This window comes from Heloderma suspectum, chromosome 5 (genome assembly GCF_057233095.1).
Source record: "Heloderma suspectum isolate Gila_16-S chromosome 5, 16-S_ref, whole genome shotgun sequence".
In the NCBI taxonomy this organism is placed as follows: Eukaryota; Metazoa; Chordata; class Lepidosauria; order Squamata; family Helodermatidae; genus Heloderma; species Heloderma suspectum.
In genome coordinates this window covers 121494069-121637910 of record NC_139462.1, presented here as the reverse complement: position 1 = coordinate 121637910, position 143842 = coordinate 121494069, and the positions used below count along the sequence as shown (strand labels likewise).

At 45.5% G+C, this 143842-nt stretch overlaps 4 protein-coding genes and 1 long non-coding RNA gene across 7 annotated transcripts; 4 read left to right on the top strand and 1 right to left on the bottom strand.

The window, feature by feature from the left end:
• The first annotated feature begins 22811 nt into the window (after nucleotides 1–22811).
• ADRA2C (adrenoceptor alpha 2C) lies at nucleotides 22812–24839 on the top strand. The gene has a single exon (XM_084860362.1). The coding sequence runs from the start codon at nucleotides 23148–23150 to the stop codon at nucleotides 24558–24560; it is 1413 nt and encodes a 470-aa protein (XP_084716488.1). The 5' UTR covers nucleotides 22812–23147; the 3' UTR covers nucleotides 24561–24839.
• A 31099-nt stretch (nucleotides 24840–55938) lies between these two features.
• Nucleotides 55939–58844, bottom strand: LOC146344343 (uncharacterized). The gene is made up of 2 exons (XM_084860363.1): nucleotides 57076–58844; nucleotides 55939–56249 (listed from the first exon to the last, which is right to left on the bottom strand). The coding sequence occupies exons 1-2, from the start codon at nucleotides 57813–57815 to the stop codon at nucleotides 56177–56179; spliced, it is 813 nt and encodes a 270-aa protein (XP_084716489.1). The 5' UTR covers nucleotides 57816–58844; the 3' UTR covers nucleotides 55939–56176.
• A 20559-nt stretch (nucleotides 58845–79403) lies between these two features.
• On the top strand, nucleotides 79404–114395 carry LOC146344342 (uncharacterized). Of its 2 annotated transcripts, none has more exons than XR_014792610.1 (3): nucleotides 79404–79506; nucleotides 89674–89793; nucleotides 113632–114395. It is a non-coding gene; the product is annotated as an uncharacterized LOC146344342 (long non-coding RNA). The 2 variants fall into 2 exon arrangements; XR_014792609.1 differs by lacking the exon at nucleotides 79404–79506 and adding an exon at nucleotides 87622–87989.
• Nucleotides 114396–116712: 2317 nt separating this feature from the next.
• Nucleotides 116713–119416, top strand: LOC146344341 (homeobox protein HMX1-like). The gene is made up of 2 exons (XM_084860361.1): nucleotides 116713–117013; nucleotides 118809–119416. Exons 1-2 carry the CDS (start codon nucleotides 116713–116715, stop codon nucleotides 119414–119416), a joined length of 909 nt encoding a protein of 302 aa, XP_084716487.1.
• A 7059-nt stretch (nucleotides 119417–126475) lies between these two features.
• Nucleotides 126476–131957, top strand: LOC146344340 (uncharacterized). Of its 2 annotated transcripts, none has more exons than XM_084860360.1 (2): nucleotides 126476–129182; nucleotides 130630–131957. In XM_084860360.1, the coding sequence occupies exons 1-2, from the start codon at nucleotides 128966–128968 to the stop codon at nucleotides 131157–131159; spliced, it is 747 nt and encodes a 248-aa protein (XP_084716486.1). In that variant the 5' UTR covers nucleotides 126476–128965; the 3' UTR covers nucleotides 131160–131957. The 2 variants fall into 2 exon arrangements, with proteins under 2 accessions (XP_084716486.1, XP_084716485.1); XM_084860359.1 differs by having other exon boundaries at nucleotides 126476–129194.
• Nucleotides 131958–143842: the final 11885 nt, after the last annotated feature.

The following is a 143842-nucleotide window of genomic DNA, read 5'->3' as shown; positions in this document are numbered from 1 at the left end:
TGGCTCCCCTTACACAACAAATGCTTATTATTATTCTCTAGTTCTTATCTGAACTTGAACACGCTCCGGGAGAGAGCGCAGGACAGGAAGGCCTGGCGTGCTATGGTCCATGGGGTCACGAAGAGTTGGACACGACTTAACGACTGAACAACAAGTTCTTATCTTAGTTGTATATCATACATTGAGTTCACAGACATTATTTCATTTCTCTCCTAATTTTAACAACAACAAAAGAGAACCATCTCAAAGTTCAAAATCCACATACATAGATATCATTTTTCTCTATTTCTTGTACAAATTCTATAAAAGGTTTCCAATCTAACATAAATTTAGTTGTTGACCCTTCTTTAATTACAATAGTAAGTTTTGCCATCTCTGCCAGCTCCATCATTTTGTGATCCACTCGCTCACCGTTGGTATTGTTTCATTCTTCCACTTTTGTGCATACAATAACCTTGCAGCCGTTGTCATGTAGAGAAAGAGGGTTCCCCCCTTCTCTTTTACATGTTTATCTGTTAGTCCCAATAAAAAAGTTTCTGGCTTTGATTCTATAGTAGTCTTTAATATTCTTTGCGCTAAAGACTGTATTCGTTTCCAAAATGTTTTAGCTTTTTTACAAGTCCACCATAAATGATAAAACATTCCCTCTTGATCTTCACATTTCCAACATTTTCCAGAAACACCTTTATACATTTTAGACAATTTAAGTGGTGACATATACCATCTATACATCATCTTATAAAAATTCTCTTTAAGCCTCTGCCTAGCTTTTTGTGTGGTGGTTTTACTAGTGTGCAGGAATGCATGCATGCAGCAATAAAACATCACACAAAATGATGCAACCATACATTGTTTTTTGCAGGGTTTTTATCCATGCATATGTGTGTATCCATAACTTATAGAGGAGGGAAAGATATAAATCAACTGAAGGAAACTAAAGCTGTGGCAAACTGCACATGCTTCAGTTCCAGAAGAACTAATTTCAGAAATTATCCTCATTAAGCCAGAATTCAGGGGAAAGACAGAGTAAACAAAGTTACAGTTAAGGAACAGAACAGGAAAAAGATGTTCATCCCTAGGAGAATATCCATAAGACTTTTAAAGAAACGCATTGGTCAACCCAAAGGAGGATTTTTCTAGAATACAATAAGGCTCAGTTACTTCATAAGGCAATACAGGACCAGACAATGGGGGGCTTCTTTGGTGGTCCCAGGCACTCCACCCTCCACATCTGGATTTGGGTCTGAAAGACCAAGGAAAAGTGTTAGTGCATCAAGGAGAAGTGCAATTTATGACATGGCACAACATCATTACTGATCACAGGGTAGGACCGTTAAGGCATCAGCCTTGGCTCCCCATTTCTTGGCTTTGCGGAGCTTGAACCAACTTGGCAGCAGTGGGGACCCATCGTCAGCACTATGCTGAGGGCCCACTAGAGTCTGGTGATGGCCCTGGCTACGACGATTTCAGCTGTGAGCTCAGAGAGGATAAGGAAGCCTGACAGCCATCCTGTGCTTTGACCCTGAGGTGCCTCCACCAGTGATTTACTCCAAGCTGGCTGCATGTGGAGATTGTTAGGGATGCATGATGTCATGACCATCCAGCAGCCACCCTGGGGCTTATCAGGGAAAAACTAGATTTCCCGAGACCGCTTAACTTCCGATTCTTTTCCTCAAGTCAGGTTCTCCCCGGTATAGTTGCTGTGTGCCCCAACCCCCGCATTGACCTCGGGTATGCTAGCCCTGCCCAGGGGTGTGCCTTTCAGCGTGACCCTGGTCAAAGGGTGTTTCCTGTGTGTTTCCCGTCCCTGCATAAGCCCTCCTCAGAAGTAACTCCCATTGTGCTCAATGAGGCTTGCCCTCTGAATGCCCACATCAGAATTTACAGATTGAAATGGCAGATTTTAAAGCACTAATTCCCTAAATGCTCTAAAGCGCGATCTCGAGGCTCCAATTCTCCATTGTTTGGTTTATTGCCTTAGGAAGTAACTACTTCACGCCTACCTTATAGAGATCCTTCAGTTAGAAAGGGGGCTGTTTCCCATCCCTGTGTCCCCCTCCTTTCCCAGCGCAAGCATAAATGTGTCTACTCAGAAGTAACTCCCATTGTGGTCAAATGAGGCTTGCTCCTGAAATGCAGGTGCATCTGGAGCTTCAGGGGAAAGGAGAAAGGGGGGGGGGAGCCTCTCTTACTGGTTGAGCAGCCCCTGCCAGTTAGGTGATGTTCACTCCAGTCCCCAACCCCACCTGGAAGTCTGTTCTGTGAAGCAATTTTTACTGGCGTGGAGCACTCACTTGTGCATGGACCAAAGCGCAGCAAAGCTGATTCCTTTTTAAAAAATCCAGTACTCCTCCATTCACTTCTCTTTCCATTGTTGTGGAGATATGGTCCCTGTGCGTTCCCCCTCTGCTATACCACTGCTACTCACCTTGGTGAGTTTGGGACAGGAAACACACAGGAAACACCCGTTGCCCTAGGCAGGGCTAGCATACCCAAGGTCAATGCAGGGGTTGGGGCACACAGCAACAATACCAGGGTGAACCCGACTTAAGGAAAAGAATCAGACTTTAAGTGGTCTCAGGAAATCCAGATTTTCCCTGATAAGCTCCGGGGCGGCTGCTAGATGGCCATGACGTCATCTATCTCTAATGACCTCCACACGCAGCCTGCTCAGAGTAAATCGCTGGTGGAGACACCCCCTGGGGAAAGTAGTAGTGGGGAAGGCATACAATATGGATGTATTTATTCAGCATAGACTCACAATGGTGTGGGCCTGTGTGAAGGACTGAGGCCTACAGAGGCAAGGAAAGGAAAAAAAAAAAAGCCAGGCCTAGAGGCCTGTGTTTTTTTTGTTGGGAGGGGGTAACCCTGAGAGATGTCGTTTCATTTCCCCAGTTAAGTTTCATGTTCCTGAGTTAGGTTTAATTTCTCCAGATTTGAAACAGTACTTTCGGTTTTGGGGAAGGAGGGGATAAAATGGGAGAGAGAGCCAGTGAGAGAGTCAGGAAGACCAGAGCATGAAGAAGGAGCAGGAAGAAGCAGTCTGGAGAAATCTAAATGCAGCTAGGGTAGAGGAACTTGCATTTTTGCAGGGTTTTTTTTTTTCTCTTAATGCCTTCTGTATCACTCAGCTCTATTGAGAAAATACTTTTAGTTGTGATTTGCTTGTTTTAATTTACCAATTATTATTTTTTAAATTTATTTATTTTTTAAAATTTAACTGTTACGTTAAACCCCAGGTGTCTGGAGTGTCAATCACCCATGTCTACAGCCTAAACCCCATGTTATTGGGAAGGAGAAGTTTGAAAGACAGAAGGTGGGACTTTTAAGGAGGCAAGAGATCCTTAAGGAGCTGCTCACGGGGTCCAGGTCATAAGGGGAACCCTGACAGCCTGTAAAATTCATCCCTCCCTCGGAGCTTTGGCATCATCAATAATTGTTGTTGTTGTTGTTGTTCAGTCGTTCAGCCGTGTCCGACTCTTCATGACCCCATGGACTATAGCACGCCAGGCCTTCCTGTCCTGCGCTCTCTCCCGGAGTGTGCTCAAGTTCATATTCATTGCATCGGTGATGCTATCTAGCCATCTCATCCTCTGCCGTCCCCTTCTCCTTTTGCCTTCAGTCTTTCCCAGCATCAGGGTCTTTTCCAGAGAGTTTTCTCTTCGCATTAGGTGGCCAAAATATTTGAGCTTCAGCTTCAGTATCTGTCCTTCCAATGAGCACTCAGGGTTGATTTCCTTTAGGATGGACTGATTTGACCTCCTTGCAGTCTAGGGGACTCATAAGAGTCTTCTCCAGCACCACAGTTCAAAAGCATCAATTCTTCAGCGCTCAACCTTCCTTATAGTCCAGCTCTCACAGCCATACATTACTACTGGGAAAACCATAGCTTTGATTAGACGGACATTTGTCGGCAAGGTGATGTCTCTGCTTCTTACTATGCTGTCTAGGTTTGCCATAGCTTTCCTCCCAAGGAGCAAGCGTCTTTTAATTTCATGGCTACAGTCACCGTCTGTGGTGATCTTGGAGACCAAGAAAGTAAAATCTGTCACAGCTTCCATTTCTTCCCTTCTATATGCCAGGAAGTGATGGGGCCAGATGCCATTATCTTCGTTTTTTTAATGTTGAGTTTCAAACCAGCTTTTGCACTCTCCTCTTTCACCCTCAACAAGAGGCTCTTTAGATCCTCTTCGCTTTCTGCCATTAGGGTGGTATCGTCTGCTTATCGGAGGTTGTTGATAATTCTCCCGGCAATCTTAATTCCGACCTGTGATTCATCCAACCCAGCGTTTCTCATGATGTACTCTGCATATAAGTTAAATAAGCAGGGTGACAATATGCAGCCTTGTCATACTCCTTTCCCAATTTTGAACCAATCGGTTGTTCCATGTCTGGTTCTTACTGTTGCTTCTTGACCCTCGTACAGGTTTCTCAGGAGACAGGTAAGGTGGTCTGGTACTCCCATCACTTTAAGAATTTGCCACAGTTTGTTGTGATCCACACAATCAAAGGCTTTAGCGTAGTCAATGAAGCAGAAATAGACGTTTTTCTGGAATTCTCTTGCTTTCTCCATGATCCAGCGAATGTTGGCGATTTGATCTCTAGTTCCTCTGCCTCTTCGAAACCCAGCTTGTACTTCCGGTAGTTCTCGGTTCGCATACTGCTGAAGCCTAGCTTGTATGATTTTGAGCATCACCTTGCTGGCATGTGAAATGAGCGCAATTGTGCGGTAGTTTGAACACTCTTTGGCATTGCCCTTCTTTGGAATTGGAATGTAAACTGACCTTTTCCATTCTTGTGGCCACTGTTGAGTGTTCCAGATTTGTTGGCTTATTGAGTGCAGCACTTTAACAGCATCATCTTTTAGGATTTTAAATAGCTCAGCTGGAATGCTGTCATCTCCGCTAGCTTTGTTGTTACTAATGCTTCCTAAGGCCCACTTGACTTCACTCTCGAGGATGTCTGGCTCAAGTTCAGCACTATCATGGCTATCAGGGACATTCAGATCTTTCCTGTATAGTTCTTCTGTGTATTCTTGCCACCTCTTCTTAATCTCATCTGCTTCTGTTAGGTCCCTGCCTTCTTTGTCCTTTATCATGCCCATCTTTGCACAAAACGTTCCCTTGAGATCTCCAGTTTACTTGAAGAGATCTCTAGTCTTTCCCATTCTGTTGTTTTCCTCCATTTCTTTACATTGTTCATTTAAGAAGGCCTTCTTGTCTCTCCTTGCTGTTCTCTGGAACTCTGCATTCAGTTGGATATATCTTCCCCTTTCTCCCTTTCTATGATCAGCGTGTTCTCTTGGTAAAACTCTATTAGCTTTTGTCCTGCTTCATTTTGTACACCCAGGCCATGCCTGCCTGTTATCCCGGTGATTTCTTGATTTCCTACTTTAGCATTCCAATCCCCTATGATGAAGAGGACATCTTTTTTTGGTGTTAGTTCTAAAAGGTGTTGTAGGTCTTCATAGAACCCATCAACCTCAGCTTCTTCGGCCTCAGTGGTTGGGGCATAGACTTGAATTACTGTGATGTTGAATGGTTTGCCTTGGATTCGTACTGAGATCATTCTATCATTTTTAAGATTGTACCCCAGTACTGCTTTTCCCACCCTTTTGTTGACTATGAGTGCTACTCCATTTCTTCTAAGGGATTCTTGCCCACAGTAGTAGATATGATGGTCATCTGAATTAAATTCGCCCATCCCTGTCCGTTTTAGTTCGCTGATTCCCAAGATGCCGATGTTCAATCTTGCCATCTCATGTTTGACCACCTCCAGCTTACCTTGATTCATTGATCTGACATTCCAGGTTCCTAAACAATATTGTTCTTTACAGCATCGGATTTTCTTTTCACCGCCAGACACATCCACAGCTGAGTGTCCTTTCGGCTTTGGCCCAGCCGCTTCACTCTTTCTGGCGCTACTTGGAAATACCCTCTGCTCTTCCCCAGTAGTATATTGGACACCTTCCGACCTGAGGGGCTCATCTTCCGGCGTCATCTCTTTTAGCCTTGTGATACGTTCCATGGGGTTTTCTTGGCAAGAATACTGGAGTGGGTTGCCATTTCCTTCTCCAGTGGACCACATTTTGTCAGAACTCTCTGCCATGACCTGTCTGTCTTGGGTGGCCCTGCACGGCATAGCTTATGGCTTCACTGAGTTACGCAAGCCCCTTCGCCACAACAAGGCAGTGATCCATGAAGGCGATCATCAATAATACTGACAATTTTCCATGCCAGAGCTGGCTCTGCAGCAGTATTTCATTTGTAAAAACCAAGGCCAGGACATGAGAGACAGGGCCTCCTCTGTTGTGGCAACTATTCTAAGCTTGACTGCATCTTTTCTATTCTTTCTCATTATATCCCTGCAGTCTTAAAGTAAGCAACTGTTTGAGACCTGTATATAGATGGTGCTGCTCATAAATAGACCATCTCTGGAGAGACCCACCAGGCTTCTCTGCTTGTATTTAGACAGGAACTCAAGACATACTTGTTTCGGCAGGCTTTGGGTCATTGATGACTGCTGTGCCACGTGATGAGCTGGTGAAGCATTGTGGCTAAGGGTGCAATGCATGTTTAGACAGAATAAAGTCCTACAATTCCTAGCATTCCCAGAAATGCTAGCTGATGCATGCTGGGAGTTGTAGGCCTTATCTCTGTCTAAACATGCATAGGATTGCACCCTCAGCTATGAATCAGGAAGTCCCTGCTTTAAATCTCACCTCTGATATGAACTTCATTGGGCCTTGAGCAAGCCTCTCTCCCCCCCTCCCACCTTTGTCCCCCTGCCCCATCTTCAATGTGTGGGATAATACTGGCTTATCTTACACTACTGGGTTCTTGTAACGTTTAGGACTAGATCATTAATGTGAAATGTTTTGAACACTTGGAAATATTATACAAATGTTAAGTCATGTTATTATGTGATACTCCTATATGTGTTTTGTGGTGATGATGTTTTAGTGTAATTGTTATTCTAAATTGCTTGGCTGTTCTAACTAGGTTGTTAGTACCTTTGAATGTAATCTGTTGAAAAGCGAGATATAAATTTATTTCAATAAATACATTACACAGGGTCCTGGACTGAGCCCTGGCACTCAAAACAGTTTTTCTGTGAGTCCTGAACTTTGGCACAAACTCTGGAGATATGAGGGCAGCACTTTTAATTTTGAATCTGCAGGGTCTAAAGTTCTCACAGTTTACATTTGCAGTTATTTTAATTTTTACAATTGTTAGTTCTGTTTGAATTAGGCTCATTAGACATTATTTGATGACATATGACTCCTTACAAATATGACCAATTTTTGCATGCAGGCTAACAGAATGTTTCATGGTCACCAAAGTATCTGAACTCCTAAAGTGTGTTGAGACTAATCCTCAGATACTAATCTGAGCCAGAGTTCCTCATGGCTTAGTCTTGTAATCTGTTGTGAACACCAAAGCAGCCCTGCATCATGCAAAGCAATGCCTCTGAGCATGTGCAGAGTCCCTGACCAACAACTAACCCACACACATGATTATCAGGCAGTCCTAATCCCAGCGCCTCCCCTTTAAAAATAACATCTTGAATATTAGTTCTTGTACTCATAACAGAGTATTTCAGATGACTGCTTTGCTACAAGCATTCTGGAGTCCAGAATATTCTAAGCCTGACTGCATGTTTTCTTGTCCTTTTCATTATATCTCTGCAGTCTTAAAGTAAGCAACTATTTGAGAGCTGCACATAGATGGTACTGCTCATAAACAGACCAACCAGAAAGGTCACATTGCAGACTGAAAACATGCTTTCCATCCAAGGAGGATAAGATGTAGAGGCATCTGTTGCCATGGTGACTGGAGGTGCCACTAGGTACCATGCAGCTTAGAACATGTTGACTTGTATTGTTTCCATAGTAACAAAAAAGATCCAACTATTTCTTTTCTGCACTGCTTTTTTTTTAGAGAAACTTGAACTGATGGATTGCTTGGCAGAGGGGACTTAAAGTCTATTGGTTTCAGTGGGGCTGCAGGAATGAGATTCCTGGAAAATTTAAGTCCAGTGCAAACATTACTCATGTGTACAAGTGATACCGAGACGGAGTCCCTGCTGCAGCCCTCCCCTAACGTTGGCCCCTCCCCGTCGACTGGCACGGATGTCTGGAAAGGGCACTTACGCACATTCAGCTAAGTGTATGTTGGCTCTCTGTGGGATCAAGAGCCCTGGGTAATCGGGAATCATGTGGCATGCCAACCCAGCATACATTCCGCCGAGTGAGGGGGTACCTCACTGCTGACACACATGGATGTTGCAGACAGGACTGGGAGAGGAGCAGTGGGGAGACGAGATGTGGTCCCACTCCCCATTATCCATATGTAGTTTCTACAGCAGAGTAATATCTGCACAGGGCTTTAAAGGAGGACACGACTGAACGACTGAACAACAACAACAACAAACTTCTCATGTCAGCATCTGAAATTCTCATTATTTGCAGTGCTGTCTCAAATTTGCATAGTGTTCCATTTTCAATATGAAAACAGACATTTCGGAGGGGTGTATGTGTAAAATGATTTGCAACCCGTCTTTACTCTCATACATTTATGGATTTTCCAACACCTGTTTGCAGCTATTGGACCATCTCTTGCTGTTTCAGCACCATTTTGTAAAACCTGAAATGCCTTCTTTGCCTTGTGATCCTCGCTAATTGTGGATCCCGTGCTTATCGTGATGAGCTCACAGTGCCACTGAGCCTGGCATATTTGGGGGCACGATTTGCTTTCACTCCCTCATGTAACTGCTGCTGTGATCATCTGTCTTTGTTGTTTTTATTGATTGGTTGTTTTACTGTTCCATTGCTTAAATGTTAAAGTTATTCTGTTGCTGACCTGGCGTTACTTTGTTACTGAAGTTGCAAGGTATAAATCGTATCCATCCATCCATCCATCCATCTGGATGCAGAACACTGACATCCTCCTTCAGATGTACATGTGCACATCCCCGTCCCCACCCTTCTGCAACGGGCAGAGCAATCCAAGTGGGGTTGGGGAGGAAGAATGTGTGGTGGATGAACCATGGCTTCCTATGGCACTGTCAGTTGCACTGTTCTTTGTGCAGATTGTAAACCATTTTTACATTTTCCTCCCTGCCAGTTCCAATGGGAGGGAAAATAAGTATGCCCAGCTTAGGGCTGGCATCCCTTTCCCCCATTCTGGGGTTGCGCTTGGGCAATGGGAGGGTTTTTCATCAACTGGATCCAACGCCTTCCTGATCCACACCTTGAATGTGGAATATCTCCTCATTGGAGCACTGGCAGCAGTGGCTGAGGTTTCCAGGCTCCAACCTCTAGTTGGCAATATTTCAAGAAGATTTGATGCTGGTGGGCTTGCCAGGTCCAACACATGAGTATGGAGATGAGCTATTAACACATCTCAACCCAGGAAAGAAGACTTAAAAGGTGATAACAGAGAGGATATTTCTCATCCCTCCCAGATACACAGAACTTCTGTATGTTGATGGATATTTAGCATGTGACAGGTCTGCCATTCCATTAGCAGATATAGGGATTCTTGAAGGGATATGCCTTTCTTCACAAAAGTCTAGTTGAATAATTAAGCAAGGATTGCAGGACCCCTGATCCTGACAGGGAGGCAAGGGCAAAGGAAAGCCAGCAAGTGGCAAGCAGGATTGGCTGTGGCCACCATAAAGAGGGGAGCTGGGTGGCCAACAACCTCACTGATGCAGTTTGTTCTACCTGCTGGCTGATGCTGTGACCCATACTTGGCCTGGGAATGAATAATAGAATCATAGGATTGGAAGGGGCCATTGAATCCAATCCCCTGCTCAGTGCAGGAGTCTAATTTAAAGCACCAAACCCCTAGGCAGTTGGATCCATTGACTGACTCTTCTGACTGGTAGCAAGTTTTTCCTGATGTTCAACCTAAATCTTCTTTCCTGTAACTTAAGCCTATTATTTTGTGTCCTACAGTCTTGGATGACAGACAACATGTTGTGGCCCCCTTCTGTACCTGAAACAGACAATCATATCTGCCCCTCCCCCAGTCTTCTCTTCTCAAGGCTAAACATACCCAGGTCTTTCAACCTTTCCTTGTAGGGCTTAGTTTCTAGTCCCCTGATCATCTTTCTTGGCCTTCTCTGAACTCATTCCAACTTATCTGAATCCTTCTTAAAGTATGGTGTTTAAAAGTGGACATAGTATTTGAGATGAGGTCTGACCAGCTTAAAGCAGAGTAGAACTATTACTTCCCATGATTTTGAAAGTATACTTCTATTGATGCAACCTAAAATTGAATTTGCCTTTGTTGCAGTCACATCACACTGTTGAGTCGTATTCAGCTTGTAACCTAGTACAATGCCAAGAACCATTTCACATGTGCAATCCTCGGGTTGGCACCCAGGGCTGGGTTCAGTGTCTAGGGGTTATTCTTCCCTTATTATTTCTTGCTCAAGCCCCCACCCAGGAAACCTGGGACTGCAGTTTGGATGTCTGAGTAGCAACCTTCCCCCGACACACACTCCAGAGATATGTCCAAGTAATGGTATTTATTCAAGTCAACAGCCAATGAAAAGATCAGCCATATAAACCAAAAATATATTTTAGTCTAACATGTCCCACTTCCTCCCAAGGTCTAGATATGCCAATGGAAGTCTTCAGCTGAATCTATTCATAGCACTTTTACCGTGATCATACTGCAATGATAATTATTGGTGCACATGACACCAGTGGGCACCAATAGTTATCACTGCAGTATGATCACAGTAAAACTGCTATGCGTAGATTCAGCCTTTGTCCTTTCTCACAGTTAGTCCAGGAATGCAGCCAAGGAGCAGAGATCCTCTAGGTGCAAGATTTGAGAGTGTTGCAATATCTTGCACCTGCAGGGGGCAATAGCAACAACGGGTGCACTGCCATAAGGGAATTTAACCAGTAGGTGGCAGCAGGAAGGTAGGCACAGGATTAGAAAGGGTTGCAACATCTCACACCATGCCAGCTAGGGAACTTCAGTGACTCTGCAACTCTAAGGCAATGGGGAATGCTAAACCATCTCCACAGGAAGACCATAACTCTAAGCCTCCCAACATAGTAATGATTTCAGCCAGGGAATAAGAGCTACCTATTACTAATCTCCATTCCCTCTTTCTAGCATTCAGGCTTGGAATACTTCTGCTTTTCAACCTCCTCTTCATAAACAGGGAAGCACTTCCAGCATGCAATTAGCCCATCTCTTCTCTCTACAAAAAAACCTGTCTTTTTCAGCTGCACCATCCTGCCCAGAAATGTGATCCCTGCTCTCCAAAGGCCACTCCAGCTCGGGGCAAGCCAGCACCTCATCAGCATCCATACTGTAGGTGGCTGTCAGGAAAAAACCCAAGTGTCCCAAACACCCCTTTTGTTCTTTACCTAATTTTAACAGTTACAGTAAAACATATGAACAACTCTCTTCAACATGCAAATGCACTCTTCCATGATTTGGCATGCTGGGCTCGGATGGTTGGTTTTCTCTGCCTACCTGCTTCTACCACCCGGAGAAGTATATTCTTTTCTTTACATGTGTACTATTGTCAAGCCAGGTGCCCCCCCATCTTATACTTGTACATTTGATTTCTTTTTTCTTAAATGAAGAACTTTGCACTTGTCTTTGCTGAATTTCATTCTGTTATTTTCTAGCCAGTATCCTAAGCTATCAAGATCATTTTGAATTTTGTTTCTGTCTTCTAAGGTTGGAAGCTGTAGGACTGGGGTTGTTTTCTGTCTAAACATGCATAGGACTGTGCCCTCAAACTCCTAAATCATCAGCTTAAGCCAAAACAAGGGCACAACAAATGTAGCTATAGTGGAGAAGAGTTGGGAACTACATCTCAGAGGGGAAATCCGGCAGAAAGTTCTTGCAGCTCTGCTCTACTCGAGTGGTTACAAGGAAATTAAAACACATATTTAAACTAAACCTAAGTTTGGGGAGGATAAATAGAAGTAATACGTAGCTCTGTATTGACAAGGGTCACTGTGCAGGCCTAACTAGTAGAAGAATCTTCTTATAAACAAAAAGTATAGGCTAGCTTCAGGTTTTTGTTCTTAAGGGGCAGCCCATAAACTAAAATTTAGGAATATGTCTCATCCCAAGTTGAGAATTCAGCTTCTTGTTTAGTTAAAAACAAAACACAAAACAACACAGTGTAAGTCTAAAAAGTGCACACTGAGCCAGGATCAATGATAGCTCCTTGCATGCTCAGGAGAGCTCAAACCATATCCATTCCTTTCATCACCTAGCCATTGACTATTGTCTTCTCCTCTTATTAGAAGTCTCTGTTTCCAAGGGGCTCAATTGATCTAGAATTTAACTCACTTAAAGCCCGTGAAAACCAGCAGTTGAGCTATCTGGATAGATCTGGAGTGCTGGGCAGAAAACAACAGAATGGCATTTAATAGGGACAAATGCCAAGTTCTGCACCTAGGAAAAAGAAACCAAATGCACAGTTACAAGATGGGGGATACGTTGCTCAACCACACTACGAGCGAGAAGGATCTTGGAATTGTCGTCGATCACAAGCTGAATATGAGCCAACAATGTGATGTGGCTGCAAAAAAGGCAAATGCTATTTTGGGCTGCATTCATAGAAGCATCGCTTCCAAATCCCGGGAAGTACTAGTTCCCCTCTACTCAGCACTGGTTAGGCCTCATCTGGAGTACTGTGTCCAGTTCTGGGCACCACACTTTAAGAAGGATGCAGACAAGCTGGAGAGGGTTCAAAGGAGGGCAACAAAGATGATCAGGGGACTGGAAACAAAGCCCTATGAAGAGAGACTGAAAGAACTGGGCATGTTTAGCCTTGAGAAGAGAAGACTGAGGGGAGATATGATAGCACTCTTCAAGTACTTGAAAGGTTGTCACAGAGAAGAAGGCCAGGATCTCTTCTTGATCATCCCAGAGTGCAGGACACGGAATAATGGGCTCAAGTTACAGGAAGCCAGATTCCGACTGAACATCAGGAAAAACTTCCTGAGTGTCAGAGCAATACGGCAATGGAACCAATTACCTGGGGAGGTGGTGGGCTCTCCCACACTGGAGGCCTTCAAGACGAGGCTGGACAGCCATTTGTCAGGGATGCTCTGACTTGGATTCCTGCATTGAGCAGGGGGTTGGACTCGATGGCCTTGTAGGCCCCTTCCAACCCTACTATTCTATGATTCTATGATTCTATGATTCTATCCCCTCCCTTGCTTTTTAATTGAGGCCCTCTAATCTGATTGGATGTGGAAGCAGTTGGGGCAAGCTAGCTAGAGCTATATAAGGAGGTAAGTTTGTGAGGGAGCGAGCTCATTAAGTGAGAGGAGCCCCAGTGGAAGGAGTGTTTTTTTAAGCACACAACTGAGTTAAGCATCCATGGTTCTTTGTTTACAGTGCTGGAGGTATGGTGGCTTACCCACCCTCCCACCTTCTGTATAACAATTTTGGGGTTTGTAGTGCTTTGCAATGCTGTTCCAGCTGGTGCTTTTGCTCACGCAGTAACTCAGATTTAGTACATCATTTTGGTTGGGCATCCCACAAAACTCTTAAGTTGATCCCCTAAGAAGCCTTAGGGGATCTGGACTGAGTTATCAGCCACATCATTAGGAGCTGGCTAAGGGCAGCAGGCACTGATGTTCTATGTCCAGCAAATTGTTTTGGTCACTTTGTGGTATATTGCCTAGGTCCCTGCTTTCTGATGCCAAACTGTTGGAAGTTAAGTATTCATGCAAACTTCAGCCTGTTTTCCACTAGCAACTTAAAGCAGCTCTTCATTTCTCCTCACTGCTCTCTGTGTGGATGCAATTGCTTAGAGATTCATTGTTGAACTTCAAGCAAAACCATGCAACTTATCATGAAAATTGACCTCATTACCAGAAGATTGGAAGGCAAACAATGTTTTACCCATTTTCAAATAGGAATCCAGGGATATCTCGGTAACGGAAGACTGATCAGGAAACTTCTGACTCAGGTAATGTCAATTTAACAAGCTTTATTAATGCTAACATCAAATTTAGGAGAATAAGCCTTGCTAAGGAGGAATCAGCATGGCTTCTGCAAAGTGAAATCCAGCATTACTAACATTTTAGAAGTATTTGAGAGTATCAGCAAACCTGTAGATATATGATAGTTTTCTCTCCTTGGGAGCATGGCTATAGGGATTGTCATGATGAGCACCTGCACTGCAGCATTTACCACTTCTCATGGGCTTCCAAGCTCATGTTTCTGTTCAGTGGAAATGTCTTTTATTTTAAGATTTGATCTTGTACAAATCAAGAAAAGTATTTCCCTTTCAGTAAAGCTAATTATCAAGGAATTCCCATTGTTTATTGTTGTTGTTAGCTCCCTGAATGTTTCAAAAGTTGGCAAAGACATTTTTAAAATAAATTAAAGATAAATTATAGGGTGTCTTTTAACGTACCATTAAGCATTCTATTGCCATTGCTGACAAGCAAGGTTATGGCTGCAATTCTATGCATGTTTTCTTGGGAGCATGTTCTACTGAATTTAGTGGGACAATGCTAAGTAAAGGCTTGGATCAAGTAAGAATGGGCTGCATATGTTCTTTAGGGCACAATCCTATGTGTGTATAGACAGAAAAAACTCCTACAATTCCAGCATTCCTCAGCCACCCATGCTGGCTGGGAATGATGGGAGTTGTAGGACTTTTTCTTTCATAAAACACATAGGACTGCACCCTTACAGAAATAATTTCAGAAATAGTTTAATAGTTTATTTTCCATTTAAACAAAATAAGATAGCAAAGCCAAAAATAAAGATTATTCTCACTGAAGAACTCTCTGATGTTGTAATGTTCAAGTACTTTGCTGAAGAACCCCTCTCCATAATTCACAGCTACTTTATCTATTACTATAAACTATACTTTATCTATTACTTTATCTATTACTAGTAGTAGTAGTAGTAGTAGTAATAATAATAATGGGCCAACTGATCTTCACATGGTAGGAAAATATTTTGAACACCTACTGAACAGTTACTCATACAATGTACGTTCAGCTTGCAAAGGACTTTTTTTTCCTTATGCCAGCTTAAACGTCTCTGCTCTGTTTCCAAAAAAAAACCCCTGTATGTTATCATAAGTTTGGAAGAGAGCCTGCTGTACATTTTAAAGAACATTTTAAAATGTGGGGAAAGAGGCATGATCATAATGCTGTAGCGGGTGATGATGTAAGGGTGGCCTTAAAGCCTGTGCAAGGCTTTAAGAGAGTACCTTCCAATGGAGCAAACTGGACAGAAACTAGGCAACGGAGCACCAGGTGGACTACCAGAGATCTTGGCTAGCAGGCTGGGAGGGGATGAAGGAACCACAAAGCACAGGCAAAAGGCAGCAACTGTCATAATCATCAGCTTTCTTGAGGATGGTTGGCTGGACCAGTGGGATTTGAAAGCCAAGGATGAGCACTGAGAAAAGAACTGGGGAAAACTGCTCAGTATTAAATAGTTGATGGAGATAGCAGGGGAAATAACCTGAGAGTAGGGATGTACGAAAATCACTTAACTGTTCACGGATTATGTTTATGGGGGGGGGAGGCGTTCCGTCCCTCCCCCCAGAATCCTGGACGGGGGGGGGAGGCGCTCCGTTCCTCTCCCCCCCCCCCAGAATCCTCCTTGGCTGGCTGTGCTCCGTGGCGGCTCTGCGGAGCAGCCGGCCAGGCCCAGCCAGGCCAGAGCTGTCCGCAGCCAGATTTCTGGCTGCGGAAGGCTATGGGGGAAAAAACAACAACACCGCGTACGCAAATGGCAGCGGCTACAGCTGCCGCCATTTGCGTTCCTTATTTTTGACGTCTTAATCTACGTAAATATTTATGTAGACTAAGACGGCGAAAATAAGGGGAACGCAAATAGCGTAGCAGACGCTATTTGCGTTCCCCTTATTTTCGCCGTCTTAGTCTACGTAATTATTTACGTAGACTAAGACGGCCCAGAATAAGGAACGCAAATGGCAGCGGCCATAGCCGCCGCCATTTGCGTACGCCTTTTTTTTTTAACCCAGACGTTGTAGGCTACGTAAAAACTTACATAGCCTATCACATGGGTGTAAAAAAAAAAAAAAAAAAGCCTGCAAGCAGCGGCGGCAGCCGGTCGGAAGACCAGCCACCGCCAAAGCCGCCGCCACCGCCCAGAAGATCCACCCCAGGTAAGTTTCATCCTGGGGGGATCCGCGGGGGGGTGGCAGGCCATTCCGCCACAGATTTTGGGGGGCCGAATGCACTGGCATTCAGCCTCCCCGAGATCCGTGGTGGAATTCTCTGCCATCCCTACCTGAGAGTGGCACTCCCTCCTGCACCCCCATAAGACATACGGTGTTTTCTGGTCAGTGCTCAGCTCTAGGGTGGGTGGTTTATTTGTGTTAACCCAAATGAGTTGAGCAATGAATAAACACAGAGAGGAGCAAAGAATACTCAGCAGTTGTTACAGGAGATACAATTCCAAATCATCTGCCTTGAGAAGAAAGGGTCATCTGGGCATATCACATTTTCCTAGATGACAACCAATGGCTTATCACAATGAAAATGTGATAATTCCCCAAGTAAGAACTTCCATGGTGTTAGCAGAGTCAATGCTGTCATGTCTGCTTCCATGGATACTATGGGCACTTTTTAGAGGATGCTTATGAGATCACTCCGGCTGAGCAATACCCAAGCTCTCCCCAGTGCCTGAAGAACTTTCATTTTTTAAGGGTTACACTTTTCTTTAGCAGCTGAGATCTCCTGTGGTGTGAAAGTGCCACCGAGAAATATTCATGCAGCCAGTTAAAAAGATGTGTATACCAATAAGATTTACACTCATACCACAGCAATGCCCCTTTAATTCAGGAATCTTTATTATTTTATTTTCTTCTTTATTCTATGCATAGTGCTGACACGTTCTATTATTTGCAGCTGTGTATTTATCATTGTCCCTTGTAGAACCATTCCACAAGAGTTAAATGTCCTTGGGGTGTGCTTAATAAATGTTTTAGACCAGGGGTAGACAACCTGGTACCCCCTAAATGTTTTGGACTACAGCTCCCGTGAGCCCCAGCCAACATGGCCAATGGTCAAGGATTGTGGGAATTGTAGTCCAAAACATCTGGAGGACACCAACCAGCTTGTCTCTGGCTTAGATAAATCCTAAAATAAGATTATCCTGGCTTAGATAAATCCAAAGGCGAGTAGCTGGTCCAAGCCAGCTACTCGCCTCAAAAGCAGGGGAGTCTGGAGAAAAGGCCCCAAAGATCTGAACTGATGGGGAGGTTCATGTGGGAGCCGACAGTTCTTCAGACATCCCTCAGAGCTTTAAAGGCTTTGACCATCAACTTGAATTGATCCCAGAAATGAACTGGGAGCCAGTGACAAGTCCATGATAACCATCTAGCTACCACATTTTGTACCAGTAGGACAAAGGAAGTGTGTGTTTAACTCAACTTGTAAAAGCTTAGGTGAGTATTTTTAATAAGTATTTTTTCTCAGATTTTGGATGAAGATGGAAATTGGTAACCTGATGTTAATTGGAGAATATTTTCCTGCAGCCATTTCTAAGACTGTGAAGGAAGCCTGCAGTCTGAATTATTTTTGTCTGAAATCTTTATGATGGGTGACTTCATTGCCTTCATGAAACATTATGTTGGAGGTGAACACAGACATCATTGGAGTTGAAGAAAAAAGTAGAAATAGAGAATATTAGCCTCTCTAAAATACTCAAGGAAACACTCCCCAAAGCAAGCCACACAGATCCAGCTGCTAAGGAGTTGAAGCCCACATATTAATAAATCTTAGGTACCGGTATCTGCTCATACAGCAGCAGCACTACTCTAGATTCCCAGTGAATCACTTACTCAGTGAACAACTAGTTCCACTAGTTCAGTGGAAGTTCAAAGCAGCCCTATGATGCAGGAGGGTGAGACAGCATCCTCCTGCACAAGAAAGACCTGTGAGAGATGCCTGCCAGAGTGTCTCTCGTACAAATACAGAAAGCAGCCAGGGCTACTTTTCACACAGAGCTTTTATCCTGCAATTGAGATTGCTCCTTCATGGAAGTTTGTGGGCTCTTTACATGATGCTGTGCACCTCCAAGGCGTCTCCTGCATTAAATGCCCTTTGCTCCATTTTTAAGTAGATCACAGATAATGAGCTATCAAATTACCCTGTTGTGTTCTGCTTGAGTTCCCTCCGTGAAAAGAGAAAAAGCGGCAAGAAGACAAGCAGGATCCATGAAAGAGAATGGAAGACTCCGATACGGGGAGAAGGAGGGGGAAAGGAAGCACATGAAAACGGGAGCCATTGTGGGCATCTCTACACCAGCCTAAAATCCGGCATTTAAAAAGGGGCTTTCTGCTTCTGTTTTAAATGCAGGATCACAACGACTTCTGTGGGAAGAATCAGAAGAGGGGATAGCTGTAAGATCTCTAGCCCCTCTTCTTCTCAGTTGGCCTGTTAATCCCCCAATGCCATACCTTTCCATGACCACAGTTATGGGGGCACCACTGGGTTACCCAATGCGTTTCCCAAGCACATTTAAAAAATATAAAAGCGTAAAATGATATAAAACAATATAAAAGAGAAAGTAACAGCTCAGAAGTAGCAAATGAAGATCTGCATTTGCTCCTTTGTTCTTCGAGAGCTGCTGCCCTCTGCTGCTGGCTGTAGGTATCCCTGAAAAGTCAGTAGGGCGGGTCTGATGTGTGCTTCTCTGTGCGTCTCCAAGTGCAATGCTGGGGAGGAGAAGAGTGGCTGGTCAGCTGATGATGCTAAGAAGGTGGGAGAAGCCTCAAGAAAGCAGGCTTCGAGAGCACCCCACCAAACACACTCCAACTCCCTGCCTCTGGCAGCCCCTGCCCTTTAATACCCGGGGAAGAGGAGAACAAAATTATTCTTTACAGTGATTATCTTTTATTGTTTATTTTTGAACTCCAGTCATCTGTGCAGGCATTGATGCAGCTGATTAATACATTTGTTCATGCTTTCGGTTATTCAGTTTAATTGGTCAAAATCCAAACTGATGTCAGTTGGAGACTGTGTATCTCATGGTGTATTAGCAGATAAGCAATTTCAATGGTACCTGGATGTTATTATTTCCCTTGGAATACATTCCCAGAGATTTAACTCAAATTATTAAACTTAATTTGAATAAATTGATTACTGAGATTTCTCAGGATTTAGACAGATGGGATTCCCTTATTTATACCTGGCAAAGATTTTCAGAAAATCAATGCTTTGTTTCTTAATTTGGGGGGGGGGGGTCCTCTCAGCCAAGATTATCTCCAGAAGTGATGTAAATTCTAACTAAAAATGGTGGATTTGGTTTTCTGGATCTTCCTGTATATCAGCAGGCTTATCTGCTGACTTGTACTGAATTTTAGTCTTTCCCATCTGCATCAAATCTTCCTCATTCATCCGTTTTGGCATCTTCTTGTCTGGTTCCTCTCTCTAAATGGATGGCATTAGGTTCTAGATATACAAGAACACATAGGGTTCCTCCCACAGTTTCTACAGTTAAAGATGTGTGGTGTATAATGTCACGTCAATTACACTTTGATCCATTTTCTCATGCTAAATTGACTTTATGGGGCAATCCAGATCTAAAAATTGGTAAGCAAATGTTTCTGTGGCAGACATGGACAGATAAGGCATTTTTTACTTTTGATCAATTGGTGGGTGCTGATGGTGAGTTTGTCATTTTCTATTCTGCATGCCAAATATGATTTGCAAGCTATGGCTGAATACTTGCAATTGCAGCATTCATGAGTATCTAGGTTTGGCCTGGCTGCTTTTACATCATTAAGGTCTCCATCGTTATTGGAAGCTGGTCAGGAAAAGTGACACACAATCCATGTCTACAAATACTTGTTATTGGTGAATAAATAAGATATACATGGTCTTAAGCAGGAATGGAATTGTCCCATTCTGCCTAATCAGTGGATCACTGCTTTGGTGTCTATACCTGTCCCATCTATGGATCTTAGGCTGTGCTTTATTCAGCAAAAACTCTCGTTTTCTGTTTATTGGGCACCACAACTTCTCTTTAATAAGGGATTGTCTAATTCAGCTAATTGGTGGTGGTGCGATGCAGCTAATGTTTCTTTTAAACTTATGGAACAATCTTTAATATTCGCTGATGTACACGCTCTTTTGAATTATTTACCTGCTTCATGGAAATTAACAGATGGTCAGCATAAACGGATTCTCTGCACCCTTTTGACAGCTAAAAGACTGATATTACAACACTGTAAGGATAAACGCTCACCTCCGAAAATGCAATGGATTGAGGACCTTACAATGCTTTCAACATTTGAACAGGTGGCATATAGATGCCACCTTCAAATGGATATGTATTTGGATATCTGGTCTGCTTTTGTTGAAGCCTATGTATAATTGCTAGAATGTTGTATATATTTATATATATGCATTTCATATGTATTCATTGCTATGGGTATATACAAATTCATTTATGTATATTTTAAAAACTCAAAAAGAAAGAAAGAAAAAGAAATAATCCAGACCTGGAGTGTGTTTTCTCTAGGCCAGGCCCCTAAGGTCAGCTGCTGGAGGGAAGAAAGTACAGCTCTGTTGACTGGGCCAGGGCAGAAGGCCAAGCTCATAATATTTATACACCAGGCCTGACCAATCCAGCTTCACAGTGCCTGCCAGCCAAGAGGGTGATGTTGCAATACCTAAATTGCCTGGGTCCCAGCCTCAGGATATGAGGTTCTTGGTTCATACTCCTAGACTTCCTGACACTTAAATGGTATCATTTTTTTATTATTATGTTGCCCAACTACCTGTGAGGAGTTTGTATGTTGTGCTGCAAAATACACTTTTCCTGGACCATTTTCTGGAGAAGAGAGCAGAAATGACCAATTTGTAACAATCTGTTTTTAAACAGTAGTAATTTATTTCGGAAATAAAGTACTTCATTTCTGTATGGTTTGCTCTCCTACTTCTGTAAAAAGCTACTGCTGTCCCTCTCTGGTTTGTTCCAAGGCTGGAAAGAAAAATAGTGCCCATCACATCCCATGAAATCAGAGAGGAGGAGGGAGTGTTCTGCATTTCAAAGGGGCACTCCACCAGTGTAGAAGGGCAGAGCGAGTATTACACTCCTACTAAACCATTCATACTTTCAGGCACCTCAGGGGAAACACCAGTAAACTTTTGCAGGCTCTTCCAGCAGCAGTTTAACATAAAAAGTTCCACTAACCAAGTGAAAATCATACAGTGACAGGAACACATCTAAAAATAACCAGGCAGAAAATGGCCAGAGTGAATGCATCTTAATAACTCCCCCCAACTTCCACTCATTTGCTTTTGTAATGGGTTTATAGAGCATGACTGTTTTGATAAAAATAAGTTTGGCACTTGAACTTTATAAGATGTGAAACACTTTAATTCAAATTTTGAAAATTTGGCTGAATTAAACCTTTATTTCTATGTGGCCCAAAACCATAACCTAAAATTAACAGGGATAGAGTCTGAGAGAACAGTGACTTGCCTGAGGCTGCCACCTTTGTGGCTGAGGTAACACTTCCCAGCTTACACTCTTAGCCTGGGCATCCTGCCGCAGCATTGTAAGGTGTGCAGAAGCACCCCATCCACATAATGTCCACACAACCTTGTATGTCAGTCAACCTTTGCCAAGAAAGGAATTGGGGAGCACTTCCCAGCTCTTTAGGAGGCCTGTCCCACTCATTGCTCTCGTGCCTCCTCTGACTAAAGTCATGATCTCTGTACCTTAGAAGGTTGCTTGAAAGGCACCACAAGCACAGGAAATTCATCTTTTGTGACCAGGCCTGAGCCCATTCCAGGCCAGGCCTGCCTCACATGCTGGTCACGTACATGTTCCTCTCTGTAGCACAAGCAAAAACAGCCTGAGGCAGGGCAGGCCTGTCCAAGAATCATAGAAGCAGGTGGCGACTGATTTTATGATTCATGGTGTGGCCCTGGTGATGGAGCCACAAAGTGGCCTTCCGCAGGCTGCCTCAGCTCCTCTGTTTTATCTCTATATGCTTGGCGCAGATCTCTCTTGAAATGTCTACTGGAAAAGTGGACGGCTTTCAAATATTACATTCCCTCTGGATCTTTTTCTTTCTTATCAAAAACCCTGTAGCCACTTACCTGACAGACACCCCTGTGGAACTTACTTCTGAGTAGACATGTTGTAAATCTCTGAAAACTACAACCGATTGAGGCAGGATCTGGCTTTCAGGTCCCCGATCCAGAGGGCGCTGCTCTTGATGTCCTCAAGGGAAGGGGCATTCCTGCAGCCAATGCCGTATTCTTCCTTTCCTCTCGGGAACCTTAGGAATACCTTCTGCAACTCTGCCCTCTAGCGAACAATCCTGCTATTGCCAGGGCGGTCTCCAAAAGCCTTCCTTCACAGCGCCTGACGATGAGTGCTGTGTGACTGAAAAGCGTGCGGGCTCCAACACACCTGCCGCGAATAGCGAGTGCGCTGCTCCAGACGAACACCGCTGCTCTCCCGGAATGCCCCATCTTCGTTTGGGCCCCTTTTTTCTCCAGCCGACACGGTTTTCGCTGCCATCTGTGGCCGTTCCGAGCCAGGGTGAAGGAGGAGGGGGCGCCCCTCGGTCGGCACACCAGGAGGGTCCCTCGCGGGGTGGCCGCAGCCGGCGGGGCTCTCCGCGGGAGGTCGCCGTGCCCAGATGCCCCCGCTCCCCGCCCCCTCCAGCCCCGGCCGGCAGCGCCCGAGCCTCGGCGCCGGGACTCGCACTTTCCCCTCCTGCTGCACCGGCGCTGCCCCGCCGCGCGCCCGCCCCACGCGAGGGCGCGCGCCGCAGCTCCGGCTACTGGGCATGCTCCGAGGCAGAGCGAGGGCGAGGTGCTCGCAGTCCGCGCTCGCCGCCCGCCCGCGCGCAAGCCAGGCAGCGCAGCGGGCTGGGCGCTCGCGCGGAGGCTTGAGGCGCCGCGAGGGATGCGCAGCCGCGGGACGAGGAGCGAGCGCGCCGCGCCGCCCCTCCCGTCGCTTGCCCCCGCAATGGCTGGGGTGGCGCTGGGCCGGGGGGTCGCGGCGGGCAGGCGGACGCGCCCCGCGAAGATGCGCTTTTAGGGGCGGCGGCGCGTCCCCCCGCCCCAGGGGGGCCAGCGTGTAACAAGCAGAGGAGGGCGCTTTGCGGGGGTCGGTCCCGGTGGGATGGAGGCGCCCGCTGGCAGACGCAGCTCCGGCGGGGCTGACCCCGGAGTCTCCGTGGCCGCCCGCACTCTTGCCTGGGCGATGGACGCGCCCCGGAACGCGAGCGCGGCCCCGCACAACCGCTCCCTCTGGGCCCTCCCCGGCACCACCCCACCCGCCTTGCTGCCTGCCCCCGCCTACTCGCCTGCGGCCGTGGCCGGCCTGGCCGCCGTGGTGGGCTTCCTGATCCTCTTCACCATCGCAGGCAACGTGCTGGTGGTCTTGGCAGTGCTGACCAGCGCCGCGCTGCGCGCCCCGCAAAACCTCTTCCTCGTCTCGCTGGCCAGCGCCGACATCCTGGTGGCCGCCTCGGTCATGCCCTTCTCCCTGGCCAACGAGCTCATGGGCGACTGGTACTTCGGCAAGGCCTGGTGCAACATGTACCTGGCGCTGGACGTCCTGTTCTGCACATCGTCCATCGTGCACCTCTGCGCCATCAGCCTGGACAGGTACTGGTCGGTCACCCAGGCTGTGGAGTACAACCGCAAGCGGACCCCTCGGCGGATCAAGGGCGTCATCCTGCTCGTCTGGCTGGTCTCAGCCGTCATCTCCTCGCCCCCGCTGATCTCCAAGTACTGGGAGCCCGAGGGTGGCGCCCCCTCGAAGTGCCAGCTTAATGACGAGACGTGGTACATCCTATCCTCATGCGTGGGCTCCTTCTTTGCCCCGTGCCTGATCATGGTGCTGGTCTATGCCCGCATCTACCGGGTGGCCAAGTTAAGGACCCGTGCCCTCTCCGAAAAACGGCCTCCACAGGAGGGCCCTCCCAACAGGGCGGAGAATGGGCTGACCCGAGCCAGCAGGGGTTTCACGCCCTTGAAAACACCACCGAGGCCGCGTGGGCCGTTCTCAGGCCCCCGCTGGGGGAAAGCCGCCGAGCTGGACAACACTGAGCTGGAAGAGAGCAGCCCCTCAGAGAGCAGGCGCCAGCAAAGCAGAGACAGGCCCGGGGGCAAACCTGACCAGAGGCCGTCGGCCGCCACCTCCTGCAGGCGGCCCAGCAGCCGCCTCTCCTGCTCCAGTAGCCGCTCCATCGAGTTTTTTTCTTCCCATCGCAGGAAACGCGGCAGCTTCTGCCAAAAGCCCCTCAACCAAGCCCGGGAGAAGCGATTCACCTTCGTCCTGGCCGTGGTCATGGGTGTCTTTGTGGTCTGCTGGTTCCCTTTTTTCTTCAGTTACAGTTTGTATGGCATCTGCAGAGAGGCCTGTGAGATCCCAGAGACACTTTTCAAGTTCTTCTTCTGGATTGGCTACTGCAATAGCTCTCTCAACCCCGTCATCTATACCATCTTCAACCAGGATTTCCGCAGATCTTTCAAGCACATTATTTTTGGGAGAAGGAGGAAGAATAAAAACAAGCTCTTCCTGCATTGACTTTGGAATGTCGGGGAGGAGGGAAGGGGCCACTGGCCATCATGGCAAAGGTCTGGAGGGTGGACTGAAGTCGGCCACGTGGAGATGGGCAAGGGGGAGTGGACCGTCCTTGAAGTCATGTGGCGGGTGGGCAGTGAAGATATGGTGGGCCTAGAGTGGGTTTATCCAAAAGCAAAACCCTGATTTTATTAAGCAAATGAAATAACTCATATATTTGCCAAAACTGTGCTAAAGAATAATCTAAACTTTTTTTCTAAATAAATGTTTCTTATCTGTTCTAAACTTTGCTGAAATGTGGTTCTACACAGAGGTAACATATTTTCCCCACTGAGGTTTGAATCTTCTTTCCCCAGTATGAAGGATAACTACTAGTAAAAAAAAAAAAAATTTATAGGTGCTTTTCATACATGGGTGGAGGACACAATACTGCTACGCTTATTTTTAGATGAACTTGGGTTTTCAGAAGCTTGATATCATGTGGTAAACTTTTAATTTAAACAACAACAAGGTATAATTGTTCTCTCTCTCTCCCCCCCCGCCCCCCCCCCGGGTATTTATATTATGGATTCATGATTCTTAGAGCATCTCAACACCCACGTTTAAAATGGTGCTTTCTCCTTCCATTTTAAATGCAGGATCACTACCAACTCCCTTTACACATACTTCCCCCCCACACCTTTCCCCTCCTTTCTCCCCTTACCTGAGTCTTCCATATATTTCATTATACAGCCACTAGATGGTGCTGTGGTCTAGCTCCTCTTATTGTAAATTTTTCCGTTTTCACCGAGGGAACTCAAGAGGAACTCAAGTGTGGTACTTTGATAGCTCATTATCTCCAAACTTTAAAAAACGGAATAAAGGTCATTTAGTGTGGGAGATGCCCTGGAGATTAACAACGTCATCTGAAGGACCTGCAAACTTCCATGGGTAATCAATCTCAATAGCAGGATAAAAGCTCCATGTGAAGAAGCCCCTAATCTGTTTTACAAATGGCAACTATTTTCTCAGATGATTTATAAGATCCCTTAACTAGCAAAGAGTACATTGGGAGATGGGGGTTCTCTCTCTCCCATCTTCAATGGAGAAAACATTTCTAGGTGGCACTCTCCCCGTCCCCCAACACACACACAGTTCGTTGATGGGAAATGTCTGTAAGTGCAAAGGGACACCTGCTGAATTAAATTATGGACACCACCTTCCTCCAAAGATAGTAGGATTTATTTAATTACATTTCTATACCACCCAATAGCTGAAGCATCTGTCCTTAGACTTTTCCATAGTAAACAACTCTTTGAGATTAAAGTTTAATCTAATAAGCCTGGCATCTTGAGCTACCCAAATCAAATCTATGTCATTCAGCGGGATACTTAATTGCTCTTCAGTTTCTCTGTCCCAAGAAATAGGTCTTGACTGCTTATTTGGGGTGCATAATATGCACTGCTCTTCTCCCAGCTGCCCCTATAGCATCTTTCTTTGTGCCATGAAAATCTTTTCATGCTGCACTCAGCCCTGCCCAGCCTGTGCTGGTACAGCATTAGTACTGTTTTATCCAGGGACAGGGCTGGCCCAAGATGGCCTGCCTCCTGTTGTGGGAGCTTGCGCTGCCACCCCCTCTTCACTTCCCTCACCCCTGGCTGTGATGGCAGCTCTGGTGCGTGCCCCCCTTCCTTTCTCCCCTGGTAGTGGCACCTGCCCTCCCTCCCCCTGCCACTGACCGCCATCTCTCTCCCCCCAGCCATGGCGACAACAGGAGCCGCCCTTCCTCCCCCTGCTGCCCTCTCTTCTGTCCCCCAGCTGTGACAATAGTAGTGGTGCCCACCTGCCCCACACTCCTCCCCTCTCCCCCAGTGGTGGTGGCAGCATAAGCAATCTACGGGGCCGCCTCCCTGCCAGTTCTGGTTTATCAATAAGCACTCTTCCTAACAAACAAATAGGTGGCTAGTAGCTACAAAATATTCTTTGTGGAAGTATGAAAGTTCTGAATATCTGAAGCACTAGAAAGGAGGTATTTCTCTATGGTTATATATTTCAGCTGGATTCACCTTAAGGTGAATGGATTCACCTTAAGAAGATAAAAGCTTCCATGATTTCTGGATGATTTCTAGATTTCACTCTCTGAAAATATAGGTTCACACATAAGTGAAATTCTCTCTGTAGAAGAAGGAAAAAGTAATGTATAAATTTGTTTTTTCAGCCTGGGCAAGAATATATTCATACATTATATTTTTATATCATAATTACAGCAATTGCTTGATAATTACCTATATATATCCGTATGGATGCAGTATCACAGACCAATTACTTTAGGAAAATTACCTGATGATGAAAGATGACAAAGGGAGAGAAAGCCAAGAATATATTCAGATATTACAGTAAACCTGTTGTGTATGGTTAATAATTTAGCAAACATATACAGCTTCATCTTTGATTCTCTTCTGCCTTTGTTTCCGGTGATTAAAATAAGAGGAGCAGGGCCAGATCCAATGGATCCTCCAATGGGTTGAAAAGCAAAGCTGGAGCTGTTTTCTATGTTTGTTGTGTTGAAATTATCTTTGAACAGATCTGCTAAACTAATAATGGGACTCAACTATAAAAGTGAAGCCATTTAAAATGTCTTGAGCATTGTACACACACATGCGTGCGAGTGCACGCACACACAATTACTCCATACCTGACAGGGAATGGGGCAGAGGTGGAGGCAGCTACTTCAGCCAGAGGATTCTGGACATTTGTACAGTGACAGATTTTGTCTGGCTCTTAAAACGATTTGCACAAACTTCCTGTGTGGTGTTGGGGCAGCAAGGAGTGCTTGAAAGATTCTTCCGTAAGTGAAAGCGGGAAAGGGATCTCCTTGCTAAGGATGGGTAGAACAACTCAAGAGTGGTCCCACCACAAGGCCTGACAGTCATGTCACCGCTGTGCCTTGAACTACCATATCATGGTCATAAGATCAACAAGGTGCTCTTGCCATTGCCAATGTCCAAGTAAAGATCAGGGCCACAAACATCATCTCGGACTAGGAAAGAGACTGGGAGTGATCCTGGCGGCCAACAGTGTTCAGGCAGAAGTGCAGGATGCCCTAGATCTGTTGTGCAATTGTAGTTAGGCCAGGCTGTCCCTTGTAAATGTACAACGCTTTTCAGGAAATTAATAATGTATATTTAACTAGGGCTGCTAGTGCATTCCTCTTAAGGCAGAAATTAAATGGGATTTTGGAATCATGGCACTGCATCTGGGGCAGTGGAGGGTGTCTGATTTGTGCTGTGCAGACTTCAGCAGGTACAGGGCCCCTGGGTGTGTCCTTGCACAGGCCATGCATTACCTTCTGGTTCCAGTACAAACGCGTAACATGAGCCACCTTTCCCCCTTCTTCCATGAAAGACTTTGTCTTTGGACATTTGGAGGACTGGCTGGTATCAGTGAGCTTCTCTGGGCCTCTTAATTTAATTTGCTTACATTTTTGGCTACCTGATTTGTATTTATAACCAGACACGGCAGTCCGTACATGTATGTAGTACACACTGAAACCCAGGCAAAGCACACAACACACCAAAAAGAAACCAGCCAGAACACACACACACACACACACACACCACGCATATGCATAGCACAGGCAAAACACCCCCTCGCTCTCCCCTGGCCCTGACAGCCCCCCAGAACACTCCCTAGGGCCCCTGGCTTACCTTTTTCTGGCTGGCTGGGCATGCTTCCAAATGAAGGGCTGGACTGAGTGGCATGCTAAGGGCAGTCCAGATTGGAGATAAGAGCAGACATACCCCTCCCTTTAGCCTTCAGGGGGCTGGGTTGGGTGAGGGGCCTGTGGTGAGGCCCCACTGGCAGGCTGGGCTGGGCTGGGCTGGGCTGATGGGCCAAAGGTTCCCCATGCCTGCTATAAACAGTACTGACAAGTACCATCCCTGGGATCTCAATGCCCTCTGTTATTATGATGTTTGTGCTTCCCTCCTGTCTATGCACAGAAATGCTAACAGGAACTAAGGGACTTTGCAACTTGTAGTTTTCAAAGAGCATTCACAATGGATCGCATGTTTGTCTCTGTAGCTCAAACTACAAGCTCCATAAGACTAGTGGCTCAGTCTTCAAACTGTTGCTTGTTCTGCATGAATGCTGCATCTAATTAGCTCCAAAAAATTTCCCAACATTGAACAAAACCTGGACTTCTTGGGGATGGTCTAAAAGCTGGAATGGAATGGAAAAGGCTGTACCAAGCCCATTAGTTTTTTAAAAAAATTATGCCAAGAACAGTGGGATGTGTTAGAGATGCTTGAGAACAACGTTTAAGAAGTGAAACATTTCCAATAATATACTTTTATTAATCTCAACTCCGAGAAGTTATCAGAACGGAACAGTCCAGAGTGCCAACATCCAAGTAAGCCAAACAAAATACATTCACTAATCACACATGACTAGGTAGCATTGATGCAAAAAGCCATGAAACCTCCAGAGCACACCCTTCAGGTCCCCATTGTTCAGGTTATTCCTGGCAGGTCTAGTCACTCCGCTGAAATCTCTTCTCAAAGCCATGGAACTTGAGGCTTTGCCAGCAAGCCTCGCCAACTTTTTCTCCCCAGGACACTTGGTTCTGGTAACTTGAGTCCTGCTTCTGATAGAGCAGAGACACAGCACATTGTAGCAGCCTTGCCCAAGTCCCCTTCCCTGCAGCAGCTTCAGGAGTTTCTTCACACCCCAGCTTCATTTTCAGAGTGGTGCATTGGGCCCCCTGGGAAGGTGTCTTTGAACTCTGCTCTTATCTTCTGGAGGTCATTTCCCTACAAATTGTATCCTCCACCTCTATATCTATTTTACTATCATGTGAGTGGAGAGACCAGTGAGTGGAAAGACACAGCTCTCTCTCCTTCCCTCTGTCTCATGATTCTTCCCCTCCCCATTCTCTCTCTCTCTCTCCTCCCCCCATAAGCCTTGACCTGCCCATAGAGAGCAGAATTGGGCATGTGCACAGTCACACCCCAATTCCTAAACACATCCACCCTTGATTTAGACTGAGTGTGCCTTTAAGCCAGGGTTGGGGAGCCTCCAGCCAGATTTAGCTCATCAGGCCAGCATGTCTGGCCCAGACTGCTTCAGCCAAGCCATTCACACAGAAGCTACATTCACACACTTGCGCAACAACCCCATTTCCCCTCCTCAAACTGGAGTTTTTTCATTGGCTAAGGGCACCTCAGTAGATGCCCAATTCCCCAAATTAATTTTGGGTGCTGCACAGGAGCCGGAGAACATTCCCAAAGTTAATTTTGGGTGCTGCACAGGAGCCGGAGAACATTCCCAAAGTTAATTTTGGGTGCTGCACAGGCAGGAGAACATTTACATACACAATGGGAGGCATGGTGAACATTCTTACCAATTCCTGCCTCCCTTCCAAGGCTCTTTGCCACTGGGGGAACATGCGGAGCATTCATAGCCACTGCGCATACCCAGCTGGCAACAGAGGATGTGGCAGGAAGGAAGAAGCAGGGGAAGAAAGGCTGGTGCTCTGCTGCAACACTTGTAAAAACGTATTCAACAGATTAAGGTCTGTGGAGACTGGGGAGGTGGGAAGTGGATTGCTGCCTCCTTGCCCCTATTCTTGGGCAGGCCTTGTTTTCCCTGGCTGGGAAGAGCCTGTGCCCATGGAAGCCGGGTCCCCCACCAAGGCACCAGTTGCAGGAGCACGCCTATGCCCCCTTCCTCGGTTGGGGCAGCTTGACCTGCTCTGCACCAATGTGGGGAGGCGAAGCCAGGTCCCCAGCTGAAGCGCTGGATGAAAGAGCTAGGAGCCTTGCCCAAGTTGGATCGTGTGGGGGGGTGCTCCTCTCCACATGATCCAGCCTGCAGAAGGCTGTGGGGGGGGGCTTATCACCCCCACCACTCAATTTTAGTTCTCCACTCCTGCTTAAAGCTAATTCCACATAGCTGTCCCATGTGTGGATTTATATGGTATTCATTTGGTTTTCTGCTTTATATATTTAGTATGCCTGGGCTTGTTTGTTGCATATGAGCTAAGCAATCCCTTATTAGAGTTCATATAGTGCATGTTACCAACAAAGCTAATTCCCAATGTGATCACTGTGCACATTTTTTTATTCTTGTGTGACCAATAAATCAGTGCCCCTTTGGAAAAGAACCAGAGTGTGTACACCATTGGGACAAATGTCCTAAGACACACAACTGCCAAGGTTAGACATTCCCTTATGTGATGGTGCCTTGGTGCATGCACAGGCTTACACACGTGTCTGGAGAGGGCACACATTAGCGCACCCCTCTCCTTCCATCTCTAGCTCACAAACACCTACTGTGCAACTGAGGCCACAGACCGTGCACAGGACTGGCTGACCATTGCTTGTCATTCTCTCCGTTTCCCTTTGCTCTCCACAGGCAGTTCTTCAACATGTGCAGGGCACAGTATCTTCTATGTGCCCTGTTCCCAGCAGACCGCAAGGGAGGCCCACAGCATGAACAGCCGTAGTGACACTCCCACTGTTCTTGCATAGGGTTGCCAACCTATTTGTCCCAGACAGGCTCCTGGACCCTTGCAAACTCCATGGCGGACTATTATGTAACAGTGATTTCTCCAAAATGAGGAAACTGGTAGAAAGGGAGTTAAATCTGTTCAAAATGCTGACTTCTGATGAAGATGGCAATGTGATCAGATGCAGCCCGTGCTTCTCCCGATTTTTGGCTTTTAGAATCTTGATTACTACTTAAAACTGTCATGTTATCCTGGTATTTTGCATTAGCCTTGCTCTAGTTTTGTTTTTATTTATATATCCACTTGCCGTGCTTTTGGGGAGAGTTTGATCATGGCTACACTGAAAGGCTACTTCTTGGGAGGACAGCAATGACAAATCTTGATAAAATAGTGAAGAGCAGAGACATCACACTGACAACAAAGGTCCGCATAGTGAAAGCAATGGTATTCCCCGTAGTAACCTATGGCTGCGAGAGCTGGAATTCCAGGCTCCTCCGCAGGCTCCTCCAGCTAAAGTTTCTAAAGTACACCCTGAAGGGAAGATGCTGTTGCCCTGCTGAAAAATATGTCATTACAGTTATCTCAGCAGTCTAGGCTAGGGATGTCGGAGAATTTCTCCACGAATCTCCGGGAGGCCGAATGCCAACGCATTCGGCCCCCCCGAAATTGGTGAGAAACGGTCCGCCCCCCTGCCTCCCCCCCGGGATGGGACTTACCTTCGGCGAATGTCCCTGGCAGTGGTGAATCCCAGCGGTGGTTCGGCGGCGGCGGCAGCGGCAGCAGCCGGTCTTCCGACCGTCTGCCGCCGCCATTTCCAAGTAAAACAACAACAACAACAACAACAAACGTGATAGACTACGTAAAGATTTACGTAGCCTATCACGGCTAGATTTTCAAAAAACACCGTGATAGGCTACGTAAATCTTTACGTAGCCTATCACGGCTGACTTTGGGGGAAAAAAAAAAGTGCGTACGCAAATGGCGGTGCCAATGGGCACCGCCATTTGCATTCCTTATTTTGGCCTGGGTAGTCTACGCTATTTGCGTTGCCCCTATTTTCGCTGAAGTCTATGTAAATATTTATGTAGACTACCCGGGCCAAAATAAGGAACGCAAATGGCGGCGCCCATGGGCGCTGCCATTTGCGTACGCTTTTTTTTTTTTTTCCAAAGTCAGCCGTGATAGGCTACGTAAAGATTTACGTAGCCTATCATGGCTGACTGCAGACCAGGGACGCAAACGGCAGCGGCTACGGCCGCCGCCATTTGTGTCCTGGCAGGAGAAGAACTTTCGCGGCCGGAGAGGCGGGGTGCTCCCCCCCAGCCAGAATTTCGGCGGGGAGGGACGGAGCGCCTCCCTCCCACTGCGAAGCAAGCTGCGGGACCAGGTAAGTGACTTTCGTCCATCCCTAGCTAGGCAGCTGACCCAGGATTCTATCAAATCTCTCCAGGGATCCCTCAGTTCTATTGATATCTGTCTTAAATTGATGGAAGAGTGGGAGAGAAGGAAGCTGCGGAGGCCTCCGTATACATCGCATCCCAGCTTCCCCAGTCCCCTTCCATCCCCTCCCACTGGAACACCCCCTTTACCCCTTCTCTGAAGTCGCCTTTGCGACATCAGAGAGGCAGACAGTGCGGTTCTGTCTTTGCCAGCTGCCAGGGGGAGGGGGGAGGGAGCGTGGATTCCTGGATCCATGGTTGAAACACTGTCTCCGGCCTCGGATCCAAGAATTCAAATTATCCTGTGCCCTGCCGGACTCTGTCTAAGAGCCATAGTATTGCTCCCTCCAATACCTTCTAAAATACCCATTTATTTCTGTATTAGTATAGATATTTAATAATTGCTGAGTAGAGATTGGTTGCGGGGATTGTCTATTACTGGAAGCCAGACTTTTTCTTTTTCTTTTTCTTTTTCTATTTCTTTTTCTGTTTGTTTTGTTTTTTTACATTATTTTTATTATATTTGGGGGGTCTGTTTTGGTGGGGCATGTTGCTACTATGAGGGACACTTGTTTTTCTTTTGTTTTTCTTTCCAATTTAATTTTTATTCTTTTATTTTAAGTTGTTTTGTAAATTGTAGCATAATAAATATTAGTCTGATTTTTTTCTCTTTTTTTGGATTGAATTTTTATTTATTTATTTATTTATTTATTTCATTTCTATACCGCCCAATAGCCGAAGCTCTCTGGGCAGTTCACAAAAATTAAAACCAAACAACACACAATAAAACAATTTAAAATATATAAAACATTAAAACCACAATATAACAATACAATCACAATAAAACCTAGCAGCAGTGCAGGAGTTTAAAATACAGATGTAAAACAGCAAAGATAAAAATTTAGAAAGCTAAAATGCTAAAATGCCTGGGAAAATAAAAAGGTTCGCCTGGCGCTGAAAGGAATACAATGTAGGCGCCAGGCGAACCTCACTAGGGAGCTCATTCCAGAGCCGGGGTGCCACAACAGAAAACGCCCTCCTCCTAGTAGCCACCCGTCTCACTTCCTTTGGCGGAAGTTTCTCACCCTTCTCACGGAGAAGGGCCGCTGATGATGATCTTAAGGTCCGGGCAGGCACATATGGGTTTGAATTAATTAGTCAATCTTAATTCTATGATTTATACATTGTATAATGTAAAAGTAGGTAACTATAGTGAATTGGTTAGTGAGCAAAAAAGTGGATTTCACAGACTTCCTACATTCTGGTAGTCGAGCTGTGTAATTTGGCTTAACCAGCAGCTCAATAGTTAATTGAGAAGCTCTTCCACACAGGCCTAGGGATGGTGGAGAATTCCTCCACCGACCCCAGTGAGGCTGGATTCCACCGGAGTCCGTGGAAGAATGGATTGCTTACCTCTGCCTCCCTGAGGAATCCTCCCTGGCTGGATCCTCCCTGCCAGCTGGCTCTGGAGCGCCAACAATACGGCCGCCACTGCCATATCGCTGGCTGGGCGGACTGACTCTGGATGCAAATGGTGTAGCAGATGCCATTTGCAGCTGGAAAGCACTTAGATTAAGCTAAATGCAGCCGTAAATGGCTGCATTTAGCTTAAACTAAGGGCTTTACAGAAAGCAATTAGATTAATTAGATAGGCTAGCCTATCGTGTGAAAAACCAGAGACGCAAATGGCGTCCACTATGCCATTTGCGGCCGTAAAGCCCTTAGTTTAAGCTAAATGCAGCTATTTACAGATGCAAGTAAGGCCCATAGGAGAAGTTATTTCATACAACAAAACACGCAACTGAAAAAGAAAAGAGAAGAGAAGGTACAAAATATTCTAAAAAGAAGAATTCCTAAAGAAAAAACCAGGAAAGGCAAGTGTCCTCCAACAGGTTAAATTTAGGGAGGTATGAAAGTGACTTACCTTTTCGCGGATTCTGTTCATGGTGGTGGTGGGGGGAGGCATTCCGTCCCTCCCCCCGGAATCCTCGATCGGGGGGAGGCGATCCGGTCCCCCCCCACGGAATCCTTGACGGCCGGCTCTGCTCTGCGGCGGCTCTGCAGAGCAGCTGGCCCGGCCAGGGCCGTCCGCAGTCAGATTTCCGGCCGCGGTGGCTGCTGGGTAAAAAAACCCAAAAAAAGGCATACGCAAATGGCGGTAGCTAGGCCCGCCGCCATTTGCATTCCTTATTTTTCGCCATCTTAGTCTACATAAATATTTATGTAGACTATTATGGCGAAAATAAAGGGGAACGCAAATAGTGTAGTGGGCGCTATTTGCATCCCCTTTTGATTCGCCGTTTTAGCCTACGTAAATATTTACGTAGGCTAAAACGGCAAATCAAAAAGGGACGCAAATAGCACCCACTACGCTATTTGCGTTCCCCTTTATTTTCGCCATAATAGTCTACATAAATATTTATGTAGACTAAGATGGCGAACAATAAGGAATGCAAATGGCGGCGGCCGTAGCCGCTGCCATTTGCGTACGCGGTTGTTTTTTTAACCGGGATGTGATAGGCTACGTAAGTCTTTACGTAGCCTATCACATCTCTGTAAAAAAATAAACAAACCCCAAACGACAAGACTGCAAATGGCGGCGGTGGCAGCCGCCCCAGGTAAGTCTCGTCCCAGGGGGGATCTGCGGGGGGGCGGCAGGCCGTTCCCCCCCCCAGATTTTGGGGAGTCGAATGCACTGGCATTCGGCCTCACTGAGATCCGTGGTGGAATTCTCTGACATCCCTAGTTAAATTACTCCAACAATTGTCGATGTTAACAGTTCAGGATATGCAAAAAAAAATTAAACTTTGTAAAACAAAGACATTTTGAATTTGCTAATAAACCAGGAAGATGGTTGGCCTATAAAGTTAGAAAGGAAAAAGAAACGAAAACAATTGTGAAAATAAGTGAAAGTGGATTAGAATTAACCAATAATGTGGCAATTCAGAAAGCCTTTTATCAATATTATTCAAATTTGTATAAAGGACAGGATATCTCCCCAGAAGTAATGGATAAATACATTCATAAACAAAATTTACCAAAAATTACTAAGGAACAAAAATAAATGATGAATGGCCCAATAACAGTAAATTAAATGGTGGAAGCAATAACAAAATTAAATTGGGAAAAACTCTCGGACCAGATAGAATATCAGGATTATATTATAAGAAGTGTGAAGAAGAAATTTTACAACCGTTGAAAAATATGATGAACAATATTTTAGAAAAGGGGGAGATACCGGAAACATGGAAAATAGCATATATAACATTAATACCTAAAGAAAGACAGGATTTAACCTCGACAAAAAACTACAGACCAAGTTCATTATTAAACAATGACTATAAGATATTTGCAACAATTTTGGCAGAAAGGCTCAAGAAAATATTGCAGGCGTTTGTATATGAGGACCAAAGTGGTTTCTAACCAAGGAGACAGATGAGAGATAATGTAAGAATGGTCTTGAATGTGGTGGAAAAACACCCCCCCAAACAAGCAGCTCTGATCTTTTTAGATGCAGAGAAAGCATTTGATAATTTCAACTCAAAATTTTTAATTAAGACTTTAGAAGAACCAGACTTTGGAGAAAACTTTATAAAATGGGTGAAATCGGTATATACCGATCAAAAGGCTCAAATAATTATAAATGGCGACTTGACTAAACCTTGTGAGATACAAAGAGGAACAAGACAAGGTTGCCCATTGTCACCACTACTGTTTATATTGGTTTTAGAATTATTGAACAGATATATAAGACAAGATGATCGAATTACAGGAATAAAGATTAAAAAGGAGAAATATAAGCTGAGGGCTTTTGCAGATGACTTGGTGTTTATGTTGGAAGAACCTTTAAAGGGAATTGAAATTTTAATGAAAAAAATAAAAGAATATGGAGCAGTGGCAGGGTTCAAAGTTAATAAATAGAAAACAAAATTTTTAACAAAGAATATGAATTTTCAAGAAAAAAAAAAGTTGATGGATAAGACAGGCTTCCAAATTGAAAAGAAAGTAAAATATATGGGAGCCCTTTTGACAAATATGTCAAAATTGTATGCTTTTTCAAAATAACTATGTTAAAGTGTGGAATGAAATTAAACAAGACCTATTAAAATGGGAAAATTACAACTATCACTTTTGGGAAGAATTGTGATGATCAAAATGAGTGTATTACCAAGAATGTTATTTCTGTTTCAAATGATACCCATTATTACATCGGATTTACCTTTTAAGCAGTGGCAGAGAGATATAATGAAGTTTATATGGCAAGCAAAAAAACCCAAGAGTTAAAATAAAAATTTTACAAGATGCAAAGGAAAGAGGTGGCTTGGGATTACCAGATTTTAAAACCTATTTTTCTGCCTGCTGCTTAATGTGCATGAAGGAATGGGTGATGTTGAAAAATAGAAGACTTTTAGAACTAGAAGGACATGAATTGAGATATGGGTGGCCTGGTTATTTGTGGTATGATAAAACAAAAGTGAATGTAGATTTTAATAATCATTATATAAGAAGGGCTGTATTAAGAATTTGGAATAAATATAAATTAAGGTTCTATCAAAAAACACCACGTTGGATATCTTCACAAGAAGCAATGCATAGAAGAGAATTTGATAGCATGCATAAATGGATAAGATATAATGCTTTAATGGAACTGTCACAAGGGGAATATAAGTTAAAATCAAGGGAAAGCTTATTGGAAGAAGGTCATGTATGTCATTGGTTTTCATATTTGCAAATTAAAGGTTTAAAATAGATGAGAAAAATGGTGGATTTGAACAAACACAATCTGAGTTTGAAACAGATGATGTGATGTGTACAAATGATGAACATGTTATTGCTAAACTGTATAAATTACTGTTACGGTATGAGACAGAGGATGAACAAGTAAAAGACTGTATGATAAAATGGGCACAAAATGTTGGTCATAATATATCAATGGAAGAATGGGAAAGTATGTGGGGAAAAGATTTAAAATTTACTTTATTTACAAGTCTTGTGGAGAATTTTTATAAGATGATGTATAGATGGTATATGTCACTGTTTAAATTGTCTAAAATGTATAAAGGTGTTTCTGGAAAATGTTGGAAATGTGAAGATCAAGAGGGAATGTTTTATCGTTTATGGTGGACTTGTAAAAAAGCTAAAACATTTGGAAACGAATACAGTCTTTAGCGCAAAGAATATTAAAGACTACTATAGAATCAAAGCCAGAAACTTTTTAATTGGGACTAACAGATAAACACGTAAAAGAGAAGGAGGGAACCCTCTTTCTCTACATGACAATGGCTGCAAGGTTGTATGCACAAAAGTGGAAGAATGAAACAATACCAACGGTGAGCGAGTGGATCATGAAAATGATGGAGCTGGCAGACATGGCAAAACTAACTTACTATTATAATTAAAGAAGGATCAACAACTAAATTTATGTTAGATTGGAAACCTTTTATAGAATTTGTACAAGAAATAGAGAAAAATGATATCTATGTATGTGGATTTTGAACTTTGAGATGGTTCTCTTTGTTGTTGTTGTTGTTGTTAAAATTAGGAGAGAAATGAAATAATGTCTGTGAACTCAATGTATGATATACAACTAAGATAAGAAGCAGGGAATAATAATAAGCATTTGTTGTGTAAGGGGAGCCAAAGGTAGATATCTTACAATCTTAAGAGATATGTTAGTGTATGTGTATTGTGTGTTTATGTTGTCGTGTTTTGTTTTTCTTTAAAAAAAAAATTATTATACCAATAATTGCTTTCCGGCTGCAAATGGCGTCTGCTACGCCATTTGCGTCCGGAGTCAGTCAGCCCAGCCAGCGATATGGCAATGGCAGCCGTATTGCTGGCACTCCGGAGCCGGCCTCCCTCTGCGGGCGGATTCCTAAGCGGAAGAACAGATAGGGAATCCACCCATCCCTACGCAGGCCTGCAGTCTACGGCTTTCACCTTGAAGCTGTTTTGACCTCACTCTGAGCAGAGATAGGTTTCATTTCCTATGAGAAGCAAGCCTATGCCCCCCCCCCCCTCGCTTCTGGAAAGAGAGTGTGTTTCTATGTGCCATCCTGTCAGCTCCTGGGCTGGAAAGGGAGACCTATAAAAGCAAGTCCGCAGGCTTTGTGTTTTGCGCTTTGGCCTTGCTCTGAGGGACAATACGTGCTGTCAGCTTGGAGAACTTTTGCCAGTACTAGAAGAATGATTTCCCTCCTGTCTTTGTGGGGCCCAGATAGACAATTCAGCTGTGCATTCGCTGAGGGGAGATGTGAGCTTTCTTTGCATGTATGTTCTGAATCCATTTTTGATCAATAAACGGTCACCTTTTTTACACAAGTAACTGTTTCATCTTGGGCCAAATCTACACGGGGCTTTTATGCCAGTTGATAGAGTCAGATGATGCATGCCCTTCTCTGTAGTCAGGGCGCTGTTTCTAGCTCTAAAATACAGTGTTTCTGAAACTGCTTTTCTGATGGATTATCCCGTCAAAGCACTTTCACAGCGCTTTTGGGGTCTGTGTGAGCTGAACTGCCCTCACTGTGGGCTGCTGGAGCAGTGCTGATTGGCAGAAGGGAAGGTCATGTCTACCCAGAAGTAACTTCAAATTGCACTTTGCCAAGTACAGGAGCAGAGGGGTTGGGACACTTCCTCTGCCTGTTATAGTATTCATTGAGAGGGGGAGTGGTGGAGAACAAGCCTCAGGCCTGCCATTTTAAAACTGTGCATCCCTACTTGGAAGTAACTTGTCTTCTTTTGCAGTTCACTGCCTGCAGGAGGAGGGGGAAGAGTGGCAGAGAGCAAGCCTCAAACAGCGGGAGAGGGAAGGAATGGAAGGAGTTAACCTTCTGCTTCTCCCTATCTGCACATCTTTGAATATGAATGGGGCTGGTTCTCTCTCCTTTTTAATTTCTTTGCCTAGCTGGCATGGATAACCATGTCTACTCAGAAGTAAATCACATTTTTTGCAGTGAGGCTTACTCCTAAGAAAGTCAACAGGTTGCTTTTGGGTTCCCTTTGTAACAAGACAATCTCCACACAACCTTGTTTTACACTCATTCCTGCAATGCCCATCCCTTCCTCTCCTTCCCAATTCTCAGGTACCCAGAGCTTTATTGATTTTAAGAGCTGATGGGCCCCAAATGTCCCTAATCCCACCAGGACCATTATTACTATTAGTTGCTCAGTCATTCACAATACTGCTTTTCTGGAGGAGCATTGTTGCACACTTCAAGTCACCGCTGCCACTGGAGGGAGAGAGAGCGGTGGGAGGGAGGATGTTTGCATGTCTACTGGGAAGTAACTCCTCCACTGCATGCAAGCCTGTTGATTCAAAGCTGCGTGGGGGGGGGGGCAGGGGGAGCAGAGGGCTAAAAAATGGAGATGTGCAGGTATGCAGAGCTTTATTGATTTTGAGCTGATGGTTTGCATGTGTGCATATACAGATCATCCCCCCTCATCAGTCAAGTACGTTAATTCACCCCAACTTCCCCTGAGAGAGGGAGCACGTGAGGGGAGGTGTTGGTTAAACATGCCTACTTGGAAGTAAGTCATGTACATCCATTGCACTTGACTGAGCAGGAAAAGGAGAACAGGGAGGAGAGCAAGCCTCCTCATTTGCTGCACCGCACCTACACAATCCATGATACTGTTCTGCTTCCCAACTCCAAACTAATGTGGCTTCAGGTGCCATTTGCCCAGTGCAAGCCGGCTATTTTTGTAAAAGCATACATTGCTTTACTAGCTACCGTGTGCTGCTGGAGAAGCAAACCTGAATTGATGAAACTCTGGATCAAACCGGAAACAAATCATGAAGCGTCTCCATGTGGATGGGGCTTCGATAATCTAATTTGACTGGGACCTGACAGAATCAGAACCCCAGATCTGTACAGTAACTTTTATAAAACTGGCAAGATTTGTTTTTTTTGGGTGGAGCAGCATGTTTATTTCACTATTTTTTTTCTTTCTATGTTTAATGTGATTTCATGGAATGTCAAAGGATAGCGGAATTTAAATAAGCAGAAGAAGGTTCTCTCAAAGCTAAAAGTGCTTAATGCCGATGTGGCTTCTCCCCCGCCCCCCACACACCTTTTTTTACAAGAAACCCATTTGATGGCCACAGTTGAACATTTGTTGAGAAGAGATTGGCTCGGGGAGGTCTATATAACAGATACTTTGCCATGGTTCAAAAGGGTTGCTATTTTCATTCATAAGTGACTCTTCAGTTCAACAGGTAGATTATTGATCCTGATGGTCACTTTTTGATTCTGGTTGGGAAATATATAGATAGGGTAATCACCATGATTAATGTGTATGGGTGTAATAATTATTCTCCATTTATATTTCATGAAAGTTTTAGCAAATTTGTTGATATTGCTTATGATTATTTGATTGGAGGCAGGGCCTTTAATGAGATTTTAAATCCATTGCAGGAGTATGCCTGCTCCCAAGAGGCAAACTGCAGTGAGATTTACACTTCTGGACTATATGGCTGAACTTGGTTTGATTGATGCTTGGAGAATTTTGCATCCTGGCAAGAGTCTACACCTTTATTTCACCTGTCCATCATAACTGCTTTCGATTCGATTATTTTTTGGTTTGTACATCTTTGCTACATCAAATAAATGCTTGTAAGACTGATACATGAGTAGTCTCAAACCATGCTGCAGTCTGCTTGGAGTTGTAATTTTCCGGTTTGCAAAGGACCCCTGGTCTCTGGCACTTTAATTATACTCTTCTAAATGATGAAGTGTTTAAATCACAGATTTCTGCGGAATTATTCGAGTTTATCAAAATTAATGAGGTTACAGTTGATTCTTGTGCTATTGAGTGGGAGGCTAGTAAAGCTTTTTATGGGGCCAAATTATTGCCTATGCTTCTTAAAAGAAAAAAAAATGAAAAAAAAGTCAAGCAAAACAGCGTAGGGGAGTGGTCATATCAGTTGCCTGGGGAAGAGGTGGGCCAAATTGATTAATTGGCCCATGACACACTTCTGCTGATTGGCTGAGATACCGTAAACTTTTAGGTATGCCTGTGTGTGTGTAGGTAGGCTCCCACCCTATTCCAGGGTGAAATTACAGCCGGGGTTTGAACCTGCGACTTGTGCTGTTCCATAGGGCTTGTGTCCTTCAGGCAACACTCTTGGTCCTAGCGTATACCCAATCTACATGGAAACAGAATGAGAAGTGCTTATATCTAGATGTTCAAGAAATTGCTTTGGTGTGTCAGGCACATGAAGCAAGAAAAGCAGAGTATACACTACCTAAAAAACCATTTTCATGGGTCACACAGCACTTGAAATCCCCATACTTCGAGGTTGGGTGGACAGAGTAGAACTGAACATCATCAACCCATAGGTGCTGCTCAGCAAATGAGAGAGGCTTGTTTCCCACTCCTGTCCATGCTCCCTTGCTCAGGGAAGTTTACTGGAAGCGCTGAATTAATCCCCTGTAGTTTACCCTATACCTCTCCCCTCTCATCCACCACTGAGATATTGTGAAAGATTAAAAGATACAGCTATTGTGCTATGTGAATGCTTGAATCAGTGCTATTGTGCTATTATGAATGAGAAAAACAGGCTACATACTGTGAATGGTTGAAATAGCGACTATGCTATTGTGAATGCTTGAAACTGCACTACTGCGAAGGGGAAAAACAGGCTACATGATCTGAATGGGTAAAGCAGCTACTGCACTATTGTCAATGCTTGAAACAGCACTATTGCCAGTTGTGAAAACAGGCTGCATACTGTGAATGGGCAAAGCAGCTATTGTGCTATTCTAAATGACTGAAACAGCGCATTTGTGCTATTATGAATGGGAAAAACAGACTGCATACTGTGAATGGGAAACAGCACTACTGCGATATAGTGAAAGGATGAAACAGCATGAAGTACTGCTAAGTGAGAAAGAAAGCCTGTGTCCAAAAATGCCCTATTGAGAATGGGGAAAAAGAGGGAAGGGGAAGGGGTGACCCCACCCCTTGGCTACATCACTGCCAGCTCACAGCGGCACACCCAGGATTTAATGTGGGGGGATGGGGCACACTGAAGCAGAACTGCGTGGGAGCTGCATTTAAGGAAAAAAGACACACTAAACGGACTTTCCAAAAATGCACCTTTTCCAGAGGGAAGCTACGGGGTTGCGCAGATTGGTGACAGCATCATCTGTTTCAAATGACCCTATGTGCTCTCGCTCTGCACTAAATTGACCATGTAGATTGGGGCCTTTTCTGTTGTGGCACCCTGGCTGTAGAATGAGCCCCCCAGAGAGGCTCGCTTTGCAGCTACGTACATTGTGGTCTTTTTGGTACCAGGTGGAGACCTTATTTTCCCAGGCATTTTTGTCTTTCAGTTTCTGTTGTTTTAAATCTGTTACTGTGTTTTAAATCTTTGCACTGCAGCTAGGTTTTAGTTTGGTTTTTATTTTTATTTTGTTCTATAGTTTTAAACTTTTAAATTATATTTTATCTTGTTGTATTTTATGGTTTTAATTGTTGTGAACTGACCAGAAAGCTTTGGCTTATTGGGCGGCATAGAAATGTATGTATGTATGTATGTATGTATGTATAAATAAATAAATAAATAAAGTTTGTGGGCTGGAGGATGACAAATGCTTAATGATGTGCTGTTGTCCTATCTGTTGCTGTGGCTGAGTGGTTAGAAAGCTGGCCTGTGCCATTTGCTCCTTCCTTTCTGCCTCTGATATGACTTCTGAAATGTGAGTTTGGCCTTATATTAATTTTACCAAACTTGCTGAGGAGGCTTAAACCTGGCTCACCCTTTCTGCCTTCAGAGTTCTATGTAGAGAATGAGGGTGGGTGGGGAGTTTCTGTAAGTGGGCAGTTGTGGCTTCTCTTGTTCCTTGTCCAAGTTCCTCTCTGGGGAAAAAAAACGGGTCCTTTGCCGCAGATGGGTATGGCTCCCTCAAGGGGATTGAAAATCTTGCCCTGAGGAGGCTGTGTTTGTTATACTGTACATGCCCTCCCTTGGAGCCATTTTTCTTCCCTTCATGTGGTGAAGCCAAAAGGTGGTTTAGCAGTATGAAAGAGAGAGTGGTATAATAGGATTCAGTCTCCTGTGTGCTGGACTACCTAGCCACTCTCAGCTGTTAACTTCTTCCTGTCTGTGCCACAGCGGTTCATGCTGTGGAGGGTGCTGTGGCATCCTTGTGTCTACTGGGCTGTGTGTGAGGTGGGGTAGGGCAACATCATGGGGCTGTCTCCTCATTGTGATGAGTGGATTGGCTTGGGGGGGGGTGTCTAATGGGGGCATTGCTGGCCTGCTGCCCCATGATTACCACAGTTTCCATAGATGCTGGTGATGTTACTCTGTTCTCTGCTTTTTGGAATGGTGTTCTTTTCTCGCCAACTTTTGTTCTGCGAGTGTATAGGATCCTGTTACACTAATCCATAAGATTACCTGGCATAGAAGGAAGAATTCCACTAGGTGCAGGTTCCCTCAGCAACAGCACCAGGATAAGAGGGGAAATTCTTGGTGAAACGTTGGCTTCTCTCAAAGCCAGGACTTGGTAACCCTATGGGTGAAAACAAATGTAACATATGTGGGTCAGCTGTGGGTGGCAGCTCAAAATGACCAAAAAAGTGGGCTGTTTTTCTCCTTGCCTTGCCAGTTTTCCTCAGCAATGGTGACATTAGAGCCTCCCAATTAGCAGAGCTGTGATTTCCACACAGGAAGAGAGGCAAGCCAAAGCTGGATCACTTTGGAAGTTCCCTCACCACATCTAGGGTGCTTACAGATGAGGCTTTTATAATGCCATCACCCTGCCTCATTCACATAATTTTACAGATGCCATCTTCCACTCATCTTCCCTTTCCCCCTGTGTTTTCCCACCACCTCTTCCATCTCCCCCCCCCCCCTTACTGCAGAAAATCTGTTAAGGAAAAAAACATGATGCCTTCCGATTGGCAACGCAAGGATCCCTCTGTCTGGAAGCACCCCCAATACAAACATGCCTTTATTTCAGCAGGGATAAGTTTGGGGGGGTGGCATTGGGGGGCGGGATTGGAATTAATCAACCATTTGGATTAATATTTGAATGAGTTTATTATGGAAGAAGGAAGGCAAAGCAAACCCTGGCCAAGAAAAAGCAGCATTTCTCCAGTCAGAATATCTCCCCAAGGCATAAGAGGCTGGCATGAGGGGGTAGTAACAGGTTTTGGCTTGCCTCCCTCTGTGGCAGCCCATTGCTCAGATGTCACCATTGCTGGGAGAAGCTGGCAAGGCAAGGAGAAACCAACCCCAGTTTAGGACTTTCTCTGCCTTTTTTGTTTTTCAGAGGCTGCCTGGGCATGGGGGTAGCCTTAGCTGGACAAGAATCTCTCCCCTTATTGCATTAAGCTTAATGCTAAACCTTAAATTAAGGTTTAGCATTAAATTAAGGTTTAGCATTAAGCTTAATGCTAAACCTTAATACTAAATTTTTTATCAGCAAGGGCCAGAAAAAAGGAACTCTACGCCACAATATATAATATTGCTGCTTTAAGGGAATTGCTTTATTACATTGAAATTGATGCCAGAGAAAAATGTCAAGTATGAGTAACACTGTAGTTATTATAAACCAGATGTCTGGCAAACAGAAAACAACAGGACCCATTAGCTGAAAACTCATCAGAAAATTTATATCAGCAGACTGGATAGGCACAACACACTTGGAACTACAAAGGAAGTGGTGCAAAGACAGCCCATTATAATGACTACAGAGACACTGGGAATTTGGCTAAGGCATTTCATTCAAAAAAACAGGGGTAAATGCACTGTTTCTGCATGCAACAATGGGAGATGGATCTAGGAGACCTTATAGAAGAGGCACAATGGGCATCGATCTGGACTATGATCGCATCTGTAGATCTCAGTGGGCGGGGGGGGGGGGGGAGAGAGGTCTACATCTCCCCATCCCTGCAGACTGAGATGAGATGGGGGAGTGTGTGCATGTGTGCGTGTGTGTATGTGTGCACATGGATGCATGCACCCCCCCCAACCCATGATCAGGCCCCACAGGCATCCCTCAGGACCAAAAAGGTTGTCCACCCCTATCTAATAGATAGTAAGGATCATCCATGCTACTATAAACAGCCAGCTAGCTACTTGTTAATGGCACCTCGGATGGCAATAGCAAGATCTTGTAAGCAACAGCTTGCACCAACAATCACACAAAATCTGGAACATTACTTTGATGATGAAATGGTCTCATCAGAAAAACCTGACAGTTTCCTGGAGCTGTGGTTTGTGTGGCTAAGGCATGTTGAGACTCGAGCAGCAGAGGCTGGACCTCAACAATATAAGAATTTCTCAATTTACTAAGAAGTTATGCCATCTGGTCTAATTTGGATTACTCCTAAGGGAAAAGAGTGTACTACCATTCTTACCTGTTTTGTAAATCAGCCTTGAGACAGCAGGGTTCTTGTTGTTGTTAAGTGAAGGATGGACTTCCAAAAAACAAAAGAATAGTTAACAGACGGCATGCAGCTTATAGTGGCCGAGGAAGGATTGACTGGTTTCCTTTCACAGCCAGCTGTTCACGGAGCAAACCCTTTGTAGACAGCAGCTTCTATCAGAGCCTGATCGTTGGCCCAAACCAGTACCAAAAAGGTTATCTGCTCAGGTGTTCATACTGAGCCTTTATTCTCTCCCCTCTTCCCTGCCCCAGATACCCCCCTTGTCAGCAATAACAAGGGGGTATGTGCAAAACAGATGTATATAAATCAACATGTCATCCCAGCATGCTGCTTGTGATAATCTGAGAGCCAGCTGATAGGATTCTCAGAACTGAACACTAGATGGCAGTATTCTGTAAGTCACCATCATAGAAGAATTGTTTTTTAAAAAAATAGAGATGGACGAAAGTCACTTACCTGGTCCCGCAGCTTGCTTCGCGGTGGGGGGGAGGCGCCCTGTCCCTCCCCGCCAAAATTCTGGCCGGGGGGGAGCGCCCCGCCTCTCCGGGAAAGGCCGCGAAAGTTCTTCCCCTGCCGGGACGCAAATGGCGTCCCTGCGTCCGTTTGCGTCCCTGGCCTGCAGTCAGCCGTGATAGGCTATGTAAATCTTTACGTAGCCTATCACAGCTGACTTTGAAAGAAAAAAAAAGCGCGTATGCAAATGGCGGCGCCCATGGGCACCGCCATTTGCGTTTCTTATTTTGGCCCGGGTAGTCTACGTAAATATTTACGTAGACTACGGCGAAAACAAGGGCAACGCAAATAGCCTCCCCACACTGCTGCTGCTGCTACACTGCTGAAATTCAGCAGTGCAGCAGCTGTGGAGCCTTAAAACTGGGATGGGGGCACAAAAGAGGACTGTGTCCCTGAATGCAGCCCGCAGGCCATGTATTGCCCACCCCTGAAGTAGGAGAATGAGGTTATCAAAAGTTAGACAGTGTACATTGGATTTCAGTTAACTTTATCTAAATACATTCAAATGATAGATAAAACAATCTTGTATGGTATCTGACAGAGTGACTTTTGACACACAGCTGGCTGGAGAACTGTACTCAAGAATGCTTGTCAATGGGTCCTCATCAAACTGGAGGGAGGTATCAAATGGGGTGTCACAGGGTTCAGTCCTGGGTCCTGTACTTTTCAACATTTTTATTAATGACTTGGAGGAAGAGGTGGTGGAATACTTATCAAATTTGCAGATGCTACAAAATTGGGTGGGATGGCTAATACCTTAGAAGACAGAAACAAAATTCAACATGATAGGTTAGAAAAGGGGGCAGAAAATAATATAATGAAATTTAACAGAGACAAGTGCAAAGCTCTTGTTTAGGAAAGAAAAATGAAATGCACAGGTATAAGAGAGGGATACCTGGCTTGGCAATACTGCATGGGAAAAGGATCTTGGAGTCGTAGTCAATCACAAGTGGAATATGAGCTAGCAGTGTAATGTGGCTGCAAAAAAGACAAATTGCATCAATAGAAGAATAGTTCCAAAATCATGGGAAGTAATAGTTCCGCTCTACTTGGCACTGGTCAGACCTCACCTCAAATACTGTGTCCAGTTCTGGACACCACACTTTAAGAAGAATTTATATAAATTGGAACAAGTTCAGAGAAGGGCAACAAAGATGATCAGGGGACTAGAAACTCATTTTATTCATTCGTTCATTCATTACATTTCTATACCTCCCAATAGTTGAAGCTCTCTGGGCAGTTCGCACAAATTAAAACCACAAAGTACAGAATAAAACAGTATAAAATATCAAATATTTGACAAAAAACAGTATAAAATATCATACCTTTAAAAAGCGTTCTTATGAGCAAAGATTGAAGGAACTGGATATGTTTAGCCTTGGAAAGAGCAGGCTGCAAGGGGGATATGATAGCACTTTTGGTCAGTACCTAAAGGGCTGTCGCACAGGGAAAGGCTGAAATCTGTTCTCTATCATCCAAGACTGTAGGATATGAAATAACTTGCTTAAGTTACAGGAAGGCAGATTTTGGTTGAACACCAGGAAAAACTTCCTAACAGTCAGAACAATCAGACAATGGAACCAACTGCTTAGGGAGGTGGTGGGCTCTCTGTTACTGGAGGTATTCGAACAGAGACTGGACAGCCATCTGTCAGGGATGCTGTAACTGGATTCCTCCACTTGATAGCCTAAATTGTCCCTTCCAACTCAGCTTCACCACACTAGGCCAAAATCCTGCATCCTTAATGGGGCTTCTGCTTCTGGATTCTTTGTGGTATTAAGATTGGCTCCTTTACATGGATGGACACATGCTTTGAATCTGGGAATTCCTTTCTTGGCAAGTTCTATGCGTTTCATTTTACAGCCACTAGATGGCACTCTGGTTATAGCAGAACTGCGCAATTACACACAGAAAATATATTGGATTAATGTTCCCCATTGGGTTATCTCCGATCTTTTAAAAAGCGGGATAAAGTTCAGAAAGTGCAGGAGATGCCCTGGAGGTTGACAACGTCATGTGAAAGACCCACAAACTTCCGCAAATGACCAATTACGAGTGTGCAAAAAAAGCCTCATGTAGAAATGCTCTAAGAGACCAAATTAAATATACCCTTCTCATCATCATTGCTGTGAGCAAATTCATTCTCACACACTCACACCCCGAACTGTATTTCAGTTGGGCTATGCGCAGAGGTGTTTATTTTTGGCCTTGGAACCTGCCTTGTTGACTCAGATAAAGGGCTGGCTTGGCTTTGAGCCTCAGATTAACATTATACTTCACTTTGGATACAAGGGGGTGGGTCGCCTCACATTTTTCAAAGGCTTGGATGTCTTCTCCATTAACCAGAATGGGAGAATCAACAGATACTTCTTCTTTTTTTAATGTTTTGGCAGACTGGATGAAATTTCCAGGCATAATAACCCCTTCTAAGGGGACAAAGGCTTCCAAATCACAGATAGGTGCAAGGGTGTGTGTGTGTGTGTGTGTGTGTGTGTGTTATGTGCCTTTACATTTGAGTTGTTTTCCTATTTTTATTTATATTTATTATTTTCATTATTATTATTATCATTATTATTATTTGATGGAGATGAAGTTTCTTGCACCACCTAATTGAGTTGAATATTCATAAACATTATAAGGCCTTGTTCTTACTGAGGTGGTAAAACTGTGTATGCGCTGTACCTTTTTAGACTGCATGTTGGGGCAGACATGATTCAAAGCTCCTCCACAAGAAAAAATGTCCTGCATACAACAAACAGTCATGCCCAGGAGAAGATTAGAACCCTTCTTTCTGGCATCTAGTTTTCCAGTCTGAAGTAGGACAGACCAGATATCTGTTTACCACCTCAGTGTGAACTAGCCCCAAGTATTTGTGAATAAAAAGAGGTAGCATGGAGAACTTGCATAGGCAGTCTTCTCTGTGGAAATGGAATGAAACAGACTTTTGGCTCAGATCTCATGCTTGCTGTAGGGTTAAGAAGGGAGGAAGCATGTGTATATGTGTGCATGCTCACACACATGCATTTAGAGACATACACACATAATACCTCCCATTGATTCTCTCTCTCTCTCTCTCACACACACACACACACACACACACTAACAAATATTTGCCCCAGAAGTCTTTGCATCTTGCGAGATTCCTGCACCAATCTGCGTAAGGGGCCGCCTTGCAAATATTTATCCAAAATAGAGACATTGGTCTCCACATTTTTCTAATAAGTGTATCTCTCTCATAAATTTATGATTTTCATGAAGAAGCAAATCAAATATTAACATATATTCCCGTATTAAGGTTGAATCTGTCTGATTCTAACAGAGGCATTCAAATAGAAGCATTTGTGCTGACATGCTGTGACTTTTGACTGAACTTCTCATTGACCTCTAAGCTAGCTGATATGAGCAAAGCAAGGTAGAATATTTTCCCAGCTGAACTCAGGAAAGAAGCAAAGCATGTTTCAAATAAGAAAGTTGGGAAAAGGAAGAATAACTGCTAGACACTGAGTATGTCCAGCTTATGACACAAATAAATGGACATAAAATATTGTGAAAATAGAAAACAAAACCTAGGAAGGAGAAGCAGGTGGCACCCTGTTTGAGAGACTTACAGAAATGTAGCTCAGAATTGCTGACAAGATATGAAATAAATATATTACTTCCCAAATTCATAGCTGAGATCTGTAGGAAGAATAATAACTAATTTTTAGAAAAATTCCTGGTTCGTGAGAATCATATGTCGGCAGTTGATAAAAAATCATTTAATGTGGGAGGCAAAATTCAGCAATTAGAGGACATTTTACCTGTCCTTACAGAACCCAACACCAGTTCTTACAGGATACATTTGTTACGAGCTCAGAAATGCCATGTCAGAAATGCCAGGCTTGAAAAAAGCTTCACATTAGAGCCAATGGGAGAATGCTGGGAGCAGAATAGTAACTGTCCCCTCCCAGTGCACCGTGGGCCCCAGAAACCTTGCCCTGTGCAGCAGTTAGGCTTTTTACAAAAGCTTCCAGCAGCAAGAGTTAAAGCCTTCTAAAAACAAGCTTAAGTGATGCATGGGGATGGGTGGAGTGGGGCAAGGAAGTGGTGTATGTGGCCCCTACAGGCTGCATTTGGCACACAAACTAGAGGTTCCCCACTTCTGCTTTAAAAGCTTCATAATTGGCAGAAATTAAACACGTGCAACTTTCTCCATCACTGCATTGCTATGTTGGGAAAAGCTATACCTGTTACATTCTTGCTTGTTGTGAGGCTTTTAAAGGCATAGGAGCCATGCTGTAGGTGACCAGTTTTTTAAAACATCAACTCATTACAATGTCCAGGAAAAGTCTTAAACAAATCCCTAAAAGACAATAAATTTGGTGCCAGGTGGACTTCTTTGAAGAGGGTGTTCCACATTCAGGGTGCCACAGATGAAAAAGCTTTATTGGCAGTCACCTAAACTGAAATGCTGGTGGCACTTTGAGTAGAACCTCAGTGGAAGATTTGGCAATTTGATAGGCGAGAAGGCAGTCCTTCAGGCAGTAGGGCCTATGCTACAAGGGGCTTTAAGGCTCAAAACCAGCACCTTAAAATGAGTTCTGAAGCAAATCAGCAATCAGAATAGCCCTGTCTAAGCTTTCACTCCTTGGCTAGATCCAACACAGGAAAAAGGAGAGTGCTTCAGCCCCGCCCCTCTCTGTCATCGCACTGATCACCCTGTACTCATGGAGGGTGATGGTCTGAAGAGGAGAGCCTCCTGCATCCGTGGAGGCTCTCTGCAGGAGCTAGAAAGTCATCATTCTGGGTCATGTGGAGAGCTCCCACAGATACAGGAGGCTCTCTCCTTCAGACCATCATCCTCCATTAATACAGAGCAACAGTCTGAAGAGGACAAAAAAAAAAAAGCGGTCTAGTGAGATATGCATAGTGGCAGAGCGGGAGAATGGGGAGGCAAAGATGACCTCTGCCGCTCCTCCCGCCCTGCATTGGAAATCAGAACCCTCTGAGTTCTGGGGCTTCTGATCATCAGGGGTGCAATCGATTGGATGGCACCCTTCCTGAAACAAAGAAGACTTTAAACTGACTTAGGGCGCAATCCTACTGAGACGGTCAGCAGCCTCCAAAGTTGGAGGCTGCCCAGTATCCAATGCAGGGTGGCTGGAGCACAGAGATGATCTTGCCTCCATTCTCCAGCCGCCCTGCATTTTTGGCTAGATTTTGGCTATCTAGTTGTGGCTTTGGGGAGGGGGAAGGAAGGAGGCCACGTAGCACATAGGAAGCTGTGTAAAGCGGCTTCCACAGTCTCCTCCCCTCCCCTCCCCTCCCCTCCCCTGGGACTGGCCCCTTTCCCCCATCTCTGTGCTCCATTTCCATGTGAGATGTCGGTGGCAGAGAGAACTGCACTGGCTACAAGGGGGTGGGGGAGGGGGAGCGCAGTTTCTGGGAACCATGTTTGGAGCCCTGGCTCCAGCCTCGGTTACCAGAAACCAAAAAATCCTATGGCCCTCTAGACAGTGGCTAATGGCCATAGGATTGCTCCCTCTAACTTTTTTCCCTTGAAACAAAAATAATATACTAATTGCTGAGGGTAATAGCTTATTCTCATATGGAATTTTATAATACTTCCTTTCTTTGAAATGTATGTTTTCCTGTTCCAGATAGATGTCTAATCATTAGACCTGGAAGCTTGAATTTAGGGTGCAATCCTATGACTTGCACCCTTGATGCTCAGAAGCCTCTGAACTCAGAGGCTCACAAGCATCCAGTGCAGAATGGGAGGAGCAGTGGAGGCTTTTTTGCCCATCTAGCTGGGGCGCATTGGAAGGGAAGGGAAGGAGGCTGGAGAGCCCTCGGGATAGCTTGTACCCAGGCCTCTCCAGTCCCCTCCCCTCCCTGCCCACTGGAATGCCCCCTTTCCCCCTCTCTGAGGTTGCATTCTCAACCTCCAAGAGGCTGTGGGAGCAGTTCTTTCTGCACCTGCTGTAGGGGAAGGAGAGTGGGTTGGAGTGTGGATTTCTGGTTCTGCAGTCAGAGTGCTGTCTCCGGCCTCCGATCCAGGAATCTGAAGTATCCTATGGCCCCTCAGATGCTGTCTAGCAGCCAGAGGATTGCTCCCTCCATCAGTGGATTTACCAACTAGTCAAAATCCCTCCCTCCCTCCCTCTCTCTCAGGGGAGGGAATTTCCTCTTTTCTAAGTGTTCAGGTAAAAGGATTTCCCCCTTCCAATTTGTATTCCAAGCCAGCTGATGTTTTGCATTTCAAGGTAAAAGCACTATCACTTTCCTTAAAATGGATGCTGGTCTGATTAAATCAATATTGATACATCCTTTAACCCAGGATATTCCATAATGAATTTGTCAGGTAGGATGAATTTGTCCAGTTTTGAAGCTATTTTTATTCTGGTATGTTGCTGTTATAAAGAGTCATCTGTATTTCAAATTCTCAAATAGTTTAGCAAAGGAAACTTTCCTTCCCTTTTGAAAATGAGTGGTTATTTCTTCCCTTATACTTAAGAGAAATGCTGTCCTTGTTCCAGTAGTTTCAGAATGACACCTAAATTGAAGTTTTGGAAATATGAAGATTTATTTCATTTTAATTGTTCAGTTAAATAATGTATTAAAGCCAGATGATTAATAATAAAAATGATGTTAATTTGTTGACAACCCTGCTAATGGTTAAAACATCATTTTTATTTATTTGTTGAACTTTTAAATACCCCCTTTCCATTATATATGGTACCCAAGGTAATGTACAAATATCCCAATTATGGTATTTCAGAGTTTTCTGTAGAAGCTAAACACATCCATTTTGTGGTGGAAGCAGCAAAAGCTCATCTCCTCTTTCCTTAGAAAGCGGCTGGAGTGCTTGCTTTGTGTGTCCGTCCCCCCCCCCCCCTCGTCCCGATTCTCACGGTTTGCATCGCTGCCTTCTTGGCTGAACTTCCCTATAGAATTAAGCCAATATAGGACAAGTTTACCATTGTTGATAATACTTATTAATATTAATATTAATATCAATTGACAAAGCATTATAGAGGAGCCCACTGACTCAACCTGCTTCCAGGTGACAGCCATGTGGTTTTTGTTTCAGATCTAAAACGCATCTTCCTCTACACCTCCACTTTCCTTCACTGGGGTTAATGGCAGCTGGGTGGGTGACGGGCACGATTTTAATTCTTTTTTAAAGGTCGGCAGATCTGATGTGGCTAGACACGTGTTAAAACTTCTGCGTTTTTCAGTAAAACAGAGCAAACAGTGAAATAAAAGAGAAACATTCAGTTGCAGAGGTGTTCCCAGAATCACGTCCCTGCCCTGGCTCACACATCCAAATTAAGGGAAGTGTTCTGGGTAGCGGCAAAGATCGCACACCACTATAAAGCGCCAACTTTGGTTCGATAAAGTTCGAACATTTTGCTCTCCCAGTGAATTCATGTCAGTGGGGCTTGCGCAGAAGAACTTGTGCTTCATCTGAGAATACTTTTCCTCTCCCTTCTTCGTTACTAGGAGCAACTGCTTTCAGAAATTATATTACCTACCAATAGGTGCCAGATGTGATCTCCTTTAGGGTCGGGATCCATCCAACATCCAAAAGGTGGGCAACTCCTGCAGCCAGCCAAGGGGACTCTGACTCTGTGTACAGCTTGCGACTGGCCTGGGAAGCGAGGGCTGCTGTCCATAGGAAACCAAACTGCCTCTGGCCCAGGCATTTGAGCATGCCTGAAGGAGTTCTTTGGAACTCAACAACAGTCATTAATATGACATTACGTGTTTATAATTACTTGTTGGTTTTGAAAGAAAGGGGGAATTTGGCCTCTATACATAGCTTCGGATGAAGTCCACAATTATGAACCAGAAACGGAGGTTTGGGCGTTTCCTTGAATGGAAACGCCCAAAACGCCTGGGGACTGACCTCCATTAAATTGCTTTCATTTGGGGTTATGAGAGGATTTTTACCCTTAAAAGCAGCCATAAATATTTTAAATTAATTAAATTTTTAAATAAGGCTACAAAATATGCACAACTTTTCTCTAGTTTCACCAACTCTCCAGTTCTCCCCACAAATCGGGCAGCGCCATTTTTGCAGTAACCGGTGTGTGTGTGTGAGAGAGAGAGCCATCCAGCAGAAAGTTACGTGCCCCTTTCCTGCTGAGATCAACTCTGTGCTGGATTATAGAGGTTTAGTCCTCCGAAGGTACACTTTGGAGACACGGAGAATTTGGTCGCGGGTCTAGCCAGAGTGCCCGATGCACAATGGAGCAGTGGAGAGGAAGGTAAGATCGGCTTTGGTTTAGCGGAATTCGCATTTCTGCTCCGAGCATTTTGACTGAACTGGCCGTGTGGACCAGGCTGGAAATCTTAGCTGGAGGAGGCAAACATTGCAGACTGGATCTGCATTCCTAAAGAGTTTTTCCGGAAGACTCTCCCCAAACGACCACGCTTCCCGGCTCTGCTGTGTCGCTTTCCGAAAACGTTCGACTTTCTCTCCCCTCTGCCTGGACGGTTTTCCAAAGCCAGGCCGCAAGCGAGTCGCCTTCGCTACACCTCTTCACGCGCGCAAGCCGGAAAAGGCCGTGTTGCGGGTTGTGTTTAATCCCGCGCGTTGTTATCCCCCAGCCTGCTGGTTTCAGTGGAATTTAAACAGCCCACCCACGTGAAGGATCGCATTCTCAGCGTGAAGTATCTTAATGGGGGAAGAGATTTGTGGCACCGTAAAGACTAAGGGCGCAATCCTATGCATGTTTTGACAGAAGAAAGTACTACAACACCCAGCATTCCCCAGCCAGCTGTACTTGTAGGACTTTCTTCTGTCTAAACATGCATAGGGTTGTGCCTTAAAAGGTTTATTGTAGCAAAATCTTTGGTGGAGTAGAGTTCCCTTTCTCAAAGTATAACATGGATCATGTATCTGACGAAGTGGGTTCCAATCCACTAAAGCTAAACTGGAGCAATAAAACTGTCAGGCTGCAATCCTATATACATACTACCTGAGAGCAAGTTCCCTTTAACTCAATGGGGCTTATTTTTGAGTAAACACGTATATGATTACACTGTTAGTCTTTAAGGTTTTCAGTTTTTTGATACAACTAACATGATTAGCACTCTAGAATTATTTATGTTTTCCAAAATCCGTTTAGGAAAAAAAAAAACCTCTTATGGCAATATTCCCCACAAAATAGAATAGTGCAGGTTAGAAATGTTCCCTACTTGGAGACGACCAGTTTTATCGGTTGGATATTTAAGGAAACAGTACTTCTTTGTCTTCGAAGATATAAAAGTATAATTATTTTCCTCACTTCCTGTTAAATCTTCCATCCTGTTTAATCATTTATACGTTAATACCATGATATTATTGTGTTTATATTCCATGATGGAAATCAAAGGAGGCACTGACCAGATCCAGGCTTACTTGCTTTTACCAAGGTTACCTTCAGCCCCTGCCCTTCAAATGTCTACTTTTTTCAATACCTACCACTATTTCCATTGAAGTTACCTGGGTTGCGACTACAATAATGCACTCTATGGGTTTATATTGCCTTTTCCCTCATATTTCCAATAACACCTTAAGATTTCCTTTTTATTCGGAATACAGCATATATTTTGAAATGGATGTAGAGTTTTCTATGGGCAAATGAGGACGAATGAGACTTGGGACGCTCACAACGAGTGTAGGGAGGAACAGAGTTCCTGAATCTGATTTCCTTCAAGCAAGCTGCATTATAGTATCAAGAAACGCGAGAGGGAGAAGCCAGGCGCACGAAGCCTTTCAGTTAGTCCCGCAGGGTCAGATCGGTCTCTCCTGCCTATAGGTATACCGGGGACGGTGGTGCTGGGACTGTTGTTTCTGTGTTGTTTTTTGTTTTGTACTTTTCTTTTCTGGGAAAAGAAAGTAGAAAGAAACGATCGACTTAGAAAAGGTATGGGTGTTGGGGAGGTGGAAATGACCATCGGGGTCGGGCAGCCCCCCACCTACAGAAATTAGCCAGCAACGTTTTTCCTGGAACCGTTCTATTGTTAATGGCTGATATTGATCAGTTGTCAACTAATTCTCCGATGCATTCAGATTGCAGATTTCTCCTGTCATCGCATTCAACCTTTTAAAGGCAGAGAATCCCAGAGCGATTCCATTGAGCGATTCCATTAAATAAAAAAACAACACCCAGCGACGCTACATTAAACAAACAAGCCAGGCCGGAAACAACTCCGTAGTAAGAGAGAGAGAGAGAGAGAGAAAGACTGACTGTGGAGGGCCCGCCCAAAGTATGGCTTCCTATCCCGAAGTATTCAGCGCATCGCACGGAGAGGCGATGCAGCTTGGCCAACTCCGTACGCTGAGCTGACTGGAAAGAGCCCCCCCGCCGTCCACGCGGCACCGCCCTCGCCACTGCCGAGCCGCTACACGTCCCTGACTTCGCTCCCTGTAGAGCCCCCACCCCACCCCGAGATGCTGCCGGGAGGCGCGTGCGTGGAAACACCGAGAGGGACGCCAGTCCATGGATGGCAGGAAGGGGAGGGAAGCAGCTCGACGGAGCTGCCAAGATGGCAGGGGAGCGCCTGAGCGTATCCCCCGCTTTCCTCCCCGCGGCCGGGGCGGAGCTGGCCTGCCGGCTCTCTCCCTGCCTCGCCTTGTCTCTCTCTCTGTGCCTGGATTGTTCCGGGAAGCCTCGCCGCCGCGGTGAAGCGTCGCAGCGCCCGGCCCTACCGCGCTGAGCCAGGCTGGACAGGCGCCCCGGGGGCCGCGCGCTCTCCTTCGCCCGCGGCGGCGGCGGCGGCGGCCCCTTCAGCCTCCGCTGCGATGGTTCCTCGCCGGACATGGAGGCGAGTTCCGCAGGAGCGCGGGACCTGTGCTCCCACGCGAAGGTGGCTGAACGGCCATCTAGTTCCGGCGAGCGAGGCGCAGACAGCCGCCTTCTCAAGAGCAGCAACAGCCCGGGCCAAGACCTTCCCGGCCTCCAGACCAAGCGGGGCACGACCTCGCCGATACCCTCTCCTGGGAAGAGGGCAAGGAAAGGAGCCGGCGGGGATCCCGCGGCAGCCGGGGAAGAGCTCCGTGTCCCTGGCGTGGGCCCTCTCCTGTGCTGCGCTCCTGCCTTCCGGGGCTTCGCATTTCCGATAACACGGATTGCGTGCTTGCGAGGCCCCTTCAGCTGGGAGACAGACGACTCGGCCAGGGCACCCGGCGAGGAAGGCCCCCCCCCCCCCGCCACTTGGCTTCGTTACGCGCACAGGCGCTGTGTTTGGCAGAGGAGAACGTGGAGTGCGTGAGCGTGGTACCAGCCCCCGCTTCCACCGGAACCGCCACGAGGCTGGCCTGCCCTCTCTCCGCGCCTGGACGTGCTGTAGCACACGCGTTTGCCGCGACGGGTGACGCGACACGGCTGCAGCAGCCGATTTCCCTGCTTTTCCGAAGAGCGACGGAAGGCTGGCCGCCGGCTGCGTCATGCGGGAATCTGAAATACAACCTTGGACGCGCGCACCTGGTCGCGTGGGCCGAAAGCGGAGTTGAGAGCCCAGTTTGAATCAAGCAGACGAATCCAGGCGATTCGGATAATGAAGGTGGCCGCAGTCGTGGCTCGCTGCCCCCCCCCCCCCGGCCACTCCTCCACTTGCGTTGTCAGCTCCCAGGGCGTTTTCCCCAGTGAAGTGTCCAGACGCCAAGATTTTGCTGAGCATGAGGTTCAGTTCCGCCTGACCTCTGTAGAAACTTCGCCCGATGCTCAGGGCGACATCTGACCCCAGAAAAGATGCCAGTGGGCACGTCCCATACACTCTGGTCCTAGGCGCCTCTCTTTCCAAATGGAGACTGGGTCTGTTCCTTCCAAAAAAAAAGTTACGATGATGATACACGGAAACTAGACTTCAGTCCAACTGAGACTGCAGTTCGTTCGCATATTTAAGTGGGGAAAAGTCCCATGGAAGCAGACTTACTTCCTAGAAAAAACGTTTAGTACATTTGGGAGGGGCTATTTTTTAACATTTTAAAAATGAAGGTCTTCCTGTGGTATTTAGGAATCTTTTGTTTGTATTCCTGGCTTTCAGTTCCTCCAGCCCCACCCCCTGCAGACAGGAAGAATACCAATATCTAATAACCAGAATTTCTCTTCCAATGCAACCCTCTGCATGTTTACTTGGAAAGAAATCTCACGGTGTCCCAAGTGTGGATAGGATTGCCGCGTTTCTTCCCAGACACAGTTCAAGAAAGAAAGCCCCCAGCATCTGCTTCCGACTTAAGAAGACGGTAGAACTGCCGCGTTGTCAGGTGGAAGGAAAGAGTATTTGTCCTGTTATTACTTCCTAAGAGTCGTTATTAATGCACTGTGTTGAAATTAGTTCAACAGAATACCCCTTAGTTTATTTTCAAATGTGCTGAGAACCTGATTTTTGTCAGCCACTTCTGCTCGTTTATGTTGCCTTGAACCGTGGATCCATTGCCATTTGGCGTTGAGTATTCTAAAAATATATTTTTTAATCTTACTATAAATGTGTCTTAATGTTTATTTCATTTTAATTCACGTCTGATTCTTTTATTTCCCTTAAGTCTCTCCCTCCCTTTCAGTGGCATTTTTATTCTGTTTACTATCTGACCTAGTTATTTTAAACCAAATTTGTCCAACGTCTGTTTGAATCCTTTCTTTGCGGCAAAGGAGGTGGTTGATGGAACCAGCAGAGGTTTTCATGTTATAAAACTATTTAAAATTTCAGCCAGGCTCAAGTAAATTTACTTGGAAGTAAGTTTCATGGAGTTCAATTAAGCTTGCTCTCAAACGAAGATAGGGTTCCTGCCTTAAACCGACTAGGTTCAGTTGCATCGGTTTGTTTGTTAAGGCTTCGGAACTCAGTTGTGGGTTGCGCTTCCCAACACAGATTTTGAATTACAGTCCATTTCAAAGTATTCGGAGTCCGAATACTGAGCTTCCTCGATTGGCATTGCCAACATATATCCAGCTTTATCCTATTTATGTCAGGCAAATGTTTTAATCCGAGAATTCAGCGTGTGGTGTTCAGATCACGGCATTTCTCTCTCCAAGAGTTATATCGTAGGATCCACTGAATTTTGGACTTTACCTCAGGGAGATGATCACCGAGTGGGTTCCACGGGCTGAGGGATTGGGCTTTTGTATTTTTAAAAGACTTGGTCCCGGGGGCCGTCGGGCCTCTTGGCCTCCCTCTCCGTGCGTGGAACAAGGCCGGAGACTCGCACTCCGCCCCCCCCCCCCCGTTCCTCTTTACCTGCTTGCCAAATGTTCTCCCACTTTCCTTCTGTGCGACCTGGATGATCTCACGAGGTACCGTCGGGCTTTCCGCAAAGTGTTGTCCTCACCTACCAGCTGCAGGTCTGACATTTGGAGCCTTTGGTGGCAACTGAAGCAACGCGGATTGGATGCTGGAGAGTCGCCGGCCGGGAATGTCGTGCCGCGGGATGAAGGGCTGCTGTTCACTGAAGCAGCGCGGCTCAGAACGGCGCCTCCTCAGGACGAGTGAGCCCTGCGGCCGCGGGACGGTCGGGTGCAGGGGCAGCCACGCGCTCGGGGCTCAGTCTTGCCACGCAAGTGGGCGTGGAGCAGCCTCCCTTCCTGCCGATGGCTATTTGCCACACTTCAGAAGCACCGCTCAGGGAAACGTGGAAGGGAATCTGGGTCGCGTGTATATAACGCAACTTTAAAAAAAGAGAGAGAGAAGGAAAACCAAACACCTGCCTTATGGAATCCAGTTGCTGTGAGGTAGGCCCAGGGAGGAAAACCCCTCACTTCACACGTTCGTTTTTTACACATATTCCTAAGTTTTTTAAATGTACACCAAAAATTTACCGTGTGAATGAGACAAACACCTACGTCATACAGGCACCCTCATCGGAAAGTCCGGATTTACTTCAGCTCCCACTTGTTGTGAACTCTAGGTTAGCTGCTGTCGTGGATGGCAACGCCTTGTTCTGTGAGTGGAATAGAAAACAAGCAAAATAGTGTGCCCGACTCCTTTTTGCCTTCCTCTTCCCGTGGCCTTTTTGCTGCTACCAGGTGGAAATATTTCTCTGGCTGCACCCACCAAGCCCACCTGGAAACTCTCTGTTTTTCAGGTAGTGTGGGGGGCTGGCTGTTAGACATGGGGAGGAGAAATTCTCCAACACTTTCTCACAGGTAGGGCTCACCATTAGCAAGGGTTGTAACACAGGATCTCCCCCCACCCCAGTGGTGGTGGGGGGGTTGTTTTACACTGCCACTACAAGTGGCAACAGCATCAACTGTCTTGGCAGCCTGGCCCCCATTTTGAATCCTCCACAATACCCCATACCTAGGATCATTCGAGGGCATGGGGAGAGGGTGGGGTAGGGTGGATGCAGCCACCAGAAAAAAATAAGTGAAGAAAATTTGGAGAACATTCTGCAAAGTGGTCTTTTATATCTAGGGGAGAGTGTAAGAAAAGAAAAATCTCTGTACTTTTCTGAGAAAATGTATTCTGAGAAATTTTGGCTCAGCTCTAGTTGTCATTCTTGAGGGTTCAGCACCTTCCCCAGGGTTTCCCAAATGTTAAATTTCTGAGGGGTGTTTTGGATACATCTTGTCTCTAATGCAGGTTCTGATAATACCACTCCTTCCCTGCAAACTCTGTAGCATGTCATTTTGCATTTCTTTTGGTGGTGTTTTGACCTTACCTAATCACTGTGAGGTGGCCAAGGGTACTGTGTGAGGTTTTTCCCCCCTTTCTATTATATGTCTCCATTGGTCTGCAGCCTCCCAGGCTGTCTCTGCTTCCTGATCTGAAAAAGCCCTGGGGGAGGAATTACCTCATGATGTTTTCCCCTGGGTGGGAAGTGCAGGAAGCCAAGGAGGCAACAGGCTGCCAGAGAGATGATTGTAAATGAAAGACAGGACACTCGTGCATACTCCACATCCACCTCATAAGCAAGGTAAGCACAAGAACCCTTAATAACCCATGAGAATATCTCCAAAATTTCTTCTCCTTTGAATTTATTTTTGAAAGCAATTTCTTTTCTATCAGATTGAATGAGAATGGTCACAAACTTTGTGGGAGAAATTTTTGACACACACTATTGCACACACATATATGCTGTCTCATATGAGCAAAAGGGTACTAAACCACCAGGGATAAAAGCATCCAATTAACCTAACTAATCTGTGTCCCTGTTTTATCTAGGTTCCTTGCCTAAGCAATATCTTACTGTCATTGCCCCAGCTTTCCCAATCAGTTCTCCAGTTCCAGCAATTCTGGCCTTCTTTTCTTTCCTTCTTTCCTTCCTTCTTTCTCTTCTTCCTTCTCTCTTTCTGTCTCTCCTTTCTACTTTTCGGCCCCACTGCTTTAGGCTTTAATCTCTTAGAGAGTAATCTATGGTCCTGTACCAAGGACCAAAGGATTTTTGAGTCCCCCTCCTGAGGTTATAGACATTCCTACAACCTCGGGAGGGAGGCTCTGGGTTCCAGTCCCTCCCCCTTTCCCTCCCTCACCCCATCACAGGAGTCACAGAAAGAACTACAGCAGCTGCTTCCCCAATGTGACTTTGGAGAGAGGAAAAAGAGGACATTCTGTGGGGCTGTGAGAGGAAGGGAAAGGCCAGGAACTGCAGTATTCTGTGGTCCTTCCCCAGTCCTGCCCCCACCAAATCAAAAAGGAAGAGAGGTGAAAGTCACTCTTTTGTCACTCCTCCCCCCTGCTGGCAGCACCCCTGGCAGGGCATAGAATACTCAGATGCCTCTTAAAAATAGTTTTTTTCTCTCCCAACTGCAACCAACCAGGATGATAGTTTCTTGTTAATTTTTACCAACTACGTTAATATTTCCCCAAGTTAAAACTTTCCCCCTCTTCTTCTGACCTTCTGTTGAACCTCCTGCTCTCTGAGCAAAACTTCCTGACCACAAAGATTGAAGGCAAAAGGAAAAAGGGACGGCAGAGGATGAGATGGCTAGATAGCATCACCAATGCGATGAATATGAACTTGAGCACACTCCGGGAGAGAGCGCAGGACAGGAAGGCCTGGCGTGCTATGGTCCATTGGGTCACTAAGAGTCGGACACGACTTAACGACTGAACAACAACAACAACTTTTGATCTCTAAACTATTAACCTTTTTGTCCGAAACGTACTAGCACACACAGACACACACAGACACAAAGTTAACCTCATTATATCCAAACCCCACTCTAAATACAAAAATGGTGGATAGTTATGTTCCTCCACAGCTTCTATTCCATGTGTGAAAAACCGTCCTCTGCCAAAGTCACATTTGATTTCACAAGAGGAGACTTCTCTAAAATGAGGGAATTGGTTAAAAAAAAGAGAAAAGTTGAAATGGGGAGTCAAGATGGTTAAATCTCTTCAAAATGCTTTGAGGTTGATCCAGACCACAATAATAGAAGTTCAGCTAGAATGTATTTCACTGTTAAGAAAGATACCAGGAAGTCCAAGAGTTCATCAGTATGTTTAACAAGCAGTATCAAGGAAGCTATTACAGAAAAGAAGGCTTACTTCAGAAAAAGAGAGGTATTGCCCAAATGAGGAAAATGAAAAACAACAACCAAACAGAAACTTGCACAAAGGCAATGCAAGCAGACAATAAGAGGTGCAAAAAAGAATTTTAAGGAGCATATTGCTAATAAAATTGAGACCAAAAATCAAACAAAAATCAAAAAGCAGGAATCCAGCTAGAGAGACTGTTGGGCCATTGGATGACAATGCTTTAACTCCATTACTAAAGGAGGATAAGGAGACTGGAGAGAAGCTAAACGACTTAACAGCAGAAACCTGAAGTGATGTTTTCAGGATGACAGCCTGAAAAACTGAGACAAATAATGGTGACAAGAGACCTTGTCTCTTCTAGACCTTGTTGACAAATCAAAAGCTAACAAATCACTGGGTCCAGATAATATCTGTGAGAGTTCTTAACTCAAATGTGAAATTGCTGATCTTCTAACAAAAATATGTGACTTGTCCCTTAGAATAGGGACCAAACGACTGGAGAGTGGCAAACGTAACACCAATTTTTAAAAAGGGATCGATCCAGGTCATTACATACTGGTTCACTTAATATCTGTTCTGGGTAAATTGGTGGAAAGCATTATTAAAGATAAAATGAGTAAGCATATAGAAGGACAAGTCCTACTGAAAAAGAATCAACATGACTTCACAAAAGTATGTCTTGTCTCACTAATGTTTTAGAGTTCTTTCAGTGTCAATAAACATGTGGGATGGGGTGATCCAGTAGACATTGTTTACTTGGACTTCAAAAAGGGTTTTGACAAAGTCCCTCCTGAGCATAAATGGTTAGTTCAAGCAATGGATGATGTAAACAGTAGGGACCCACAAGGGTCTATATTGAGACCAGTGCTTTTTAATGTGTTCTTAAATTATCTGGAATTAGGAGTGAGCAGTGAAGTGGCCAAGTTTGCTGATGACAAATTATTTAAGGTAGTTAAAGCAAAAAGAGTTTGCAAAGAGCTCCAAAAGGATGCCCGAACTGTGAGAATGGGCATTAAATTGGCAAATGTGGTTCAATGTAAGCAAAGTAATGCACATTGGGACAAAAAATCTCAACTTAACATATACACTGATGGGATCTGAAGTGGCACTGACTGAACGAGAAAGGGATCTTGGAATTGTGGTGGACAGTTCGATGAAAATGTCAACCCAGTGTGTGGCTGCTGTGAAAAAGGAAAATTCCATGTTGAGCATAATTAGAAAAGAAATGGAAAAAATCTCAATATCATACTGCCCTTCTACAAATCGATAGTATGACCACAGTTGGAATATGGTATACATTTCTGGTCACTGCACCTCAAAAAGGTTGCTGTAGCATTGGAAAAGCTCAGAAAAGGGCAACTAAATTAACAAGGGGTTGGAGCAACTACACTGTGAGGAATGTTTACAACATCTGGGACTGTTTGGCTTAGAAAAAAGGTGAGTATGGGGAGACATGGTTGTTGTTGTTGTTGTTGTTGTTCAGTCGTTCAGTCGTGTCCGACTCTTAATGACCCCATGGACCATAGCACGCCAGGCTTTCCTGTCCTGCGCTCTCTCCCGGAGTGTGCTCAAGTTCATATTCATTGCATCGGTGATGCTATCTAGCCATCTCATCCTCTGTCGTCCCCTTCTCCTTTTGCCTTCAGTCTTTCCCAGCATCAGGGTCTTTTCCAGAGAGTTTTCTCTTCGCATTAGGTGGCCAAAATATTTTGAGCTTCAGCTTCAGTATCTGTCCTTCCAATGAGCACTCAGGGTTGATTTCCTTTAGGATGGACTGACTGGACCTCCTTGCAGTCCAGGGGACTCGTAAGAGTCTTCTCCAGCACCACAGTTCGAAAGCATCAATTCTTCGGCGCTCAGCCGTCCTTATAGTCCAGCTCTCACAGCCATACGTTGCTACTGGGAAAACCATAGCTTTGATTAGACGGACCTTTGTCGGCAAGGTGATGTCTCTGCTTCTTACTATGCTGTCTAGGTTTGCCATAGCTTTCCTCCCAAGGAGCAAGCGTCTTTTAATTTCATGGCTACAGTCACCGTCTGCTGTGATCTTGGAGCCCAAGAAAGTAAAATCTGTCACTGCTTCCATTTCTTCCCCTTCTATATGCCAGGAAGTGATGGGGCCAGATGCCATGATCTTAGTTTTTTTAATGTTGAGTTTCAAACCAGCTTTTGCACTCTCCACATTCACCCTCAACAAGAGGCTCTTGAGATCCTCTTCACTTTCTGCCATTAGGGTGGTATCATCTGCATATCGGAGGTTGTTGATAATTCTCCCGGCAATCTTAATTCCGACCTGTGATTCATCCAACCTGGCGTTTCTCATGATGTACTCTGCATATAAGTTAAATAAGCAGGGTGACAATATGCAGCGTTTCCCAATTTTGAACCACTCCGTTGTTCCATGTCTGGTTCTTACTGTTGCTTCTTGACCCTCGTACAGGTTTCTCAGGAGACAGGTAAGGTGGTCTGGTACTCCCATCACTTTAAGAATTTGCCACAGTTTGTTGTGATCCACACAATCAAAGGCTTTAGCGTAGTCAATGAAGCAGAAATAGAGGTTTTTCTGGAATTCTCTTGCTTTCTCCATGATCCAGCGAACGTTGGCGATTTGATCTCTAGTTCCTCTGCCTCTTCGAAACCCAGCTTGTACTTCCAGTAGTTCTCGGTTCGCATACTGCTGAAGCCTAGCTTGTAGGATTTTGAGCATCACCTTGCTGGCATGTGAAATGAGCGCGATTGTGCGGTAGGTTGAACACTCTTTGGCGTTGCCCTTCTTTGGAATTGGAATGTATTTATTTCCTGGAGTATCATTTATTTCCTGGAGTATGGACTGGTTTGATCTTCTTGCAGTCCAAGACACTCTCAGAATTTTCCTCCAGCACCACAGTTCAAAAGCATCTACCTTCGCTCAGCCTTCCTTATGGTCCAGCTCTCGCAGCCATAGGTTACTACGGGGAATACCATTGCTTTCACTATGCGGACCTTTGTTGTCAGTGTGATGTCTCTGCTCTTCACTATTTTATCAAGATTTGTCATTGCTGTCCTCCCAAGAAGTAAACGTCTTCTGATTTCCTGGCTGCAGTCAGCGTCTGCAGTAATCTTTGCCCCTAGAAAGACAAAGTCTGTCACTGCCTCCACATTTTCTCCCTCTATTTGCCAGTTATCAATCAAGTTGGTTGCCATAATCTTGGTTTTTTTGAGGTTGAACTGCAACCCAGCTTTTGCACTTTCTTTTTTCACCTTTGTCATGAGGTTCCTCAGCTCCTCCTCGCTTTCAGCCATCAAAGTGGTATCATCTGCATATCTGAGATTGTTAATGTTTCTTCCAGTGATTTTAACTCCAGCCTTGGCTTCATCAAGCCCAGCACGTCGCATGATGTGTTCTGCATACAGGTTGAATAGGTAGGGTGAGAGTATACAACCCTGCCGTACTCCTTTCCCAATCTTAAACCAGTCTGTTGTTCCATGGTCTGTTCTTACCATTGCTACTTGGTCATTATACAGATTCCTCAGGAGGCAGACAAAATGACTTGGTATCCCCATACCACCAAGAATTTGCCACAATTTGTTATGATCCACACAGTCAAAGGCTTTAGAATAGTCAATAAAACAGAAATAGATGTTTTTCTGAAACTCCCTGGCTTTCTCCATTATCCAGCAGATATTGGCAATTTGGTCTCTAGTTCCTCTGCCTTTTCTAAACCCAGCTTGTACATCTGGCAATTCTTGTTCCATGAATTGCTGGAGTCTACCTTGCAAGAGCTGGAGCATTACCTTACTGGCATGTGAAATAAGTGCCACTGTTCGATAGTCTGAACATTCTTTGGTGCTTCCCTTTCTTGGTATGGGGATATAAGTTGATCTTTTCCAATCTGTTGGCCATTCTTGTGTTTTCCAAATTTGCTGGCATATGGCATGCATCACCTTGACAGCATCATCTTGCAAGATTTTAAACAGTTCAGCTGGGATACCGTCGTCTCCTGCTGCCTTAATATTAGCAATGCTTCTTAAGGCCCATTCAACCTCACTCTTCAGGATGTCTGGCTCTAGCTCACTGACCACACCGTCAAATCTATCCCTGATATTATTATCCTTCCTATACAGATCTTCCGTATATTCTTGTCACCTTTTCTTGATCTCTTCTGCTTCTGTTAGGTCCTTGCCATCTTTGTTTTTGATCATACCCATTTTTGCCCGGAATTTACCTCCGATGTTTCTAATTTTCTGGAAGATGTCTCTTGTCCTTCCTATTCTATTATCTTCTTCCGCTTCTGCGCATTGCTTGTTTAAAAATAATTCCTTATCTCTTCTGGCTAACCTCTGGAATTTTGCATTTAATTGGGCATATCTCCCCTGATCAATGTTGCCTTTTGCTTTCCTTCTTTCTTGGGCTGCTTCCAGTGTCTCAGCAGACAGCCATCTTGCCTTCTTGGTTTTCTTTTTCTTTGGGACGTTTTTTGTTTCCACCTCCTGAACAATGTCACGAACTTCTGTCCATAGTTCTTCCGGGACCCTATCTACTAAATCTAGTCCCTTAAATCTATTCTTCACCTCCACTGCATGTTCATTAGGAATATTAGTGAGCTCATATCTAACTGATCTGTGGGTCTTCCCTATTCTCTTTAGTCTGATTCTAAACTGTGCAATAAGAAGTTCATGATGAGGAGGTTTGGGGTGCAGTGTCATCAATATGCGGATGACACGCAGCTCTACCTCTCATTCAAATCTTCACCAAGGTTGGCCGTAGAATCCCTGTCCAAATGTCTGGAGACGGTGAGTGGCTGGATGGGGAGGAATAAGCTGAAGCTGAACCCTGACAAGACCGAGGTACTTTTGGTGGGAGACAAGAGGAGGCTGGGGGATGTTGACCTGGTGTTGAATGGGGTACGGCTACCCTTGAAAGACCAGGTCCGCAGCCTGGGGGTCATTTTGGACTCCCAGCTGTCCATGGAGGCTCAGGTGTCAGCTGTGAGCCGGACAGCGCTGTATCAACTCCATCTGATATGGCGGCTGTGCCCCTTCCTTCCCGACCATCTGCTCCCATCGGTAGTACATGCCCTGGTCTCCTCTCATTTAGACTACTGTAATGCGCTCTACGTGGGGTTACCGTTGAAGACGGTTCGGAAGCTGCAGCTGGTACAGAATGCGGCGGCTCGCCTGATTAAAGGCAGCCGCCGGCGAGATCACATCACTCCAGTGCTGAAGGAGTTGCACTGGTTACCAGTTGTTTTCCGGGCCAAATTCAAGGTGTTGGTTTTGACCTTTAAAACCCTATATGGTTCCGGCCCAGCCTATCTTAAGGAGCGCCTCCAGCAACACCAGACAGGCCGCTTAACAAGATCAGCCTCGGATGGCCTTCTCTCTGTCCCATCAGCCAGGACAGCTAGACTGGTGGGGACGAGGGAGAGGGCCTTCTCTGTGGTGGCCCCCACTCTGTGGAACTCCCTCCCTAGGGAACTCCGTCATGCCCCCTCTTTAATGAGCTTCCGTCGTGCATTAAAAACGTGGTTGTTCAGGCAGGCATTTGGGGTGGGTTAGGGTATTTAAAAAAAAAAAAAATTATGGTAAAATTTTATTGTTTTAAATTGTTTTATGGTGGGTTGTACATCGCCCAGAGTGGCTGGGTGACCAGTCAGATGGGCGATTAATAAATTTAATAAATAAAATAAAATAAAATAAAAATGATCTGAACTACAATCAGCTCCAGGTCTTGTTTTTACCAACTGCATAGATGTCCGCCACCTTTGGCTACAAAGGATGTAGTCAATCTGATTTCAGTGTCGACCGTCTGGTGAAGTCCATGTATAAAGTCGTCTCTTAGGTTGTTGGAAGAGAGTGTTTGTTATGCACAGTGAGTTGTCTTGGCAAAATTCTATCAGCCTATGTCCTGCTTCATTTTGTTCTCCCAGACCATGCTTGCCTGTAATTCCAGGTGTCGTTTGACTACCCACCTTAGCATTCCAGTCTCCTATAATGAAAATAACATCTTTTTTTGGCGTACTATTCAGGAGGTGCTGTAAATCCTCATAGAACTGATCTACTTCTGCTTCTTCAGCATCTGTGGTTGGGGCGTATATTTGGATCATTGTGATGTTAAATGGCTTACCCTGAATTCGAATTGAGATCATTCTGTCATTTTTTAGATTGTATCCAAGCACTGCTTTAGCCACTTTATTATGAATTATGAAGGCTACTCCATTTCTTCTGTGGTCCTCTTGTCCACAGTAGTAGATCTGGTGGTCATTTGATGTGAAGTGGCCCATTCCAGTCCATTTCAGTTCACTAACACCCAAAATGTCTATATTTAATCTTGACATCTCCCCAATAACCACATCCAATTTGCCCTGGCTCATAGATCTTACATTCCAGGTTCCTATGGTGTGTTGATCTTTAGAACATCGGATTCGTCGTTCACCACCAGCACCATCAGCTGCTAGCCGTCCTTTCGGCTTTGAGCTAGCTGCGTCATCACATCTGGGGCTAGTTGAACTTATCCTCTGTTCCTCCCCGGTAGCATTTTGACCATCTTCCGACCTGAGAGTCCCATCTTCCGATGGTATACCAACATATCTCTGGTTGTATTGATCCATTTGGTTTTCATGGCAAGAATACTGGGGTGGGTTGCCGTTTCCTTCCCCAGGGATCGTATTTAGTCTGACCTCTCTGCCATGACCTTCCCGTCTTGGGTGTCCCTTCATGGTTTAGCTCATGACGTCATTGAGGTGCTCAAGCTCCAGCACCACGACAAGGTAACGATCTCCTTTGCTGAAGGGGCAAAGTGGGAGGGTGCTATTGCACTCATATCCTACTTGTGGGTTTCCCAGAGGCAGTTGGTTAGCCACTGAGTGAACAGAATACTGGATGAAATAGGCCTTTGGTCTGATTCAGCATGGCTGTTCTTAAGTTAAGAGAATCATTTGTGGTAGTGGTAGCTCCTACAAGAGGAGATGCAAAGTGTTCAGCACTTGCTCACCTTCTTAAAAGTACCTGGGCTGTCCTGGGCTATGGGGAAAGGAGCCCAGCCTCTGTGTCCATCGAACTACCCCTTGCCACTATGGAAACATGACCTCAGTACAGATAATAGTTTTTCAGAGACTTGAAGGGCATCTGTGCCCTTAGTAAGACAAGGCAGGTGCTTGTAACATCACCCTCATGGCCCTTCTTAAAGGGCAGCAGTTGGAGCAGGCTCAGCCCCCTTTCCATTCACCCTTTCCATGCTTCAGATCACCCTTGCTGAGGACCCACTCCCAGCCCCTAGCTGGTGTAATATTACCATGGAGAAAAAGGTGATTGTGTCAAAACACTATTAATCTCAATGAGGAGAGCCAAAACACACTGCCCATCACCGACCCCTGCTTCACCCACAGTGCTTCAATGAAGCATGGGATTCTGACTAACACTGTAACCAATCATAGCACATTCACAGCCCTATGAGGGCCCCCATAACTCAGATGACAGGGCATGCAGCATGGTGAAAATAAAGTTCTTTATTTCTCTCAGGGCGTGAGAGGATATAATCACAGATGACTTGATGCTATTTATAGGCCAATAAATTTGAAGTTTTATTGCTGTTTGTTGTTTTTTATATTGCATTTTATTGCCTTAGCTTTATGTAATCTGGCCAGAGAATTTTTGTTATTGGATGGATTAAATGTAGTAAATCAGTCAATCATTACTGAATGTGCTCCTCTAGATACATGTACAAACTTGTGCATGTTCGTAACATGCATATTTCTAAAAGGCTCTTTTTATTTGGCAATAGTACATATTTTGCAAGGCAGAAGCCAGTAATACACACACACACTTCAAACAATGGGGGGATTTATTAGACCCAAGAAAGAATTTAAAATGTACACTCTTTACTTTGGGGAAAGTAACTTGGTAGAGTGATTGTACTTCAGATACAAGCATACCAACCTATTAAAACCTTCAGAGCCTGTCAAGAGCAAGATTATTGGGAAATTAGCTTAATTGTCTAACTCTAGATCTTAAACTAGGCTGTGGACATATGCTAACAGTTCAGACTGTCATAGGATGGGCTTGTTGGTGTGAGAGCAAAAAGAGTTTAATTGGAATCCTTAACAATCTTGGGAGTGGAAAAGAAAGGTTTGGGGTGAGAGAGTGGGGAGAAGGAGGAGGGTTCAAGAGAGATTTTTGCTAACACGAGATGGTGCAGTCAGGCTAATCTTGATGTGTGGTCACAATAACAAGAGGGGATAGGCAGTTATCTAAAGTTCAAACTTCATTCCAATTCCTAGTGTTTTGTCTGGTTTTCTCTCTAAGAGGGGAAACAGGCTTGCACCTGCAATTACCACTGCATTCCGCTAGGACACTTAGGCTGCACTCCAGTACACACTTACCTGGAGGTAAGCTCCATTAAAAACAATGGAACTTACTTCTGAGTAGACCTGTATGGGATTGTTCTGTTAGTATATCTATCTGAACTTTGCCAAATCTTCTGTAAGACTTGGCAAATGCGATGAAGATCAAGAGGAAACAGTAGCAGTCAAACAGGAGTCTTATCTACAATCCTCTCCACTAGTTTAACCAGGGAAGGTTGCACAAAGTGGCTGGGGCTCCAACCAAATACTGTTCAAAATTAGACCAAATCAGAGCATACAGACACATTATGGAAAATGGGGTGGAGGGTGGAGGCTACCCTTTGCAGAAAGACCTCTGAAGATGGGACAGGGATTCAAAGGTACCTTTCCCTGGGTTGCCTGGACCCATTCCTAAAGCTGAAGATTGGGGTGCATTCAAAATTCTGTGGCAAATAAAAGATGTGTCCATTTTTAAAAGGGGTTTTACAGACCTTCAACTGTGGTGGGGTGAGGACCTAAGTGGCTAGACTAGGCATAGTCTGAGAAAAGTAAGCAGTGGATGAGTGATATAACTGCCATGCCCAGTACCCTTTAGGACCTTTTCTCTGGGCTTTGCCAAGGGTACCAGGACTCATGGTTTGCCTTTCTCCAGAAAGAGATTGGTGGTAGCTCCTGCCAAGTTGGGTTGGCCAAAAGTCCAAAGTGTCCAGTAGTGAAGACCCAGATGTTATAGGTCTGTCAACTATGGTTGGAACTGATAACAAGCCAGCACGCTAAGTGCACACAACTCGAGTGTTTTATACATTTTAAAGCAAAACTTTCACATCATGTCAATCAACAACAAGCATAAAAGTCGCAGGAAGATCCTCAAGTAGGGAGAATGACAGTTCCTGACTGAAACTTTTTGCCCACCTTGAGGATTTTAAATATTTGCAGCTTCAATTGATTTGACAAGTACATGACCTAAAGTTGCTGAGTAGTCTCCTTTGTCTATGGTAAGGGTTTCAGCCAAAGTTTCTTAAAGGCACCATAACCATAGTTGCAAATATCAGGCAGAGTGCAGGATCTACCCTACCACCAAGAAGCCTGCTTACATAATTTAAATTACAGCAGAGGAATGAGGATTGCTTATCAGATGAAGCAATCAGAGAAAGCAATCAGAGGAAAAAAACATGAATTTTGGGGAAAATATAATGTAATTATTAAATGAAAAGTAGGGCTGTGCACGGACCCCCCACTTTGCTTCAGATGCTGATTTGGGCCTTCCAAAGTGGCCCCACTTCACTTCGGACCCCATTTGCTTCGACTCGGATCCAAATCTGAAGTGAGATTTGGTCAGCCGAAACGCTTGTTTTCATGTGTTCCCATTGACTTGCATGGGAAAATACAAATGGCCATAACCTTTTCAGTTTTCATGATACATACATGGGGATCTCTCAGCCTTCATGGAGGGCTGTCCACCTGCCAAATTTCAGACAATTTGGCCCAGTAGTTTTTGTGCTAGGCGCAGGTGAAATTTAATCTTTTCAACAAAAACTCTCAAAGCAAAGAGCTATAATTTTTCAGTGGTTGCACAGAGGTGTGTGACATTTGGGGAACATTCAGCCCCCATGAAGGGGATCCCACCTGCCAAATTTCAGACAGTTTGGCCCAGTAGTTTTTGTGCTAGGCACAGGTAAAATGTGCTATTCTCAGAAACTTAAACCAAACTCAGAAGGGATAATAACCAGAGAAGTTAGGTTTTGAAGCGGAGGGAGTCACTATCCCTAATCTCTGCTGTAGGTTTCTTTGAAGTGCAAACAACCCCTTTCCCCTAGTACGTTCTTATTCAGAATCACAGTCATGACCTCAGGCTCTCAGTTGTCTTGTCTGACAGAGGCAGCAATACACAGCAAACAACCCTGCCAGGAGAACACATCGAGTAGAACTATGGAAACCTCCACCTTGTGGACCCATACTTTTGCTAATTGGGGAATTGGAGATCTGACCCCCCCACCCCTCACAGCCGGTATGGAGAAAACCATGCTGGCTGCCTCTCTAAGGTCAGAAAATCAACCTCAGAGATGGGGAAAAGGGGGTGCTCTAGTGTGCAGGGTTGGGAGGAGCCAGGATACAATTTATCCTGAGACGCCTCTAGCATCCTTTCCTCCCCATCCAAAGCACCTTGCAGAATGGGCTGAAAAGCCCATCTAGCAAAAATATAGGAGATTGGAGGTCGGGGAAGCAAAAATCGCCTCTGCCGCTCCTCCCACCCTACCGGATTCAGTCTAGCAGGGCATAGGAATCTCAGAAGCCTTCAAGTAGCTTTTCTTTTAAACCTCAGTCCCAGGGGCATCGTTAAAAGCAGGCCCACCTGGGCAAGGGCCCTCGATCTTTTGAGCTGTCCTAATTGCCATGTTTTTACATTTTCCCATTGACTTGCATTGGAAAACAGAAATGGACATAACTTTTTTCTTTTACACGATAAATATATGACATTTGGAGACCTGGTAGCCCCCATGGAGCTGATAGAACCTGCCCATTTTCAGGCAGTTAGGTCCAGTGGTTTTTGTGCTAGTCATAGGTAACTTTTGCTATTCTCAAGAAAATCTGTGAAAGCAAAGAGCTATATTTTTTTTTTGTTCTTCCACATAAGTGCATGGAATTCGGGGACCTGGCAGCCCCCATGGAACTGACTGAACCTGCCAAATTTCAGGCAGTTTGGTCCAGTGGCTTTTGTTCTAGCCACAGGTAAAATTTGATTTTTTCTAGAAAATCTGTGAAAGCGAAGAGCTATATTTTTTTTGTGCTTCCACATACATGCATGGAATTTGGGGACCTGGCAGCCCTTCTGGAGCTGACAGAATCTCTAATTTTCAGACAGTTAGGTCAAGTGGCTTTTGTGCTAGCCATGCGTAAAGTTTCCTTTTCTCAAAGACTAAAACAAAAAGTAAGAAGTGCCAAGCTACACAGGGGATTAAAAATCCCAATCAAAAGGCATTTAAGGTGACCATTAGAAGGTCACTATCCCTAATTTCTGGTGTAGGTTTTTTTGAGGTGCAAAAAACCTCTCTCCCTCTACTTTTCTGTTCTTACATGCCCACTGTTGAGAGCTTGCTTGCAATGAAATTTTGAAGAGGGAGAAGGAAGGGAAGAAAGAGCTTCATGTGAAATACTTGTATTTCACACAGCAGCTGTTTTTACTGCCCCAAAGTAGAAACTATGGTTTCTGCAGAAGTTTAGTAGCTTTAGTACAGCAAAGGATCCAATCAGCCTCCACAAACTTCTTTCTCCCCCTCCACTTTAATTTCTCCTAAATAGCTGTAGGACTCAAATTATTTCAAAAGGAGGGTTAGTCCTATGTGGCAGCATGATCGAGGAACTGCTAAGGCTTTTAAACAGGTTCTACAGTTTACAAAAAGCTAGAAAAAGCCCTCAGCCACCTCACCACATAAAGTTCATTTAAGTATGTGCAATCCTTTCAAACCCTCCATAGCTTCCTAAATTCCTCTGAAGTACTACCTCTCTGAAAGGAGCCAATTGGCTTAGGGAATTCTCTCTGCCCCCCACCCCCACACACATTTCCAATCACCATTCTTCTTTTCTTCTTCCCTCCCCTCCCCTATCCTGTTCTTTCTTTCTCTTCTTTATTCTATCCAGAGCATATCTTGGGGAATTCTTAAACAGAATTCTCTTCAGTGGGCAAGAGAAGTTCTGAACTGTATTTGACTTTATACAAACAGGCAAGAGGGTTGGTTTTTCTCCTTCTCCTCCCTCAAGTCTTTGAGAAGAGTGGGTTCACATGGTTGCAGAGAAACAAATTTGGGGCTGTTTTGTTTGTCACTTGCCCTTATCCAGCAACAGGAAGGGCTGTAGCTCAGTGGTAGAGCAAGTGCTTGGCATGCAGAAGGTCCCAGGTTCAACCCCCAGCATCTCCAGGTAGGGCCAGGAAAGAATCCTGCCTGAAACCCTGGAGAGCCGCTGCTGCCAGTCAGTGTCGACAATACTGCGCTAGATGGACCCAGGGTCTGACTCAGTACAAGGCAGCTTCCTCTGAATAGAAAGCTTTAATAAAAATAGGAGTTTTTGGTTTGTTTTTAAGTGGAGGGGAGATAAATACTGCTCATTTATACAATCCTATGTATGCCTACTCAGAAGCCCCATTATGTTTAATGAGGCTTACCTTCAGGAAAGTGTGCATAGTATTCCAGCACAAGTTACTTTTGAAGGGACGTTTGCATTTTGATGTTCTGGATGTTTACTCAGAAATAAGTCCTGAGTTGTGAGCATGGTATCGCAGACTTAATACAGTGCCTACCCAATTCCACCTAATGAACTGATTATCTTTTCAGTTCAGTCCCATGCATATTTTGTCATTTGTGGGTTTGGTGTTGTTGTTTTTTGCATGAACTCTAGTTTCAGTTGTGAGGGCAAGGCACTTAGTACACGCTCAGAGTTTCTCCATAACTTAGCCCTAATTTTGAAATTTAGCTTTCTAAATTTTTATCTTTGCTGTTTTAAATCTGTATTTTAAACTCCTGTACTGCTGCTAGGTTTTATTGTGGTTGTATTGTTATATTGTGGTTTTAATGTTCTATATATTTTAAATTGTTTTATTGTGTGTTGTTTGGTTTTAGTTTTTGTGAACCGCCCAGAGAGCTTCGGCTATTGGGCGGTATAGAAATGAAATGAAATAAATAAATAAATAATAAAACAGACTCATTGGCTGAATCCTGGTGAAGTCTTGGCACAAATGAAGTTATGGGGAGGAAGATACAACAAGAGCTTGTGCATAACAAGGAGGAGGTAGAGAGGAGTTGCACAAACAAGGCATCTGTTTTTATGAAGAGTTGCTGGAGGATGGTAGGATGAGGGGGGATGGTTGCATGGAGGGGAATAGAATGGGTTGGGGGATAAAGTGCTTAGTGGTGAAAGAAAAGCATTCTGCATATGCTCAGAGGCACTATCCATTTAAGAACATAAGAGCCATGCTGTATCAGACCAAGGTCCATCTAGTCCAGCATTCTGTTCACACAGTGGCCAATCAGATGCCCATGGGAAACCCACAAGCAGAACACGAGTACAATAGCTCCTTCCCACCCATGTTCCCCTGCTGCTAATATTGGTGAAATGTAAATACAGTCAGGGCCAGAAATATTGGAACAAGGATAACTGTTTTGGCAGTGGGCCTCTGCACACCACCACATTGAAGTTGAAAGGAAACACACCCAGATGGGAGCGAAGTCAGGACTTTCAGCTGTAATTCAAGGGGTTGGACAAAAGTGGGGCACTAACCATTCAGGAAGTACAGCCAGTGGCATACACACACACCCATCGTTGGTGGCTCATAAGTAATGGAACAAACCAACATCCTTTCAAACGTAAGGATCGCCTTTAATACCTGGATGAAAATCCTTTGCAGTCAATGACTGCCTGAAGTCTGGAACCCATGGACATGACCAAATGCTGACTTCCCTCCCTCGAGATGCTTTGCCAGGGGTCAGTGCACACTTCTTATGTATGTAATACACACACGCAAGCACACCACATGCACACACCACACACACATATATTAGAGGTGCATTTCGACTTAGATATATTATATAGATAGATAGATAGATAGACAGATAGATTTGTGTTATGGGCCTGTGCCCTGGATCTTTTAAGAACCTAACAATGCCCCTCTTCAGGCCAAATTCCCTAAACCTCCACCCCAGACAAATATACTCACAACCAGGTCCATTTCTTGGATCCAGTCTTCCTCTGGCATCAGAGCTCCTTCTGTTGTACTGCTGGCTGCTTGGATAATTTATCTGGTTTTTAATGCCTGCTTATATAACCTTCTATTAAGATCTTGGGGCAGCCTCCTGGCATAACACAGCTACCTGCTCCCTAGTCCTGATTTTCGCCAGCCCCATATGGTTATTGAAGGAATAGCTTAATATCCAGGCCTTAGCTATTCACTTTCTTTTCAGCTTCTCCTAGCCCTTCTATCACACAGCCTACACCAACTACCAGAACTTTTCCCTCCTGACTGACCACCAACCATCTAACTGAATCCCTAATTGTCAACTGCTCTTTTCCACCTAGGTAGAACCGCTGGCCAATCAGAATCTGATGTTTCCTAGACCAATCAAAATTGAATTTACCTGATCCAGGCCTCATCTATAAATATTAAAAGCAATCATCTCTGTCTCCGGCTTTCAGCATATGTCACCAAGCAAAAGAAGGCCAAAGGAGAAGGGGACGGCAGAGGATGAGATGGCTAGATAGCATCACGGATGCAATGAATATGAACTTGAGCACGCTCCGGGAGAGAGCGCAGGACAGGAAGGCCTGGCGTGCTATGGTCCATGGGGTCACGAAGAGTCGGACACGACTGAACGACTGAACAACAACAACAACAACAACAACACCAAGCAGTACTCCTACATAGACCTTTGAAAGTAACAAAGCTAGGCCTCAGGCCTATACGGTTGTATTGTAGTCTCTCAGGGGCCACACAGAGTATTTACAAAACATCATTAAATATTTACATACATAGCATTTCTTCACAGTGATCTTTGGGGTTGCCTGTCTTTCCTTTCCTGCATGTCCTATGTGTTGTGCAGTCAAAAGAATGATTTTGGGGGTATCTATACGTGCTCAGTCTATGCAGTGTCAGTTTCCTGCAAGGGGTTCTGGGATTTGTAGTCCCAGCTCCAGTCCCTAGCAGGAAAATGCACTCTGCTGGGGTCTGGAGTGCCTGCTGATACCATTGTAAGCTTCTCCGGCTTGAAGCAGGGAAAGGGGGAGGTGGCAGTAGCTATGAAAAGAACTGTGCTTGCTCTGATAAAGCTTGCAAGCATTTGAGGAGGGCTGCTCATCTATGCAAGCACCCCTCCTTGAATGCTCAGTACATCCCAAATTTTAACCTCTCATTTCTGTATGGAAGTTTATCTTTGGTCACTATTATCAGTTATCATATTTTCAGAGGTAGGGTATCAATTTGGATAGGTGGGGTACAGCTCCCTGTATCTGCTGGTTACCCCTCAGACCAGGCAGATCCCATCCCATCGCACTCACTGACTGACCCACCACCACCACTGCTACCACCGACTCTATACTTGCATGCTGCCTTACTGGAAATAGTCCTCTTCTAGCTCTAGCGTTCTCAACTTGGAGTCCGCACTACTTTGTGCACGACCAGATTTATCTGTCATGTGTGCATACTCAATCCTTCCTTGTTGCCAGAGACACACTGCACAAACTTGCTTCTCTCCTCCACCTTCTCAGCAGCTGGCATTCAGGGAGGGCTCTGCCTGAGTGCCATATCTGGAGGTGCTCATTCCACCAAGCCAATCAGGAGGACCCAGCATTTAATGGTGAATAGGCCTCTATGGTAGCATCACTGATGCAATGAATATGGACTTGAGCACACTCCAGGAGAGAGCGCAGGACAGGAAGGCCTGGCGTGCTATGGTCCATGGGGTCACGAAGAGTCGGACACGACTGAACGACTGAACAACAACAAGGCCTCTATGGATGATGCCCACATCTCGTTCTCTCACTTCTCTACTTGAGGCCAAAATCTGGGAGAGTAAATCTGATGAGTGAGCAGTGTGGTGGTCACCAAGTCTCTGTCTCTGATCTTTACTTTATTGAGAAGTAGAGGAAGGAGGGAAGAAGAAAGGAAGACAGTATGTGTTGAAAGCATGTTTTTTCCAATTCTTCCTGTAATTTTCTATGCAATGTGTGCCAGTGCAGACAAATGTGGGTTCAATGGAGTGCATTTGTGTTTTTGTGTTGCTGTGTGGATCTCTTCCCTCCTTCCCCTCATTTTGCACTCAGGATCTTGAAGTTAATTGACTCAGAGTGCCCTTCCCGTAGAGTGGATTTGTTTGCTGTGGAGCAAACAAAAGTAGTATCTAAGGAATGTTTTTGTGTTGTTGTATGGGTCAGACCCCCACCCACCTACCCACCAAAATCTGCTTTGAATTCCTGATCTTAAGGTTGCCTTGCATGCCTGAGTTTGCCCTTTATATGCAATAGGTTGCTGATGTAGGTTTGAAGGACTGTTTTTATGTTGTTCTTGTATGGGTCAGATACTCCCAAACCTCATTTTACCTTTCCTGTGCAAGACAAATGTGAGTTTGTACCAGACAATCCTAATCTCTGTGAAGTGACTTGCTTCTTTACCTCAGTCTGCCTTTGTGTGAAATGGGTTCTCCTTGAGCCTCCCCCCTCCATTTTTAATCATGGGCAAACTGAACAGCTGACTGGAGGACTGGGATGGCTGTGAGGGGTGATGGAGGCCACATACTTTTTCTCTCAGCACAGAACTGACAGAATCCGACCCTTCTGGACCACTATTCTTCAGTTCAGTAAGATCCTATGTAATTGTAATGCATTGTTTATATGTCCTTAGAGTATTTGTAAGGGAAGAAGATTGGAGAAAACTAGGTTTAGGGCACAATCCTGTGCATGTTTAGACAGGAAAAAGGTCTACAACTCCCATGGCTGGCTGGGGGAGTTGTAGGCCTTTTTCCTGTCTAAACATGCATAGGATTGCGCCCTTAGTTGGCTCTGCCTACACTGACCCCTTGGCTCTTCTCACTGTTAGCTGCCTTGCCCAATGCAATCAGTCGCCAATGCATATTTTAAAAGTGAGAAAGCTGTGACTATATTTTTGCCTCCTTTACAATGGACTTCCATTGAAACAACTCCAGTATGCAGAGCTCTTGGTTTGAGGATCACTGCAGATTCCCCAGTGATAATTAAAGTGCTTTAAAATGCAGAATTTTTTTCTGTTTAATATGGGTACAGTAATGGTTCTTGTGGCTGCTACAGAGCTGATCCACCTCAATATGTAAGTCCTTGATTAGCTTGAGGCCTGACTAAAGGATCTTGCAAATGTGTCCTCTGAGAGTATTTCTTATTGTTGCAGAAATCCCTCCATTATAGTAAGTGTAAGTCATTGTAGGAGTGCAGATACAAAATATATTTATTCTCTTTCTTGACTGGAACTTGGACTGGAGAGCATCCTGTCAAATATTGTGGGGTATAGTTTGAAATCTTTGCACCAAGCATTGCCTCAATATCTCATTCAGTACGTACAGCCTCCCCTTCATGGATCACTGCCTTGTTGTGGCAAAGGGGCTTGCGTAACTCAGTGAAGCTATAAGCTATGCCATGCAAGCTTGGCCACCCAAGACAGACAGGTCATGGTGGAGAGTTCTGACAAAATGTGGTCCACTGGAGAAGGAAATGGCAACCCACTCCAGTATTCTTGCCAAGAAAACTCCACGGAATGTATCACAAGGCTAAAAGAGATGACGCCGGAAGATGAGACCCTCAGGTCGGAAGGTGTCCAATATACTACTGGGGAAGAGCAGAGGGTATTTCCAAGTAGCGCCAGAAAGAGTGAAGCGACTAGGCCAAAGCCGAAAGGACACTCAGCCGTGGATGTGTCTGGTGGTGAAAAGAAAATCCGATGCTGTAAAGAACAATATTGTTTAGGAACCTGGAATGTCAGATCAATGAATCAAGGTAAGCTGGAGGTGGTCAAACATGAGATGGCAGGATTGAACATCGACATCTTGGGAATCAGTGAACTAAAATGGACAGGCATGGGCAATTTTAATTCAGGTGACCATTATATCTACTACTGTGGGCAAGAATCCCTTAGAAGAAATGGAGTAGCACTCATAGTCAACAAAAGGGTGGGAAAAGCAGTCCTGGGGTACAATCTCAAAAATGATAGAATGATCTCAGTACGAATCCAAGGCAAACCATTCAGCATCACAGTAATTCAAGTCTATGCCGCAGCCACTGAGGCCGAAGAAGCTGAGGTTGATCGGTTCTATGAAGACCTACAACACCTTCTAGAACTAACACCAAAAAAAGATGTCCTCTTCATCATAGGGGATTGGAATGCTAAAGTAGGAGATAACAGGCAAGCATGGCCTTGGTGTACAAAATGAAGCAGGACAAAGGCTAATAGAGTTTTGCCAAGAGAACACTCTGATCATAGCAAAAACACTCTTTTCCAACAGCACAAGAGGCGACTCTACACATGGACATCACTAGATGGTCAATATCAAAATCACATTGATTATGTACTTTGCAGCCAAAGATGGAGAAGCTCTATATAGTCAGTCAAAACAAGACCTGGAGCTGACTGTAACTCAGATTATGAGCTTCTTGCAAAATTCCGACTTAAATTGAAGAACGTAGGGAAAACCACTAAACCATTCAGGTATGACCTAAATCCCTTATGAATATACAGTGGAGGTGAGGAATAGATTTAAGGGATTAGATCTGATAGACAGAGTGCCTGAGGAACTATGGACAGAGGTCCGTAACATTGTTCAGGAGGCAGCAACTCAATCCATCCCAAAGAAAAAGAAATGCAAGAAAGCCAAGTGGCTGTGTGATGAGGCTTTACAAGTAGCTGAAGAAAGAAGGGAAGCAAAAAGCAAGGAAGAAAGGGGAAGATATACCCAACTGAATGCAGATTTCCAGAGAATAGCAAGGAGAGACAAGAAGGCCTTCTTAAATGAACAATGCAAAGAAATCGAAGAAAACAATAGAATGGGAAAGACTAGAGATCTCTTCAAGAAAACCGGAGATCTCAAGGGAATGTTTTGTGCAAAGACGGGCATGATAAAGGACAAAGAAGGCAGGGACCTAACAGCAGCAGATGAGATTAAGAAGAGGTGGAAAGAATACACAGAAGAACTATACAGGAAAGATCTGAATGTCTCTGATAGCCATGATAGTGTGGTCACTGAACTTGAGCCGGACATCCTAGACAGTGAAGTCAAGTGGGCCTTAGGAAGCATTATTAACAACAAAGCTAGCGGAGATGACAGTATTCCAGCTGAGCTATTTAAGATCCTAAAAGATGATGCTGTTAAAGTGCTGCACTCAATATGCCAACAAATTTGGAACACTCAACAGTGGCCACAAGAATGGAAAAGGTCAGTTTACATTCCAATTCCAAAGAAGGGCAATGCCAAAGAGTGTTCAAACTACCGTACAATTGCGCTCATTTCACATGCCAGCAAGGTTATGCTCAAAATCATACAAGCTAGGCTTCAGCGGTATGTGAACCAAGAACTACCAGAACTACAAGCTGGGTTCTGAAGAGGCAGAGGAACTAGAGATCAAATCTCCAACATTTGCTGGATCATGGAGAAAGCAAGAGAATTCCAGAAAAACGTCTATTTCTGCTTCATTGACTACCCTAAAGCCTTTGATTGTGTAGATCACAACAAACTGTGGCAAATTCTTAAAGAGATGGGAGTACCAGACCACCTTACCTGTCTTCTGAGAAACCTGTATGAGGGTCAAGAAGCAACAGTAAGAACCAGACATGGAACAACCGATTGGTTCAAAACTGGGAAAGGAGTACGACAAGGCTGTATATTGTCGCCCTGCTTATTTAATTGATATGCAGAATACATCATGAGAAACGCCGGGTTGGATGAATCACAGGTCAGAATTAAGATTGCCGGGAGAATTATCAACAACCTCAGATACGCAGACGATACCACCCTAATGGCAGAAAGTGAAGAGGATCTAAAGAGCCTCTTGTTGAGGGTGAAAGTGGAGAGTGCAAAAGCTGGTTTGAAACTCAACATTAAAAAAACTAAGATCATGGCATCTGGCCCCATCACTTCCTGGCATATAGAAGGGGAAGAAATGGAAGCAGTGACAGATTTTATTTTCTTGGGCTCCAAGATCACGGCAGACGGTGACTGTAGCCATGAAATTAAAAGACGCTTGCTCCTTGGGAGGAAAACTATGGCAAACCTAGACAGCATAGTAAGAAGCAGAGACATCACCTTGCCGACAAAGGTCCGTCTAATCAAAGCTATGGTTTTCCCAGTAGCAACGTATGGCTGTGAGAGCTGGACTATAAGGAAGGCTGAGTGCCGAAGAATTGATGCCTTCGAACTGTGGTGCTGGAGAAGACTCTTACGAGTCCCCTGGACTGCAAGGAGGTCAAATCAGTCCATCCTAAAGGAAATCAACCCTGACTGCTCATTGGAAGGACAGATACTGAAGCTGAAGCTCAAATATTTTGGCCACCTAATGCGAAGAGAAAACTCCCTGGAAAAGACCCTGATGCTGGGAAAGATTGAAGGCAAAAGGAGAAGGGGACGGCAGAGGATGAGATGGCTAGATAGCATCACCGATGCAACGAATATGAACTTGAGCACACTCTGGGAGAGAGCGCAGGACAGGAAGGCCTGGCATGCTATGGTCCATGGGGTCACGAAGAGTTGGACACGACTGAACGACTGAACAACAACAACATGTATACCCTACAGTTTATATTTAAGAGCCTGATCAAGAGTCCACACAGTAAGGACTTGAGATACTAAGCCCAATGCTAACATTTAATGTTTACAGTTAAATAGCTGAGCATTCTGAGATTGTGGGATTTAAGCTGTTCCAGAAAATTTTTGGATACCGAAGCACAGCTACAAAAATATGAAACTGTACAGGCATTATTCCAGCCTTTACTCTAGCACTGGCAGCTGGGGTGGAAGGTTATTATTTTATTATTTTATTAAATTTATTAATCGCCCATCTGGCTGGTCACCCAGCCACTCTGGGCGATGTACAGCATATAATAAAACAGTTTAAAACAATAAAATTCTACAATAAAAACATTTTCTAAAATCCCCTAACCCACCCCAATCCTCAGTACAACTCAGTTCAAACCTCAGTACAACTCTGAGGAGCTTATTTTGGGGGAATTTCTGGAAGATTTGTGTCAAGTTGCAAATCTCTGCCCCTCAAGTCATTTGTAGGAGCACCTTTCCTACATATCCTGGGGGAAAACATATTTAGCTCTACATAGCACTTATGGACCCCAAGTGAGCTTGCCCTGATTAAAATCAGCACATGAGGTGCTACTTCTGGTTTTCGAGGACCCTAACACATCTTTGGGGGAGCGGGACAAAAGTGGAAAGATACTTCTGCATAGGAGTTGCACAGCAGGAAATTGCATGAGCTCCAAAACATGGCGGGTATGTGGCATGGGCAGGAAGTTGTGTTTTATTTATTTAGTATTATTGTTGAGATTTAAATTGGTTAACAGTTACAAATGTCAGGGCTGTCCCAAGGAACTTTCTTTCTTTATATTTTATACCATTTTTCAGAACAAGAAGCACTCTCAAAGTGATTCACAAAATCATATAACAGTAAAATATAACATAAAATTAACTAAAGTGGCAGCATAAAAACATTCAATTTCATTACAAACCAACTAAAAACCTTAAAAAGCAGCAACAGTTAAAACTACACCTTGCAAAATATAGATCAGCACCATCATTCAGTTAAAAGCAGACTGGAACATCTAGGTGTGCTTAAAGCTTCAACAAAATGCTTTAAAACAATCTGGGGGGGGGGCACACCTTCCATGGAAAGGCATTCCGTAAGGATGGAATAACTATAACTATAACATTTGTTCTTTGAGCGCTGGGAAAATAAGATATTCCCACAACAGAAATTCAGCCTTGAGGAAATGACACAGGCACAATGGGGCAGCAGGGGGTGCGGGGAGAGGAATTTATTGAGCAAAAAATGGTTGAAGTGGGCTCTTCTCTTCCCCCCACCCTCCTCCTGGCAATGCTCTTTTACACTTTTTGTTGCCTCTGGCCTCTCTGCCATTTCAAAGCATTACTCACTGAGGACAGTTTCAATTTAGATCAGCTTGCCAAGTATTTCAAACTGACATGTCTAATGCACCTCAATTGCAGAGAGAGTGGAAAAAAAGAAGTGATGCTGGGGTCTGTGAAACTAGAGAAGCCTCTGTAGTCATTATATACTTTAGGAAGTGTAATAAGAACACTTAGTGACATTTTTATTGTTGATAAAGTAACTTTTCTCTTATAGGTCAAAAGTGAAAGACGTTCAGTTTTAATTAGAACAAATTTTATCTTCAAAGGTAATGCTGGATATTCTCCAGACATTCTTTGACTGCTAAAATATTTGATAAATATCCACATAATATTTTCTATCTGCACTTAACAGCTGATATTAGATGTTGGTTTGAAGAGTGCAGCTAAAGAATTGGCTAGTTAGTTAAACATCAGTAGGTGAAATTCAGCCCCATCAACTGGAATTGCATTTTGGCTCTTTATTACCCACTTAGACTTGCCTATTCCACAGCTGGTAGAATTCCCCTTTCAGGATCTAGAATCAAGAACTAGCAATCCCATATCTTTTTGGTCCATATCTGCACCACCGCAAATGTCTTTATCAACACGCAGAGCCCCAATCTCTTCTTCAAGTCCATGTTCCCACCCCACCCCCTATTGTTTTCTTAGGGCCAAACTATATGTTGAATGCATAGTTTGGCATTCCGTGGTTCACTGCTTATTCTCTTAATTTTGCAGTCTGAATCAAATTCAGTACCACTTCTATAGTGATGTTGAACCACCATTAATACATAAAATGCCAGGACTAGCCTGAAGCTGTGTGGAACCTAAGGCATGCATTTAATGTCACCATCTACAATCCATCTGTGACCAATTTTGCCATCTGTGGAAATGGTGGGTCACCCAGTCATCACTGCCTGCCCAGACAAATAAGAACTGGAGACTTTATATGAGTGAGTGTTTACAGACACAGATGGGAATCAGGATACAAACATGCATAGGTATAAATGTCCAGGGGGAAGTCCTCACTCAGTCTTGCAAAATCTTTCTTTGAAGTGAAGGGCTGTAAGACTGCAACCCTATGCACACTTACTTGGAAGTAGGTCACACTGAACAAGTTGGAATTTAAATTCTGACCAATAATGCATAGGGTCAGGCTGCAATTTACACTGTTGGCTATGGTTATACTTACATGAATTTGTGATCAAAGTATCTTTCCAGGGGGCTTATACTGAACCAAAGAATCTAGTCTTCAAATATTTTCCAATCAGCATTCTAATTTTACAACAGTGCCTTCTCCCCAGATAACTGTATTGATAAGAACTTGTTTCTAAATAAATTACAATAGATAGCTGAAAAGATTTTTTTTAAACTAAGAAACACCTGATTTAGCTCATTAATTCACACAGAGGCCTGCATAAGGAAGTTGACACTTATTCCCATTGTTCATTTGCAAATCAAACTAAACAGAAAATGATGGACCAAGAATAAGTACTGTTCACAAGTCAGGGCTTTTCTACATGAGGTATATATCGTGTGGTTGTAATTTCCTAATCATGGTTATTTATGGGTTCTTTAGATGACATTGTGACCCTCCAGTTTCGCTTCTGCATTTTTGGGGAGTTTTTTTAGAGCAGGAAAAATGTGGCATTTAATTGTGAAAGCAAACAAAACTGTTTTCTTCATTTGTGTATTTGTGCTATTCTGCTATACCACAGTGCTGCCTAGAGGTTATATAGCAGAAAAGCAGGAAAGGAAATGGTCTTGTGTAATGCTTGGATCTCAATTTTGCAATGAAACCAAAAGTAGATATGACAGATTAGCAGCCTTGTGTAGAAAAGTGCTCAGTGAGAGTAATATATTCCATTCTAACTGTAAATATTCTATCTCTTGGGTTAGATTTTTCTTTTTAAAAAGAAAGGAAAATTACCCTGTCCTAAGCCAACCTCAACATGTATGTGAATGTATGTGCATTAAACAAATGAAGTGAGGTGACTCTACTCTGTAAAATTACAAGACTGGAATTGTGTGGGTGCAGAATTAAACATAATCTCAGGACAGGTCCTAAACGTTGGAAGCTGATGACATGTACTTTTTTTTGTGATGCTAATTACCTCAGAGCGAATGTACAGAAAAATGTTAGTCCTTATATTAGCATTGTATTAGATGAACTCCATATTCTCCAAGTGCCCCAAATAACCCTTGCCTTGGCTGTGTGCTGACAATCCTCGGTACATTTTTCTCTTGCAGAAATCCCTTTTTTAACACTCTGAATGAAGGCAGATACTCAGATTCCTAGCGGGGTGGTGGTGGTGAGATCTGTCATGCAAATCATCCTAACCCTGTACTGAAAGGATTAAATCTGGCCAGAGAAGTAGCAAAAAAGAAGCACCTGCTTTACATGTGCTTCAGAAAGCGCCTGTCTTCCATGTTGCCAACACACATTTGTGTTGTTTTTGTGTGTGTTGTACCAACAAACACTCTTTCAGCAGCCCCATTCCAGTCAGTGAAGCTGCTCTTGTGACCTGGCTTGGTGGCAGTGGAGGTGCTAATCAGAGTGTGGGGGCAGTGCCCACTGAACCCCTCAGAAACAAAAAAAAGTTTTTTAAAGGAATTATTCCCCCACCCCGACGCATCCATCCTTGGTTTCTTGGTGGCAGTGCACGGCATTGCTGGCTGCCACTGCTGAGTTATAGTGGGTGTTTACTAACCCTCACTTTGTCAATTTTGCATAGGCCCACAGCATGCATGCATGGAATCCACCTTTTCCCATGTAAAGATATGGGGGAAGTTTTAATGGAGGGGCAGGAAGTGTTAGAAAAAACAGGAGGAAGGTTTGGCATCTCCCAGAAGCAGCAACTTACACAGGAGGGTTGGAGAGAATGGGCAGTGGAGAGATCATGCAGATAAATCACTGCTAGCTGTGTTGGCTTGATTGAGGCTGAGCCACCAATTAAGGCTCCTGTGGGTGTAGCTGCTCTGTAGGTGTGTATCACACCTACAGAGCAGCCTCAGGGCAAGCTGAGTGAAGAGGAGGTAGTGCCACTGTAGTTGCTTCTGACTGCCTCTCTTGCTCGCTTGCCTGCCTGCCTGCTTTTCTGTGATGAAGACATCTAGGCCTGCTTTCCAATTCCCCATGGCATTGTTTCTTGCTTGCTTGCTAGCTAGCTAAGCCTTGCTGCTCTGAGTTGGTGAGTGAGTGCAGTGTAAAGAACAATGGGGATATGTTGTCGCCTGCGTACTTGCTTGCCTTGTTCTGTGGGTTTCTTCTTTCGCCATAAAATGTGTTTGTGCTGTGTTAAACTGGATTGTTGTGCATGAAAGCTGTTTCAAAATGCATGGATAAGGGCTGGATTGAAATAGATTGCAGAGGGTGCTAAACAACTGAGGAGTACCTGAGACTGAGTTGCCTCACAGTCTAGGAGAATGTTTAGCATGGACTACTGCAGTGCCAGCTCCAGGTTTTAGAGGGCCCCTGGGCAAAACTTCCTCAATAGGCCCCATGCCTCTGTGAGCTATTTGCTCCACGTCCTCTGTCTTAGATTTGCTACTGCTTGTTTGCTTGACAGGCAGAGAGCCAAGAGCAAGTAGGTACTTCTTTACATAAAAAGGTAAAGGTAAAGGTGTCCCCAACCAGTCGTGTCCGACTCTAGGGTGCAGTGCTCATCCCCGTTTCTAAGCCGAAGAGCCAGCGCTGTCTAAAGACGCTTCCGTGGTCACGTGGCCGGCATGACTGAACACCGAGGTGCACGGAACGCTGTTACCTTTCCCGCCGAGGCGGTACCTATTTATCTACTTGCAATTTCTTGCTTTCGAACTGCTAGGTTGGCAGAAGCTGGGACTGAAGACGGGAGCTCACTCCGTCTCGCAGCACTCAGGTCTCGAACTGCTGACCTGCCGACATTCCAGTCTGCAGTTCAGCATCTTAACCACTAAGCCACCGCAGCCCCTTTACTTCTTTACATAGTGCATAGTTAAATTATGGAATTCATTACCAGAAGATATAGTGATGGCTACTGATTTGGATGGCTTTAAAAGGGGGCTGGACAAATTCCTGGAGGAAAAGGCTATCAATGGCTACTAGTCTTGATGGCTATGTGCTACCTCCAGTACCAGAGGTAATGAACCTATGTACACCAGTTGCTGGGGAACATGGGTGGGAGGGTGCCATTGCGCTCATGTCCTGCTTGTGGGTTCCTGGTCGACAGCTGGTTGGCCACTGTGTGAACGGAATGCTGGACTAGATGGTCTGATCCAGTAGGGCTCTTCTTATGTTTTTAGGTAGTAGCATCTACTTCTCCTCCTTCTCACCACCATTGTTGTCTGGGGCAGAGTGAGAGGCAGGTGAATGAGCAGGTTGCTATGGTGAAGAGGAGGAGCAACTCCAAAGGGCTCTTGTCACTGTGCCCCTGCTCAGATGTGGGCCTTCAACAGGTGCCCCACCATGATGCTGGCCCCGGATTGCTGCATACATGTGCATTATACTATGATCTGGGACATCTGTAGCTTTAGTTGTTTCAAGTTACTTGTGCACCTTTTTGTTTCCTACATTCTGCTTGTAATCTAGGTTGTGTAGGTCGCACACGTGCATGTTCATGAAAGTGTCTCTATTTCCAACAGTGAAATGCTGGAGGGTATATCATTCTAGCTGATGCACTATGTGCAGAATCTAGCATGCTCTTTCCACTTCACTACACTGGGAGTGAAGTGCAAAGCAACATAATTCAAATATCCCCTCCCCCTACTTACTTTCCATATAAATTACTGCCCATGACAGGCTATTGGAGTTTCCCATACTTATTATTTTTGTGTGTTTAGACATATTTTGCACAGCATGAACTTGTCTCTCCCTTTGCTGTTCTAATTACGTGACAGAAGACAGATTCTGACTCCTAGACTGGATGGATCTTGTAGAAGCAAGCTGTTTGTTGCACATAGTCCAATTCTTCCCAGCGGGCCCTCCAGATGCTTTTCTGACCTGGCTAAAGCACAGAGGTGTGTGAGCAAGGAGCATCATCTTTCAGGCTAAGTGCATTATAATAGTGTTCAGTTCTCTTTTAAAATCTAAATTAACTTTAACAATTTATTGGATTGCTTTCTCCTGAAATAATGGGAAGTGCACTGTGCTAGGGGGGATCCTCCCCCACCCAGGGCTCTTTTCTGTTTCAGGAGTTTCTGATGCTATCACGGTTATGGGACGATGGTAATGGTTTCCAGGGCATCCAGTTTAGAATATCTCAAGTCCTGGAGATGACTTTCTGTCCTATCCTCTCCTTCCTCTTTCTCTGTTAAACTATAGTTCAGCATTGATTTATTTTTAAACTGGGCCTTGTTTGTTCCTGCTTTATTACCTTCTGAACTGGGTGGGGAGGGGACTTCTTCCATAGAAAGATAAAAGACTGCAGTGATTGGCATGGTCCTGCTGGTGGAGCAACTGGGAGGAGTAACCAGTATCAGGATACTCTCCATCCAATGAGGAGAAGAAGCCTTAATAGTAAGTCAGATATTCCTTTTGCATTATTTTTCTCATTCTTCAAACAGGAGATATGATTTTACTATTTTAGCAGCTTTGATTAGTACTCAAATTGTCTTAATCAATAATGAACAATGAGAAAGTACTTTCCATTAAAACTTGCATAATGGGGTGAATGCATCCATTCAATCCATTATACATTGCAATAGGTTTTACTTTAGGCATAGTTCTGCATGAGCAACCACACATAATATGATATTGCTCAAGGTTTTGATTGAGCACAAATATGCAAAGGGGAAGGCATCTTGCTGAAGTAACGGATGGAGCCTGCAGTGTTGTGACTGATCCAGACATGCAAACCGTAGCGGCTGAAGTATGCAGCTTTTCAGGCAGCTGCAACTATGTGTTAAAATGTCCTGGTGGCACTAGCATGCATTTAGTGGGCACATGCCAGCACACTGGGAGCCACAGGCTGCCTGCAAACAGTGACTGCTACAAGCTCCTTGTTCCAGGCACATAACCTGAATCAGTTATTCTTCCAGTTTTAAGCTATAATATGTGCAAAGTAGCAGAATTGGGGTTTCCTTTGGTATGGAATATCTTAGCCATGGCCATTGTTGTTGTCTTGATCCTGAGACTAGTCTTGCACATGTGGATGATCATGGGCTGTGCAAGTGAACTGTGATAAAACAAGTGCAAACAAAAATGGATACACGTGGCAGAAAAGCAAGCCATTCATAGGTCAACAGCCTGAAGCATCCCGGCACACAGAGGTTCAGTTACTCTTATACCATACACAAGTACCATTTTTGATCACAACACACAAAGGGGAGGAACGTGAGACCGTATAACACGGCACTCAAATTGCTCCCATGGAGGAGGTGTGCGGAGAGGACACATGGCCCTCTGCCTGGCTGACATGGGGCATCACCATGTCATTTCTATGACATCACCACACTGTCCTGTGATTGGTAGGAGCAGTCATATTGCTATAGACACTGAGGTGTGGCTGTCCCTGTCACTCCATGCCATGCTTTTCAGAGCTGTGTGTTTTTCTGTTCTAGGCTAGGTGGGTGTAGGGTATGATGGACATTGTGCCGCAAGAGCAGCAGTATATCTCTGCCCCTGGCATAATTGGAGTGTTGGGTTGCTCTGTGACTTAAACTTTCCAGGATCAAATGCCAATTATGATAATGATGTTCACATAGATGAGTAGAAATAAAATAATGTACTTCATTTGGAAATACTATTATATTTACACTGAAGTGCTCTGGTGATAATGGCAACTCCATATGTTCAGTTTTTTCTCTTCTTGTTCATTCAAAAATGAAATGCTATAGACAGAGAATGGACCACATGTTCCCCTCCAACCTTCTTTGTGCCCCCCCGCCCCATTGCCTCCATGCTGCTGAATTGCTCCTATATTTCGGTGGTGAAAGGGTGCATTTTTTATTTAAAACAATGCACACAAGGAGCGCAATTTGTTTTAAAGCAAGACTCCAGGGCTTCCATGAGTGTGATTTTGCATTTAAACAAGGTACGCACTCCTCACACACCTTGTTTTAAAGCAACAATTTGGCTTTTTTTCTCACTGCTGACTTGCTACTGAAATTTTGTATGTGTGTGCAGAAATTGCCCCCTGGACCCTCCAAAGTTGCTTACCCCTGCGACCTTCAGTACAAGACTTTCTGCTGACTTCAATTTTACTGTTCATTTATATTTTTAAGACATTTATAGTTCAGCTGTTCATTGAAATGATCAAAGCAGCATTTGGAATGTACTAGAACAATTTCAAAATCATTCAATTGTCTATTAACATGAAACTGATGAACCACTCTGGAAAAAATGGAAGTACCAGGCAGTTGCCCTCCTGTCATTTGGGCAGGTGTTGCGGGGGGAATTACTTCATAGTGTTAAATTTCCACCTCATGGTCAAAGTTCAATCCATTTCTAGTCCACATTTGTATATTCCCCAATAATAGTTTAGATTACCTTTGATAATGATGAATGTAATCTTAGAGGTAACATACAATGATAGTTTCGCTCATACGTTCCCCTCATTTATAGTTAGGGGGCTTCCTGTGTTGCAAAAAACACATCCTTCCTTTTTAAGTTGCAATGTGGATTGTAATGGGATCTGAGTTTCTGCTTTTTCCTGTTTATTCCCCCAGTATGCTTGTAAGTGTTAAGGAAATATCCAGTCTTCTATAAGTCAGCCTGCCAATGGCTGTGATGCCAAGTAATAAAAGGAGATCTTAGGAAAACTCTCTGGAACTCTGGAATATTGAAGAAATGAACAGGCTTCTTCTGTGTCACTGGCAGTGCTTTGCTCTCTGCAATGTAGCTGTGGATCCAAGACGGTGTAATCTTGTGCACCATCCAGTGGGAGGTTCTCCTGCAGAGACTGCGTTGAAATCTTCATTTTAATGAGTTGTACGCAGCTCCTCTTCATTTCAGTTGTGCCTAAACAGGAGAAATTCCCAGTGTTATACCCATTGTATATTCTGCAGAATTCAAATGGACTTGGAAGAGGTAATACCTATGAACTAGAGCCCTTCTTTATCAAGTTGTGACTGCACGTGAAGAGCTTATCTCTGCCCTCCCCTCCCCCTGCCTCCACTCTCATCAGACATGATCTGAACATGATTTGTTCTTTTTGACAAGGTCAAGCTGTTGTGGAAAGGTTAAATAAATGGACCTTGTAAGCGCTTTGTTAGAAAAGCTGTTCAGAATGTGTTCTTCTTAATCGCCATTCTTCCTGTATTCCTGGGAAAGGGCATAATGGACAAAAGCTGATAATTCAGAAGGAACGCAACTGGGGGATGGGACCAAGGGAATGAAGGCTTGGTGTTCTCTTCCTTCCTACAGCCAGATTTGCTTGTGACCCTCAGTGTATTCAATGGAAAATGCTTGTGAGCCTCTTTCTGCTCTGCACAGAACATTCCTTAGGGGGCTGGAGTTTAAACCACCATCCCTAATGCTGTCTATGCCTATTCTGTCAGGAGTGTAATGAGGGGAAACTTTCCCAGGCAGAAGTAAAAACATCTCTGTATTCAGCACTTGGTTAGAAGAGTATGAGCATTTTAATACTCCAAAACTGGCTTGGACCTCTATGTACAAGACTCTTCCAATGCTAAACAGACAGAGCGAGAGCATTAAAAGAAAAGTATCTTCCATTAATAAACAGAATGATGTTTCATTGCTTTTTAAAATTCAACTGTGGTTCATTGTCTTAGGCCTTGCTGCAATCACTGGTCATCTTAAGCAAGGAATTTAAGATATTTGTAATAGTAATAATTACTATTCCAGCCCATTAAGTATGCACATGTATGTGCATGCGCGTGCGCGCACACACACGCACACACGCCTGTGTGTGGGAAGACAATGGAGCATGAAGGACTTCATCAGGAGGGCTTTAAACTAAATCCTACAGGGGAGGAAGACGTAAAGTTGGGGGTAACCATGGACAAAGGCCCCTGCACCACAACGGAGAGAAAAGCTCTAATAGCGCCCAATAATAATCTTCAAAAACATGTAGGAAGAAAGCCAGACTCTAAAGCACATGGTCTTCGATGTCTATGTATACTAATGCCCAGAGTATGGGAAACAAACAGAACGAACTTGAACTTTTAATATGGGAGGGAAATTATGACTTGATAGGTGTACTGAAACTTGGTGGGATGAATACAGCAATTGAAGGATATAACTTCAAAAAGAACAGAAGGAACAGAAAGGGAGGTGGAGTTGCACTATATATTAAAAATACATATCTCTGCACAGAAATACAGGAGGAGGAGCATGGCAGTCCCATCGAGAGCATCTGGGTTAAAATAAATGGAGCAAAGAATGAAAGGAACATGGTGGTCGGAGTCTACTAATGGCCACCCACTCAAGGAGAACAGAAGGATGAAACTTTTGAAAAGCAAATTGCCAATGTCTCAAGGAAGCATGATGTAGTAGTAATGGGGGACTTCAGTTTCCCCAATATTTGTTGGGAGATAAATTCTGCAAAACATGGCCCCTCCAAGAAATTCCTGACTTTTGTTGCTGATAACTTCCTCCTATAGAAAGTGGAGGAAGGAGCTAGAGGATCGGCTATTCTTGACTTGATCCTAACCAACAGAGATGACTTAGTGGGTAAAGTTACAGGAACTCTGGGGGGAAAGTGACCATGTTATACTTGAGTTCTTGGGTCTAAAGGAAGCAAAAGCCAAGTGTAGCCAAACACATACCCTGGATTTTAGGAAAGTCAATTTTAATAAACTCAGAACAATGATAAGTAAGGTCCCATGGCAAGCAACTCTAACGAGAAAAGGAGTCCAAGATAGGTAGGAGTTCTTTTAAAAAGGAAATTCTAAAAACAATTACAAACAATTCCAACAAGAAAAAAAGGCGGAGGACAACAGAAGAAGCCAATGTGGCTTCACAAAAAGCTTAGAGAAGACCTGAAAACAAAAAGACACATATAGGAAGTGGAAGGAAGGCCAAGCTACAAAGGAAGAGTACAGGCAGCTAGCACAGAACTGTAGGGGTGGCATTAGGAAGGCTAAAGCTGAGAGTGAGCCAAAGTTAGCGAAGGAAGCTAAATGCTACGAAAAGGCTTTCTTCAGCTACGTGCATAGTAAAAGACAGAGGAAAGAAATGGTGGTTCACCTGTTAAATAAGGATGGCAAAATGATAACAGATGACAAAGAAAAGGCAGAAGTGCTCAATTCCTCCTTCGGCTCAGTCTTCTCCCAAAAGAGGGTCTATGACCCCCCTGGCAAAGGCAAAGTACAGGCTGAAGGGGCAGGATTGCAGCTTGAGATGGATAGGCAGATGGTCAAGGAACACCTAATTACTTTGAATGAGTTCAGATCTCCAGGCCAGATGAACTGTGGCCTAGAGTAATAAAGAAACTGGCAGAAGAACTCTCAGAACCACTGTCTGTTTTCTTTGAGAAATCATGGAGGATGGGGGAAGTGCCAGATGACTGGAGGAGGGCTAATGTTGTCCCTATCTTAAAAAAAGGTAAAAAGGAGGAACCTGGGAACTACAGACCAGTCAGTCTGACATCAATCCCTGGGAAAATTCTGGAGCAGATGATAAAGCAATCCATCTGTAAGCACCTTGAAAACAATGCAGTGATTACTCGAAGCCAACATGGATTTGTCAAGAACAAATCCTGCCAGATGAATCCGATCTCATTTTTGGATCAGGTAACCTCCTTTGTGGACTGTGGGAATGCTGTGGACAAAATATACCTCGATTTCAGGAAAGCTTTTGATAAAGTGCCCCATGATATCCTGATTAGCGGACTAGCTCAAAGTGGGTTAGATGAAACAACGATCCGGTGGATCCACAGTTGGCTACAGAAGGGGACTCAAAGAGTGCTTCTCAATGGGATCTTCTCAAACTGGGGAGGGGTAATGAGCGTGGTACCGCAGGGCTCAGTCCTGGGCCCAGTGCTCTCCAACATTTTTATTAATGACTTGGAGGAGGAGGTGCAGGGAATGCTGATCAAATCTGCAAATGACACAAAATTGGGCGGGATAGATAATACCCTGGAAGACAGAAAAAAAATTCAAAGAGATCTTGATAGGCTGCTGGGCAGAAAATGACAGAATGAAATTGAACAGGGATAAATGTCTAGGAAAAAGAAACCTAATGCACAGTTACAAGATGGGCGATACTTGGCTCAACAATACTACAAGCGAGAAGGATCTTGGAATTGTTGTAAATCATAAGCGGAATATGAGCCATAAATGTGATGTGGCTGCAAAAAAAGGCAAATGCTATTTTGGGCTGCATTAATAGAAGTATAGCTTCCTAATCCCCCTTCATGGATCACTGCCTTGTTGTGGCGAAGGGGCTTGCGTAACACAGTGAAGCCATAAGCTATGCCATGCAGGGCCACCCAAGACGGACAGGTCATGGCAGAGAGTTCTGACAAAATGTGGTCCACTGGAGAAGGAAATGGCAACCCACTCCAGTATTCTTGCCAAGAGAACCCCATGGAATGTATCACAAGGCTAAAAGAGATGACGCCGGAAGATGAGCCCCTCAGGTCGGAAGGTGTCCAATATACTACTGGGGAAGAGCAGAGGGTATTTCCAAGTAGCGCCAGAAACAGTGAAGCGGCTGGGCCAAAGCCGAAAGGACACTCAGCTGTGGATGTGTCTGGTGGTGAAAAGAAAGTCCGATGCTGTAAAGAACAATATTGTTTAGGAACCTGGAATGTCAGATCAATGAATCAAGGTAAGCTGGAGGTGGTCAAACATGAGATGGCAGGATTGAACATCGACATCTTGGGAATCAGTGAACTAAAATGGACAGGCATGGGCAATTTTAATTCAGGTGACCATTATATCTACTACTGTGGGCAAGAATCCCTTAGAAGAAATGGAGTAGCACTCATAGTCAACAAAAGGGTGGGATAAGCATTCCTGGGGTACAATCTCAAAAATGATAGAATGATCTCAGTACGAATCCAAGGCAAACCATTCAGCATCACAGTAATTCAAGTCTATGAATTAGACACTAACTAAGCCACTGAGGCCGAAGAAGCTGAGGTTGATCGGTTCTATGAAGACCTACAACACCTTCTAGAACTAACACCAAAAAAAGATGTCCTCTTCATCATAGGGGATTGGAATGCTAAAGTAGGAGATAACAGGCAAGCATGGCCTTGGTGTACAAAATGAAGCAGGACAAAGGCTAATAGAGTTTTGCCAAGAGAACACTCTGATCATAGCAAAAACACTCTTTTCCAACAGCACAAGAGGCGACTCTACACATGGACATCACTAGATGGTCAATATCAAAATCACATTGATTATGTACTTTGCAGCCAAAGATGGAGAAGCTCTATATAGTCAGTCAAAACAAGACCTGGAGCTGACTGTAACTCAGATTATGAGCTTCTTGCAAAATTCCGACTTAAATTGAAGAACGTAGGGAAAACCACTAAACCATTCAGGTATGACCTAAATCCCTTATGAATATACAGTGGAGGTGAGGAATAGATTTAAGGGATTAGATCTGATAGACAGAGTGCCTGAGGAACTATGGACAGAGGTCCGTAACATTGTTCAGGAGGCAGCAACTCAATCCATCCCAAAGAAAAAGAAATGCAAGAAAGCCAAGTGGCTGTGTGATGAGGCTTTACAAGTAGCTGAAGAAAGAAGGGAAGCGAAAAGCAAGGAAGAAAGGGGAAGATATACCCAACTGAATGCAGATTTCCAGAGAATAGCAAGGAGAGACAAGAAGGCCTTCTTAAATGAACAATGCAAAGAAATCGAAGAAAACAATAGAATGGGAAAGACTAGAGATCTCTTCAAGAAAACCGGAGATCTCAAGGGAATGTTTTGTGCAAAGACGGGCATGATAAAGGACAAAGAAGGCAGGGACCTAACAGCAGCAGATGAGATTAAGAAGAGGTGGAAAGAATACACAGAAGAACTATACAGGAAAGATCTGAATGTCTCTGATAGCCATGATAGTGTGGTCACTGAACTTGAGCCGGACATCCTAGACAGTGAAGTCAAGTGGGCCTTAGGAAGCATTATTAACAACAAAGCTAGCGGAGATGACAGTATTCCAGATGAGCTATTTAAGATCCTAAAAGATGATGCTGTTAAAGTGCTGCACTCAATATGCCAACAAATTTGGAACACTCAACAGTGGCCACAAGAATGGAAAAGGTCAGTTTACATTCCAATTCCAAAGAAGGGCAATGCCAAAGAGTGTTCAAACTACCGTACAATTGCGCTCATTTCACATGCCAGCAAGGTTATGCTCAAAATCCTACAAGCTAGGCTTCAGCGGTATGTGAACCGAGAACTACCAGAACTACAAGCTGGGTTCCGAAGAAGCAGAGGAACTAGAGATCAAATCTCCAACATTCGCTGCATCATGGAGAAAGCAAGAGAATTCCAGAAAAACGTCTATTTCTGCTTCATTGACTACCCTAAAGCCTTTGATTGTGTAGATCACAACAAACTGTGGCAAATTCTTAAAGAGATGGGAGTACCAGACCACCTTACCTGTCTCCTGAGAAACCTGTACGAGGGTCAAGAAGCAACAGTAAGAACTGGACATGGAACAACCGATTGGTTCAAAACTGGGAAAGGAGTATGACAAGGCTGCATATTGTTGCCCTGTCTTGGGTGGCCCTGCACGGCATAGCTTATGGCTTCACTGAGTTACACAAGCCCCTTTGCCACAACAAGGCAGTGATCCATGAAGGGGTAAACCAGCACTACCAATTGTCAATACGCACCAGATTCAACCGGGAGGGCAGTATTGGGCTGTTAAAGTGCCCAGGATCTGCCTGCCATTGGCTTCTAGCATTTTTTTTCTTTTTTCTTTTCAGGTATTTTGTGGGGGAAAAGACCTGAATGCCAGGATGTTAGGTGCTCCACCCCAGCTTATGCAGGCTAACTGAAGCTTCTGTGTCTCTGCCTCTTCCCTGTGCTAGCAGCAAAAGTGCTTCTTTCTAAGTGCAAGGGACAGAGCAAGATCCCGTCAACTTCTGCAGAAGCAAAATGTAACATACTAATTCAAGAGTATGATCAAATGCAATGGCATTCCCCTCTGTATCATTTTCCTGAAGTTGCAAACCAAAGCTCACTTATAAGAGAATAGTCTCTTTCACTTCAGTAGATTGTCTAAAGTCTAAAGCAGGTGCAAACACCCTATTTTGGTCCGGGGGCTTGCCGGATTGCCTCCCCTCACCAGACCAAGCTGGTAGGCTGGATAACTTCAATGGGGCTGGGGTGTGCACCCAAGCCCTGCCTCTCTCTGCATGGAGAAAGCAAGTTGGCCAGAGCTTGCAGAACTGGGTCCCACAAACCCCAGCTGAATCAGGCGCCTTCTTCCTGTTCCACTTGTGTCCCAATCAGGGCATGAGTGGTGCAGGAAGGGACTCATCCAGGGCTTTTAGGACCTGGTCTGGTAAGCCCCAACAAAGTGCAAGGGAGTCCCCATATTATCTCCAGTCTCCCACTGGAGGGTGAGCCGCACAGAGGGGAAATCCCTTTGTTATCTCCAAGCAGAAATCAGGGATAACATGGGGATTCCTCTCCTCAGGACAGGGGGTGGGGCTTGGGGGCAGGGAAGGGGCCTGCAGAGGGTGCCCAACCCTCCACTGGCTGGATTGGGCAACTTCATGGGCTGGATTAGGCCCACAGGTCAGAGGTTGCCCCTCCACTGTTCTAAGGCAAATGTGCTTAGGGTTGCTCTCTAAATGTAGGTATAAAGCACTGTGGAAAATGAAAAGCTCTCTTCCTCCCCATTTTGATGATGCTTGGTTGACTTGATATTCTTCAAAGTGCATCATTCTATGGTGCTCCTGTATCTTCAGCACTGCTCAGCATATAGCAATCAACTGCAAAACCTATGAAAAAAAGCCCCTGCAAAGTGCTGAGATACACAAAAGCTTTTCATTCCATAGATGATGAGTGAACAATGCTCCTCCGTCTGGCTTATACATGTATGTTCACCTTCAGAATGTTGACAAAGCAGGACACCAGATCACAATGGTAAATAAATGTATCCTGAAATGACAGCCTTGTTGCTCTACTCATCATCCAGAAATTCGGCACTGCTTTTTAGAAGGGGGAAGGCACAGCAGCACCAGTACAATTACCACCAAGCATCAAAGCTACGTGCTCATCGTAATTGCTGTTGTCATCCATGTAGTTGTATGCCACTTTAAAGGGCTGGCGACAACGGTTAGTATGGTTGGGCACCTGCCAAGGGCCCACACCCCAGCAGGGGCCCACTGACAAAAGCCCCCTGGAGTTGCTCCTCCTCTTCACCACTGCAAGTTGCTTGTTCACCTGCCTCTTGCTCTGGCCCAGATAGTGGAGGTGGTGAGAAGGAAGAGCAGTACATGCCACTGCTAACTTGCTCACTGGCTCTCTGCTTGCCAAGCAAATAAGTGGTTGCAGTGATGAAAAGGAGGATGAGGAGCAATAGTAGCTGGTGACAATGATGGCAAGAAAGTAGACTCACTAAGGAAGGGGGGCCATTGAGGGTGCATTGCCTTAAACCTGGAGCCAGCAATGCCTCTTTCCCACAAGATGATGTTCAAAGACCAATTATATTTCCATTCCATAAACGATCAGTAATATTGATATTCCTAAAATAGTATAACTTATACTCTATCCATAATGTGTGGGCTAAATATCACACTGTTGTATTGGATGCACTATTGTCTTGGAATTGGACTTACAAATCTGTCCCTTGTGTGGAAGGAGCAAGCTTTGATATGATCACCTCGATAAGCTCCAGGACTCCCCAGACAACTCAAAGGATGGAAGGAGAGGGGAGAGACCCTTCCTGTCATTCATGTGACAGCTCAGGAGGCAAGCAGCAGCTGTGCTTGTTACCAGGCCACTTTGGTGTGTGTGTTTTGAAGGGGCTAGAATCCCCTCCCCATATGAAGTGGTGTAGTGATGGAACTCATGATTGTTAATCTGTCACTGAAAGCATGAAATAATTTTGCTAACAGATGATTGACAAGGCTGCTGTAAACTACAGATGGTTAATTGATCTGGAATGGTTGGATAGTCTGAGGGTTTTGGGGAGACCTATAAGAAGACCCTCCAAAACACCCCAGACCGATACCTCCTTCCCTCCCTGGCCACTTTGATCCTCCCTCCTGTCTGAGAACTCAATCCTCCCTCAATCCTTCCCTGCATAGCTCTGCAGTACATCAAGGTTGGCAGGGAGACCATGGTCCGAGAGCTGCTCCGGTGGTGGTCGTGACCTCACAAGCTGATCGGCATCTTCCCACAGCCAGCACGGCCACCCTTGCCTTCCAAATGATAACAGCTACTTTGCCTGAGGTGGACAACCTGGGCAAGGAATGCTAATGGAGCTGCTTCTGCCTGGCCAACAAGCCTGTCCTCCCAGTACTGCCAGGATGGGCAATGCAAAGAGACTGGGAGGGGTGTCCAATCGGGGGCAGGACAGGGAGGCCCATGTGGTGGGCTGAGACACGTCTCCAGGCAAGAAAGAATGGGCGGGGCTGGGAATGGAGGGAGGCATGGCTCAGACATGTTCGGGATGGTGCCCAGCCATGGTGCATTCAAATGGCCAGCACTTGGAGGATGGCTAGTGTTGGCAAGGTACCTGTCACAGCACACGCACAGACAGCCCCCTCAGTATTTGGCAGAGTATGGTGTGTTCACTTTAAGAAACTCAGCTCAGAACAGAGCAACTCAAGGCTTGGAGGCTTTACAGGACAATTAAGCAAGCAATTCTGCCATGAGGGCAACAGCTTTAAGTCACATTCACAGGTCTAGACTTAGCAACACTGTCTAATCAAGCAGCACTAGATTAAGTGCCGCTTGATTAGCTCGGGCACAGCATGCACATCCCAGGCACAGAGTGAATTCCCTCCAGGTGGGGCATAATAACTGACAGGGAATTTCCCAGTCTTAAGCACTGCAACTTTGGGCATAGCGCTGCCTTGATTGGATTCCACCCATCCTAAGCTAGACCTCTCAGGACCTTTGATGGCGTTAGTAACAAGTCATCTCCATCTTTTGTCTGGCTGTCCAAACCAATATTGACTCCGCCCAAGAGTCTTCTCCCATCTTTTGTTTTATTCTCGTCATTGGAACTACAGTCTTTTGGACTCCAAGCCCTTAGTATTCCATTGGTCTCACTCTGCTGAAATCACTCAGGTCCTGGCCGCCCAATTCAGGCACTTTTTGCTGAAATCACTTGGTTGTGTGAGAAGCCCAGTTGGTCCTGGTTACTCATTCTCAAAGGCTGACCTGCCTCTCCCAAGGCTTTGTCACTGGCAGGAAGAGCTTGAAGCTACCATACACTGGTTGGTTCTCATTCTGCTGATATCACTCTAAAGCCACGGACCTGGAGTCAGACTCCTGTTCCCCAGATCACACCCTCTGTCTGCCCAGGTCCCTGCTTTAGATGAAGTGGTGCCCTGCCTGCAGCCTCTTTTGAGGATTCCTTCCTCTTGCTGAACCTCAGGAACTTACCTGCATCCCAGTGCCACCTGCAGGAAGGATATGACTGGAGGAGGGCTAACGTTGTCCCTATCTTCAAAAAGGGTAAAAAGGAGGAACCTGGGAACTACAGACCAGTCAGTCTGACATCAATCCCTGGGAAAATTCTGGAGCAGATCATAAAGCAATCCATCTGGAAGCACCTTGACAACAATGCCGTGATTACTCGAAGCCAACATGGATTTGTCAAAAACAAGTCCTGCCAGACAAATCTGATCTCATTTTTTGATCAAGTCACCTCCCTTGTAGACCGTGGGAATGCTGTAGACATCATATACCTCGACTTCAGCAAAGCTTTCGACAAAGTGCTCCATGATATCCTGATGAGCAAACTAGCTCGAAGTGGGCTAGATGAAACAACGATCCGGTGGATCCACAGTTGGCTACAGAATCGGACTCAAAGAGTGCTTATCAATGGGACCTTCTCAAGCTGGGGAGAGGTAACGAGTGGGGTACCGCAGGGCTCAGTCCTGGGCCCAGTGCTCTTCAACATTTTTATGAATGACTTGGAGGAGGAGGTGCAGGGAATGCTGATCAAATTTGCAGATGACACAAAATGGGGCGGGATAGCTAATACTTTGGAAGACAGAAACAAAATTCAAAGTGATCTGGATAGACTGGAGCGCTGGGCAGAAAACAACAGAATGACATTTAATAGGGACAAATGCCAAGTTCTGCACCTAGGAAAAAGAAACCAAAGGCACAGTTACAAGATGGGGGATACGTGGCTCAACCACACTACAAGCGAGAAGGATCTTGGAATTGTTGTCGATCACAAGCTGAATATGAGCCAACAATGTGATGTGGCTGCAAAAAAGGCAAATGCTCTTTTGGGCTGCATTCATAGAAGCATCGCTTCCAAATCCTGGGAAGTACTAGTTCCCCTCTACTCAGCACTGGTTAGGCCTCATCTGGAGTACTGTGTCCAGTTCTGGGCACCACACTTAAAGAAGGATGCAGACCAACTGGAGAGGGTTCAGAGGAGGGCAACAAAGATGATCAGGGGACTGGAAACAAAGCCCTATGAAGAGAGACTGAAAGAACTGGGCATGTTTAGCCTTGAGAAGAGAAGACTGAGGGGAGATATGATAGCACTCTTCAAGTACTTGAAAGGTTGTCACAGAGAAGAAGGCCAGGATCTCTTCTTGATCATCCCAGAGTGCAGGACACGGAATAATGGGTTCAAGTTACAGGAAGCCAGATTCCGGCTGAACATCAGGAAAAACTTCCTGACTGTAAGAGCAATACGACAATGGAACCAATTACCTGGGGAGGTGGTGGGCTGTCCCACACTGGAGGCCTTCAAGACGAGGCTGGACAGCCATTTGTCATGGATGCTGTGACTTGGATTCCTGCATTGAGCAGGGGGTTGGACTCGATGGCCTTGTAGGCCCCTTCCAACCCTACTATTCTATGATTCTATGATATAATGATATCCCAGGAAAGGTGTGTTTCAAGCCCTCTGCTATCTTCTGGAGGTCCTTCCACTATAAATTGTAGCCTCCACCCCTGTACCTTTTTTCCTCTAGTGTGCTGGTATAGCAATGCAGCAATTCAGTCAACTTTTAAAACAAGTTTTTGCTCAGAAGCTTGGCCACTTTGGTGCAGTCTTATCCTGGTTGTTCAATGAAAAGGATCACATTCAGATTCCTCATGTGGCTCCCCTCCCCTCCATTCCTGAGCCTATTATGGTCAGCCGTGTCCTCTAGAGGAGTTGGTTGTCGCAGAAGTGATTGAGAAGAAGTGCCCTTGCCATGTTGGTGGGTGTGAGCTTGTTTCCCTAAAGCAGGGGTGTAGCGCCTCAGGCTGTAGGGAAAATCCAGTCCACAGGGGGCCCCAATATGACCCTCCAGGGTTCCTCCCATGGCGATGTCCCCTTCCCCTGGTCCCAACCCCTTCTCCCAACCACTGATTGTTCAGTGGTTTCCCAGCTTTTGCATGTTTTTCTCCCCATTCTCAAAGGCTGACCTGCCTCTCCCAAGGCTTCGTCACTGGCAGGAAGAGCTTGAAGCTTCCATACGCTGGCGTTTTTGGTCCCGTCCCTTTTGCCTTCAGCCCTGCCCACCACTGCAATGTGGCCGCCAAGAGCGTCTCTCAAGTGGAATCCAGCCCTTGGGCTGAAAGAGGTTCAACTCCTCTCCACTAGAGCAAGGCCAAGAAGAAGCTAACTGCAATTGGAGTGCATGTGTGTGTATTGGATATAGATAACCCTAGTCCTGGTGTTTTGTCACTTGGCATAGCGCCCACAGCTAAAGATTAGTCTCCATGAGCCCTTATCTCTCTCTCCCAGCAGCAACTTCTTCAGAGCCATTGACCAGCCCAGTTCAACCTGAACGCTCTACACATGTCTGGATACTAGTTTTCCATGTACCACAGCCCTCAGTTTAGGCAGCGAGCAGGCATTTTGCGCTAATGGTAGCCCAGGCCATGAGCCCAAACAGCCCGAAAAGTAGACTCTCCTTTGCTTCTTGCCTTGCTTGGCTTCCAAGAATAGGAATGCTTTCCACTGAGACAATCCCTCCCCTGAGCCATCTGAGCTGGTGTAAAAAAGAGAGCAGGCATTGGGATGCTGCTGCTGGCCACCCTGTGTGAATGGGGCTGATACTGTGCAGGCTCATGCCAAGACCAAGATGGGCATGACCATGAAGGCCTGCATGTTCCAGAGGAGGGTCCCTGCTATGTCTTACCACCTCACAGCACCTCACTGTTCCCTCCATATGCTCAAGACCATCACAGAGTTTTAACACCCTTTCCACATTGTCATTTCCGTAATTTACCAAAAGCAGTTGGGTTCCAGGGGATTACCATGGGCACTATTGCCCAGACCCTTGGCATTGCCTATGGGGAGCTTGCCCCATTCTCAGGAGCTGAGCAGAAAGGGAAGTGAGCCCAGCTGCACTTCTCACTGGGCTCATGGTCTGATAATCAGGCACTTTCCTTGTTGCTTCACTCCTGAGAGTATAAGCACTTCCATGACAAGCCCATTATTGGTCAGTGGGGGAGGCCTTGTGCCTGGGGGTGGCTAGCCTGATGCCTCCCACAGCCCCTCCACCTTACCATGACTCCCTCCCTGTGATGCTGCGGTCTTGCACACCAACCATCAGCCCATGTCTCTGCGCCCTCACATGAACCCACTTCCTGGCCCCACAGCCCGGAACTGATGCAGCCTCTATCCACAGACCCCTTGGGCAGCTGGTTTGCACCTTCCTGGCCCTGTGCAACCACTTTATTGACACAGGGTGGGGGATGGATGACAGGCATGCAGGGAGGGGCAGTCATGGGGAATGTGATGAATGCCATCAGGCTGTTAGCAGGCTGCTTGGCATTGGGAACGCACTGTAGGCTCTAAGAGAACAGGCGACTTAAGGATGTTGACACTTAAAAGAAATATTTGCTAAAGCCAAAGCAGGAGAAGCGACAGCAAAATAGTCTTGCATAATGGGTCTGCCAGTCAACCCCAGAGAGAGACAAAGGCACAGGATACCATGGTTCTGTTGCATCTCCATTACTTTTTGCCCAGTCTCATCCAAGCCTGGCAACTTAGAGTCTCACTTCACTGTAGGTTGAGATCTGCTTCAACCCCTTTTTAAATGGACGTATTTTTCCTTCACCTGCTGAGACTAGAGATGTCTGTCACTGGGAAGTCTGGCCCTTTTTAAGCTCACCAGACTTCCACAGTGCGCCCAATTTGGCTTACTTTTGTGAGTCAAGCTGTGCAGTTTCCCTGAGTTCTGGGGATTTTTAACGCATTTTTTTGGTCTTGGGTGTAATTTGCGCAAATATAGATTTGCACAAATCACGGGCACAAATCTGCATAATTTGCAGAAATTGTGGCTGTAATTTGCACAAAGTATGCAAATATGCACAAATCACAGCTGAAATTTGCACAATTTTTTAACGCTTTTTTTAAAAATGGAAATTCCACTAGCTGGCCCAACTTGTTCTGCATCCGCTGGCAAAAAACAAAGAAGAGTCCAGGGGATCAAACCAATGAAAGCTGATCGACCTCCACCCCCATCCATAGTCCTCTGACTTCCCTAGCTGAGACTAGGGGTGTACGAGCCCCACTCACCGTTCCAGTCTGGGGTGTCTGCGGAGGGGGGGAGGCGATCCCTCCCTCCCCCCGGAATCCTCCCTGGCTGGCTCTGCTCCACAATGAATATGGAAAAGAGGGTGCAGAGGACAAGGCTATAATTTGTATAACCACCTCCGGAAAATAAGATAGAATTGCAAAGATACTTCTCCCTGGGTCTGCATGATCTGCTCCTGTAGCTAAAGTTTACGGTACACTGAAACTCCTGGGTCTCAGCTAGGGATGGCAGGGAAATCCACCACGGACTCCAATGAGGCTGGATTTACGTAGCCTATCATGGCAAAGAGCAGGGACGCAAACGGCGTCTGTTACGCCGGACGCCATTTGCATCCACAGACCGGGGCAGTAGACAGACCTAGACCGGCTGGCGGCAGGTAGGGTCTGTCCGGGGAGAATTTTGTGGGGTGGCGGGGGGGAGTAGTCCGTTCCACCACGGACTCTGGGGGGGCTGGATTCTAAAGAATCCGACCTCATTGGAGTCCGTGGTGGATTTCTCTGCCATCCCTAGCTGAGACCCAGGAGTTTCAGTGTACTGTAAACTTTAGCTACAGGAGCAGATCATGCAGACCCAGGGAGAAGTATCTTTGCAATTCTATCTTATTTTCCGGAGGTGGTTATACAAATTATAGCCTTGTCCTCTGTACCCTCTTTTCCATACTGTGTGGATGTAGACATTTGACCTACTTTTGGACTTTATTTGGTCAGAGCTCCAGCCACTTAGTTCTGCCTTCCCCTGTCAACTAGTCTACAGGCACAGCCAGTCGGCAGAGACAGGTAGGGCACCGAACTATGGCTTCCCTCCTCCCTCTTCCCCCCTCTTTCTTCCCCCATTACCAGGCATCAGTCAGTGTGACTTACAGCATGCTTGCTTGCTCAGTGTGATCATGCAGGCTGCTGCTGTGCTGCTGCTGTGCTGCAGGGACTAGGAAGGGGCTCCTGGTCTGGCAGCATCATTTCAAGCAATGGTGCATGTGCATGCAACTATTGTAACAATCACTCCTTCCTGGAGGGCCAGCTCCTCCAAAACTGGCAATGTAGCTTTAAAAAAATAGGCAAGTGGTCCCCAATTAATTCATTTATGTTGCACTGCTATGTGTGTCTACTGAGAAGTAACTTCCATTGAGTTCAGTGGGGCTTACTTCCAGGTAAGTACATATAGGATTGCAGCCTTAAAACCCCTTTTTCTCTGTGGGCTTGCTGTCTGGCTTCAAGTAACTCATTTGGCCTAATGTGGGTTTTAAAACTTCACTTTCTTTGGGTTGGGAGTCTGGAGAAATTAATGAAAGACTGCTTTTCTATGTTGTCGGGCTCTCATTATTATCATTATCATTATTATAACATGGAAAGAGGTGGATTTTGCCTATATGCTCACAGAACTTGCTGCCCTTGCTTGCTCCTGAGTAATGCAGCCCTTTTACTTCTGAACTGAGATGCATAAAATGGATTTTTATGCTACTTCTTAGTAGAGAATTGTTGTCATTATCATTTTATGTCACACCCGATAAGGCACCCTTTGTGCATGTCTAGCAGTTAATCAGATTGCTTCAAAAGAATGTTCACCTAGCTTTGTTTCTTCAGGGGGGTGTTGAGGAGTTGGTGGGTAGTGGCCTCCTCAGGTATAGCTTTTACTCAGCTGCAGCTCAGACTGCTGTGGTGAATGTGTATGTTGAGACTGCAGTCTAAATCCCCTCTGATGCTTAGTGCTGCAGGAGTAAGACAGAGGAGGGACAATGAGTAGGAGGGGTTGGGGCAAAGTGTTGAAAAAGCCATCAGGTTGGGAGTAGGGATAGGGAATTTAAAAAACAGTGCTGCAAAGTTAGCCTAAAGTTGTTGCTTTTTAATACTGGGAGGAGAAATATACTGTGGTAGCATTTAATGGTTTAAAAATTCAATGCTCTTTTCAGCAATTAAAGTGTATAACATGCTATAAGCTTGTGAATAGCACTTTGAGAATTACGTTCTTTTCCTCCTCTATTCATTAATAATGGAACTTCAAATTTATTTGTTTTATTACATTTATATCCCGCCTTTTTTCCTCCTTAAGGAACCCAAAGTGGCATACATAATCCTCCTCCACTCCATTTTATCCTCACAACAATGAGGTAGGTTGGGCTGAGAGTCTGACTGGCCCAAAGTCACCCACTGAGCCTCATGGCTGAGTGAGGACTAGAACCCCAGTCTCCTGACTCCTAGTCCATCACTCTAGCCACTACACTACACTCAAATTGGATCCTTCTGGTATGTTTTGCAATGCTTTCCTCATATGCCTCATTAAAGAAAGTTAGCTTGGCTTCACAAATCTGAAATTCTGAATTTTGTTTAAAAGATCATTATGCTCAAAATAAATTAGTAACTGCAACTGAACAGCTGTTGTTCATTCACTTTTCATTTCAATAGAGATGGGGCCATTCCTTAGGGAAGTATAATTGTCTTTTATCCTGCACTATGTTCTGTAAAATGAGCTCAACAGAGATACATAGAAGACTTGTTCCTCAGAATACTCATATGAAATTGGTGTAGGGAGAGATACACTGACTTACCTTAAACCTTTTTAACCAGCCTCAATCTAAGTATTACAGGATGGCTAAAGGGCGTTAAAAAGGAGAGGGGCTATTTATAGCTCAGTGGTGCAACATGTGCTTTGCATGCAGAAGTTTCTGTTCCTGGCATCTCCAGGTAGTGATGTCGGAGAAATCTGCAGTAGATTCAAAGGAGTTTGGATTTCTTTCAATCCGTCCTGTGGGTTCTGCAACAGGCTGTCTTTTTCCAAGTCACATAGATTCTGCGGATTTATGGGCCATTTTTTTAACTTCTGGGAGCAATTTGTGCCAATGCGCATTAGTGCAAAAGCGCACTTGCACAAATGTGCATTTGCAATCAGGTAATAATTTTTTGTACATCCCTTCCCTCCCAGCCCCCCCTTCTGTCAATGAACAGACAATGAAATGAGAGATGCCTGACACAATCCATGAATCACAGATAGAATTGATTTCACAAAATCTGTACATCACTATCTCTAGGCAGGGCTGGAAAAATTCCTGACTGAAGTTCTGGAGAGTTTGCTCTGTGTCCTCTTTCGCAATGGGTCACTGCTGGGTTCCAAAGCCTGCTTTTCTATGTTGTGGCTTAGAGTATCAGGAAGAAGAAGAAGAAGATATTATTTGTGTGGTCTGTGGATTCCCCCCTCTGTTTTACAGCCATGAGTTTTAAGTCACATGATCCTGTTTGCAATGGCACTTGTTCCTAGAACAGCAAAATGTGGGTCCAAAGGAGTACTTTTGTGGGGCTGTATGAATCCCTCCTTTATACTCCTGATCTTAAAGTTCATGCGCCCCTGTTTGTCTCTGGTATGGGTTGCTGGCTGCTGGGGATCCCAGAGACTGCTCCCCCTCTGCCCCACTAGTCGGATTGGCCACCAGTACCACCACTAGTGCAAAGAACTGTGGCCAGGACTTCTGTTTTCTTTGAGCAAGCTCACCCCTTGTTTCCACTTCAGTCCATTGCTATCAGGACAAATTTTCCTGGAGAAGTTGTCTTGCTACACAATGTGTTTTGAGCTCTGTTCTGCATAGTAAATTCCTGGAAGAGGAAGCAAGGGGAGGCACACAAAGCCCTGCAAATTGGAGTCAATGTGTTTTGTGCTTTAGGTCACTTCCTACCCCAAATCCCTATGACCACGCCTCACGACTAGCCTAAGCACACCACTCCTTGGTAGGACAGCCCTCCCTGAAACCCTTTCTTTCCTCCCCGCCCTTACAGACTCATCCCAAACTTTGATTTTTCCTCCGCAAGAGTGTTAGGGATTCTGATTTACTTAATCCCCACCTTTCAACCTCCTCATATTCACAATCCCATCCCAGATCAGTGCAGTCTGTTCATACATTCTGTGGCCGACCTTTAAGCTCTGGAGCCCTTGGATTCAGCTGCTGATAGAACTAAGCTAATTTCCCAACTTTCTTGTTCTCTCCACATCTGCTGAGGGTTTTCTGGCATGCTTGTGTATGTTTGGTTTGTCTTGAGTTATGACTGCTCTACGAAGTTAATTTCCCAAATTAATGAGTATGCATTTTAAATTCTTGCCTGTGTTTAATAAATTCCCCTGTTCTTGAAGAAGCCAGTGTGTATGTGAGTCATTGGGTTCCTCCTGTCAGATGCTCTGTTTTGCCAAAGTTAAAAGGTCCCTTGACAAATGTTTACCTTGAGATTATGTGCAGGTTTGTAGATATGTCTGGAAGAGCACATTCAGTAACAAGGCACCACCACAGGGTGGATGGAGGAGCCCCATAAAAAGACATTCTGGGTAATGCTCTCACAGGCATTGTAGGAGGCTTCCTTCAGGACAGCAGGGTTCCTTGGGCGCCCTATGATGAAGTTGGACTGGCACTTATGAACCATCTTCTGGTGGTTTAACTATATTGCAGCTTATATTGAGGTGTACATATCAATAAACAACCCTTAACCTGGTTTGACAAAATGCCATCAATAACTGTGCTCATTTATTCATATAGAATTCCTTCTGATTGAGCTGCTGATGTTCTCCTTTAGATGGCACTGTGTTACACGTTACCAATTCATACTTCCCTTTTTTTCCAGTGTGGACCAATTAAGTTAAGATGTAAGTTCTTTGTTATGCAGAAATACACAGAAAAAATGGACACTGGAATGCTCAAACCATGTCACATTTTTCATTTCATATGTCTATTTAGTGTTCAAGAAATTGTTTTCCTCTTAGATTGTTTTTCTGGCAATCGAGTGGCAGAAAATGTGTTGCTTCAACATGGATTATAACTTTTTCTCTTACAAGTATTGTTTATCTAACCCACTGGTCCCTTTTATTGATCCACTCTAAATATAGCAGCAGATTTTTACTACCTTGTTTTATGTATTTAAGCTTATACCATCAGCATCTACAAACATTGCTAGAGTTGTCATAGCAGGTCCTCTCAGGTGACTCTGATGATAATCATTGATACTGCCACCTTAAAATCCTGTCTTATGGATACTTGGAATCAAAAACCTTGAGAATTTTGTAACCAGCAGAACATGATTTCTTTTCTTTCTTAATTTCTTTCATTTTGGGATTTGTATCTTGCTCTCTCTCTTCAAAACTATGCTGAAAGTGGCTTACAAAATATAAACATTGTTTCTCAACCAAAAGTTGTTTAATAGGACCATTAGCTCTGAGGTGTGCGTGTGTGTGCGTGTGTGTGTGTGTGCGCGCGCGCGCGTGTGTGTGTGTGTGTAGTGGGTGGCAGCAGGGGGTCATAAAGAGTAAAATTAAGTGAAACATGGTTGCTTTTTTGGAGGCCCTTAGCTTCAATGGCAGTGGCAGTTCCTCTTTTCTTTTTCCTTTTATGGTTTCCAGCCACCATTTTCTTCACCCCAGAGTGTCCCTGTGATGTCACTATGTCATGAAGTAGACTCAAAACAACAGAAGGTCTGTGGCTGTCAGGAAGAGTACTGCTGTTGCCAAAATAGGTGGTGATGTGAACAAAAATTAAAGAGGTAAAAAATGAAAGGAACCGCTACTGCCACCAAAAGTAAGAGGGCCCCAAACTTTCAGGGAATCTCCCCCCACCTCCAAAATTTCCCAAATGTCCCCTTCTCTACTCTGAGAATGCCAATCTCCTTACTTAGATGAAACACACATGTCCTTGATAGGTGGGAAACAGAAGTTGAGAGCAACTAGATGGTTATTATATTAGCAAAGCTAGAGATCATTTTAAATGACCCACCACCCAGCCCTCCATGGGCTGGATGATGTCTTGCTCATCTGGGATGCTTCACTCACACCACATCATCCCAGATGGGGAAAGCACAGTGTGAGCTGCCCAGTCGAGCCTGGGGCCATTTGCCCGCATCATGTCCTCCCCAATGGGGAAAGGCATGGCACAAGACAGGGACGAGGTTTGGATGACATGCCACAACTTGTGGTGGGTTATTTAACCCACAATGAGCCATGACACCCGTGGATGCCAGGTTGCATGTCCAACTCTGCTCAGGGATTGTTGTGTGGTGTGAACCCGGTGAGTTTGGGTTATGTGAGGGTTGTTTAACCCTCGCATAAGCCATGCTTCCTGGTTCACATAACACAACTCCCAAGCAGGGTTGCATATTCAAAATAGTGGCCATATACACCCCACAGCCTCACCATGGGTTGACTCACCTATGGTGGGCTGTCACATTGTGTGAACTGCCCCGAAATGGCTAAGCATTCCCAGCCAAGATCACGTTGCTCCAGCCACGGATGCTGCTGAGATTACTTTGATGCTTTGTCCATGACATGCTTTCCCCCATTGGGGAGGACGCAGTGTTGGCAAAACACTCAGCATGCCACTCATGCTCCCAATTGGAAGGACCTGAGGCACACTAAGGCAGATCCTGTTTATCTCCAATCTTTGGTTCCCAGAATCCTGGGGGTCTGGCATGGGCAGGGGGTGGAGCCCACAGAGGAAGCCAAAGCTCTGTGGGTCTGACAGAGAATGTCTGAGGGGTGGAGGCTCACCACCTCTGGTGTACTAGTTTTTTTTAAAAAAGTCAACAGAGAAGCCAAATTGGGTAGGCTTACTGCTAAGACGCAGTACCTTCAGAGAATAGAGTCCCACCATCAGGTCGTATAAGATCATCTTCCTTCAATATAGGATGTTGCTGTTGAAAGGCTGAATTTGGTATTCTTGAGGTCAAAGCTTTGTTAATATGAAATTGTCTAATTTCTCTCTACTTCTGTTTTCCATCTGCCCACTAACCTGTGTTTTGCCTAAGGATGGGGATGGTTTTTGAGTAACAGCTGGATTTATATCTTAAAAAATGGTTCAAAAAAATTTCAACCATTATTTGTTTGTTCTTTCCAGAAGCCCTTGGGAGGGTCCCAGGTACAACCTGAAACCATCTCTGTACCTAGCAGAGCCTAATGTGAATGTCTGCAGGTTCCTCTGACTTTACTTCTTAAGGCTGTCACAAAATGTAGACTCCCTGGCCTGGCTTGAACAGGCACTCTACCTCCCTGCTCCTGCTTTTTGCTTTGTTTGCCATCTTGCCTGATGAATTCTGGAGAACTCAAAAGGTTGTTCAGTATTTTGTGACCTTTGGGTTGCCCTAATAAAGGTATTACAGTGGCATGGATTTTGTGAATTGTCTTTTGGAATTTTCATTTTGGCCAGCACGGCTGCCTTTGCATTTTATATGTCCATGACTTGTGACTAATCACTTTCTGACTACCCAGGGTACTTTCGTTCCCTCATTCTTAGGTGCCTAAACAAAGAGCAGGAGGGGAAAGGACACACACCACCAAATTCAAGGCCATTTTCTCTTTTGAAATGGGACAGAGACAATCTCTTCTTTCCAGAGGTCAAGGCAGGACTTCACATGCAAGTTGAAGAAGGGATGGAGAAACACCACAATGCATCTTCTAAGTGACTTCTCAAGGGTGTGAGGGGGATATCCCTGAACTAAATAGATGTCTTTGAAATTGAAATCCACACTTTGTTTAACTGCTTGAGATTCCAAATTCATTGCACTAGAATTTATTTCCAAATAATTATGTTCAGGGCTGGGAAATTACTTCATGGCAAAGGGAATTCTTATAACGTGATTTGTCACTGCTTCAGAACAAATGTGGAAAAGCGGAAAATACCTACATAAGTTTGAAACAAAGTTCCACTGAAGATAATGGAACAAAGCAATAATTTAGTGTGAAATATTACATTCAGCAATTGAGTTGGTAAATGTGCTGGTGTGCTTATTTCTCTCTATGTTGGCATCCCTATTGTTCTGAATGTTTAAAGAAATATTGTGAATAAATAATGGCACATCAATAAATCACAGATATATCTAGAAAAATAATAGGGGATGAAAACGTTGGTAAGCTAAACAAATCTTATCTGAAGCCCATTCTACAAACCAGTTAAACCAAATATCCGTGGGGTTAAAAACTGTTTGTATGGATTTTTAAGCCACAGTCTGCAGATGAGACTGACAAAATGATATTAATAAATGCGTATTAGAGTTTGTCAGTTGGTTGTTGTTGTTCTGTGCCAGTTAATCTCATGCCTGTTCATGTTAACGTTTAAAACATGGATAGTTTCTTTTTTAGATGTAACATAATTTTGTACTGACACATGGAATGAGTTAGCCATGTTTTAAATGTTTTTGCATCTTTATTGAAGCATTGAAAGTGCCATTAAATTTTAGACGGAAATACAATCTCAGATTCTGCCCCTCTGCTCCTCTCATCTGCTGCCAGTGGAGTATGAAGGGTGTCAAATAAGGTTCAAAGGGGATTCTTCAAATAACAGCACATCAGTCTTCTGGTGCTGCAGTGCCTGCACTGTGCCACTGCAAGGCACGCTTTAATGGCCAAGAGGTGGGAGTTACAAGGAAATTAGCTGAGCAGATGATGCAAAAATATTACCTATACGCGGCACAACCTCATGTTTACTCAGAAGTAAGTCCCCTTATTCTCACAGGCAGACTTCCATTGCAGCTACCAACAATGCTTGACCAACCAAGACCCCTATAAAACGCCTTTCAGTAACACTAGTGCAACCCAGAAAAGGAACGTTAAAGCACTGCAGGGTAGAAAAACAGGTTTTAAAGTGAGGTCTGGCCTGTTCAGAATACACTGTGTTCAGTGTTAAGGGCGTCTGTCAAAATGTGCAATGAAGGGGCAGTGGTCTTCCCTCCAGGCCAGCAGAAGCCTGGGAGAAAGTTGACAAGAAATCTTCAGGGTTTCTCTCCTTTGTTATGTAGAAGCATCTGGCTGGGAAGGAAACAGACAGCTCTGTCAGTGCTTCAGCACCAGCTGGCCCGTTCTGCATCAGTTCACTTACCTACTGGAAGGTAGGAGGTTTTCCCCAGCCTGGTCCACCTGTGAGCAAATGGAGAGACACCAAGTACGGCATCCTCTCGGAAAGCAGCACCCAGAGCCACCCCGTGCTCTGCTCAAGAGAGAGCAAGGACTGGCAATCCGAGCTACCCAGTAAGCGAAAGGGCTGGGCTTTCAGCAGATTGTCCCACTGGCCGTTCAGAGATTTTGGATCTCCCCCCTGCTACCTTGGCACAGTCTGAGTAGGTTGTAGCTGGGACTCCTGTTCAACTCGTCTCACCGCTGGACGGTCTTCTGCTGATCGGGGCGCGATCAAAGCTCAAGTTTATAGCGGGTGCTCCTTTTTGGTTTTACGGGCCACGCCCTGTCTCTGCTGACCGAGACTGCTGCTGGAAAGCTTCGCGGCTCTCGCCGTGGTGGAAGTGCCTCCAGAATGCCCCCAAACGGGCAGCCAGCTTCAGATTCAGGCGGTTGGCTTCAGAGCCCCGCTGCAGTCTCTCCAGCCAGTTGCTGGATGCTCCATTTCGACTGACGGAAGCGGGTTTAAAACAGCGCGTGGAGTTCCGGGCCGGTGACGGAGAAGACTTGGAACTTCGGCGCAGTGGGAACCTTGGCCATTGCTCCTGCATTTCCGGATCCCGCCTCTCCGCTTCATGCACAAGTGTGAAATGCACATACAGGCGGACAAGCCTGAGGCAGAAAGCGGTGCGCGGGGCCCGAGGACCTGAAATGCCCGCTCCAGGGCCACGTTCCTACCTTCCACATCGGATGGCCTGCCTGAGGAATGCTGCCTAACGTCTGCGGGGCTCCACGGAGGCTTGATGGAAGAGCAGTCCTCTCTCCTGTAGTCCGGGGCTGGTGCTCGTGGAGCAGAACAGGTCCACAGAAGGAGTTTAAAGGAGGAGCTTCAAGGGCTGCGCCTATTGTGAATTTCTTGCCCTCGGCATCCTTCCACGGCGGAGGGCGTGATTGGTTGTCTTCTCTGTCCCCTCACTTTAGGCTGACCAATGGGAGACCCAGATTCTGGCCTTCCTCCTTTCTCCAGGAGTAGCGGCCAGAGAGTCTTGCTTTCTGCGTTCTGATTTGCTCCCCGATTGACCTAAAAAAGAAAAGCAGGCGAGTGGCGGAGCGGCGAGCCCCGGGGCGGCGCGCTGTCTGGCGGGCCCGCTCTTCCGCGCCCTGCTCTTCCCGAAGTGATCCCATTTGCCGCTCTGCTCGTCCAATCGGAGGACTGCTCCTCGCTCGCAAAGCGCTTGACTCCCCTGACATTTTTATTTCCTCCCGATCGTTTTCGCGCAGAATCTGGCACCTCCGACGGAGGCTTCCCTTCACGCTGCCCTTACAGGAAATGATGGCAGAGGGCGATCTGGAATGATTACTCCGTAAAAAATACCTTTCCTTGCCCAGTGAGGCTGCGCTGGACTAAGCAGAAGGAGGCGACCGCCTTGGAGGCTGCCTGGATAGCGGCAGCAGCAGCGGCACCTCTGGCTCTCGCCTGCTTTCGATGATGCCGGACGAAGCCACAGAAAGCGCCCATTCCACCTCCGCCCGGGTGTCCTCTTTCTTCATCGCGAATTTGTTGGGAGCCAAAGCCAAGGACGAGAAGAAGCCGGACAGCCCCGAGGGCGACCACGAAGAGACGCGGGGGCAGAGCGGGTTTGCTGGCAGCCATTGCTCCATCGCCTGCTGCCAGTGTCAGGTCTCCCACTTCGGGCTCGGTCTGCGCGGCTATCCTCTCCGAGACAGCACTGTGGACTGGTACAGAAGAGCGCACGTGGCTTTCATTGGGTGCGCCAGTCCGGAAAGTAAGTCCCAGCCGTCGAGGATCGCGGCAGCTGCCGCCTGCGTGGCATCCTGGAGCCCCTTTGCGCGCCCTGCGCGCCCTTCAGCTAGCGAGACAGCCGCCGCATGGCTGTGCTGCACCCACAGCCAGAGGCCAAAGAGCACGCCAGGCCCGTCCCCTCCCCAGGTGCCAGGATGAATCCCTGGTGCGGGGCCGGCGGCATTGCAGCAGAGCGTTTCTGAGTAGCAGAGATCGACGTGCTCTAGCCGGGGGGGGGGGAGGGGGGAGGGCTTTAGTTGCCGCCGGAACTCTCTCCCAGGAAACCCAGTTAGGTTCTAGACAGCTACGGGCGGCCCCGAACATCGCATTTCGGCCCAAATAAAACCTATTCTGAATCCCTAGACTCTCAGGGCCGGAATATATATATATATATATATATCCATCCAGATGTGAATCTCCACATCTGTCTAGTGCCCAAATACCTGAGAGAGTCGTGGACCTCTCTGGTTGTGCAAAGGGAGATGCAACTTTTCTTCCTTCTTTTTCATCACCGCATCACCATTTCTAGTGCAGAAAATTATAATTAAATGTACAGCTGTCAGCGAGCCATTCCTATCCTTGAGTTTTCACGTCCGTGTGTGTTTGCTGAGAAGACAACATTAAGGCCTTCTGGGTGAAAGAAGTAATATTTATCTTTAAATGTTTAACAACCACATCTTGGTTCTGGAAACATGAAGCCGTTTCCCTTTTCTGAAAATATAAACGGGTTTTATAAACCGTGTGAAAATATATGAAAATTCGAATATATACATTGATTCGAAACAGTTAATATCTTTCCTCAGTCTCCAGTCCTGAGTGTAGGTCAGTCCACACAAGCCAGTTAAACTCCAGGGCTTGGAGTTGAAGAGAGTTTATAAACACCTAACTTTGAAGCAGGTCCCCAGAAAAGAACTGACTTCCAGACAAAGTGGTTAGGGTCGGTTTGACGCAACCACAAGTACAATTAATGGGAGGGAATCTACTTTAATCCAAATGTTTTGGTTGAAATGAATTGTGAACCCGAGGTTTCCTTTGTTTCTGGTTTTGTTTTAAAGTGGCTTTGTTTTATTTCAAACAGAGAGATTTAAACCGCAAGAGGGACTTTGGGAAAATTTTGAGAGTGCCACCCGTAGCGGGATTACCTGGCAACTTATTTGGTTTTTTACGGTCTATTTATTTTCCAGCTCCCCCTATTTTAATGTATCTTTGTCCCCGTGTCCTATAGCTCATTTTCTGCACTTTTCACTCTCGCCGGAGGCAAAACACTCCCCGCCCCCCATCCCCCTCAGGATGAGTCCTGATTTTCAGTCCTTGGCATGTGAATCCTAAGCAGGTCTACTTTGAGTTATGAGGCGTTGGTTTTAATGGATGCTTTCAGGTATCCATTCAAACGCTCTAGAGGCTGGCATAACCAGCTGTTCCTTGGGCTTCGCGTCCCACATCGTCTTTCCCGTTCAGGCGTAAGTGGGTGCCTGGAAGACCGCGAGGAGATTCTGCAGCACAAAATGAGGCGACAAAAGCAGCGCCAACAACGGGACCAATAAGGACCGTCCTGTGGCTCCAAAATGCCCATTACCTCTCAGTCCCCTGAATTATCATTGGGGTTCAACTGGAAGCCCAAATCGGGGGGGGGGGGGGCGTAAGTTCAGCAGCATAATCCTCGCTACCTGAGCGGGGCAGGCGGGGCGGGTGGCGGATAAGAGGGCGGCGCCCGGGAGACTTGGCTTGCAGAAGAAACATGCCCGCGTCTCTCTTTCTCGCTCCCCCCCCCCCTCCAGCCAGCGACAGAGACTCCCCGGAGATCGCCGAGGACGAGAAGGCGGCGGCGGCGGCGGGAGGCTACGAGGAACCGGCCGCGGCGCTGAGCCCTGCCGAACGGGCGGCGGCGCGCGGCGGCCCGGAGGAGGCGGCGGCGCGCGGGGAGGAGGGCGCGGCGCGGGCGGGCGGGCGCAAGAAGAAGACGCGCACGGTCTTCAGCCGCAGCCAGGTCTTCCAGCTGGAGTCCACCTTCGACGTGAAGCGCTACCTGAGCAGCGCCGAGCGGGCCGGCCTGGCCGCCTCTCTCCGCCTCACCGAGACACAGGTGAAGATCTGGTTCCAGAACCGCCGCAACAAGTGGAAGAGGCAGCTGGCCGCGGACTTGGAGGCCGCCGCCGCCCTCCCGCGCGCCGCCGCCGCGGCCCAGCGGCTGGTCCGCGTGCCCGTCCTCTACCACGAGGCCGCGCTGGCGGGTGCCCCGCTGGGCTGCTTCCCCTTGCCGCCACCGCACGGCTCGCCGCCGCTGGCGGGCGTCTCCGGCGGCGTCACCTACCCCTTGGCCGCCTTCCCGGCGGCGGCGGCGGCGGCGGCGCCGCTTCTGAGGTCGCAAGTGGCAGGACTCGTCTGACGCCGAGGCGCCCGGTCCCCTCCGGCCCGCTCACCGCGCCCCCCTCGCTCTCCATCCGACTTGATGTCATGCTTTGGACTGTCTTACCGGTGCAATAAACCTATTTTCGGGCGGAAAAAGAAGAGAAAAGTCATCGGACTGCTGGTCTTACTCGGACGTCTCTAATTATACCAGGTAGCCAAAGCAAGCGTTCTTTCCAGAAACTGTGGGGAAACGCCAGCCATACTCGAGGCACTAGACGCTCCCCTTACATTTCGGTTATGGGAAATCTCCTGATCTCCCGGTATTTCTTAATTGAGGCGATCTTAATTAAGTACCTTGACCAAGAAAAGAATGTAAAGATTTTTACTTTTCTACCCACCATGTTAGAGACCCTGTCCTACTCCCCCATGCCGACTATCTCTCACAGGTTATTGCCTTGTCATATGATGAAGAGGATTTCGAGAAACTTACGGTTTCATTTCCAGGAAAGGTATAAGGCGGTCTACATTTAACACGATTGTCATTTCCTCCCCCTTTAAATTAAATTGAAGTTATTCCTAGTAAAGACGTTTATTTTCCACTTTACAAATAATTATTGAAATCTGGGCTGTTTTAATGCAAATAAGAAAATATCTGCAGGTTTCTTTTTGCTGTGATATTTTAGGTTTTGAATTCCTACTTGAGTTCATTTTCTGTGTTAGGTACTGTATGTCTCTTTAAAAGAAGCCAACAAATATCAAGCATGTAATTATTCAATTAACGTTAATTTATGCTGCAAAATATTTTGAAACTCTAGATAATTATTTGCATTCTTCAGCCACTGTTTCAGGGCACTCTGTTAGAACATCCCATAACAATGATGTCATCTTATAACCTACTTCTGTTTAAATATTTCATGAAGAACAATTTCCCTATTAGCCAATTATTTTGATTTCCCTCAGTCATAGAATACATTTGTTTCCTGTGGAAAGCTGGAATGCTCGATGACCTATCCATTTCACAACGTTTTAGAGTAAAACTTCAGTTGATGTCTTTAGCGACTGTAAGGTGGTTGTTATATGAAGTATTATGCATGCTTAAACTATGTTTCTTTAAATAACCTTTTTCTCTGCCTAAACATTTCTAAAAGTAACACCTAGTCACAAAATTAATCCTAAAGTCCAGCAGTTTGTTGTAACAATTTTAATAGAGTAAAGAAAGAAGGATATCTAGATAGTCACGTTTGGTGAAAGATCAACCTTTGATCATAGGTATTCATGTAGAATTAACTCAAATATAATTTAGCCTGTTAGCTCACAGCTATTTGCCTAGTAGATCTTGGATTTTTTAGGGGTTGCTGGCCCTTTCTCCACATTTTAAAAAGAGTTTACTATTTTTTAATATCTAATTTATATTTGGAACAAAATAACCATTTCTGGTTAGATGCTGAAATAGCCATTAATAATGGAACAGGGATACAGCTTGCCCATAAAGCTTGAAGGGAATGTTTTGTATAAATGCAGCTTCTCAAATTCTTTACTTGTTTGGCTTCTAAATATGAATTATTGGCTATAGGATCAATCTACATGGAGAGATGCCAATTACACAAAAATTATTTTGTTGATATTTCAGTTAGCATTTTAAATAGTGTATTTAAACGAGGAGGTCATAATTCACTATTTAAACCTGTTTTTAACTGCATACCCATAGTGCATTCTTATATGAAAATGCCCACTCATTTTGGTACATATGTCTTGAAGTACTGTGGACTGACACAGAAAAAAATGTCTTGGGCAGCAATACACACCTACCTAGGAGTAAATCCCATTGAACTCAATGGGACTTATATCAGCATAGGATATTGAAAGCATTGTAGCTGGTGGCAAAGCCAGGACATTCCATCGGTTAACTATCATGTGGTCTGAAATATTGTTTATAAAATAGGAGGTATATATTACTCATCTGTCTTGCCTGCACCTATTAGGAATGGCCCTAAGTGGTTCTGCAGCTGTGCCTTCCAGCACTGTGAGACTGATGGTGGAACACATTTGGTGTTATTGCACCACCACCAAAGGAGAACGGATTGCACTGAAGGTGGGATCCAGAGCAGCAGCTCATCCTTCAGAGCACAGTATTAGGCACACCTAGGAAGTAAATCCCGCTGAACTAAGTGGGATTTACTTCCCAGTAAAATAGGTTGCAAGTCCCAGGTCAATGTGAGTCTTTTGTTCCAGTGAGACTCCTGCGCTGACCTCCTCTCCCCACTTGATCCTTGTGTTTACACATATCCAAAAGAGCACAGAAAACTAGCTTAATTCCACCATAATAGCTTTTCCAAAAAATCTCTGCTCACTCGTTATGCGAGAGTGACACAGATGACACTTGGCTGCATGCGTATCAACCCAGGAGGAATTCCTCATTCTCTTGATGTGTCTGACCTATCTCCCCCATGCTCTTTCTCCTCCCTAGAAAATGCGATTCCTTGGGGGTAATTGTTCTAAATCTCCTGTTTAGGAAATAAACTGGCAGCTCCAAATGAATAGGCAAGATTTTTTAAAAAAATGTCTTCTTGCTGTTTTTTTTTTTTGTTAAGGCATTCTGATTATTTTAATAAACGTTTGTTCATGTATTCTAATTTTGAAATTTATCATTTTGGCTTCTCCTTTTAAAAGGGTTTTCCAAAAGGAGTTGAAACCATCTGTAGTTACTACTCTAATGACAGAATCCTGAACATATTTACTGGGAAATAAGTCCCACTGAATTCAAAGGACCTTATTTCTGAGTAAATATGCTGACGGTTGTGTTTCAGGACTGCAGTCCTATCCATACACATAAGGATAAGCCCCATGGACTCAGGGGATTTACTTCCAAGTAACCATCCAGTATCTTCTGCTCCTGACCCTGAAAGTTTGAGTTTTCAGTTTTGCTTTATGAATCCTGAAGGCACTGGAATATCCAAAAGAACACCATGCACATCAGCTTTTAAGACTAAAGGATTTACATCACTTAAAGGACAAGTGACATTTGTAGTGATGTTTCCTTGAAAGTACAGGAGGGGGAAACCCCCTAATGCATCTATTTAAAAAACAAAACCCAAAACATGGATTGTAAAATTCAATAAAGATATTGTAAGGGCTGTCTGTTTTCCAGTCCTATGTGTGTTTACTTGGAAGAAAGACCCATTTAATCCAATGGAGTTTACTCCCAAATATTTGTACATAGGATTGCAGCCTAAATTACTGAAGTAATGTAGGTGAAGCAGGGAGGGGGTAGGGAGGAACACTTCTGTAGTTGCAGTGCATGGTGAATAACTGTCAGTAGGGACAAGGAAGTGGCTGGATATTGCTGTATTGGCCAGATACTACCAGCTATTATTCCTTTTGGAAGGTATACTTACTCAACAAAATTCTGACAGTGAATGGGGCAGATCGTTGGTTTAGGCTTCAAAACTCTGAACGTGGGCAAAAAGATCCAAAGGCTCCTTGATGTTGTGTCCACGGTTCCGAAAGGATTCAGGAAACTAGCATTGTGGGTGGGCTCACTTGAACCCAACAAAGAGAAATGGTAGGCACGGAAGCAATTTAAGATTAATTATAAAAGAGCGAGGAGAGGAGGATGTGATGTCCCTGTTGAACTCTGCCATGAAGCCCTTTTGTAAAGATTCATACAGAATTTAGCACTGCAGAAAGCATTCAGTGTAATGCTTACTACTCAGAAGTAAGTCCCACTTGCTTTAATGGGACTTACCCCCAGGTGTTTAAGACTGCATCCTAGTTTAGCTACAGAAGTATGAAGACAACTACCCCACCAATCTTGTGAGAATTTTTAAAAATCAGCAAGAAGTTAATAATGCTCTGTAACCCCCTTTTGTACTTCTATAGTTATCCTTTAAGTTAAACAACACCCTCCCCCCATCCCACCCCACACAATCATACCGAACTTCACTGAAGTATTTTTGATGGAGTGGGAAATATCCATGTTGCTTCTGTCATGTCGGTAGTTTTGGAAACGAAAAGAGGATAACTTCACAAGTGGGGGTTCTTAACATCCCAATCCTAAGAGTATTTCCATGGAAGCACATCCAAAAGGTTTCAAGACACCTCCATTTCCAAGTAAGAGCGTTGGAATATTCAATGAATAATATGTGCCTATGAGATTAAAACCAAACTAGGCAAAAACCTGCAAGGATCTCTCTTTGTTGTTTAGCATTCCAGTCTCCTGTAATGAAAATAACATCTCTTAGATCTCAAGGATCTCTAGGAAAGTGCTATGTTGCCTGGTAAGGGGATGCGTGGGTGGACACAGCTCCGGGATGATTTGCTCCAGGATGATTTGTAGAGCAGAAAGGTTGAAGTCATCTGTGGAACACCAAGATATTTTAGGGATTCTCCTTACTCTGGCAAGGGAATGAGGTGATACTGAGGCTTTCAAGATTATTATTTGTGATAGATTAAGGTAGAGGAAGTCAGAGAATGAGGAAAAGAATAAAGCAGAAGTTGGATACTTCATTCCTTTTCTTTGATGTGGTTCCTACTTCACACTAGCAGTTTAAATGGTAACACTTCTTTGCAAAATAGTTTGCATGTTTAATTAAAAGTGAAAGGTTGCATTTCAGCTGGCAGTATCTTCCCTAACGTCAAAGTGTATTACAAGTTAAACCTATGCAGTCAGAAGCTAGCGCCACTAAGTTCAATCGAGCTTACTCCCAAGTAACAATGCTTAGGATTGCAGTCATTATCAGTTAACCTGTGATGTTTTATTAGTGTTTGTTTTGGACGTCTGTGTTTTAAGATGGACTTTTAAACTAGAGTGTTAGATGCTTTGAATATAAATAACAAAACACAGTATTTTATTTTATTTATTTAGCAATACGTTCATATCCTGCGTATTTTTCTCTTGCAAGGAATCCAAGGCACCTTGCATGTTCCTCTTTCTCTCCATTTTATCCTCACAATAACCCTGTGAGGTAGGTTAGTCTGAGAGTCAGTGACTGGCCCATGGCTGAGTTGGAACTAGAACCCTGATCTCCGGAACCCCAGTCCAACACTCCTGACCACTATACAGTGGCTCTCATCTATCTATCTAGTCAATCATCTTCTGGAGGCCTGGCTGTGGATTCTCCTTGGGAGACATGGAGGCTGCCATGGTGAGCTCCTGCACTTCAAGATGTTGGTGGGCATAGTGGCCTTTAAAGGGGTGTTAAAGATGGGACTTCTAAATCCTACGGCAAACTAATGGGCAGAGGGGACGGAAATGCAGACCTCCTTTCATTTCTAATGGGTCCCGACTACTCCCAAGAGCACCGAAAGGAAGTAGGAACCTCGGCGGCGGCCATTTAGCCACATACATCACCTTTCCACAATTCAGCACTCAAGGAAAAAGGAAAGGTTCCTCCTCTGCAACCACCGGGTCATGACTGACTCAAGACTGACTCAAGCCAATTCAGCGCTCAAGACAGGGAACAAATGCCTACTCTTGAATGAAGGACCTGACTGGCTTCAGACACAGAAACTGTGGGACCAGGAGTGCGGGGAGAGAGAGGAAGTTGATAAAGCCAGCATTGTGGGATGGGTGGGGATGTCGCGCTAGAGGCGAAGCACCGGATGCTCAACATCCCTTCCTCTTGGAAGTCGGACTGAATTTTATTTCAACGCTATTTATTTCCTAAAAAGCACGGATGTTGTGGAAAGCTGTCTTGCAAACAACATCGACACAACTGAACTGTGTTGATGACAAGAAGTCCTCTTTTAGGCAAACGATGCCAGTGTCAACGAAGGGCAGGAAAATCTGCGTGGGGACCAAATGCAGCCTGTGAACAGCCCAGTCAGTCAGTGGTTTGCTTGGCTGCGATCGCCGTTTCAGATGCATCAAGGAATCTTGGTCCGGTCTAAACCATATTTACACGAGAATAAGCGCTACTTAATCCGAATCGCAGCCTTACTTGGAGGCATACTCCACTGAAAGGAAATGAAGCACGTGCAAGAGCTCGATCTTTTAAATAAAAACCTCAAATAAGAATCTATTAAAATAAAAATCGTTTCGACGGCTGCACCCAGCCCAGCCCCGAGACGAATCGCTTGTTTGTGGAACTCTTCCCGTTTCTTCCGCGTATTTGTAGTCTGCTTCCCAGCAAAGCCCCCGAAGCGGCACAGGTGGCTGGGGAATGCTGGGAGTTGTCGGACTTTTTTCTGTCTAAACTTGGATAGGATTACGCCCTAAGAAACGCGCATCCGCAACATTTGTTTGGCAGGAGAGGCGACTTCGGCCGCCAAGGCCCGCTTCAGGGCCAAATGACTCGCTGGGCACAGCCGGGCGTGCCCCCTCCCGCCCCCCGGAAGGTTCACTCCAGCCCCTCGAGAGCGGAGGGCGGCGGCGGCGAAAGCTCTCGGTTGGTAGTAGCGGCAGCACCTACGAGGCTGAGGCTGGAGGCCTAGGCACGCTTGCTTAGGAGAGGGCCCCGCCGGATACGCTGGGACTCGCTTTGCGCAGAAGTCAATCCCTCCACGTCCAGCGGGGCCCACTTCTAAACCAGCGTGCTTTTGCCTCCCGCCCCGTAACCGCGGGCAGGTTCGGCCGCCGGTGGCTGAGGCCCGCTCGCTCGCGCGCCCCGGGCTGTGCATCCGCGTATGGACAGACTAGAGCTACGAGAGGTGCCCCGGCAACAAACAAGAGCCCCGAGCGTTCGCCCTCTTTCCTGTTCGCCTCTAAAATCGGTTAAGGAGATGACAGAGAGTTGCACCCAACCTTAGTCCAATTTAGATTAGACGCATTGACATGAATGGGGTTTAAGTGAGAGTAAGGTTGGATACAAGAGCTTCGGCTATTGGGCGGTATAGAAATGTAATACATAATAAATGAAACAAGCTCCGTGTCAAGGTGAATGACATGACGGTGCGCGTGTGAGATAGCTGGACCAAGATCTGGGTGTGAAGGCTAGTGGTCAGCTCGCCACCCGAGTTAGGCGGGGGATACTCTTCCACTTAACCGCTTGACTCCTTGAAGTCTGCTGCTTGTCGCCCAGGAGGCAGGATTCCTCGTTATCTTGAAATGGATTGGTGCCCCATACCCCAGGCAAGACACTCCACCGCTTTTGCAATGAGATGTATTTAGTATTTACCCTTTACACGTTGTCTTGTTTGAACTTTCGGCATTGCTCCGACCTCTGCTGAGAACTGGTTTTGATAGAGCTGCCCATCAGGAGCAGAAGGGGAGACTCAAAGAGCCAGCCTTCCACCCCATCCGAAACACGTGTTAACTCGGCACTGAGCGCCCCACGATTTCAGCCGAATTTGCCTCCCCACAACGACTACAGTCCTGCCCACATGGTGCTTAAATCCCGTTGACTTCAATGGGATTTAAGCATCCTGTCTAGGCGCAGGATTGCAGCCAGTGTGCTTAGGGTTGTTTGGACAATGCAGTGTTAACTCTAGGAGCACTGCAAAAATAGTCAGGTCCTTTCTTTGCTTAGTCAGAACGTTGTCATAGGGGATTTTTAAAAGGGGGGCAGGGTTTCTCCCCCAAAACAACAGCCAGCTTCAAACCCAAACCTGAATGATTTCAGATGGAGGACTTGAGCTCATCCATAAATCCATGAACAGTTGTGAAAGACCTGAAACGTAAAATCTGTGTCTTACAGCCTGGGTTCCTCCACCCGAGGCTCCAATTTAGAAAAAAAAAAGTTCAAGAACCACCCCAAGAACAAATCTCAGTTTAGAAGTAACTTGGCAGCACAGATATGCATTTCGATTGTATTTTGCAAACTGTGCGATCCAACAGCGTGAAGACACATTCCAGATTGGCAAGGACTACTAAAACAACTGAAGTGAGCTTTTTAAAAACGTTTCCAACCTCCAGAAAGCCGCCCTATTCAGGAAAAGAACGCCCCTTGTGTTCTTTTCCTAAAGGGATCCCTTTTAAAGCAGGAAATGGGCTTTGACTATAGTATTGCACACCACGGTGCTCCTCAGATCGCCCTGAAGCCTCGCCTCCCAGGGCTGCATCGATGGGCTGCAGAAGTAGTCAAACAGCCAGAAGACGACTGACTTGGGGTCTTCTCCCTAAAAAAACTGGGACTTAAAAGTCACCTAACCTCACCACTAGTTAGCACGGCACTAAGCAAGCTGCTTAAACTCCCCCACCCCGATGACTGTCTAACGTTCGATTTAGGGAGGAGGATAAAGATCAGATCAGGGTGGGAACGCACCCTGAGGTCTAAAACAAGCAATTCTGTTGCTTGTTTTATTGTCAATAAAATGCCAATGTTCTATTGGCATTCTGTGTTCTCCTCTAAAATTTCTCACCGCATTATAAAGGATTTAACTCCTTAAACAATCAGATGCCGACGCTTTCTCTGCCAGTGCCCCATCTTTTATCTTCTCTCTCTCTCTCCCCCGATCCTAGGCCAGCGCCACTAAACAGCACAGAGAAAATAACGCGAGCCTCTTCGTTCAACGGGGCATCAACCCCAGGGAAGTGTGCCTTAGACAGATTGCTATATTGCAAGTCCATGGAGAAAATGGCAGGGCGGTGTGTGCCGATCAGTCTGTGCACGAAATCGTATTCTGTTCTCGTTTCCCCGTTCAAAGAACAGCCTTTTCCATAATGGATGCTCCAGGTCTAACGATGCGCTCATTTCAGGGCAGGCCAACTCGTGCTCAATTTATCTTTTATAGGTGGTCAGCAATTCCAATATAAGCCACGAGTCTTCCGACACCTTAAAGGCGAACACATCTCTCGTTGCCACCGCGTTTCGTTGGTCTTTGCTGCTTTTGCTGCATCAGCCTACCACAGCCACCCCGCTGGGAATGGCTGGCTGTGTGATCACGGTCTTCTAATCTGCTTTAAACTTAATCGCCCACCCCGGTAGGGCTCATTTGCAGCTGGGAGAAGGCGGCCAAACGCCAGGCATGACCCGGGCAATTCAAACGAGCGAATTGCAGCTGGGGAACTGTGCGCAGAATATTGCGAGTCAAGAACTAGACCTGCGCTCTAGTTCTAGTGGTCCGCCATCCCTGCTCGACTGCACGAGCGGGCGCACGCCGACACACCAGGCCTTCCGTGAGGAGTGCTGGTGCCCCAGAAAGCCTAGTGCTCGTGAGCCCGGGCCTCCTCTTCCCCCGTTTGCTGGGGGCTTTTCTGGGTCAGGTATGGTGGGGTCGGGTGGTTCGCGTTCTTGCTCGTTGGACTGCAAGACACATTGGACTGCAAGGAAGCCCCTCCCTCCAAACAGCTCAGCAAGTGGGAATGGGACCCCCGAGCTCGTTTTCTGGACCCCTGGAAAGGTGGATCTCAGGATCCCCTCGCACCCTGCTCTCTCCAGGCTCTGGGAAGAAAATGAGGGTTTCCAAGGCATACCGGGCACTGTCCAATGACGCATGACAACGAAGCTTCCTTCTCTCGCGGGCCGCCCGATCCACAATAGCGGGATACCGGGATTTGCACTCCCACTGAAGGCCATGGGCACGCGGGACCCAGAAGGCCTTCTGCGCAAGCTTGGCTGCGTCTGTGGCCTGCTCAGCTCTGGTTGGTTAGCAGGACAACCGCCGCGTGAGGCTTCGCTGTTTCGCGAGGGTGCGCGCGCGCGGATCGATGTGTGCGCACGCGCTGTGGGCGCGTGGCCTTGCTCGTACCCACTCGCAGCTTTGGTCTCGCCCCCCCGCTGGCCCGGCCTCGGAGGTCCCCCACGAAGGTACGGATGAGGCCCTCGACGTAAAGACAAACAGCCCTCCTGCTCCACAGGAGCCTGCGAAGGTCGTTCCACGCAGGCTTCATCGCCGAACAGGAGCGGGCCGGCTCTTGGGCCAAGGTGTGCTGTTGGGTGAGTCCCGGCGCTGGCCCCGCATCGTCTTTTCTCGGGGCTGATCTCCCCGGGACCTTGAACTCCCATCCTCCAGCACCACGTATTTTTTTCTTAGCGTTCCAAACCGCGTGCCAGATTTCCCAGGGGAGTGCGCGCGTGCGCGCCTTCTTCGTCTGAGACGCGTGCTGCCTCCGACGCGCCTTCCTCCGAGCACGATTCTCCAGCTGAGATCTCCCACGATCCCCTCCCTCAGCCGATAAGGCCTCCCTCTCCTGCCGCGGGTGCCAGCTTGCCACGAGAACTGGGGCCTTTGGCCCGGCACTGCCCCTGTCCTCCTAGCCACTAAAAGGTCGCCAACATTTCCTCGATTCATCAGCCCTGGAAGTTTTCTTCAAAGGACGGGGTAGAAAACAAAAGGCGTTCAAAGCAAACGTTTTCCACCTCGCTGGTCTCGAAGCCGTCCGGCTGCCCGCCGCCTGCTCTGTTGCCACCCCCTCCATCTCCTTTCTCTCTCTGATCAAGAGAGTGGGGGGGGCGCTCTCGGGCGTCGCTTCCCTCCAGCAGCCCCCGCCCCAGGTGCCCGCCAGATCCAGGCGCCACTTTCCGTCTCTCCTTCCCTCCCTCGGACGCTCCTACCGCCGATTCCCCCCCAGCTTGTCCCGCCCCCTGACTCTCCCTTTCCGACCGCCAATCCGTGCCACCGCCATCCCTGCCGCCTGGCAGCTGCCTTCTCGCCGCAGTTGCTCGGGCGCCGCCGCCGCCCAGGCTCCTGCCCCATTTGCTGGGAAAGACGTGCAGCCCGGCGGCGGAGAGGCGGCGGCTTTGGAACACCAACCGTCGGAGGCCGCCGCGACAGAGCAGGGCCTGAGGCCGCTGGAGCACGAAGAGCTGCCCTTCGCCATCGACGGCCTCCTGAAGCAGAAGCCTGGCCAGAGGTGCTCCTGCAGGGAGGCGGAAGAGGAGCAGCGGGAAGGACGGGAACCCGGCGACCACTCCAGCGCTGTTTCTGTTGCGGATTTCGCAGGCGGACAAGGAGGCGTTGGGGTGGGAGCAGAGGGCCCCTGAGCATGAGCAGAGAACTGTTCTGTCCCGTCGCCATCTATTTCCCCTGCTGACGCGGTGCTTAAATGGCAGGACCTGTATTAGTTCGCTGATGCGGCCGTGGAGGGAGGGGGCTGCCCAGGGGAGCGCTTGGAAAGACCGTGGCCGTGACGGGGAAGTTGCCCGGGGTGGTGGCGGGCTCTCAGGGGAGCCCGGCAAGTGTTTCATGCACCAGCCAGTCTTGCCGCCCGGCCGCATATCCAGTCCGAGCTCTGTCCCTTGGCCCCGCGGTCGTCGGCCGGCCCGCCGAATGATCGGCTCCCCCGCTGCCAGCTCGTTCGGTGTTGCGGCCTCTCTCCCGCCCGCCCGGAGCGGCCCGCGTGCTCACGCCACCTTTCCGTCTCCCCCGCAGGGCCAGAGCGGCGCGTGCTGCCAGAGAGCGGGGCGAGGGGCGCGGCGCTTCCGGGGCGCGAGGAGGGGCGCTGCAGGCCGGCCCCGGAGCTCTCCCGGCGAGGCCTGGCCCACAGATGCGGCAAGCCCAGCACGCGGCTGGTGCCAGCCGCTGCCGCCAAGACGACGAGCCGGACGATCTTCTCCCAGAGCCATGTCCTCCGGCTGGAAGCCACCTTCGACCTGAAGCGCTACCTGAGGAGCGCCGAGCGGGCCGGCCTGGCCGACGCCCTGCAGCTCACCGAGATCCAGGTGAAGGTCTGGTTCCAGAACCACCGGAATACGCGCAAAAGACAGTGGCCTTTCCCGCCGCCGCCCCCCTGGAGCCGCACCACTGCGCCGGCTGCCGCCTTCCCGGCCCTGGGCAGAGGCGGCAGCGTCTCCTTCGACACCTTTTGCTGCCTGCCGCGACCGCTTCGCGCCCTCTGGTCTACCCGCCAAACGCCGCCCCTTGTATCTTCTCCAGTCCTGGTAAATACTTCAGCCCGGTGAACGGGGATGGATAACCGCGACCCGGTTCTCGGAATGCCTGTGCGCCTTTCATACAGGAATGACTGCGCAGATCTTCCTGCACAAGCTAGCCACAGCACGCCGGCCGTTGCTGCTTCCCTTAGCAAGTTCTTTTCACCACCGACATAAGCAACAGACTGTGTACCGCGGATCTACTATGCAATAAATAGATCTGAGAGAGCCTCTCCCCCTATATTGCTGCACTTTCCCTTGTACCTCTGGCCTCATTCGCCCTCATGAAAAATTATCAATAAAAGAAGAGACAAAAGAATGATAATCATCTCTAGATGAGGACAGAAGTAAACTCCCATCTTCTCAGTGTATATCGTGGCCCAACAATGCTACTCAGATGCTTTTTCTAAAAAAAGAAGACAAAACAAAAAACAACTCTACTAAAACTACTGTTACCCTTTCAAGATGTGGTGTTTTAAAACCAAGAAGACTCATTAGGCTGCGATTCTCCCAGGGCATAGAGCTTGTCTGACATATTATGACTAGGGATTATCTTTCCTTCTGTACTGTTTTCGTAAGTCATTGCTTGCCTGGTTCCAGCAAAGCAAAACCCAAGGAAAAGTGAAACTGCCCTGGCCAGTCCTTGGGTGTGTTTGCCAAATGAAAAGGTGTCTGTATCAAGTGAAATAATAACACCATGGTTTTGCTCTCTTCCTCTCTCAGCTCTTCTGGTAGCTTTCTCTCTGTATCATTCCAAAGGACCCTGTTGGGCATATGTGTGCTAGGATTTGTAAAAGAGTGATTAGTGTAATAAAACTAGATTTTCAGCTTGATATATCTTATACTTTTTCTATAAGGTCAGGGAAAATCCATCAGAAAAGTGAACACACGGGTCTTTTTGAAGTCAAGAACAAAAATGTGACATTTCTGAGAGCCCGTGGATGGTTTTGTAATTAAGGCAGTGCGTATGTGCACATGTGTGTGTACGCGTGCATGCCCGCTAATTTGATCAAGGAAACTATTTAGCGATGGGGTGTTTAACCCTCCCCCCGCATGCCTTTCCAGATCTAAAGTGCCTCCACCGAGCTGCCATTTGCTCCACAGGGTGACATGATACAAGTAAAGCTGAGCAATAGATAGATTTGAAGGAGTAAACACTGGATCATGTAGTAAGCGGTTTTTGAAGGGATCCATGATCTTGCTTTATAATAGCGTCAAGTGATTTCTAGAAGTTGAAAGTGGTTTGGATTTTTTAAACAAATGCTTCTTTGACCATTTCATGTTCACTCCTCAAATACCATGACTGGAATGTATCATGATATATATTCCCTATAGTAAGAGTTCACGTCCACACATGCCAGCACAATTAGAAATCGTCTGCTTCCTCTGTCAAGTTGTCTGCTCAGTTGATACAACTAAGAATGAAATGATTTGTCTATGTTAATCAACACAATTTTGTCTCCCTGCTTTCTGAAATGTTCACCTTTAAAAAAACAGAACTAATAATTTACAAATCAAAATTTTGCAGCTTGTGTATTTTGCATCTACATTGTCTACCATTCCAAGACAGAGAAGAACATCTGGAGTAAACGGTACACAACGTAATACAGCTGAGCAATACAAGCTGCACAAATTTATATAAGGAAGCAGATAATTACCAGTTTTGATGTCATCAGTAACTGAGCAGTCTAGCAGGCTCCTGTTCCTTACCTCCCATGCCACTTGCACTCTATTTCTGAACCTCTGGGTTCTGTCAGCAGACCCCAAGGGCCATCTCCTCTCCACCAGGGATTAGGACACTCCCTTCTTGCTGCCCTCTTTTAATCCTGGTCTGCTGCTCTAGAAATTGACCCCAGCCAAGTTTTGACTACACACCTGCCCCTGGCCTCTCTGTACCCAGCTCCTCTAGGACTGCCTTCTGCAATGTGGCACACATGGAGACCTCCCATAGGAGGGCTCTGCCCCTTCTGGGACTTTTTTCTGGGTACACTGCAAACCAAACCAGCTGAGTTTCTAGCCACTCACCATCTTCATTTCTCCAGAATGCCTGTGGGCTCTCATGGCAGAGGTAGTTACCCTGCTCTGTTGCCATTTGAGAGTGCCGCATCACACAGCCACAAAAGAGCAGTGCTTCAGCTAATTGCCTGGCTTTTACATGACATAGGTTGCCTTTTGCATCATCCCTTCCATCTAAGCACCCCGCCTATGGCCATTCGCTTGACTGCCTGGGCTTGCTAATGATTGCCCTAGCAGACTTGATAGCCCATCCCCACCCCACCACTCACTGCCTATTGGTCATGGCAGCACTGACCAATATGCTAGTAACCTCAGAAGGGCCAGCCCCTTACCCTTGTTGGAGCTCACACAGCCAAAGGGTGGAGGAATTGCAGGCCCTGAGCCCTATTAGCAGAGAAGTCCCCGGGTGCCCCCCCATTCAGTGTCTCCTCCTGAGGTCAGTTGAGGTGTGAAGGAACTAGGGTGTGTGGAATGGATCCCTATCTTCTAACCACAAATAAACATCATATTTGGTCAGAGAGTGCTGCCATCTAGGTGCTCCTCCAGTACCCTTCCCACAGTCTCTCCCCTCCCACATTGGAAGAGAGACTGAAGTCATATTGACAATATTTGGCCCTGTAGGGAGTTGCGGGGGGAATCTATGCAGTAGCTGTTCCATGCGGCCAAATTGTGTTCCCCCTTGAAAGGCAAAACTGCTTGTCAGGCAGTAGCAATGGTGGGAGCAGAGAGCTCAGCATTCACAAATAGCTTATTTTCATGCAAGGGTTTGTGGCTACCCACCCTGATGGCCCTTTCTGCAAAGTACATACTTAGCAGTGTTCCCTGGTCAGGAGACACAAGAAAAACAAAATCTAAGTGTGTTAACTCATTGTTTATATATCTGTATTCCACAATCATGTATGAAAGGTAGAAATAAGAAAATGCCATGATTAACTGCCAATTAATTACTATCTATTCGACAGGTGTGATAATATAGTCATGAGTTTCCTTGATCCCAACAACTTCGGGTTTTACATTATATTCACTCCAATATGTACCATATTCCAAGAAATACGGAATTCTGAAAATGGTACTCTTATTTATTGAAGGACATTTTGGGGAACCTTACCCATTGAAGATAAATTACTGGCCACAGATCATCTGGCATTTTCAATTGAAACTATTCCATTATTGTCAACTGTCTGACCTATTAAAAGGGCCAGGCAGTTGTCAACAGATAAAATTAAATGGCTGTTAACGTTGGCATGAATGGTTGGGCTTGTTTTGTTTTGAATCATAGAATCATAGAATAGTAGGGTTGGAAGGGGCCTACAAGACCATCGAGTCCAACCCCCTGCTCAATGCAGGAATCCAAGTCAGAGCATCCCTGACAAATGGCTGTCCAGCCTCGTCTTAAAGGCCTCCAGTGTGGGAGAGCCCACCACCTCCCCAGGTAATTGGTTCCATTGCCGTATTGCTCTGACACTCAGGAAGTTTTTCCTGATGTTCAGCCGGAATCTGGCTTCCTGTAACTTGAGCCCATTATTCCGTGTCCTGCACTCTGGGATGATCAAGAAGAGATCCTGGCCTTCTTCTCTGTGACAACCTTTCAAGTACTTGAAGAGCGCTATCATATCTCCCCTCAGTCTTCTCTTCTCAAGGCTAAACATGCCCAGTTCTTTCAGTCTCTCTTCATAGGGCTTTGTTTCCAGTCCCCTGATCATCTTTGTTGCCCTCCTTTGAACCCTCTCCAGCTTGTCTGCATCCTTCTTAAAGTGTGGTGCCCAGAACTGGACACAGTACTCCAGATGAGGCCTAACCAGTGCTGAGTAGAGGGGAACTAGTACTTCCCGGGATTTGGAAGCGATGCTTCTATGAATGCAGCCCAAAAGAGCATTTGCCTTTTTTGCAGCCACATCACATTGTTGGCTCATATTCAGCTTGTGATCGACGACAATTCCAAGATCCTTCTCGCTTGTAGTGTGGTTGAGCCACGTATCCCCCATCTTGTAACTGTGCATTTGGTTTCTTTTTCCTAGGTGCAGAACTTGGCATTTGTCCCTATTAAATGCCATTCTGTTGTTTTCTGCCCAGCACTCCAGTCTATCCAGATCACTTTGAATTTTGTTTCTGTCTTCCAAAGTATTAGCTATCCCTCCCAATTTTGTGTCATCTGCAAATTTGATCAGCATTCCCTGCACCTCCTCCTCCAAGTCATTAATAAAAATATTGAAGAGCACTGGGCCCAGGACTGAGCCCTGCGGTACCCCACTCGTTACCTCTCCCCAGCTTGAGAAGGTCCCATTGATAAGCACTCTTGAAATATCACTTTAAGCAAGAAAACAAGTTATTTGCAATGAAAAACTATATTATATGTATAAAATGGAACTTTCACTTTCAACATGTGTGCAGTAATAGTCCAATATATTTTCTATAATGGAGGGAGCAATCCTATGGCCGCTAGTCAGCAGCTAGATGGCCATTGGATATGTGGTTTTCCGGAAACCGACCTCGGAGCCCACTCTCCGAGGTCAGTTCCCAGAGAACTGATCTTCCCCCTGCTTCCACGCTGCCTCACAGGCAGCGCGGAAGGGCCCCACACTCCCTGCTCAGAAGAGGAGTGTGGAGTGGCCAAAATGGGGAGTTCCGGGTGGCGTTCCGGGGAGGGGAAGGCAGAAATGCCGGTACAACACATCCTATGTGTTATCCGGCAGCCTCCTCCCCCTTTCCGCTTTCGCGCAGTTAGCCAAAATCGGCTGTCTAGCTGCAAATGCAGGGCAGAAGCATGGAGGGAATGATCCTCTCCGTGCTTCTCCTGCCCTGCATGGGATAGGCAGTTGCCTCTGAGTTCGGAGATGGCCACTTATCCCCATAGGTGCCCTAAGCCTCATACAGCCATTTTCCAAGCAAACCAGGAAATAAATGTATAAATATGATGGTGCTGGAATCTCCTGGGCTTATTATGCTGGGGACATGCCTGTAGTGGCTCAGGACTTCATGATCTACATGGCAACCATGGGTCAGTTTCATTTAGTATCTGGCCCAACTCATTTAGCAGCGCACACTTTTTGGATCTGGTTTTCTGCATAGGGTGGGATGATGGTGATCTGGGAATGGAGTGACTTTCTGTAGTTCCATTATCATGGACAGATCTCTACCTGGTGGAGTCTAGGGACTTGGAGCCTCTGCGGGGGTGAGGGCCAATCAAGATGGTCCACCTCAGGAGACTGACGGATCCGGATGTTTTTCTGATGGCTCTTGGAGATATCCCTATCACCGTTGGTCATCCTTTGTCTTAATCTGGAGGCCTGATCTATTCAGGGCCCAAAGTGGATTCTTTGGATTACCAAGATGAAACTAGACCACTTGTGAAAGGAATGACAGCTTATTGAGAGAAAATGGACACAGAATGAAAATACAAAGAAAGCACACACATCGCTTCAGCCTATGGAGCATATGCCAACTCCCTCACAGCTGGCATATGCTGGGGCTCCAATCAACAGCATATTAGAGATCGTTCCTAGGACCAAGGTTCTCCAGGTTGGTTGTGCACGTTCCCCCATGGAGCAAAGCCAATTGGTTAGGCCTCAGCTCAATCTTTTATACCCTTTTTCGATATTTTAGGACATGCCCAAAGCATCACAAGCAGGTAATTGGTTACCTTTCCCTATGACTCAGAAGTTCCAACATGGGGGGGGGGATCCTCATTTCCTCAGTGCAAGGGAAAAGTAAAGCAAACAGAAAATTAGGCAGCTGCGTAACTGTTGACATGTGGATTACACCCTTATCAGCATGAGACAGCTAGCAATTGTTAACATGTGGATTGGTGCTTGCTTGATACCAATCTCTCTCTATGAGAAAAGCCTACAGAAAAGCTGCCCAATATTCAATACTAGACAGGCCTGTATATATTTAATAACAGTACATAGGACACCCCACCTGACAACTCCTCATTTCATCTGGTGCCAGACTCACTACAACCTCTGGAATGGAGAAATGGCCCAAGCAGCTGACACTCGCTTCTGAGTATTCTCTCCCATCGAATGGAGACAAATGAGCCCCCTGGTTTTCCAGGGCACTTCAGGCAATGAAACAGGTGGGACAGACATTGGCAAAAAACTTGGACTGTGACCAATATGCACAACACTCTGCAAATGAAATGATCATACCTGTGCTAACTTGGATGCCATAGTTGATACAGGTCAAGTGGATGTAACTTTGGCCCCTGCTTGTCCAGCTGCAATGGATACATTTCACTTTGTACAGCCCAAGGATTTGGACAAGATCCTTGGAGAAGTGAGGCCTACTACTTGTGTGCTGGACCCTTGCCCTTCCTGGTTTATAAAAGTAGTCGGGGTCGGGGGGGACTGGCTGAGTAGGTAAGAGTAGCAGTGAACACCTCTTTACAGCAAGGTGTGATCCCATCTTGCCTAAAAGAGGTGGTGGTAAAACCTTAACAAAAAAATAAAACCTCCTTGAACCCTACTGTATTGGTTAATTTCTGGCCAGTCTCCAGTATTCCATACTTGGGCAAGGTGCTGGAGCATGTGATGGCTACTCAGCTCCAGGAATTTCTGGATGAGGTGGGTTATCTAGATCCATTTCAGTCTGGCTTCAGGCCTGGTTATGGGACAGGTTTGGTCACCTTGGTGCATGATCCTTTGCCTGGAACTGGAAAGGGGAAGTGCTGCTGGACCTCTCTTCAGCTCTTGATACCATTGACCATGGTATGTTTCTGAGGTATCTGTCTGAGATTGGACTTGGAGGCACCATTATATGGTGGCTCCGGACCCCCTTGGATGGGTGATTTCAGAAATCCAAGGTGGTGTGGGATTCCTGTTCAACACCATGACCATTTGCCTGTGATGTCCCTCTGGGTTCCATTTTATTCCCCATGCTACTTGACATACATGAAACTGCTGGGAGAGATTGCACAGAGCTTTAGGGTTTGGTGCCACCAGTATGCCAATAACTCTATCTCTCCTTTCCATCTAAATCCAAGGAAGCTGTTCTAATTCTAAATTAGTTAATTATATTGGTAATGGACTGGATGAGGGCAAACTAATTGAAGCTTAATCCAGACAAGATAGAGGTGGTGCTCCTGGTTTGTTGAAAGCAGATCAGGGAATCTGCTTTCAACAAACCTGACTTGGATTCCTGCATTGAGCAGGGGGTTGGACTCGATGGCCTTGTAGGCCCCTTCTAACCCTACTATTCTATGAATAGGGATTTGATTTCTGCTGGATGGGGTTACACTCACTCCCCCCGAAGACTCAGGCTTGTAGTTTGGTCATACTCCTGGACTTGGCCCTGCCCAGGTTTTGGCAGTGGCCAGGAGTGTGTTTGTACAACTATTCCTAAAAATATTTGATCTGGCCATGATCACGCATGCCTTAGTTACATCCTGTTTGCACTACTGTAATGTGCTCTAAGTGAGGCTGCCTTTGAAAACTGTTTGGAAACTTCACCTGGTCCAGAATGCTTCAAGCAGGCTGTTGACCAGGGCTGGTTACAGGGAGCATGTGACTCCCTTGTTACACCAGCATCACTGGCCTGTTTCCAGGTACAGTTCAAAGTGCTGCTTACAACCTATAAAGCCCTGCATGGCTTGGGACCAAGCTACTGAAAAAATGCCTTCTCCCATACAAGTCTGCCCGGGTCTTAAGATCTTCAGGAGAGGCCCTTCTTTCAATACCAGAGGTGTTTGGTGGCAATGCGAAAGAGGGCCTTCTTGGTGGCTGCTCCCAGGCTGAGAAGCTCCCTGCTGAAGGAGGCTAGGTTGGCTCCCCTTCTGCTGTCCTTTTGCTGGGAGGCAAAGACTTTTTTTCTTCAAGCAGGCCTTTGGTCTATGAGTGAGTCTGTTGGGCTGGATGCTGTTTTTATTCTGGTTTTGCTATATTTTTAATTGTGCTGTAATGCATTAATTTTATTATTGTTTTAGTTATGATTGCAAGCCAGCCTGAGTGCTATTGTTCTTGGAAGGAAGACAGGGTACAAATCAAATAAACAAATAAATGTGGATACAAATAGGTAAATTTTATGCCAGTAGAATCTTTGATACTGTAAAATAGCCAGTCTTTTGGTAATTCAAGTTCAATCATATTCCTTATTTAGTCATACCTACCATAAAGAACTGCAACACTTTTTGACAAGATCCAAAGTTTTGTCAGTTGTTTGGAATTAATTGAAAAAATTACTAGAGCAGAGCAGTCATTTCAAAGGGACTGACCCAGAACTAATTAGAATTTGGTAACAATTGACTATTCACCACAAAACAGTTGTCATGAGCTTTGGCCTATGAAGTGTGTGTTGGGGAAAGGGGAAAGTGAGATTAACTGTTTCCTAACTGAAATAGCATGGACTTGAGCACACTCCGGGAGAGAGCGGAGGACAGGAAGGCCTGGCATGCTATGGTCCATGGGAGCACGAAGAGTCGGACATGACTGAACAACTGAACAACAACAACAGAAATAGCATTAGCTAAATCATCAAATTAGCTAAATTATCAAATGGCTATGCATCTTAAATGCCGAGTTCAACATGCAAGAGCTTAAAGAGAGTGAATATATTTTCCTGCCATTGGTTTCTGTGATACACAATATAGGTTACCACTGAAAAAACAGGTCAGGCACAGGAATGGTCGTTATCAAATTGCTGTTGACAGCCCAAACAAGAGACTGAAGAATACAGCAAAAAGGTTCTTTCATGTAAATGCAACACAGCTTATTGCTTGCTATTTCTTCTTTCCTTCCCTCCTCCTCAGCAGTTTCTTGAACACCAGGAGCCTGAAACAATAACATATGCTAGAGGTTGAGCCTCTTTGGAGTCTTTCCGTTTAAGGTTTGATCATTGTGCAGGGAAAATGTGATTTGATTTTTGCATGTGTTTATTACAGGGTGGTAGAATGCCTCTTGTTATACTGAATATCCTTGCTTTATGTTAGCTTAATACAGAAAGATATCAGAAGTGTACGCCATTAAAATTGTCCCAGATGTTATAGATACTGCTTTCTCTGTGCATTGCACAGGTTATTATTACTTTTAAAATCAGTGTTTGCTTGTGATGCTCAGATTCATCCCAATACCACACACACAAATGTGATAGATAGACACACACACACACACTATTGAGTAAAATCATAAGAGATTGAGTAAAATCATAAGGAAAGGGTTTAGAGATACCTGAATACTAAAATATGAACTCATTTTCACTATTCCTCTTTTTGCTTAACTTTGCACACGAACTGCAGGCTATGGCAAATATGGCTATAGGACTTACTGGGGTTAAAAGTAGTCGTGTGGGGGGGAATAATTTTATAGAAATACGTTTTTACAGAAAAAATAATAAAGAGTAAGAGACTATTTTGTAGCCCTCCTTTATTATTTACCTTTGTAGCAGATGATTATTCAGAATCTCTGGAAATATTCATATATAACTTTGGGTAACCATTAATAATAATTTCAGTATCAAGTTTTCTTAGTGCTAAATCTCATGTAACATTTTCTGAATAATATTTTAGGAATTTCCTAAATTTCCACATCATTTCCAAAGCTTAAGGATGTGTGCGGATCCTTAGGTAGCCAACACGGCACCATCATTACACAGGAGACAGAAAATCAGCAGGCTTGGGGAAACCAAGGTTTGCAGAAGTATAACAAATCTTCTTTTTTTGGTGGGGGAAGCTAAGGAGGTACCCCAAGATAGCCCAGTGAAGATAGCCCATGCTCAGTGGCAGGGGTGGTGCTAGGTGCCTAAAAGATCCAGGGCACAGGCCCAGGACAGAGGATGGCTCACAAGAGGTGGGGCCAAGCAGTCACAAGAGGCAAAAGGCTGACCCATAGAACTACACCAGAAAACATTCCTTTGAGCCACATTATCCTGCTTCACCACCAGCAAGACATCGCACACCATCTAATATCCACCTCTTGACATGAGCATCCTCACCACTTTAAGTTCATGAATGCAAAAATGGGGGGGGGCTATCTATCCATCCATCCATCTATTTATTTTCTTAACCGCCCATCTGGCCAGTCACCCAGCCACTCTGGGTGATGTATAACAGTACAAACAGTTTAAAACAGTAAAATTACACATTAAAACATTGTATTTCTAAAAATACCCTAACCCACCATAAATGCCTGCCTGAACAACCACGTTTTCAATGCATGGTGGAATCTCATTAAAGAGGGGGTATGGCGGAGTTTCCTAGGGAGGGAGTTCCACAGAGTGGGGGCCACCACAGAGAAGGCCCTCTCCCTCATCCTCACCAGCCTAGCTGTCCTGGCTGATGGGACAGAGAAAAGGCCAGCCGAGGCTGATCTTGTTCAGCGGCCTGTCCGGTGTTGCTGAAGGCGCTCCTTGAGATAGGCTGGGCCAGAACCATGTAGGATTTTAAAGGTCAAAACCAACACCTTTAATTTGGCCCGGAAAACAACTGGTAACCAGTGCAACTCCTTCAGCACTGGAGTGATGTGATCAGGCGAGCCGCTGTGTTCTGCACCAGCTGCAGCTTCCGAGCCATCAAGGGTAACCCCACGTAGAGCTCATTACAGTAGTCTAGACGAGAGGAGACCAGGGCATGTACTACCGATGGGAGCAGATGGTTGGGAAGGTGGGGCACAGCCACCATATCAGATGGAGCTGATACAGTGCTGTCCGGCTCACAGCTGACACCTGAGCCTCCATGGACAGCTGGGAGTCTAAAATGACCCCCAGGCTGCAGACCTGGTCTTTCAAGGGTAAATTCTGAGTAGACATGCATAGGATTGCACTGCAAATTTAAGTTGCAAATGCTTCTAATACCATGTCACCAGAAATTCTGGTTTTGCTAATTTGACTCTTCCTAGCTATAGATTATTACTTACGTAAAATTAACAAGAAGAGAAGAAAGGTAATCACAGTGCTCAATGTTTAAGCATTCCTTTCTGCAAGAATAACAGCTCTTATGTTCCAAAACTTGCTCAAATTCATCCAGGTGAAACACGCAGAGACACACACAAACATCTGCTTTAAAAATAATCTCTGTCTCTAAGATAGGCAAGAAAATTTGTCTACGGGCTTATGCCCCTGCTGATTCTCTTGCACCCCACTGCACAAGCGGTGGATCCCACTGATTCCGTTGCACGACCAGGACCCAGTGCTTGCGCAACAGAGATTTAGCACTTCCCAGAGGAAGCCCTGAAACAAGTGGAAATGCTCGTTTCTTGATTGGGACAGATCCACCGAGTTCCCTTGTGTGAGCTCTGCCAACCTGCCCCATTCCAGAAACAAGCATTTCCACTTGTTTCCAATTGCCCCAGAAGCATTAAATCTTCATTCTGCAAGTGATGGGTGCCACTTGGAGACAGGGACAGAACAGAATCGGCGGAGGCATAAACAGCCTGTTGGATTCTGTCCTTAATCTTATTTGACTACATGTAAGCAAAGTCTTATGTGTCAGCCAAACTCACTAAAGAGCATATTGCTTATGCATCTACTACCTTTCAATACTTCAGTATGCATGATAAGAGTAGAAGTGAGCAGTATATCTATAATGCACATATGAATTAATGACTGGGCAGCTCCCTAAGAACATAACAAAAGCCCTGCTGGATCAGACCAAGGGTCCACCTAGTCCAGCATTCTGGACACAGTGGCTGACCAGCTGTCGATGGAAAACCACAAGCAGGACATGAGTGCAACAGCACCCTCCTGCCCATGTTCCCCAGTAACTGGTATACATAGGCTTACTGCCTTTGATACTGGAGGTAGCATGTAGCCATCAGGACTAGTAGCTATATCCTCTATGAATTTGTCCAATCCTTGTTTAAAGCCATCCAAATTTGTCATCACTAAATCTTGAGGAAGTGAATTCTATAGTTTAATTATGTGTTGTGTGAAGAAGTACTTCCTTTTTTCTGTGATGAATCTCCCACCACTCAGCTTCATGGGAGGACCACATTGAGTTCTAGCATTATGAGACAGGGAGAAAAATGTTTCTCTATCCACATTCTCCATACCATGCATAATTCTGTACACCTCTAATATGTCTCCCCTCACTCACCTTTTCTCTAAGCTGAACAGTCGCAGAAGTTGTAGGCCCCATCTACATACTGCATTATTCCAGTTCTATTGCACCCCCAAGACTATCATGGCACATGACACACGCCCTTCTCCATAGCAAGCACGGTTTTTCATGCTGCAAAACCCAGTTTTTTGCTAACTGGTTTTGTGGTGGATTTTCCCATCACAGCAGCTCCAGTGTGGTTTGGGAGTCCGTGTGACCTGAACGGCCTTCGCTGCGGGCTGCAGGGAGCAGTGCTGATTGGCAGAAGGGAAAGTGATGCTATGAAAGGGTGGACATGAGGAGAGGAGTGGCCAAAGCATGTCTACTTGGAAGTAACTCATTCTCTTCAATTACACTTTACCGAGTATGAGTGGAGAAAGGGGTCGGGAGAACCCCTTTGCCTGCTCTTTTTGAAATGTCCGGACCAGCAAATGTGCACATAAGTTTAATGAGTTTAGAAGGTGATCACCCCAAAAGGAGGCTTCTTCCTGTCGAGAAAGGGTGGACACAAAGGGGGATGTTGGCTAAACTGGTCTACTCAGAAGTAACTCATTCTCCTCCATTGGACTTTACTGAGCAAAAGAGTGAGGAGAGGGGTGGGGAGGAAGCCTCCGCTCATTCGCTGCCCTGGACCTATGCAGTTTGTTTGTTTGTTTGTTTATTTATTTATTTC

What these genes read in the sequence shown, in the direction of transcription:
- LOC146344343 (XM_084860363.1), bottom strand. Translation starts at nt 57,815, where the DNA reads ATGACGCAGCCGGCGGCCAGCCTTCCGTCGCTCTTCGGAAAAGCAGGG. An exon ending in GTCCAGCCTGGCTCAGCGCG is followed by an intron (nt 56,250 to 57,075) that starts GTAGGGCCGGGC and finishes TTCTTTTCCCAG; the next exon opens with AAAAGAAAAGTACAAAACAA.
- LOC146344340 (XM_084860359.1), top strand. Translation starts at nt 128,966, where the DNA reads ATGTGTGCGCACGCGCTGTGGGCGCGTGGCCTTGCTCGTACCCACTCG. An exon ending in GGGCCAAGGTGTGCTGTTGG is followed by an intron (nt 129,195 to 130,629) that starts GTGAGTCCCGGC and finishes TCTCCCCCGCAG; the next exon opens with GGCCAGAGCGGCGCGTGCTG.
- LOC146344341 (XM_084860361.1), top strand. Translation starts at nt 116,713, where the DNA reads ATGATGCCGGACGAAGCCACAGAAAGCGCCCATTCCACCTCCGCCCGG. An exon ending in TGGGTGCGCCAGTCCGGAAA is followed by an intron (nt 117,014 to 118,808) that starts GTAAGTCCCAGC and finishes CCCCCCCTCCAG; the next exon opens with CCAGCGACAGAGACTCCCCG.
- ADRA2C (XM_084860362.1), top strand. Translation starts at nt 23,148, where the DNA reads ATGGAGGCGCCCGCTGGCAGACGCAGCTCCGGCGGGGCTGACCCCGGA.